Source organism: Anas platyrhynchos, chromosome 1 (assembly GCF_047663525.1).
Source record: "Anas platyrhynchos isolate ZD024472 breed Pekin duck chromosome 1, IASCAAS_PekinDuck_T2T, whole genome shotgun sequence".
Taxonomy (NCBI): Eukaryota; Metazoa; Chordata; class Aves; order Anseriformes; family Anatidae; genus Anas; species Anas platyrhynchos.
Window position 1 is genome coordinate 58,682,316 of NC_092587.1, and position 137,749 is coordinate 58,820,064.

Sequence of the window (137,749 nt, forward strand, 5' to 3'; positions counted from 1 at the left end):
AATGACTAATAGTTCACACAAATCAAAGCCTTAGCGGCCAGCTCTTTTCTCCAATCGTGCATTTCCTCAGATACAGGTAATTTAATTTATAGAACATTTGATTACAGAGTTCTTGCAGATTAACCAGGTTTGGTTATTGGCTTACTGGGGAATTATCTTATTTATCTCCCAAAATTGAAACTGGTTTTGGATCACAGCTAAGGATAAAAACCAATCTACAAATCAATTGCTACTTAGAGGCAAGAGGACTTCCGGAAGCTTAGTAAGAATTAGGACTATCAATAGCAGCAGGACTATCAATAGCAGCTGTTTAAAATGTCATGGAAGAAATTCATATTTTACTAGTATAAAGTCGATATTGTGTATGTAAATTTAAACTGATTTTTTTTTTCCTTGGGAAAGTTTATTCAGCTACTTGAGTTTTTTTCCTTTACTGTCTTAGTGTTGGTTGGTTTAAAATATCTTTATACATAAATTACCTTAATTGTGGCTTAAGAATTTATGTTTTTACTTACTATATCTCTGTTAAATATCTAGATTACGTTGATTAGTAATGATTCTAAACCTTTCATCTCAGTGAAAAGTAGCTACCTCTGAGAAGTATGTTTTACCAACTGAGAGGGTGACGAGCTATTAACATTTGTAACAGCTTGCACATGGTGTGCTACATATCAGTGGCACACAGATTTTATGCAGTCTTTCTGAAAAGAAGTCAAATGTCATGTCTATATTTTGACAACCAAAATGTAGAGAAGCAACTGATTAGAACAGGAAGAGAAGCATTAGTCAAACTGAGATAAAACAAAGATGAAAGCAGGATTTCCAGATTACCACAGGCTTAGTTTTGTTTGTTTGGGGAGTGTTTGGTCTTAACCTTTAATACAACAACCATTTCAATTAAATTAAATTTACCATAAATTAAATTAACCATTTCAATTAAAATGTACTGTCTTTGCACCAGCCATCAGGCCCCCCAAGACTCTCCTCAGAACGTACTCTATTCTCTAAGATTTATTCATTCTTTTTGCTTTTGTTTGTATTATTTTTTTCCCTTCTCTTCCATATATCATACATGTATTCCTGCTACATAGTGATCTGCTTCAATAGAAGCAGGAAAAGGCACTGGCACAGGCTGCCCGGGGAAGCTGTGGATGCTCCATCCCTGGAGGTGTTCAAGACCATGATGGAGGAGGCCCTGGGCAACCTAATCTAGTGGGTGGCATCCCTGGTTAAGTCTGCCCAGAGTTGGGCACTATGTCAACTATGTCAAGAAGTGTGTCAAACCCTTCAGGCTGAAAATGAAATCAAATCAGATTTCCCTTCTACACATATTGCACTTATCTTGCAATTTTGGGAAAAAAAAAAAAAAAGTCAGCATTTTTGGGGTTCCTGATACTACACCGTTAAGCATTTCCTGAGCCTCTCAATAAGATCAAGGCTTAAAGACTTAATAAAATCAAGGCTTTTAAGACTTAAAACATTATACAGGGTGGTATCCAGATCCCACTTTGGATTACAGGTGAGGGAAGTACAACACATCACAATACTGCTAATCACTTCCAGGTCTTTTATGTTAAAAGCATATAGAGCAGGGAAATTTATTTTTTCCTCCATTAATAAGCTCAAAGAAAGTTCTTGATTTTTGTACAATTTTGGCCTAGGTGTTGTCAATTCAGATATCTATTTTCTTTAATTCTTTCAAATAGTTTATGTTTCCATCACATCCAAAATTTGTATTCTAGTTCACATTACATTGGTCTGTTACCTATGTTTGCATACTCTTGACTTCAGAATCTTTATTCACACTGTGCTACAGAGATACATTTCTTAATTTCATGTTCTTCTAATCCTTGTTTTTCTGAAAAGACTTTATATTATTTTTGCCTTTCCTGCAGATCTTCATCTGTATATCATTATCATTGCTGGTACTTCCCAGCTTCAAATATTTTTTAGTAGACATAACTCATTCCTGGCTCTTAAAGCCAAATCAGTCAGTAAATTTTTTGGTAATTTAGCATGCTGAACACAGTCCTATACTGGTTTATTAAGCACATCCCATTATTGTTTCAGTAATCAATAAACAAGCAATTGACTTCAGACAAAACACTTGAATTAGCTTTTTCTGCAAATACAACTTACTGTTAAACACATTTCCTGCTGTTCTTTTTCTATCCAAAAAGCATGAATTTTTTATGCAGTTTTTAAACTTAGGTCAAATATAAACTGTTTTTTGATATGCCAGCCAAAACACCAACAGCTTCAGTTAATATTAGAACATCTCCTCCTCCATAAAGTTTCACTTTATGCTCTTTCTATGTCAGTGTCCATGCTGTCTGTAACCACAGATACAAGGTAACTTAATAGCTGAACTTGCAGTGTACTAACCCTATCACTACCCAAGGACTCCAGTGAGACAAGAAATTTGTCATTTAAATCAATGTTTCTCCTTAATAAAACCTATATTATGAAAATGATATTATACCTTCATGAGTCTTTGTCCATGTCATGTATTGTAAGTCTACTCCTATATTTTAGCTATTATAATATAATAGATACCTATAATATAATCTATTATATTATACAGGTATATATTTATTCATTAATGCATGATATGCCTTTAGCTACTTCAACAGAAACCTATGCAATTGTATTTTATTCTTTATGCTTTTGCTCTCTCTTGCTTCTCTTTTTACTTCCTTCACTAAGGTTTTTCAATCATATTTAATAAGAGGCATATTTAAGCCTCATTTTATTTAAGAACTTTAAATTGCTGCATGTCTTTCAAATTAATAACAAAGTATAAACTTCATGCTTCCTATATTTCAAATAACTTTCAATTCTTTGCCATGTCAGGGTGTAAATTCCTTTATTTGATTTTATTTTCCTAGTTATCATTCTTATGTATGCTGCCCTACTTCTTTTCCCTGCTCCTTTACTTCTTCCTTTTTTCTCTTATCTAATGCAAAAAACATCTATTCCATGTATTTCCTCTGTTTTTTGAAAGAGGATTTTTACAGGGAAACGTTTTTGCACTGCCTCCTAAAAACGGACAGACTTAATTTTTTTACACAGCTGGATTTTTTGACAAAGTATGATTTTCAGGTGACTGTCTTAATGAAGCAGCTGCCAATGCCATTTATTAAAGTTAGCCTCCTAGAAGATACCTTATAATCCCATTTAGCTAATACAACATATCTGAGATAAGAATATTCTGTAAGTGTGTAGTTAATGTTTCATCTGAAAGCACTTTTCCAATGTATTGGCAATTTATTACCTCAGAAAATGTAATTTATTATGTATCTTCTTCTAAAACCATCCCTTTGGGCACATCTCAAGCATTCATTGGTACTGTAAGCACCTTATTTCTCTCTTTTTCAGATGTTGATTCATGACTGCGCATGTTTCTTTGTACAAAAAATTGTTAGTGCCAAACATTCTTTCCCCATCCCTTATGCTCTAGTAATTATACATACAGAGAATCTCTCTCGAGAGTATTTTCCATGCTATCTGGCTTCTGCGTGAGACAGTAAGTCTAGGTCATGAGGAAGAAGCTTTGTCCTCCCCTTTGCAGTGCTCACTACTTCTTCAAGCTTCCCAGCAGCAGATAAAAACAATAATTTATTCACTTAAAGCTGAAAATTTCCAAAGAATCCTCAAATGGGGGAAATGAATGGCAATGTTTTAATTCTATTTTGGTTGGACAGAACAACTTCCCCAGTATCATTCAGCCTCCAAGTATCAGATTGACCCTGGTACCCTGATTAGCAAATCAGTGTTTAACCCATGCCACTATGGTGCTTCTCCAGGATCTTTGATTTCTTTCTGATTTGTTATTGTTGTTCCTTAAATTCCCTCAAGCATTTGAAATGGTAACAATCAAGAGCATCTAAGAATTTACTTCGATTTAGATACTCCTAGCATTATCATCACTTAGAACTACTTCCAGCTACCTCTAACTTCAACTTCCCTGCTGGCAAAGGAAAATTACCAGAGCAAGAAGGCGCAATGTTTTCCTTCCATCCTCTACACAAATATATTCTCCACTTTTTCTTAACTACCTGCATAGTACAAGTGGTCCACAGGTCTTACTACATTCAATTGCACAGGATTTTTCCCATTCTCTCTACAGTGTGTGGCAAAAGCAAGCACACATACCTTTTCTTTGAAGGCAATCAGCTAATAAGATCTGGAACAGTATTCCTGAAAATTGCTGGAGTTTTGGGATATGAACACTTCATTAAGTTATAAAGGGTTCTGCTCTTTTTCCACCACAAATTTCTCATTACTTCAGGCAAGCTCACAAAGTTCTCGTACCCAAGAGTATCTAGTTAACAAATTGAATGTGACAATATTTTTGTATTATGAAAACATTTCAAACTTTCATGGACCATGACTGTAAAGAGCTAAGGCCTGGCAATAAAAGCAATGAGAAGAAAATAGCCAGTGCTGTGTTCCTTCTATTTTAAAAGGACATTACATGAAAACATAATCCCATTAACCTGATCCTGTTTTCTTACTGATTAACAGATTCTGAATTTTGGGGAGATTAACTCAAGCAACTGTAAAATTTATCAGTTTTTTAGAATTACATGGACTTACATAAGCACAAGCTTATGTAGGTGAGGAATACTGCACTGCACAAAAAGCTGGTAAAAATGTAATGTAAGATAAAACTTTGAAAGGTTCATAAATCTATCAGGTCAACAATGCAACAAATCAAATGTAACTTGCATTTGGAATGTCTGTCCCACTCTAAAATATTCTGTTCAAAATTTGGATAAAAACATTCTTCAAGAATTTCTAATAATAGGGAAGATTCTTTCCTATCCAGCTTGCCCCCTAACACAGGAACAGCTATTACTTGTCCAGTTTAAGTGTACACATTTCAAACTTTCATGGACCATGACTGTAAAGAGCTAAGGCCTGGCAATAAAAGCAATGAGAAGAAAATAGCCAGTGCTGTATCCCTTCTATTTTAAAAGGACATTACTTGAAAACATAATCTCTAATGTAGTTACATAATCTAGTTACATATAACTAGAGATAATACATGGGAAGAGAAAAGAGGAAAAAAAAAAAAAGAAAGAAAGAAAAACGTTAACCTCAAAAGTTTCAGGAAACTGAAAGACCACGTGCAAAATTGTAAAAGCTGAAACATAACAGTAATTACATAATATCCTACGATGAAAGCCCCTCTAAAACTCTCAGTTTAGAAATGTGTCATGTGGTGCCTCAGATTACTGAAGACTGAACTTATTATCAAGGTGCTATGCCATATAATTTGAACATAACATAAAAAAAAATGACAGCAACTAGTACAGATAATTACGTTATGAGATCATGAATGAATAATTCTTTCTACTTAAGGAACATCTCAGATTGTTTTTCAGAAGAAAATGAAGCAGAATTATCTTCATTTTGCATCAGAGGAAAGTGAAGGACAAAATTCTAGTTAATTTGTTCAAAAATATAACAGAACCAAGTGCAGCATTTGAGAATTCCAAGTCTGTTAAAAACAAGTATCTTGTTACAGGTATTCCATTATTCTAGACTTGGGAAATAAAGCCTCATATGTAAGATAGCTCTGATGATAAACTTACTAAAATCAATAGGAAGTAATATCAAGGCCTTTGAAATGTTTATGACATCCTTTTCTAGTTACATACAGATTATCTATTATATATTATGGGACAATGTTACTTCATACACATAAATTTGCTACCTTCTTCTTTAATATTATATTGTGTTTCAGTAGCTTGAAGCCGCTGATTCAACTTTGTCAATAAAGAGTTTAACCTGTGTACTAAAATACTTAGATAAATTAACCCATACTTTTCAAAGTAACTTCAAAGAAAAATTAAGCCATTACATTCATTTGAACATAGTGTTATGTAAGCACATCACGTCTATATATATATGGAATATATTTATGCAACTTTCAGCATACCAATTTTAAAGTTAGGCCTGGAAGTCTCCAATTGGTGGAGGCTCCAAAACTAGTGTTCTGACATTATTGTGGAAGCCATATTGAAAGCACTACATAGTGTTAATCTTAATTTATCACAGACTTCTTAAAAAGTCCTCCAAACAAAAAGAGTCATTGTTCTTTTTTGAACACTGTAAACTCTTCTATGCAGCTCTTTGGACTGAAATCTAGGTTATGTAGATATTCGTGAGCAGGTTAACTTTTATTACTCTTCTGCAAAAACATAGCCTCATTGGTCTCCTGGTAAAACATTCAGCTACCACAAGAGGTGGTAAAGGGGCTTGGTATCTCTCTTTAAGAATCTCTTGAGAAATCAATGGCTAGATAATAAGAATTAAGAATTTACATCATGTAAGCAGACAAGTGACATTGAATTGGGAGGAATCGGCAACTACCCCATATTTCTCAACACTTGTTCTTTCAGTAGGGCTACACTATAGATATTACCATTCAGCTAAAGGATAAAAGCTTTAAAACAGTCAAAACCAGAAAAACAGGCTAATTCAAGAAGATAACAAACAAATACTTTGTGAATCACTGCTGAGACCCCTCTTCTAATCACAACGTGGTTGGTAAGTTTTGCAATGTAATTATGAAGGAGAAAAGAGAAGGTTGCCACAGACAGTCTCTAAAAAGTATGCACTAAATTACTATCTGACTAAAGTTTCCAACTTTAATTGAAAAACGAAATGCTTAAAAAAATCTCAGCGTGAAAACAACTCCTTAAGTCTATGGAGAATAAACCTATATTCATATAAGAGGACTAACAGACAATTTAATAATGTATCAAGATACAAACAGAAATAACAAAAAACTGAATATTCATCCATACTCTTACTGGCATTCACAAAGGTTTTTTATGCTTAATCAAATGAGACTTGGACAGTTTTTGAACAGGAAAAAGATGATACACAAAATTCATGTGTCAATTGTTTATCATGCACTTTCCTCAGAAAAGGAATAAGATTTTGATCATTTTAAAGCCCTGAAAATGACTTGTCTGTTTACATATTGTGTTAGGGAGAAAGCAATGTAAAAACATGTAAGCATCTGATTATTGACTGAAGGAAAACTTTGTCTCACATTAAATTAAAAATCTGAAGAAGATCAGATTCATAAGTAAAAAATTATAGTGCACATTTTCTTACTTAAAATAAATAAATAAATAAATTAAATAAGAATCAGACTACTGCCCCAATCTTACATATGGAAAATATAGTATGGAACATTTCAAGAATTTAATTTGTCATTCAAAAAAACATTTTGACATGAAGTATTATGTGTGTAGTTTATGTATTGACAAATCATCATTTTCAGGTGATAAAAAAGAAGTTTTAAAAATCTCATTTTGATGTTCTAGATCATGCAGAGGAGCTAATTCATAATGTGAACTCAAAGACAAATGCTGCAGATCCAGGGAAATCTCTAAATGCCAAATTAGAGCTCTGGGTTTAAAGTAGTAATTTTGGTCATCCATATTAGAAAATGTACACCTCCAACTCTAGAATTTGAGACACTATAGGAGACTGAAGTAATTTCTGATTTCTATATTAGGATCCATTTCTGCTAACAATAACTTTTAGCTTTATATTAGCATCTACTTGACTCACTAGAGAGAAAATAGAGAGAGGAATTTACAAGAAATTTCCATATCTCTCCTCTGTGAATTCAAACTTATACCTTTCACCTACATGTCAGCATTGATAATTTCACTTTCCAGGCCTTCTCTGTATGCAACAGAAGATGCCTAAAAAGTCTCTGAAAGTATCATCATTTTGTCCTGCTGTACATAGGATGAACTTTCCCACTGAGATTCTTCTTTTTACTGTCAACAGAAGCAGCACGAACATCTAAATGTCTACAATTAAATGAGACAAATCTTTTAAAATCTACAACATATGTATGGAAGATGATTATCATAGTTTTTAAATGTTGATGGTAAATGTTTTCTAATTCCTTTATACATCAAGCCAGCCATAGGCTATATCCTGTTAAAATTCTTACATCCTCTGTGAATCTCACAGGATCATGGCCTGCCATCTGATTAGTTTTTACAGTTGTACTGATTCCAAATTTACAAAAAAGTCACTTGATATGTGAGAATATGTTCTCTGGTACTCTGGAAATGATAAATTACTTTGTAAGTATCTACTCAAAGTTTGAGAAAAACATGACAACTATTTTAAATATTATTGTTTAACCTTCCTCTTAGCACAAAATCTAGGATGGAGAAATCATGACAAGCCTCCTGATATAGCAATTTAGAAAGCCTCATCACTTGTGTAGCATGATGCTTTGGAACCAAAATTATAACTCCGCCACTGAGGAATTTCTCACATACTAATACAAAAAGACCACACTGAAGAAAAAAAGTGTTCTAATACTTTACACATAGATTTAATGATACAATAAAAAAAAAAATCATCTTTAGCAAACAAGATTTATTCAACTACTTATACAGTTTCCTGATGAAGATACGTTATATGCTAATTAAAACAACATACCAGGAACTGTACATTAACTTTCTTCAAATCTTTAAAAAATGTTCCTCTGAACTGTAGTGAAATGTAACATAGTAAGCCTTAATTTATATCTGACAAACAAGGAACAATTTTCTTTGTGCTGAAGCTGTAGCTGAAATTTGAAAGAGGCACAGATTTCAGCTTCATTCAGTATTTTTTCTATGGCAAATATTAATTTGGGTTCAGTCACCAGTGCAAATTCTCAGAAAACACTCAAGTCTACGCTCAGCATGCAAAAAGTTCTGGTCTCTAAAATATTGTTTTTAAGTGCTTGTCGCCTTTCAATAACACAGAAATCAATGCAAGTTCTTCACCTTCATAGCAATGGAAATCCTAAAAGTTTAAACACACTTATCACAGTGCCAGAGTAAATATATTTGCAGCTAGAAGGGTACTTCACTGTTACATTTGTTGTCGATTGGAAAAAAATCATCTTGTTTCTCCCCTTGGAGATCCAATGGATGTGAAGCAGCCAAAAGCTTTTTAATTTTTGCATAATGTAGAATAAAGGAAAAACAGACAGGAAAGGAAAGTGAAATAAACCAGTGGAGTGGGAAACTAAATAATAGAAAATGTCAGGTTGCTGCGAACAAGAAAGAGGTACAGTGATATCAGGGAGAAACTGATGCATGGGGAAAGTATATACCAGAGATGACTGACCAGACTATGTCGAAGGAAGCTTAAGCACTCCACATTTGGTTCCTCTCATTGATTTGAACAAATTTTTCTCTGCTTGCTTGCTTGCTTACAGCTCTACCTTCTTATTTTGGTCCCCTCCACCCTCTACTCCCACTTGCTCTGTAGCTTTACTTCACTTAACTTGTTGCAGCAATTGTAGCCTCAATATATTCAGCTCTGTTAGCTTCAGTGAATTTGGCACTCACCTGAATGTCTAATATGACAGACACAGAACCTCAAGAGAGTTTTGATAGGAGCTGCAGCTCCCTGACTTCAGTATAGCTGAATGTATGACAGCTCAAATGTAATGCAAGTCTGACTAACAGAATAATACCACTTGGATGTGCAATGTACATTAGGTGACAGCAGCTCTGAATATTTCAAATGTACATTTTTTTCTAATAGAAAACTAAAAATAGCCCAGCTATAAGCCTGCATAAGAACCCTATGAAAAATCTAACATGATCAATGGGAACTTTTGATACTAAATGAAAGTAAAGAATGTCCTTTGGTTGACTGCAGTTTGGCTTTGTTAGTTTTACAAAAAAGATATTATTATTCTGCAAAGCAAGCATTTCTACAGTCCACCAACCTTATAACAGGTAAGTATAAACATAACTGTGGATAAAATCCACTGCAGTAATTCTGAATGCATTCATGTCATTCAGTTCAGAGAAAAAAGCAACCATTTCAGTTTTGGGGTATTGTTTTGAGACTGAATAATTGAACAAGTGATTGCTCTGTCTACATTAACAATTAGAGGTTTATATCCTACACATGACAACTGGTCAAGGCACTGTTAAAAGAAAAATCTTGAGTCTGTGCACAAGAATAAACTGGAAATTCATCCTTCCTGACATTATGAAAAACACACTCATGATATGGCACTGAGCTTTGGAGTTTCATTCCAAGGCTCATGCACTCTGCAAAACTCCTGTCAGCCAATTTTACATGCCAGGTGTCTTAGAGGAAAGGGGATCCTGGAAAGGAAAACCAGTAGAAAAGAAAAGAATACTGGGTTTACTTCATGTAAACATGATGAGGTTCTTTAATACAGGAAAAAATACAGGCCAAATGCTTCAGGTCTTAAATTGAGCAAAACTTCTTGTACAGTCAAGAACTTTACTTATTAGAAATCACAGATTTTGGCTTAGCATGATTGATGCAAGACAGATATGGAGAACTGTGTAGCTGACAAAAGAAATTATATGAATAATACTGTCATCACATTCCCCACGTTAGCAAAGCTCATAAACACATAGGCAAAAGAAAAAAGGGGGGAAAAAAAAAAAAAAAAAGGAATTTAACCATTTACTTAAGTGTTTTTTGAAAATAAGGCTATGTTTGTTAAAAAAAGTGTTATTTCAAATTTCATATGAAGAATGTCAAATAGCAGAATCCAATAATTTACGTAAAAACCATCACTATAGCCATACCTAAATTTGCTTAATTAAAACCCGGTAATCTTCTTCATTCTTATAAAACTACTATAAATTAAAAAAAAAATAATAATAACGACAAGAGAGTCCACCAAAGGGTGGAGAGACACTATGGACTTTAAGAGACTTGGCAAAAAAGAGTTGTTCTTGTGTGCTTGAGACATTTACTTCCAACTCTTCAGAAAATAGGAGCAATTGCTGGGAAAAAAAAAAAAAAAAGTAAGAAAGAAGATAAATTCTAATGAACTGGTAAATATTTTACATTTGAATCAAGAATGAGAAGACAAAAAGTTATTTTTACATTATTTTATCCTTTCTGTATCCCATGACAAGGCATGTAATGGATACAGTTAACTGGCCTCATTTCAGTTACTTTTAGAATGCAAGGGAATGTACCAACAACAAAATGAGATAAAATTCACGTATCTGCATTTTCAAATCAACAAGAAAAAAAGTGAGGATGCAGTATCCCTAATTCTGAATACTTAGAAAATCACAACGCCTTGATTTATTTCATAACGTATCTTTTATATATATAGAGATAGATAGATACTGCAATTTGCATAATATAATAAAACTTTTAAGGCATACTCCAAGGAAAAAAAAATATTTTTTCTATCATTTCTTAAGTCCTTTAATTTGTGGGTGTATAAATTTGCAAGAAATAGTCTGAAAACCTATTTTCTTACCTATTTCTGCAGGACGAAATTCTAAGATGCTTGACCAGAATGAGACATCTCCTAAGGAAGCAGCTGAATTAAAGACAGAGTAAAAATCTTAAGATTTAGCACTTGCTACTATATGCAAGCCCCATGTAATGCCTTTTGCCTGGTTCTTTTCACTTGAGGTTATATTTCTTGTCACTCACAGACCTTTATCTGTTGAAAGCGCAGAGAGGATGGCAGTTAAGAATTCAAACTTGCAGCATTTAATATGATAGACAAACGTTTATCCTGAGAAGTTACAAATAGTTCAGGGGCCAACAATTTTGAAGAAGGGAAGCTACTCAGAAATATGATACAGTGTTACTGAAAACCAAAATTAGGGAAAAACATAGATAGCTTCTGTCAGTGGTTTTGCTGGAATTTTAAAACACTTAAATAAAAAAGCATTTTCATATTATATATTAACAAACAGCAACAAATTTAAAGGTCCAAGAACTAGAGATGAAGTCCTCACAAAGTCTTCTAATAAGAAATGGGAGCCCAGTTTCCTGGGGCAATTCTGAATAGCCCCAGCTGTTGACATTTACTGAACACTTTCAGTTCCCTGCATTCACCTGACCTTAAAGCATTTGGCTGTAAAGAGATAAGGCTTCCAATGTGAAAGATTTAATTTTTTTTAATATATATATTTTTATTGTTTTTAAGTAAAGCAGAATTGCTGGAAAAGGTAAAAAGAGGAAATGTTTTTAGGCCATTTTGAGGGAGGGAAGAAAAGATTATCAACCAAGAGGAAATGATTGTGTGAACAGGGTGAGCCACAAACACTAAAGAAGTATTATAAAAGGAAAACCAAACATATCTCATTACCATTAAAAAAAAAAAAAAAGATGGTGGAAGCATATAAAACGCAATGAACAAAACAAGATTTTACTAGTGCTGATTATTTGAAAGGCCACTTTCACCTCCTAGTGGTGAAAAATCAAAAGCAGAGTAGAGTTTTAAAATAAATATCCACAATGTTAGTTCCAACCACTGCATCTTAAATGTAGTACAGCTGCAGGCATTTACTATAATATTTTTTTTCAAACTATAATGAGAAATATTTGATGGGCAGACATTTCCTTTCACTTTAGACATTAAATAGATGTTCAGTGGACAGGACACAGGAGATATTTCAATACCTGGGGATAGTAGAAGAAAGTGAACTTGTTAAGTTCAGCTCTTCCATAAGTATAAAAAAAAAAAAAATAAAAAAAAAATGCAAATACATCAATAAAGCAGTTGGAATAAACTTTAAAACTGTGTTAACAATTATAAAAAATGTTTTCCTTATTTATCAAAAAATATATATATATCAAATTTCTGACATATGAGGAGAGGCTGAGCAAGCTGGGGCTCTTCAGCCTCCAGAAGAAAGGTTCAAGGGGGAATCTTATCTAAGTGTACCAGGCTGCAAAGTAGTAAAGAAGACAGAGACAGTCTCTTTTCAATCATATCTAGTGAAAGACAAATTGGCAATAGGTGTGTGAAACAAAGGAAATTCTGCTCAAATGTAGCAAAAATCATCCTACTATAAGGGTAGCCAAACACTGGAATGAACTGCCTAGAGAGGTAGTGAATATAATCCTTTGAGATAATCAAAATAATTCTTGGACATAATCAATCATCTTTGGAGATAACCAAATCCAGCTGGACATGATCCTGAGCAAAGTGCTATAGCTTACCCTGCTTTGAGCAGGGGTGTTGGTCCCTTCTTACCTCAGTGATTCTATGGTCCTGTAACAACAGAATAAAATAAAATAAGTTCTCTGGGGAAAACTACAGCTGCCAATTAAACTAATTCCTTAAATCTATGTTTATTAGAGGAAGGGCAATGAAATTACAGATATTTTAGCATTATGTTTTTAATTGGAAAAATCTAAACAGAAAACATATGCTATATCACTTTCCAAAATCATCTAAATTCAAAAAACTCATTCAAAAAGAACTTTGAAAGGAAGAATTCACATACATTTCTAGGTGTAACAAACAGCAAACAGGCCATCTTAAAATACTATCAAAGCAATTTATCTGTATACTTCATTTTAGCAGACTGACTGTCATTATTCTTTACATCATCTGCAATGGGATAGTCTAAAATAAATGAAGAATAGGACAAAGCACTCAGATGATCTAACACTGTTATATACCATAGAGCCTGTACCATCACTTCTGACCTATTTGGAAGCATTTCACAGAATCACAGAGTTGTCTAGGTTGGAAGAGACCTCAAGATCATCAAGTCCAACCTCTGACCTAACACTAACAAGTCCTCCACTAAACCATATCGCTAAGTTCAACATCTAAATGTCTTTTAAAGACCTCCAGGGATGGTGACTCCACCACTTCCCTGGGCAGAACATTCCAATGCCTCACAACCCTCTCCGTAAAGAAGTTTCATTTCATTGTTGACCATTTGGGATCTTCTATTCCCCAAAGTTATGTTGAATTGTTACCAAAAAGAAGTTGATGAGCGTCTAAGAGAGCAGCTACCTCTTCATGATATACTGAAATTTATTAATAATTTACTGTAAAAGTGGAATCCCATATACATGTATTGCATAAGAAAAGATAAGCAAAGAACACTCTGGCTGTCAGTTAAGTTCGAGTTGTCCATGCTTAATGTTGCAGAATGATTAGAGACAGCTAGAATGTGACCAGATTTCAGTTTGAAGAGCTATTTGTGTTAAAACTGTGTACATCCCAGGACTTAAGTGTATTAAATGAAGATGTTTTATATAAGACATAAAGATTTAAAGGCACCAATTTTGCTAGGTACCCCTAGCAAAATAAAATGAAATTATAAAGAAAATTAAAATTACCAATATAATGAAGATTCACCAAAATTATAAGAAGAAATTTTAATGACTTCCAAGATATTTCATATTTGATCAACACAAATATTCCAATAGGGGATGAGCCTTCCCCAATATTTTTAATATCTTACTTGACCTACATATTGAAAACAACATTGAAATATTCATATTTCTGTGTTTTGCAAATTAATAAAATTCTCCTGGAAGTTTCTAGTCTAATGTCCTTGAAAGCACTTTGATGATGAAGAAAGCATTAACCAGCTGCTGCTTCACAGATGCTGAAAAAGCATAGAACAAATGATACTGATTGTAATGATATGTTGCAGAAGCGATAGCAGTGGAGCACTTCTGTTGAAGACAGTCTTCCTGTTAAACAGAAGACCAAGCACAGACTCTTCCTCTTGTTCTGTATAATATGACTAGTACAGATTGCAAATCTCTTATAAAGCCTACAGGGTTTCTGACTAATACTGAAAAGAAATTAGAAGAAATCCAGCTAAGGGCCAAACAATATGAACTGAATTTCATGTGTTATTGGAAATTACATAAAGCTTTCAGTTAGCTAAAAGGAAATAAGAATTGCAATCAGAAAACATCCAAGTACATATTTCTTAAATTTAGGTTAATTTACTAAAGTTATTTTATTTCCTCAACTTCAGCTGCTTGAGACAAACTTCCAGTGACAGCTACAGGTCTTACTTTCAATAAAGCTAACTTCCTCACTTCTAACAGAATCATCAGTTTTACTTAGAATGTATATGTGATTGAAAATGGATATTTCCTTCTGCACAGAAAGTATCAACACCAAACAAATACCAATCAATTATTAGTCAAGAATTCACTTTTTCTCTGGAGGAGTGAAAAAAAAAAAAAAAAAAAGCATTCTTACATGAGTGGTTGTTGCTCTTGACTAAGAACTTAATTTGACATGGCACTGAATAAATATTTACTAATCTTGGAGGAAATAGAGAATGTTGACACATCTTAGGAGAAATAAGCCATTTCAGGATTGAATCTCAGAGTCAAATTTAATCTATACAAAAACACTAACACTGATAGTAACACAACTTTTAAGAGGGTGGTAAGTTATACTGAAATAAACTACTTCATGGAGTCTCTCAAAACTCTCCTTTGTACAACGATGATAAGCATGCAGACAGGAATTTATGCAGCTGTTTTATGTGACAATTCTCTGAAGAAATCTAGAACTTATAAATTTGGAATGATGAAACATGTTTCCAAACATAGTTAAAACAAATTAGAATTTTTCATTTCTGAACATATATTTAACATTGTTAATATTACTCAAAACTGGTGGGAATGGCAGCATGACTAAACAATAAAATCAATGGGTATACCTTTTTTTTTTAGCAGAATTGAGCATGTTAAAAGGGAAAAGCAACAATTTTCCAACACTGTCAAAAATAGCAGTTTTGAGATTACTGACATCCTGAAAACAGATAATCTTTAAATTTTATTAAGATCCAAAGTGCAATTCTAATTAATACTTGAGTGCCAAATCAAAAAAAAAAGGAAGGAAGGAAGGAAGGAAGGAAGGAAGGAAGGAAGGAAGGAAGGAAGGAAGGAAGGAAGGAAGGAAGGAAGGAAGGAAGGAAGGAAGGAAGGAAGGAAGGAAGGAAGGAAGGAAGGAAGGAAGGAAGAAAAAGAAAGAAAGAAAGAAAGAAAGAAAGAAAGAAAGAAAGAAAGAAAGAAAGAAAGAAAGAAAGAAAGAAAGAAAGAAAGAAAGAAAGAAAGAAAGAAAGAAAGAAAGAAAGAAAGAAAGAAAGAAAGAAAGAAAGAAAGAAAGAAAGAAAGAAAGAAAGAAAGAAAGAAAAAGAAAGAAAGAAAAGCAAGCTGGGGTGATTTCACTTAACTCTCAATCCACTACATCTGCCACCAGGTAAAGACATCAGTGACCCTTTGGGCTTAAATGCAAGGCAACCACTGGACTATCTAACTATGACAAATATCACTTCTCTGTGCTGCATATGCCATGTTTTGGAAAGGTGATATCACATAAGCTTCCCCAAAATAAGACCAGTTTCGCTGAGTCTGCAGGTATCCATTAATTATCACCAAGGCCAAAGGCACTGCCAGCCATGATACATGTTTTACCAGATTGAGGCAGATTTAAGGTTTTACAACTTCCTTCCACCTCTTAGCTGTAAGGACTGTACTCAGACTTCAGTTTGCACTAGAAAGTCTTTGAAAGCACTCACTTGACTTTAAGGTCCACTTTTCCTGACAACCTTTTTTTTCCATCTGCTGATGGCATAAGAAGTGCAGTAAAACTTTAGTGACCTTAAGTAGTTTTGCTGCACTGAGGAAAACTCTATCTTGGCATCTACACATAACACTAGCTGAAGGATTTCAAAGCATGAAATCCATCTTGCTGGCTGCCCTCTGCCCAGGAAGTGGACTACTTCCTAAAGTCTAAAAGTAAAATAGCTGGTTAAAAGGTGAACCCAGATTTTTAAACCATTTACCTGCTTTCTTTTATTTAATTAGCTTTTTTCATGTGATTCTTTCTCAAATGTACTATGAGTGAAGAGCCTGCCCTACACTTGTCCCCATGACAGTCGCCATGCCTCCAGCCAGATCATCCAGCAGAAGCTAAGTGACTCTCAGCAGCAAGAAAGAAAAAGAATTATCCAGGATGCTGACAAAGTTCCACACAATAACTCTGGAAGAAAAATCTGTCAAAGGCAGGTTTTCTCTTATGATGCTCTTTTTGAAGATTTTATAAAATACTTCCTTCAACCACAAGCTTTCTACTACATTTTCAACAAATAAATAAATAAATCAACATTTCAATCAAACTATGTTTTCTCTCTATATAAGTCACTCTTACCATGTCTGGAATTGTTTACTCCTATAGCTGATTCTTGCACGTTTATTGATTAGGAAAGGTGCTTAGGAAAGTTTATTGCAGGACAGATTTGGGCCTCTATGGTATGTATTCTTAAACAAAACACATATCAGAATAAAACAGAACAGAATAATCAGAACAGATCAGAATAATGAAATAATGCAAGAAACTAAATTTGGTAGCTTGGTGCATGTTCTAACAACTGTTATTTTGATTGTTTTCTGAAATCCAGAAAATTCCAAGAAAAGAATAAGGTTATTCTACTAACTACAAAATAGCCAGACACAGTTTATGCTTCCAAGTGCTATGAGTTTATTAAAAAAATTCCAAAGACATATTTTTGTACTACAATTACGCACTCACATAGATTTGGAGCCCAATTTAGATCCAGTCTAAATTTATGTTTAAATAGCTCTGGCCTTCCCAATGTACACTGATTGAGGCTAGTTTATTAAGGACTGAATTTTTGAGGCGTTTATGGTTTTGTTTGTTTTTGGTGTTTTACCCAATTAAAAATATTATTAAATGAAACCAGCACACCAAAAGGTTGTACGAGATGCTAGAATAATATAAATTCTTGTAAGTGACTTTGTTGTTGCTGTTGTGTTTGTGTGTTTGTCTTTCAAATTGTTTATGTCAAGGCTGGCTTGACCAGGTGTTGGGACCTCCCAGCAGTATACAAAGCTATCTTCTTGTCTCCTTTTGGCAGCTAGATCAGTTGATCCTATAAGTTCTCATTTCTATACCTGAATGTTAGGTGTTTCTATCTGTCCTCCAGCCATGTGATCTTTCCAGAAATAAAGAAATAAAATAATTAAATAAAGGTATCCGATTGTACATTCTTTCTCCATTAAATGTTTATGAATTTTTTATGGTTATGAAAAATATCACATTAATCAACTATTGGTGTAAAATCTGAAGTAACACAACTATAAGCAGTACCATTGTATAACATGATTATACAATACAAAAGTGTCAACAGATATATGGGCTCTATGATGTTAATGCCACCATATCTATAAAATCCATGCTGGGCTTTAATTTTGTTAGTTTTAGAAGACAAGGTCACCCAGCAGCAGTGATTTATAACAGCCTTTCCTATTATTGGTGTCTGTTCAAGGACAGAGAGGAATCATTTCAAAAGTCTCAGTCAGTACCTTTTTTTACCCACACTAAATTTATATGTTGAAAAACAAAACATAAAAAGTCGATTCAAGTCTAAAGTCAATTCAAGTCTCTGATCATAATATACTAATTCAGATGCAGTAGTCTCAGCAAACTATATTTTTTCCCTCAGGCTGTAACTTGTTATGTCACTAAACTTTTGGTGACTCAGAACATCATATTGTACCAACACTGCTCTCAAAATGCAAATTGCTAATGACTTCTCTTAGACCAATATAAATCTGGAAAATATGTGCAATTCAATGCAGCATTTCCAGGAGTACCATAAACATCCTTCCTCATAAGTCTAAAATAATGGCAATCAAAGTTTTATTTCATTCAGCTATTCAGCTACTGTCATGCTGAATAGGTATGATGTAACATTTGGAAAACATTGTCACTCTTGCATATGGTACACTACTTAACAGAGTTAACATACTTTATTTTTATTTGAACAAGTATCGACAGAACAGCAAAAATCCTGCTCCTCCCCCACCCCCCACCCCTACCCCCCACCACACACACACTTTTTTTTGGACATTTTCTATTATTTTTAGGACTTTGCTGTTTTATAATATACCTAACTGTGAGCAACAGCAAAACACATTTGAATTTTCAGGCTCAAAGTTGTCAATATATTAAACCCATACGTGCTACTAAATAAAAATTACAACATAACAATGAAATATACAAAATGTAAGAATTCTTTAAGTTTATAATGTCGGCATGAATTATGGTGTAAGTTAAGTTTTACTTTGCTTAGAGTAAAGGAGGTTGAATTATTGTTTTGCAGGCAATTATGACAAAATAGTTATGACAATTAACTACGTAATTTATGCAGTAAATTCAATATTTTACATTAGACTGAACTGTAGAAACCCAATCATTTAGTTTGAGAAAGGTTAATAGGTGACATAGTGTCACACAGTGGGCTTGAATAGGAAACCCTAGTTACCCAGGACTGTTGGAACTGATCGTGGATTGGCCAGAAGACAAGGATTTCAGAATGTTGCCAGAGGATGAGGTGATGCATGCTCAAGAGGGCACACTGTATAATAAATTAGCAGAGAATGAGAAGCAATATGCCCTGTTCACTTATGGGTCCTGTCGTATTGTGGGAAAGCATAGGAGGAGGAAGGTAGTAGTGATGGCAGAAGTGAAGGCCATCCAGATGGCTTTAGATACTGCTGAATAAGAAAAGCAGCAAGTGCTACGTCTCTCTATTGACTCATAGGTGGTGGCAAATGCCCTGTGAACAGTGGAGGTAGAGCAACTGGTAATGCAGAGGCATCGAAAACTTAGTTTTGGTGGTAGAGAATCATATAAGAAAATACTTAAACAAACAGGCCATACATAAGTCCATGGACCCTCACAGGCCTCACAGGGCCCACACAGAACCTCACAGGGCCCACACAGTACCCATGTGCTGAGGGAGCTGGATGATGATTTGAGGTCACTCTCATTAATCTGTGAATGGTCATGAAAAATAGGATAGGTGGCTAAGGACTGTAGGAAACCAAAATCACTTATCTTCAAAAAAGGCAGGAAAGAAGATCCTGGAAACTTACCACTTCTGTGCCTGGGAAGGTGGTGGAACAACTAATCATGGAAACAAATTCTGGGCATGTGAACAAAGAGAACGTTATCAGGAGTAGTCAGCATGGTTTCATCAGAAGGAAGTCATGGTTGACAAGCCTGAGGTGAAAAGACTGCATATATGAAGGGACAGTAGTAGATAACAGACTTAGTAAGGATCCCATAAGATCCTCACAGCTGATGTATTGACTGGATGAGCAGACTGTAAAGTTGATTGAAAACTGGGTGAATAGATGGGCCCAGAAAGTGGTGAGCATGGTGAGCAATAGTACAAAGTCCAATTTGAGGCCAGTGCATAGTCTTGTACCCCAGGGATCAATACTGGGTGCAGTTCTCTTCAACATCTTCATTAATGATCTGGATGATGGGGCAGAATGTACCCTCAGCAACTCTGCTCACAACACAAAACTGGAAGGAGCAGGTGATACACCAGAGGACTGTGTGTGGCCATTCAAAGGGAACTTGACAGGCTGGAGAAATGGGCTGACAGGAATCTCACAGAGTTCAACACAAGAGGAACGCAAAACCCTGTACCTGGTGAGGAATGCACTCCATGCTGGGTGTTGACAGCCTGAAAACAGTTTTGCAAATGAGGACCTGTGTCTCCTGGTGGCGAGCAAGTTGAACATGCACCAGCAATGTGGCCTTGCCACAAAGAAAGCTAATGGTCTCCGGGACAGCATTAGGAGGAGTGCTGCCAGCAGGCCAAAGTAATCTTTGCCTCTACTCTGTGCTGGTGAGGATGGATATGGAGTATTGTGTCCAGTTTTGAGCTCCCCAGTACAATGGAGACACAATGGTATACTGGAATGAGTCCAACAAAGGGCCAATAAGATGATTAAGGAATGGGAATATATCTCTTATGTGGAAAAGCTGCGGTAGCTGTGACTGTTTAGCCTAGAGGATGCAGAGAGGAGATTCAAGAAAGTCTACAGGAAAGAAAACATAGGTTTTCCTAGAGACAAACCCATAGGGCAGGGCAGCCCCAAACCTAGTATTCAGTTTCAACCCAAATAAATGGTTTTATGATTATTGGAACTAATGACACTTAGTTTGCTTCAAATTTATGTAATTATTACGAGCTCCAGTGGAATCTTTTCCTGTAGGTGAAACTCTCATTCGCATTCATTCCCTGCAGTCTAAAAAAGTATAAGCTCAGACAGAAACTTGTCCTTCAGTTGGGAAACTTAATGGGTCTCTCTTCGTCTAGCTACTTACTTTAATGAAACGGATAGGAACATCCCTACCTCTCCTCTACTCCCTGAACAAATTTGGTTGAAAGTGTCAGAGAAGCAAAAGCTGACGATTCAGTCCTACAAAATCTACACATCGTGTGGCTGCCTAAATCTTATTTCCATAAGAAGTCAGCTAAAAATACTCAGGTGAATGTCAGAAATTTTAACATTCCATTTTTGTCTGAGAACACAGTGAATTTCTTGTGGAACATCCTTCTTGTGCTCAGTTAACTCAAAGTTTGTTTCATCTCACTATATTATATACAATGATCTTAAGTGGACAATAGGAAAGGATGTTCACAAGAGCCATGATCAGCTGCATTATTTTCACTCAGTGAAAACTGAAAGATATAATGTCAACAAGAAATTGCATACAAATTATCAGACTATTGACCATGGGGTAGAAGAAGACTAGCATCATTATCAGGTCATGAATTTCCTCCCCCATATTTCTAGATCAGATAGGGTTAGGGTAATAAATGCAGCTTCTATTCAGATACAATGTTAGGCCACAAATATATTTCTCAATTAATAATCTACAGGTAGAACAATTACCTAGGTCTAGTGAGGTACATGAAAGATTTCCTGTGCAAATGCTTACTTCCCATCAGTTTCTTGAACTAGCCTGATATACAACTAAGAACTGAGTAGGATGATGCATATCAAATGTTCCCCAGAATGCTTCTAAAGAAACTTTTTGATTGTTTTTGTTTTTAATCAATGTAGGGTTATATTATAGTTGAATTACACTAACATAGTTTTCACAATTGGGGTTAAATTAAATGCCATCTAATACCATAATCTTAGCAAATTTCCCTGATTACACATGAAATCACCAAACTAGAATTGGGAAAGAGCTGTTGTAATGTTACTGGCCATCCTATTACAGTGTACTACCCGTGCCTGTTATGCAACAGCAGTTGATGAGCAGATATTTATTGGCATTAAAACACTGGAGGTGCATTGATGGCAATAGAACAGTGTAATCATAACACAGGGCAGTAACACAGGTCCAGTGCTGCAAAACACATGAGTTGCCTGAGTTAATCATTTCCTATACTGTCAACATGTTTAAACTAGAAACGGGGCTAAGTACTTTGTTGATACCAATCCACTTTTCTTTTTATTCTACAAAAGAGGATGAAGAAAATGTGATTATTTACCAAGTCTCACTTGCAGCAGGGCTTTGTCACATCTTCCATGAATAGCATTCCTGCTACCAGCAGTCTCTCACATTCAGAAGCACTTAGCACAAACATATTTCCACAGAATAAATTCTTAACTAAAAAGTATTTTTATGGCCATATATATATGTGTATTTTACATGACAGGTCACACTTTAACAGCTGCTCTAGTTAAAATGTGGTAATTGTATACCTGTGAAAGCTTCAGACAGGCTTTATTTGAACTCTCTTCTTACGTGCTTGACTAACACATTTCTTTCTCGAAGTGACAAATGAAACCCATGAATAAATTACACTAATAATTATATAATAAAATAATATAAATAATAAAAATATAATAATAACAATAAAGTTTATAATCATTATTTTAATTATAATTATATAATCAAATAGTTATATAATTAAATAATTACACTAATGTTATTTACTTCACCCAGATCCCGAATCACCATTACACATCAGGCAAGCAATGCTTAAAAGGATGAGATTATAGGATATAGCTTTTTTGTCTTAGCTAACTGCAGCTCCAGCTCATCTTTTAAACTTTTCCATTTATAACTTAAACTGCCACAGCTGGATTACTACTCACTGCCTCATGATTTTAGAAGGCCAAATTCTCCACACTGTTGCAAACTCAGAATATTTTCAAGGACTGAAAATAAGTTGAAGGGCAAGCAAATGCATTAACAAAGAATAAAATATGTTCTATAATTTCCTGAAAAGAAATCTAAAATCTAAAAAGAATCTACAATATTTTTAATGATAAATGCAAGCATGTTGTATTGGTGAGAGAACCCTAATTCTGCATATAAAACATACAGAAATGGCAGAATATGTAATACTACTGGAGGAGTGATAATAGGTAGCAAAAAAAGATTAATGTGCAGGACTATTCTGTCCATGCTGGACAAAGGAAAGTTCTCTCTATTTATCAATAGTACCTCTTATCTGCATTTCCTAACATTATTCTTGCAGCTGAGAAGAAGACTGGCTCCTTTTTTCTTCATCTACACAAAACTTATTTATTTGTGACCTTTTCCCGTAAACATAACTTGTTTTTTAAATTGTGTACCTTTCTTAAGGTGCATGGTCAGCCTGGAAATTATAAAACAACCATGTTTATTATCTCCAGTATCAATGGATCTATATCTTGTTTAATCATATTTTGCTTACACAATGTATGAAAGGAATGCTAAGGAATCAACCTTGAGTTGAAATTGGAAGACAACTCTGGAATTTCATGGAAAATGGCTTCGTGCTTCAGGGAATAGATGAGAAATCAGTTCTTTGTTTGGTAGGCAAGTCTCAGTTTAACCACAGGTTCATATAGGCACAGTTAGTAAGTTATAAACGCATTCATGTAAGTGTTCGAATTAGGAACGAGATTCACTATGTAAATAATGAATCAGCCACAATGCCTAAAATAAAATTTAAAGAAAATACATGCAGAAATATTTTTTTCCTCTGCTTTACTATCAAAAGCTTGGGTCAGCATGTTATATATATTTTATAATATGATGTTTTGACAGTTACAAAACTTTAATGAAAGATAATCTTTCAGGAGTCTTTTGTGAACTATACTAGGATCTATATCAAGAGCAAGAAACTGCAACTGTACAGTGGTTTCCTAACAATCAAATTTAAGCAAGACTGACAGTACATATTCAGCATTGAAAAATGTATCTACTAACAAAAGAAATAACTGCATAGGTGATTAAGATCATACTCATATATTTGAGGATGTGATTAGAGCCCAGTATTTGATCTTTGATAGCTAAAAATCTTTGGAGGGGAAGAGGACAAAAGAACTTATATTTTTAAAACATAACAGAAACAGACAGACTTCTATTTTTAATGTTTTTCATCTGCCATATGTCAGTATGCAAAAGGTATTTATTATATTTGATTTTGCATATCTTTCAGGTATATACTTTCAAATATTATGAACTATTCATTAAATAAGTTTTGTGAAGATGAAGAAAAAAGAAGAGTCTTCTTTTCAGCTGCAAGAATCATGTTAGGAAATGCAGCCAAGAGGTACTATTGATAAATAGAGAGAACTTTCCTTTGTCCAGCATGCAGGGGTCATATCAGGAAAGGACTATTAGCCACAAATTAACCTAAAAATTTAGCAATAATGAAAGGAATCACTCTTACTCATACAAATAAAACATAAAAGCACTCTTTTCCAAATGGGATATATCATATGATCAGCTTGAAAGGGAAAAAGCTACATTTATTTCATAACATAACCTTTCCTCATCAGCAAGACCTACAAACATCTCTAAATTGCAAACCAGTCTTACAGTCTATTGACTTGACACTTTCCATCTTTGCCAGCTGGCTGTAGTGATCTTCTAGGCTTTTCCCTTGGAAGCCTCCAAAGACATATGTTCTTTTGCGCAGGGTAGCACACATATCCCTTTGCTCTTTTGCATACCAGAGTGCTCACAGTTAGGATTAATATTTACATACATACCTGGCTGTCTTCCTCATTTTTTATAAAAGTAGGCATTTTTTTCCAAGATCCAATATTACCAGACACTTAAAAGTGATCTCATATAGCAAAATTTATCACTGACCTTTGACTGTATTATCTGCTTTTTGTCACCCTCTTGCCAAGACTAACATGGCTAGGATTTGTGGATTTCAACAAGCTGCCTTTCATTTTTATTGTTATTAGTATTATAAATAACTTGACAAAGAAACATTTACATTTCTCCATGTGAATCCCCATCCCCCCCCCCCCCCCCCCCAAAAAAAAACAAAAACAAATACTCAGACACTGGTCTGAGTTCTATTCAGTCTAATGCCAACAACATCATTTTATTTTTTTTAAGCTTGTGACATTTTAACATGTAAGATCAGATATTCCATTGTCTGGCCAAGCTGGAAATAACAAGCCAATACAAAGATCTCTATGAGACCTATTTCCAAGTCACAGAACACTCCAAGATAGCACACTTTAGAAGAAAACTATGCTTTCATTTAAGTGTACATTTACACACATAGATGTAATGAAAAGCTTTTTCTGATCAGTACCTGAAGTGTTCTGCATTTATATTCACTCTGCTCTACCTATGAGCAATTTTGGAAAAAGAATATCTAAATAGTCTGTTTTTCTGACCAAGGAATGTAGAAAGTTGCATTCAGACTTTTTAATTCTTAAAACACTTGTACTGTAGCGCATGGTATATGCAGAATATATTTATCAACACCACTTACAAATGTGATTGATTTGGCTCCCACACATGAAACTTCTGTGCAACAGAGACCCATTATGTTTTCAATTTACTGTATATCCAGGCACATACACAGACGTAACAAAACATGTCATTTTCATTTGCAAGCTGAGTTCAACATATATAATTCTTTCCAAAATAAATGATGGAATACATCATCAATATAAATGGCTTATTTCTATATTTAAAACTATAATTAACAATTACTTCAGACATAAAAACTGCCCACTGTCGATTTTACTATACTTTCACAATTCTTGTTCATTATCTGATGACCAAATTCTATTGTTTCCTAAAATGAGTATAAATCTGAGACTAATTATAAGTTTTAGTTCAGAGATCTCTTTTGGTTGATAAAATGTTTATGATTTAGCAAGCCCCATCTCTAAATGATTAAAAGAAGTAGCCAGCCAGTGTTAAAAATGATAGGAAATGTTATGTAAGTTTCTCTTGATAATTAAAACCAATTTTTCATTAAGCATAACAGCTCTCACAGAAATATGTAAAGCTAATGACAATACCTAGCAAAATGCAGAGCTTGCCTATTTCTAATTAAAAAATACTTAAAGGACTGCAATCAAGTACGTCATCGGAAGCACGATTTTGCACAATCATCATGTGGCAAATACTGCAGGGACAATCTTGTTCAATATAATCAATGTCATATGTAACTATTTAGCTTTTACACCCATTTTAGTATGCTGATGATAAACAATTTCCTTACCATTCTAGAAATGTTTATGTTGCCTGTTTATGAAAGAAAATTCAACAACAGGAAAAAATCCAGATGATTGCAATTGATACGTTTTTCTAACACCAAAACACTGTTGGGTTTTAAGATTACCTATGACTTCATCTACAAAAATGTTCAAGAGATTATGTAATCAGAAATGATGCTGCAATGAGAGTGACAAATAGGGGCCAGTATGCTAGTGCTGTTAACCACCTAGACTATAGAAAGACTATTAAAATATTGTAATTGTATGAAATATTTTTTCTTTAAACTTATATATTTGAGGAGGCAAACGGACAGCTTGGCATCTACCCCAGACATCTTTGTATCTTACCATATAGTTCTTCACATATTAATCCATGATTTCTCTAACATATATATTCCATTTTCAGCCAATGTTACATATATGCATAAATCAGAAATTAGATCAGATTCAGAAGTCAAGTAGGTCCCATTCTTTGTACCAAATTGCCAAGAACTGTGAAACTATTCCACGTAGGTTGACCTTTCTGTATTTTCTCTGACTTCTGTTTCTCTTACTGCTTAATGACCCTATGGAATGCACTAAATATGCACTTGCTGCACATTCATTAAATATGAACAAAAAAATGGCTCTTCACCATTTCTGGCCAATGAATATTTTGACTCACTATTACACATTTGTAGCTGTGTATGTGGCTCTCCATTACTTGCCACCAATGAACATAAAGTTTCCATGTTTGAAAGTCCAGTAACATATTTTGTGAAATGGTTTATGACTTTATTAAGTATATTAATGTAAAATACATTAATTATATTTTAGAATTAAAAGTCATAAGAACTGTGTATGAAACAGACATCACAAATGCCAGTGTTTAGAAAAGTTATTAATGATTAAAAGTTTTTTGTGCAATAAACAGTGATATTGCATGGCAGATATTTTTGACTTGCAAGACAGAAAGAACAAGTTCATCACTTCAGGTTAAAAATACTTATGCTAAGTGTTAAATTCAGAGATTTCTTCATTACGGAAATTAACAAGAAAAAAAAATCATTAGAAAAGATCAGAAAGAAAACCATCTCTCCTTGTTCACTTACAGGTTATGTTATTAAACTCATTTCCACTCATTTTTACATCCTGGAGAAAGCATTTGTATTGATTATTCCAGATTCTTTGGTAGATGAACTAATAAATCAGAGACAATTCAAGGTAAATATACATCTGCTGGAGTAGGATCTATGAATTAAAAGAAAGTTAAGATAATTTTATACTTAATTAGGAAACATAAGATTCCACTGAGATGTAAAAATGAATTCAGAATTATAAATCATAGAATAGATTAGGTTGGATGGGACCTCAACAGATATTTTAATCCAGTCCCTGCTCTAAGCAGGGTCAACTACAAAATGTTGTACAGGGTCTTGTTCTGTCAGGTTTGAATACCTCCAAGAATGAAGAATCTACAATCTTTTGGGGCATCCAATTCCATTATATAATCACAACCCTTTCAAGATATTTTATTTCTTATGTTTAAGTGCAATTTCTTATGTATCATATTGTGTCCCTTGACTGTTTTCCTTTTGCTGGATACCGCTAAAAAGAGTGTGTGTCTCTGTGTTCATTACTACCTTCTATCTTGTATGTATACACATCAATAAGATCCCTCTTTAACATTCTCTTTACAAGGCTAAACAGCCCAAGCAATCTCAGCTGCTCCCTGTTTGTTAGATGCTCCAATCATTAAGGCATACTTGTGGCCCATTGCTGGACTTGCTCCAGTATGTTCTTGTACTCGGGAGTCTGGAACTTCATACTCTACTCACTACTCTAGATGTAGCCTCATAATGGCTGAGAAGGGAAGGATTGCTTCCTTGACCTGCGGACAATGCTCTACCTAATGTAGCCTGGGATGTTGTTGTTTTTTCTTACAAGGGCATATAGTCATTATTATAGTCAACCCACCAGGGTTGTAGAGGCTTTTCTACAAAGCTGCTAAATAAAAAAATGTTTTTGCTAACGGTCAAGAAGTGAGCCATTTTCTTCTTCTTGGTATGTTTGGAAACAGTTTGGAGAATAAGCTGTCCCATCACCTTACAATTTAGAAAACAAATCTTCTTTTCACACTAAAGATACTTGGTTACATAAAAGATCAAATATGGAGCTCCAGTCACACTCTCATATCTAGGTTCATAGACCTACTCATGTACATAGGCAGTTGTTAACAGGACAAGTTTTTAATGAGTGATTATGTATAACACCCTATAGTATAGTGTACTATAATACTTATGGTACCCAAGGTCTTTTTCCTTCTTCCAAAGTCTTCCTTTTGCTGCTAATAAATTTATAAAACACATCTTTGCCCTTCAGACCCCTCACCAGATTCAGCTCCAGCTGGACTTTGCCTTTTCTAACCCAGCTGTATATGCTCAGACAGTATCTCTATAGTGCTCCCAGATCACCCAGATCTTCCATTCCACTCATGAGTATGTTCGAGTTGTATCAGGAGCTCCTTGTTGATCGATGCAGATCTCCTGCCATATACTGTTGACTTTCTCTGCACGTTCTGATGAACTGCTCTTGAGCTTAGAGGTGGTAGCCCAGCTCTCCTAGACCCCACTTCTCTCCAGGACCTCATTCCATGGGTTTATTCCAAGCAGAACCTTAAATAAGCCAGTCTGCTGTTCTGAAATTAAAAGTTGTGATCCTATTTGCCCTGCTGTCTTCTCTCAGGATCTTGTACTCTACCATTTCATGGTCACTACAGTCAAGGCCACCTAAACCTTCAAATAGAGTTCCACAATATTGGTGTTATGTCCACCACAGTGATACCTTTCATCATTTCTCATTCACCTATGTCAAGAAGTCATCTTAAATGCACTCCAAATGTCTTCTGGACTGCTTCTGCACTGCTGTATTGCCCTTCCAGTTGGCAGAAGTGTACAGAATTGACAGTAGAATCCTATCTTAAAACCTGACTTCTTTGCCAGGAATCACCTATCATGTTTATTTAAAATTAATGTTTGCAATTACAGATGGCATCTTTGAATCAACAGGTAGTGGTAACCAATTCTTGCTCATGACTGTATGCTAGTCATATCTTAGAAACTGCAAATCAGCTTCCAGTTGAACTGAATCCAATCTTAGCAGTTCAGAAAAATATCCAATGGTTAAAATTTCATTAAACGGTAAATTCTAAGCACGAACTTTGTTAAATTATTAGAAGTTCAAGATTGTAACACTTTCCACCAGAACTATTATGTGTATGTAGTATTTCAGAAGCAAAAGTAATTTCCAGTTTATCTACTTTATTATCAAATATATATTGCAGCTTATTCAAAATGGCAAGTGTTCTATTCTGTATAAAATGACATTACTATACTATCTTAAAAAATAATTGAGAAGACTGTCTCCAAATTTATGTCTGGCTCTGTCACATGTAGGTGAACAGAAAAATTTCAAGAAAAATTATTGACGTATGAAAAACTATGTAATAGAATATTACATGTCAAAGAACATAGTCAAGAAAAGAAACACATTCATTTAAAAGCTGCATTTACATGTAAATTTTCAAATGTAATGGATTTCCCTTCTCTTGTAACATTATTAATGTTACAACAGAACTTCTGGTCTAATCCTGCTTGTTTGTCAGGCTGCTGCTGAACTTATTAATGCCATCACTGTTAGCATTCATAGTAATTCTGATAAGGCTAGAGGAATGAGTCTTCCTTTATACATAAAAGGCAGGATGTGGAGAAAACTTTCAATCTCATTCTTTGAAAAGGTCAGAGAAATGTAGACTGAAGAGTTAGTTTCCTGAAGCCTTTCTCAACAGGTCTTGTTCTACTTTGTCTTGCTTTACTTTATACATTTGTGAGACACTGAAGAAGAAACAACCATTTGTTCTAAACTGACTGTCAAAGGTATTTCCTGTAGCTATATTCCATTCTTATGTTCACATTCTCAATAGAAAGTACAGACAGGGAGTAGGATAAGAGAAACTACTGAAGAACAACAGATTCCATGTAAAATTTTAAATGAGAGTAAGCCCCATTTATTAAAATGTACTTCCAACTCTTCTATCACAGAATCACAGAATCACAGAATTTCTAGGTTGGAAGAGACCTCAAGATCATCAAGTCCAACCTCTGACCTAACGCTAACAGTCCCCACTAAACCATTTCCCTAAACTCTACATCTAAATGGCTTTTGAAGACTTCCAGGGATGGTGACTCCACCACCTCCCTGGGCAGCCTGTTCCAATGCCTCACAACCCTTTCAGTAAAGAAGCTCTTCCTAACATCTAACCTAAACCTCCCCTGGCGCAACTTTAGCCCGTTCCCCCTCGTCCTGTCACCAGGCACGTGGGAGAACAGACCAACCCCCACCTCTCTACAGCCTCCTTTAAGGTATCTGTAGAGAGCGATAAGGTCGCCCCTGAGCCTCCTCTTCTCCAGAAGAGACATAGTCAACTAAGCTCTGCTGGAGTCTGATCTGCATAAAAATAAATAACATAGCTAACAGAGAGCTATCTTAGAAGTGGTTGAAATGATGGTAGCATTTCTAATATTCAAATGCCAGTTTCCAAAAATTTGGAATTAGGTTTTTGAGTAAGCAATGGATAAAAGTAATCTCCACCTTGCATTTTGGCCAAAAAAAAACATTTCTCAAAAATCTAGAGGAGATAAGAAAATGGTAAAATTAATCTCTGTATTCCATTTTGATCAAGAAAAAAAAAATCACAAACATCTAGATGAGATTATAAGCTTGTATTATTTCTATTTAATATTAAGGCAGTGCTGAATTCTTAATAATTTAAAATATTATTTTTTGCAATAGGCAGGTTATTTTGAATGACAAGCTGGCTTAAAGTGCAATACAGTAAACAAAGATTCAACAGACTGTGGAACAAAATCTATCATTGAGTTCAGATCTCAAATAGAACAACACTGGCAAATTGCTATACATCCAATGAGAATGTACATTCTGTAGAAAGTATCAGTGAGTCACCCAGCTAAAGCTGTAACCTACATTGGTTCTACTCTTTGTGTATATGTACCACTTCCACTTAAAAATAAATAAATAATAAAAAAAGAAAAAGAAAAAAGAAAAAAGAGAGATCGCTTACCCTGTGTACTCATCTGCCTCATGTACACATGTATAGCAAAAAGGGCAGTGAACTCTTGCTCCTTTCAATGTCACTTACAATTCAATGTCTACATCAGGCAGTGACAGCAAAAAAAACCCAAAAAACAGAGTATGTTATAGGATGTACTCCGATAACATCTCAGAGAATCAGATATACTGTCAGCAGTTAATTATTCTTTGAATATGAGTCAGTGAGGATTCAACTGTGAATGGCAGACTGCATCCCCCCAAATGGTGAGACAGAGTAATATGAGCTGCAAACAGTACTTTTATTCAAAATTTGACATCTAAATAAATGACCAAATTGAAACAATAATGTTTGGCAAAGGTAACTGCAGCAGTACATTTCCCAAAGAAGACAACTGATGATGCTTCCCTTTGGGCAAAATGACCCTTGGTGTTCAAACAAATGCTAAACACAGGGATATACTAGGCTAACCATTTTTATTTCTTGCCAAGAAATGAACCAGACCTTACAAAATGTAACTCTTGCTAAGGCAAATCTTTCACAATTCTTTATTATTGCAAATAATTTTCTGATATTTTTGAGTTCAGAACAAGAATTCTAAGTGCCATAAAAACATCCCTGATTAAAGCAACACTAGTTCAAAACTAGAATAAGACAATTTAAAAATAGATTGGTTTTACTTCTATTTAACTAAAGTTTTGTGTATTTTTTTTGATCTTGTGATATTGATCTTTGTAGACCACAATGCTCACCTGTCCAGTGGACTGCTCCTGCACATAACAATTCCAGCACCAGTATTTACAAACTTGTTCAAAGCTTGCTAAAAACACAGGATAACAATAATCCACCCATCTGGATTGTCAATATTAAGGGTGCAGACATCTGCCAGAGTAATTTGGCTGACTCCACGAGGCCCTCATTTATGGGAATTACAAGGCATGCTGGCATAGAGGTGCATACTATGTCCAGAAACTTATGTGATTTCTCCTGGACAGCTTCCATTGGAATCTCCAGTGTGACTGCCATTCTGTGCAGCAACTCTTGAAAACTTTTTAAGTATCTGGCTGTACTTTTGAATATCAGTGGTAGCACAGTCTCATCTGAAGACAAAGGTAATACAGTGTAGAAACTCTATGATTAACAGCCTGCAACTCCTCTTCCTCAGAGCCTGTGAGCCATGTTTCATCATATACGAAGTTCATATGTTTGGGATGAGAAAGACCTGACTGTAATTGAGATAACAGAAACAGGTACAATTTGGCTAGATTGCTGATATAGATAATATTCAAGAGAAAGTTTTGCAAGGATTCAGTGATTACTAAAACATAATGCCAATCCTAGATCTTGGATAACAATCATAAGCACTGAAATAATGATCTACAGCTGTAATGAAGATATCACAAATATTGTAAGGTTCTGGACACTGTGTGCACATGAATGGCAGGAATAAACAGCAGAATAGTTAGTATGAACAACTGGAATGGGAAACAGCAGAAAAAATACCAGGTAGATTCTGTGTGGGTATTGAACTTCAATTCATAACAACAAAACCAAAAGACCCAGCAGGAGAAATCCAGAACCATGCCTTAAGTATGTGACTCAGCCTAACATATGAAGTTTATAGGAACATTTCTGTGCTCTCTTTAGGCATCACAGCTTCTTGTAAACACCTCTGACCTTTGTGTTCATTTCAGGAATTACTTACAAAATAGCATATCTCAAGAATGTACGTCGCGTCCAAAGCACTATAAAAATACTTTGTGGACACATAATGCAATGTTATTGCTTCACAAGAAACAAGATTCTTAAAACCTGAGGCTTATGCTCTGCCATAATAACAAAATATTAGTAGAAGAAAAAAAAAAAAGGGGGGGGGGGGAAAAAAGGAAAATGAAATTATTTTTAAATGGGAATGAAATATAAAAGAGAACACAAAAGTCAATATTGATAAAAATTTCAGATAAAGAAGATCCGAGTGTTTTGATTATTTTTTTTAACAAAGTGCTGATTTACTATACACCTGGTCTGTGGAAAGCAATTGTGTCAGAGTTGGGTTCATTCATCTTACAGCCCCACGTGAGCAGTATATCATCTCTCTTAATGCAAACAGACTCAGAGGATTCAGCTCACTAAAAGAATTTGTAGTTACGTGCATGGAACATAAATACACCTTCAGTAGAATTTATGGACAAGTAGAAGACCTGTGACAATATTGGTAATAAAATTCTTTTACCTCAACCAAATCTCTTTCATATGAATTTGGAAGAAGAGGAAGTGTTCCTGCTCTCAAATCCAAGCCATGGTCAGTTGTAGGATCATTGTATATCAGCGACAGTACTCACTGCCCTTTACAGGGCTTGATCCAGTAATGGTTCCAGGAGCACTGGTTCAACACTTTCAAAAGGCAAATCTTCTAAAGAAATTCTCCTGTCTCAGTGCTAGTTATCTAAACTGAAGTGACTCATTTCAGCATTGTCAAAACTGTATGAATGTTAATGGTAAAGTGTAGAAATTGCACAAATTCTAGCAGACTTGCACAGGATAGCCAGGCTCATGACTTCCCCCAGACATCATGAAGTCAAAGGCAGTTCAGAATTTCAGTTGCATCTCCTGTTTTGTTTTGTTTTGTTTTTCTGTTTTTATTTAGCTGAAATTTACTCGTCTTCCTGCAAAGAAAAGGGACTGCAGTCTTCCTCAGCCTCTTTTATTATGCTTACAAGGGAGCTCCTCCTGTTAGACAAATTAACTGTCTCATCCACAGTAATTTTGTGCTGTATCACAGAACCACAGAACTGTAGGGGTTGGAAGGGACCTCAAGAGATCATTGGGTCCAACCCCCTGCCAAAGCAGGTTCCCCAGAGCAGGTTGCCTAGGTAGGCATCCAGATGGGCCTATCCAGAAGGATATTGAACAGGTGTGAACAGGTCTGGGTCAGGAAACAGGAATGCACCACTGCTTCTTCTTGTTTTGAGAATCTGAAGCACTATACTTCTGAGTACTATTACCATGCTCAGACATTTCCACCTCTGCTTCTCAGTTATCACGATCACCATATTACGTACATCATTCTTTCTGTCACATGTATACAGGGTGACCCGTACACACCTGAAGGGCTCTTCAGATCAGAGAAGACTTAAAATATTCCTATCTATGATGGACAGACCTCTCAACTAAGATTGCTAGCACTGCTAGGAGTGCACACAAGAAAACTTTCATGCACTAAAGGACTTTAACTGGAGGTAAATTAGCTAAAAGTGCTGTATGGACTTGGGGGGTGATGGAAATTTGGCAAAGGTTAGGACAACACAATTAGGGACCACCCAGGTCCCCTACTCCAAATCTATCTGCCTTGCTTGGATTGAGCTATTAGCTCTTAAAAGAGAAGAATAAAATCAGCTTAAAATTAGGTGATTATTAAAAGCCAATGCCTGTATGGAAGAAGGGACAGATCTTATTGCAAGCTTGGCAGGATACCTCGGAATGAAAGAGAAACCCTTTACTCAATATAAAAAGATGCTACTGAACTCCATGGTGGAGAGTTCATGAACTGCTTGAATTCAAGAAAGGGAATATTTTTAGAGTACCCAGCAGACCTGAATGTCACAGAGAAATTGATAAAGGTAGCAAAGAACAAATTAGGGGCTTTTCTCAAAAATACAGGTTTGTATATCAAAACAGACTAATTCAAACTCTTATTACAGAATAAAAACGTAAGTGCAAAGATGGCTATATAAACTACAGTTTGCTTGATGAGGTACAGTTGACTGAAGAGAACCAAATAGTCTAAAAAGACTTGCAAAACACCAGGCATCCTGGCAGACATAGCAAAGCAATCTCAAGGCAGACTGAGGTTAATAAAACTAAGAAAAGGATGTAAGTATTTCCTTTATACTCTGAAGTCCAAAGTTGCTCCTTGGGTTATGAGACCAAAAAGCTTCTCTGCTTACAGATTTATGTTGAATCTAGTAGCAGGAGGAAAAAAAAAGAAAAAATATGAAAAACAAAACAAAACAAAACAAACAAACAAACAAAAAACTACCTGATTTGAATTTGCTGTAATCAAAAAGCCAATATTTATAATTTTGCCATTCAACATTTGACTAGTGCTGTAGCTTTTAAGCAGCATGCTCACAGTCATGACTCCTTTTTTTTTTTTTTTTTTTTTCCTTAACACTTACACATATTGCCATATAATCAATGGACTGTTTTGCAGAAGGTCTTTCAGAACAAGAAACTTAGCTGGGGGAAGACGAGGAATAGTTTTTGGTTGTCTGTTTGTTTTTAAACAGAGAAAAGAACAGTTCAATTAATGTTAAGCAGCATATGGGCAAATTTTTCCCAACAGACTACTTTGTCAGCCCACCTGTCCAGCCTGCCAAAATCCCTCTGGTTGGCTGAACAACCCCTCTGGTGAGTCTGCCACTCTCTTTCGTGTTAGCTGCAAATTTACTGAGGTGCTGCACTCTACCATTGTTCACATTGTTAACAAAGATGCTAAACAGGACTGGACCCAGTATTGACTCCTGGGGTACTCCAGTTGTTGCTGGCCTCCAACTACACTTTGTACCACTGACAGCTACCCTCTGGGTTCAGCCATTCACTTAGTTTTAGATCCACTTCACTGTCTGCTCATCCAGGCTGTACTTCAACTTCTCTGTGAGGTTCTTAATAAGAACAAGAAGAGATAGTTGTAGTTTAAAGGTGTGCCTGAAACTAAATATGTGAACTGGCACTCAGACATATAAATGGAAGGTTTCATTTTTCATGTTTGTATAAAGACATTACGTATACTTGTTTGCAGCTACCACTGATATGTTGTAGGCTGGTCAGTCTTTCACTCCACATCAGTGGCAGGTACTTCTGATGGAAGACCATTGGAAAACAAGAACAACAACAAAAAAGAGAAGCAGTGTAAGAAATCACTTTTGCTAATAGAACAAAAATATTGCTAATGTATGACAGAGAAAAAGCATGAAAAGCAAAACAGAGATTGAGGGATGAAAACAAGGGGGAAATCGTGCCAATTCTGCTCAGTTTGTTGGTCAGCTTCCTAGTGGTTTGCCTTGAATAGCAGGATGTTTGGTTCTAACCCTGAAGGTTAAAATAAACACAAATTTAAGGGATGAGAACAAACTCAGAGGCACACAGTCAATGAATAGGTGGTTTGAATCATTGACATAAAGAGACTAGCTAAATTTGAGCTGGTCCCATTTGCTTTCCAGATGAAATAAAAAGTGTTATACAGAAAATCCTGCATTTCCTTCTACAGAATAAAAGATACACTTCAATGACTTTTAACTTAAAAATGAAGTTTCTTTCTACTTTTCTATCAGGCATATCTGACTATATTTGTAGGTTTTAAATGTCCATTTTTGGAAAGAAAATGAACACAATTACTCAAGTATTAAAGAAGATTTCTAACATGACCCCTTTGAATAATGAAACATAATGGACAAATTAATGACTTCAGCTCCAACACAGTAGTAGTCCAAGATGTTGTTAAATTTGAAGTTTTCCAGCTCTTTAATAGATCACTATTGATCAAAAAACATGATAAATCACACCTTTACAACAGTCCTGCTTACTTATGTAAATTCTCAAATTGCCTCTTCTCAAATTGCCTTAAATGGATGCCAAGCTTTATAAACACTACAAATGGACATCCATGTTTTCTGTGAACTTTGCTACCCTGATCCTTCTAAGGAGCTAATCTATGCTATTCTAAAAACATACAATGAAACAAATTACCCATACTAAAGAAAAGTTTAAGTAGTTCTAAACAATAGATGGGATTAGAAGGATTATACAAAAGGTTACTCCTTAATATGACTCATTTAAAAGAACTCATCAGCAATTGAAGTAGTTTCTATTCACTCTGTAACATATATAAAGTGGGCACAGATGGAGAACATGTTAATTTACAGCTGAAAAGCTTTCTTAGAACTTGAAAACTGCTTAACTTCTATGCAAGCATTAAGTAACTAAGAATGTATATCTCATCGTATATGTTAATACTCTCTCTCTCTCTCTTTTCTCAAGGATTTCTACTCTCAGTTTCAAAATCTCTGCAAAAGGTTGAAGATGAAGATATGTTGCTAACCACATTCAATCTAGGAAAAACTCTTCAAAATGGAAATAGAGCTGGAAAGAGAGGAGCCATACCCTTGCTGAAGCATTATAAGGCTGAAGAAAGCTTTTTGGATGAAGAGGATGACAGAAACACGAAGTTTTTTGTGAGTTTTCAGTTTTACATTTTTTTATTAAGTGTAAAACAGAAATTCTCTTATAGCCCTTTATAAGACAAATACAATAATTTAAAGCAATAACCTGGTGAATATAGGAAAAAAACAACAGCTAGGCATAATACATTCAAGAAGCTGCAAGTAATTAATTCCAACTTTTTAAATGCATAACCTGGGCAGTTGAATTAAAAAAATAAATAATATCAGATTTTAACAGATAAATACGCAGTCAAAAGTAATGGGTGAAAAGCATATGTTTCAGTATGTCATTATATAAAGTAACAGGTTTCCAACTTCACCAAATATGACAGACATTATTTTAAAGTATATTTTTCCATAAAACTGTTTCAGCCAAAGATGTAATGCCGGTCATTACTTGCTTTTAGATATATTGAATGATAAAATACTTGTATTGACAATTTAAAAAGTCAACACAACTGATTATATCTTTTTCAAGACAAACTGTTACTCTCATTTTCTCTTAAAACAGGGCACAGGCTCCAGAGATGATTTCTTAAGTCATACTATGCCAATCAACATGGGCAGAAAGCAACTACCTTATCTTGCACTGAAAGGAGCCATGGCTTTTCCAGCTGACAGTGAAATTCAGAATATTGAATCAATACAGGAAAGAGAGACTGCAGATGAAGAAAATTCAGCTAAATTCCCCATAGGAAGGAGAGATTTTGACAGTAAGTTTATTTTCATTTTTTAACACACATTATTTTTCTAGTAAAGTATAGTGCAATGTCTCTGACACCATTTTTTAACAACTCATTTAGAAAATCCATGGGATATTTGGGATTTGTTAGTGCTGATTAAATCCCACATTTCCAATTTACTTCTGTTGTATTTGGTTGGGTGTATGAAAGGCATTTGTTAAATTAACAATATTTCCAGAGGCCATAAAGACTCTTAGTTCTCTGCTGTTTTAAACTTTCACATTTTTCCTGTAGTGCTCAGGTGTATGCTGGGAAGAGTCTATCGACCTTGTTGGCAAGTCTGAAAATGACTGACCTACAACACCTTCTTTGAGAAAGATTAAACATTTTATTATGAATTTAACATGATTAAAAGTTATTGTGCTTTAGTGTCGCTATACATATGCATCTAAAATACTTTTACATCACAATGTAGAGGAAAACGTAATTCATTACCAAAAAGAGAACATAGTTGTAACTACTGTTGTACTGTAATAATAAAATGAAATAAAAGACTTCTGCATAATCCAGACTTGTAAATATTTGTCTAATATTACACACAAGCTATTTTCACTTATTTGAGTATAAAGGGAAGCAATTAATGATTTTCACCCTTTACTTGCAAAACTTTACAACTTCTGAAAGAGTCAACAGACCATGTATGTCAAAATAAAAAGTTACAGTCGAAAAAATTGAGTTAATTTTGCCTGACCAGCAATCAATTTATTCTTGCTTGCAGTTTTGTTGTTCTTTCCTTTTCCATCAAATTTGCTGTCCAATTTCTTCTGAGGGTGGTTTGAAGTCTTACGTTTCTTAGCATTTCTTGGCAAAGATAGTTCGTTTTCCTCATCACAGATAACTTTGTCATTATTCAAATCCATCTGTTCATTCCTGGAGTTCTTGTTTCTTGGCCGACAACTCAATTTTCCCATTTCTGTATAATTTCTATTCTGATGAACATTTTCAGAAATAGTTCCAAGCACTGGTGTGTCAAGATATGAATTCATACCTTCTGTCATATAAGAGTATCAAAAACATATGTGAAAAATTAAAAATATTACCTGGAATTATTCATCTGCTTTCTATTAGAGTACTGTCAAGTGATTTTTAATCAAAATGATTGCTTTATAAAGCAAATAAAAACTATTCTGGTCATTGTAGTTACATTTGCTATGTGTTAAGTACAGTGCCTTTTTAAAACGATATTGCTAAAAATATGTTATGGCACCTGAATTAGGGAAGTGTATTTAAAGTTTTAAGATATTGGAAAAGATACTTAAAGAGCCTAGAAATTACATATATGATATTGCTTCTACTTGAGTAACCCAAATGTGGCTTTTCTTAATTGCAAAAATATAAATTTCAGGTAGTTTGTTTACGTAATACAAGAAGAAAGTGTATATTTTACACTATATTGTGTAAAATAAATCTTTTTTTTTTCTTTAAGATAACATTAATTCTAATACACATGCTTCAAAGATATATAAATTTTTAAAACATTAGCATTCCAATTTTAATGTAAAGGCGTTTGCATCACACAATTTACAAAATAATGAGAGGTCAATTTTTTATTGAAAACATATTTCTACTTGAGTTTTACTAAAGCCTTCTCTGATAACGCTTGAAATATTAGCTATCACATTCACTTATTCAATTGTACTACAGCTTAACTGTGAAATATTTACCTTGTAAATGTTGCTTTGGTGCAGGATGTTCACAGGTTGACATTCGGCTACTGCTGAAGAAACTATGACCCTTTTTCTCACTCGATTCATTTTTATATGTACATGCAAACTGAGATTTGATCGAGGATTGCTTCATCTGTAAATAGTAATTGATATTATCTTTATTATAGAAGTAAAAGGCATCACTTGCAAGACTAATAAAATACCAAGTTTCCATTCTCCTGTCTTGAAAGTTTTAGATCAAATACTAGAAAAATGAGTATACTCACATCAAAAATGTTCATATGAAGTACTCATTTACAAAGTATATAGCCTTTCAAGAATACTTACAACAGTAACACTGAAAAAAGAATGACAGCTAATATAAATTAAGCTTCAATATACTTGTATCTAAAACTTCAGTATAAAGTATTATTTCACATCTCTCTTTAGTAAATTTCAGATTTTCCATTTAATCACAGAATAAAGGCATTTCCATATTGAATGCCTATGCCCAAATCCATATTTGCAAAACATACCCACACACCCTAAATTGACAGAAATCTACAATATTGAAGAACGCTACTGTATCTGGTTCTGCATGTCCATGTCTTCCTTCTAGTCCTGGAAGCAGGTAACCTAGCCCTATAGCACAAACAAATCAAAATATATGGTTTATCAACAAAAAATTGTACAGAAATTTTAATAGAGTCAATATATCTATATTTACTGGAAGCAGTGGTTCCCAGTCAACCTTCCTCAGTTTATGGTTAGCCTACAGTTTTTCTATCATTTAGAATTTCAGGGTCAAGCTTTGTACTTTCTGGTCAATTTATCACAAATGCTACATACTCTGCAAGACAAATTGTGTCCTTACTACCATTTGAAGTACTACTGAAATATATTGAAAGGTACGGCATGGATTAGGAGTTTTAGCTAATAATTATATTACAATGGCACAGGTAAATTCAAATAAATGTGAACTGAATAAGTGATGCTATAGAAATATCAGCAAAAAAAAGAAAATGCAAGAAATGTCACAAAAGGAATACTAATTTTTTTGGACTGGATTTGGTGAATAGGAAGTTTACAGCCACTTTTCAGGTTCAAAAGTTTGCATTACACAACTCCATTTTTCTTCTTCGAGTTCAAGTTTCAGCCCTACAGACATTTTAGTTCACACTCAAAATTTCCAATTCAGACAGAACAGAAAAGAATACATTGCCAGAAACCTCCTTTCACAGGGGCCTTCATCCACAAAATTCAGTCAGTTTATGCCAGTCTGGTCAGATACTGCTTTTATCCACATAAACCAACAGACTCCAGCTTTTTACCACTGAGATGCAGCCTAAGTATCCACGATAGTGCAGGTTTTTGTTGTTGCCATTGTTGTTGTTTTTTAAGAAACATTTTTTCCAGATTTAATATGCCCATACCCATGCAGTCTTACTTAAAGTTTTGCTATGGTCTTTCCCATGGGCTGTAGGGGAATCTTTACTCTGGCACCTTAAGCATCTTCTCCTCCTTCTTTACTGATGTTGGTGTCTGCAGAGCTGTTTCTCTCATTTTTCTCACTCCTTTCTTACTGCTACCATTCAGTGTGTTTTTTTTTTTCTTCTTTGTTTTGTTTAGTTTAGTTTTGTTTGTTTGTTTGTTTTGTTTTTACCCTTTCTTAAATATGTTACCACAGAGGTGCCACTGATGGGCTCAGTTTTGGCCAGTGGAGGGTCCCTTTTGGAGCCAGCTGGAACTGGCTATAACCAACATAGGGGTAGCTCTTGATCTCTTCTCATAGTAGCCACAACCGTAGGCCTTCTACCTTACCACATAAACTCAGTACGGAAGAATAAAGCAACTATACCCAAATAATCAGAAAGATAATTTGAAATAATTAAAAAAACAACTCTAATCTTGTTTGATTAAATTTAACATCCTAATTTATATAATTATTTTAATCAGAATATAAGGGGCTTAAATTTTATTTAGTTTAAGAATTAATATTAATACAAATATTAAAACATAATTTTAAGTTTCCTGGGCTTGCTATTTTTCTTCAAAACTTCATCATAATCCTTCTAAATCCACTCAGTCCTCAATTATTGTTCAGTAAATGACACAAATCAAAATTTATGCAACAATATCTTGCACAGAACTCTATCACATATCCTTATTGCAGAAGGCAAATAAGCTACAATTTATTCTGAGCTGATGAAGATATAATATATGCAGCACAAAAAAAAAAACAAAGAAAGCTCGATAGTTACTGTTCTATAAACAACAAATTCAGTTGTTTTGCAGGATATCAGGGTTTCTTTTTACCACTCTCACCTGACACTTTACTAATTTAGTTTGCAGGGACTGGAATATGTGGCTTTAAAGGACTGAAGTAAAGATCAAATACTGAAAAATTTCACAAACTCATCTGTCTTCATTTCAACTGCACTGAAGCTTGAAATATGATTCAAAACTTCATTCTGTATCATATTGCATGCCATTTAGTCATTTACAAACATTATACAAAGCTCAAATATAACTGTTTCAGTTGATGCTACTACTAACCTAGAGGCTTTATATGAATTAGGAGTGCAAAACCAGACTTGTTGAAACAGTCAAACTTTCCTTCTGGTCTAGGAATGTATATTTGCCAACTGCATTACATTGAGTTAGCAGCAAGCAAATTTTAATAGCTTGAAGGCAGAACAAAAGAGCACTAGTGTAGCATTGAAATAAAATGTAAAGCTTTTCTGGAAAGTTTTTAAAGAAAAAAGAACAACTTACAATTTGATTGAGAAACACAAAATGAAGCCTTTCAATAACCTGAAATAGCCCTAAAAATGAGAAGTTTTGCACATTAAATTCTCTGAACTCCACTCACGTCACCATCCCAGTAACCCACAGCTCTGGGAGAGTGAAAGGATGCTGAGAGCTCAACTTGCTAATCAAGTAGTTGTGCATAAGTTGTGTGTAATTAACTCATACTTAGTGTCCCTGTTCCTTTTCACAAGCAAGAAGGATGTTATTGTTGTACTTATATGGATAAAGAAATTCTGTTGCATTTCATATAATGGGGTTTACTGTTAGTATTGTTCAGCGGGAAGAAAGTAAAACAGAATATAAGACATGCTGTGTTCAGCACATGTAGGTCAGTTAATAGTCCTAATGAACAGAATATGTAACACATTCTCCCACCTTGACTTCTGTACCTAAAGGAACATTTCAATTCCTTGAGATGCCAACATAAAACATTCACTTTTATACAAAATATTAATGGTGCATGCTCTATTTATTTCTAAAAGTTAGTTGATAATCTATTCCAGATCTCCTTCCACCATCTGCATACAGACAGTACTGCCAATAGTTAGTCAGTAAGAATGTTGAGATTTGTTTTTTATACACTGGAATAGCATAATAGAATTTGAAAACCTACATCAGTAACAACAAACACATGTTTTTATTTTCCAGCCAAACAATTAGAGTACTATTTGGAAGAGGAAAAGAGAGATAAAAAGGAAGAGAAAATGTATTCTCTGCACCCTTACCCTTGTTATTTGAGAAAAAGTAGTAAAGGTAAATTGAAAAAAAGAGAGTGCAAAGGGAAGAGAATGAAAAGAATAAATGGTAAATGTCATCACCAAAGCAAAGCATCATGTTATACAAACATGAAAAAGTCTCCTCGTAGCTAATTACCTAATAGCTAGTTTTTATTGCTTATTTAAGCTGCTATTATATTAGAGAAGTTGTGGCAATTCAGCAAAGTTCCTGCTGACTGGAAGAGGGGAAACATAATCCCATTTTTAAAAAGAAAAAAAAGGAAGAAACAGGAAACTACAGACCAATCAGTCTCACCTCCGTGCCTGGCAAGATCATGGAGCAGATCCTCCTGAAAACTACGCTAAGGCACACGGAAAATAAGGAGATGATTGGTGACAGCCGACATGGCTTCACTAAGGACTGATTGTGCCTGACAAATCTGGTGGCCTTCTACAACAGGGTTGCAGCTTTGGTAGATAGAGGAAGAGCAACAGATATCACCTATCTGGACTTGTGCAAAGCATTTCATACTGTTGGTAACATGGACAGTGGGACTGAGGTCACCCTCAACAAGTTTACCAATGACACCAAGCTGTGTGTTGTGGTTGACATGCCACATAGGAAGGGGTGCTATCCAGAGGGACCTTGACAGGCTTGAGAGGTGGGCCTCATGAGGTTCAACAAGGCCAAGTTCAAGGTCCTGCATCTGGGTCAGGGCAATCCCAAACACAAATACAGGCTGGGCAGAGAATGGATTGAGAGAATGGATTGAAAGAAGCTCTGATGAGAAGGACCTGAGGGGTGTTGGTTGACAAGAAGCTTGGCATGAGCCAACAATGCGTGCTTGCAGCCCAGAAAGTCAATTGTATTCTGGACTACAACAAAAGAAGCATGGCCAGCAGGTGGAGGGAGGTGATTCTGTCCCTCTAATCTGCTCTCATCAGACCCCACCTGGAGGGCTGTGTTTGGCTCTAGTGTCCCCTTGTAAGAAAGGCATGGACCTATTACAATGAGTCCAGAGGAGGGCCACAAAGATGATCAAGGGGTTGGAGCGCCTCTCCTATGAAGACTGGCTGAGGGAGTTGGGGTTGTTCAGTCTGGAGAAGAGAAGGCTCTGGGGAGACCTTGCAGGGGCCTACAGGAAAGCTGGGGAGGGACTCTTGTCAGGGAGTACAGTGATAGGACAAGGAGCAATGGCTTAAACTATGATTTTGCTAAATTCATCTTTTTTTTTTTTTTTTTTTTTTTTTTAGTGTGATATACCAGCTTTTTGCTATCCTAAATTAACTCACTACTGATTTGAGAACAGCCACAAATCACATTATCAGGTTTTGAGAGTACTCAAAATTCACAGGCAGGGATCTTTGGAAAGTAGTCTAGGGGTCTTGTAGAAACAAATATGGTATTTTCGACACAAGTAATAAAAACTTTCTTCAGATTTTGTGCGGACATAACCTTTGTCTCCCCTTCCCCTTTCTCCCCCAGGTACTCATCTTTTTGGCAAACTTCATACCCATAGAAACTAATAAGTTTATTGTTCCTAATATTCCAGTCAGAAAATTTCTTGCTACTATAGATGAGAGAACTACCTAAGCAGGATTATTTTCTCTGTTGCTATGAATTTTCTCTTCACAGTTATAGTGGGCATACAGAAAACTCTTGATAACTTCCTGTTGATGGTTTTCCAGGTCACAGTTTATTTTTACTGGAATCACAGATAGGCAAAAACAATTTTCTCAAGTAACAGCATTTAGGGAACTAAGCAATGAAGAATAACAGAAATGGATGAAGCTAGATATTAAGTCATTTTACATAAGCATGAACAAGTCACATGAGAAAGGCAGACTGTAATTTTTTTGCTTTGTGGATCTTTTTCTTTGGAAGGATTTCTATACACAGTAAAATTACAATGAACTTAAAACATGCCAAGATTTGCTAGAGTTCTTTAGCCACAAATTCTTTTAAAACTAAAACTACAGTTGTGTTCCCAATTGGAAGAAAATAGTGCCTCATATAGGAAAAGTTATCTACAGTTACATTAGGAAGAAAAAAAAACATGCCAAACTACTGAAAGCTCTTGCAGCTGTTGTGGAGTAAATGTGTTAACAATGCAGCAAGATTTCTAAAACAATGCACCAAAAGGCCAAAACAATCCTGAGTTAAAAAATAAAATAAAATAAAATAAAATAAAATAAAATAAAATAAAATAAAATAAAATAAAATAAAATAAAGTTACTCTCACATATTATATACTCACAGCCTAATATGTTTTAATTCCTTCCTTCTTAACTGCTAGTGTTCTCAGCTTCACCTAACCTCATTAGCTCTATTATAATACTTTCCCTACAGCTTGAAACTCCAGTTAATCTTTTCAGGTGCAAAAGAAAGACTAAAATCTTTATTATGCAACCTGTTTATTGCCTCAAGTTGATCTTTAACCTAATTAAAGGAGATGATTATGACAGTCATTCCATTCCTCTCACACAACAGTAAGTGCTGCTTGCATAACCCATTGTGTTCAGCAAAATCAATAATCAAATAATGGGGTTTTACATTAATGAAAGTATAACTCCTTCCACAATACACCATTCCCCATTAAGACACTTCCATTTAACAACGGATAGCAACCTTGAAACACAACTGATTTCTTAATTTCATCATCCTATGAGAGGATTGAGTTTCTTATTATTTCTCTTTCTTACTTCTGCTGGAGGGAATGAAAAGGTACAACACACTAATTCCCCAAATTTCTCCTTCTTCAAAGGACAAAGTGGTGGCATACAAATGCCCATATAGTTAGGTAAGCTTTTTGCATCTGTTCCAGTATTTAATGATTCCAAGATGAAATATTTCCTTGTTTCTTTCATTGTTGCCAGGAATTGGTTTTGGTACAATGGAAAAAATCATAGGTTTATCTTATTTTTAAATACAAATTCCAATTCATAGCTACCTGTTTATTTTTCCACTCTCCACATTTTTAGATACTAAAAATATGTTCATGATATTATGCCATAGGTTTAAATAGTATCGATCTGCAGTTCTCCACGTAATTCTGCAGATGTGAGAAATCACTTCCTCTTATAGAAGGACAGGGTATAATTTTTATTTTTTATATATATTTTTTTTTAATTTAGTGAAGTGTCCCTTTCTTCCTTCATTTACTAGTTTTTCCTAAACTTCTTTATTCAACACATGCTTCTTGATGGGACTCAGCACAGAACCAAGCTACTGTGTTTTTCTACCATTCTGGGTACTCACTACTGCATTTTTCTTCCTCTCTCATATATCACGGAAAAAGAGATTTCTATGGGACAAATCCTACAGTTAGTAGACTAGCAATTTAATCACATGCCAGAGGCAGTCTGGAAAAAGGGTCCTTAGGACAATTTTATGGAACAAACACTACCATCACATACACTCAATAAGAAATTTCTCGAAAGAATCACTAACAACTAGAAGAAACATCATGTTTCTACTTTCCTTATTCAGAATACATGTACTGCATCTCTTCTGAGTCAATTGTTAAAATTAGTGCACCATACATAATAAAATTTGGAAGTGTGAATTTTACAAGCAACGTGCATTCTCAGACAGTTGTATGAAATAATTATGAAAACTGACTTTCAGCATAAAAAGGTGATAAATACTACGACAACACTTGAAATCTGTGGTTATGGACAAGGAACGTATTGTGTTATGTGCTGCACAGTAAAGACAGAACAAAAATTATTTCTACCAAGAGACATTACAATCTAAGACAAGAAATATATGGATTCATAAGGAAAGGAACCCAAATTAGTCACTGTAATAGGCATCCATCTCAATACATAAAACTGCTAAGTATTGAGGAGAGGCTGATTTAAAGGTACTAAAAAAACTTTAAATGAGGATAATGAGTTTTGCAGATATCCACAGGAAATCTCTTCAGCCATAAGAAAAAATATAAAACAAGACAGCTGGAAGAGCTAGTCTCAAAATTAACAAACCAACAGTGAAAACTAGTATTGTAGGCTGAATGTAAGTAAGAACAGATATCTCGGGGCAGCAAATCAGAAATAATCAATGTGGCTGGGATGGGTTAAAACAAGTAGCTTGTATCTACTACAACTTAAAGAAATAGACTGATACACAAACAGAAGAATGGCATTTAGCATCTAGCCACTTTGTTCATTTGTCAATCTCAGTGAAGACAAGCCAAAGCTGCATCTATCAATTCCAAGAAAAATATACCACCGTGGTCAAAAAGCAAGATGAATTTTTAATATATTATAGCTGACTGGACGTATGGATAGAGCTTATGAATGAATACATTCCAGAGCTGTTAGGGCACAAAAAAAGTAATAGAAAGGATACTGTCCCCAATGTTAAATATATGAAGACAAACAGACATACCACTTCAACATCAACAGGTGTTGATTCACAGGACGCTATAGAAAAAGTTACAAAATCTTTAGTTTTGACAAAAGATATACTTAGATTAAGTGTAGATTTATGAACAGGATGATACTTGAACTTCTGTTTGTAGATACATTATTCCACAAAGAAGGTACAGAAAGAGAAAAGGGAAAGACAGGATCCTGTAAGTCTTCACAATAAAAGGAAGAAAAGAAAGGAGAAAAAACATGCAGAAGAAACCCTGTAAAAATGTTAGAATGGTAAAAAGACAAGCAGGAAAAGACAAAATAAAAGATGAATAAAGTTTCAAGAAGGAAAGCAGGATTTTCTGTGAGAGGATGGGGATCAATGACAAAGGGCAGTGAACTATCTCTGAGTTTCAGTTAGAAAAGTCAGTAGATGTTTTGGCAACAGTAATTTCAGTTGACTGCAAGAAGTAAGCCTGAAGTGAGCATAAGAATAGCAGGAGAATAACTGTAGACTTCGCAAGCATACAATGTAGTTTGGATGGCAATGTTTGGCTGATACACAGAAAAGGGAATTGCAAACAATGTGAAACATTCAGGTATCACAAATAGAGTAAGAATTTGAGTCTACACTCATACATATTTACAGACTATTTACATTTTGAACTGTATGATTTTTATTTTCACTTTTTTAATATGGAAAAACATTGTGAGATATTTGGCCTCAGTTCCAAGCTGTACATTTTCTTTTTCATACAATAGTGATACATTAGAAGAAAGCCATGAAAAATGCTTATAATTACTAGAGTCAGTTTAGCAGCCCCAATGTTGCTCTGAAACACTTTAGTTTTGTAGATCCAAGTGGCCATTTATGTTAACAATAGTAACACACACCTTATCATCCACATTGCTAAAGTATGTAAAGAGTGTCAACCATCACATATTTAATCTACAAAAGGTAACACTATAAGCAAACTTTACAGTCCAAGACACCAAAGAAAGTCTAGAAGGGCAAACCATAGACTTTAGACCCGTCGCTTGTTCCCTCTTAATTTTGCTTTTCTTAAGATAACAGATCTTATAAGATAAAGGTTTATATTTCAATATAGTCTTCCCCATTTATAATAGGCACCTTATGAGTGTCAAAATTGGATTTAGAAGTGGATTGAAAGACCTCAAAAATTATCGGCTAAAAACACTAGATGCTTAATTCTATTGCTACAGGCATATTCAGTGTCATGGTGAAATCAAGGCTAAGACAAAAGTCCTAGAGAAAAATAGACTCTTGTACTACGTTAACAAGGGGCATAGGAGTCACAGCAAACTTGTTAGGATCAGGCATTGCAAAAGCAGCACAAGAGATTGTCATATCAGAGACTTTTGATGAGAACAATTATTTGCACAGCAATTCTCCATGGTAGCTAATCTCATGTTTTTGATTAGCAAAAACATATTTTTCAAAAAAGTAAAAATGATTTCATAATATGAATCAATCTCAAGTCTCATTATTTTTGACAATTTGTATAAAAAACTTTGTATGTTTCCAGTAAATCGTGATAAATTAATTGTAGATATTTTGGATGTTGAATAGAGCTGTTCATGAATCGAATTACAACACCTCTGTTTAGATGAGAAAATTATTTCAATGCGTTATGCAAACAGAGTATCACATTTTTTTGCTATTTGATGAATAAAGCTGCAATTTAAATATGCTATTTATAGCAAAATTATCATGAAGATTTTTTTTTATCAGCTCCAGTCTTTTCAAATGTTATCCTACTAGTTTTAAGCTAAATTTCACCTTAATTAGTGCATGTACCCAAACCACCCGTCCTCCTATTTACCCCTCTAAAAAAAACACAGTCTGTATGGAATTGGAGTATGCTTAAAACACATGCTGGAAATATTGACAGTACTTTTCATTTTAATTCTTTTTAATGACTTTCTATTTCTGATACATGTAATACATTAAAATTCCCTTCATCTTCAGTGGCAGAGATGTATGTTTCATTATGCTGTTCCAAAACTAATTCTGATGGCCTATAAAACCTCTTTTGCCTTCCTACATACTAATTATATTTGTGCTTTCATCTGTTGTCAGAATAAAGTTTGTAAAGAATACTAAGTCACCACTTTCACATTTAGCGCTCTGTTGAAATTCTGTGGAAGATACAAGCTCTCTTTCCAAAGTCCTAACATTAACATTTGACAATTTTGAGAAAAAGAGACTATGTAAAATGCAATTTTAGAAAGCCTGCAATATTCAGAAACACTGAAGTTGGTCTTTTCATTACAAACACTCACAATATCAACATATTGTTGTAATGCTCAATTTCATCTACAAAATAGCATGGATTGTTTTTTTTAACATGTTCTGAAAAAAATACAATAAAAAGTAATTATTGTTTCAAAACCGAAATCAGGTCCTTATGTTCAATATTATTTTTGCTTTCACATAACCTGTTTTAATTCCATAGTCCTGACATATGTATGTGGTTAAATAAAGAAATATAGACTAACTCAGCGAATTGCCATTAAGATATCTTCTTCATGAGGAAGTATTTTTAAGTTTAAAGCCTCTATCTTCCAGAGTGTTAGATGTTTTCATTTCACTTTAATATTGCAGTACTGTTTGAGTTAGGCCACTAACTATTAGGTAATCACTTCTTTAGCTATGGACTACCTTTCAGACAAGTGTTTGAGATTTTTAACACTATTCTTTTCATGTTAGCATTATTATTTGAGTGTATCCATCTGTGCATAATGATTCTTATGAAGTACCTTAATTATTTTTTCATCCATAGATTTCTGAATACGCTGTCTAAGAGGTTTTGGGGAAGATCCATCAGACTGTGCTGGAGATCTATATTAAAAAGAGATAGCAAGTATTCAGAACATATGCATGCAATTAGTTAAGAAAAATAATTACCATAGCAAGCTCCTCAGAAGCAGAACACCATCCCGAGTAACCACATGTACCATGACAACTAAAGACTGCATAATGAAATCAAACCTACGGTTGCAATTTCCGGTATCCTTTTGCAGTAAATTTACAATAGCTCTGCAAGAACAGTGTTATTGGTAACGTTGCTGATGGGTTACCAACCTAGCATTCTACTTCCATGTCTTTGAGCAGCATATTGCTGACATCCAGAATAACTTACCTCCTTTTTACATGCTTTTCACCATACACCTCTGTGTATGAAGTACTCTTAAGTATATTCACTTCTTGTTAAGTACTAGTATGTATATGTATAGTTACATAAGTTAATGAAAAAAATTGAGGTATAAAATGCAAAAAGATGATGCATATAAGAGGGACTTTTGTTTGCTCTTGGAAAAAAAAAAGGAATCTGTACATATGTAAATAATTCTCGGTTTAAGCTCATGGAAGGCCTGTGCATATGAAGACAGTTGTTTAGTTTCAGAAGAAGTCAGTATTTAATTTATTTACCTCATCCTATTCAATTATTCTATTAATTATTCCATAAATAAAATTTAGTGTTTAGTTCACTTTCTTTTATTTCCATTTTTCTGTGGTGCAAAATTTCTGGATGCCCTTACAATATATTTGCCATTTAAATTGCCAAAATATGTAGCTTTGGCAAGCTCCCATCTACTCTGTTTTTACTGCTCATGAGCCCTCCTTGTAACCCATAGCGACAAAATCCTCAGTGTCCCACTTTTCCAACACCTGATGCTTCCTCAGGATAAGTGGTTGGTTAAATTATCACTGCTTCTCCACTGCATGGATATGTGAGCTTCCTTTTCAGAACCTACAAAATCACTTTCCAAGAGATCTGTTGCTTTGTGAACCAGGTCAACATGTTAACTTTCCTTCTCTATATAGAAGGAAATAAAAAAGCAAGAAAAAAAATGAGCAAGTAATAATGACTGGCTTTAGTCACACTTGCCTTGCATGCAGCCTTGAAATAAAATAAAAACTAAAAACATCAAAAAAGAAGAGAATTTTATTTGCACTTCTATAATGCATACCTAAAAGGAATATTTTCAAGAAGATTGAAATGTGGTCCTTATGAAGGGAAAATATTTGAGATGTACACTGAAAGATCCATTAAGTAAGAAAAACTTCAGCTTGGTTTGGATGTTCCAAAATATCAAGGATGTATCATCATTGCTTACATTTCCACTTCTGAAATAATCATGTATTCCACAAAATCACAAAAATATATTTTACAGTTAAATAAAACCAACAAAGCAGTTAAACAACACACAATATCTGCTTTTCAGCAATAGTGTTTTTTATCAGGATTTCAAAACAGACACATAAATCTACCCATTTAATTTAATCTCACAGTTTATTAAAAAACTTAATTTTAAAACTAAATTAAAAAGTCAAAGAAAGTAAAAATCCTGAAATGTTCAAGTTTTAAAAATGAGATGCTCTCATTCAATTTCAGCCTTCATCTGAAAGCAGTGGTGTTTTCTTAAAATGACCTACACAAAACTGCCCACTGGAAAATAAAATCTAAAGCAAACTGGCCACTAGAGAATATTAAGGAAAACACAATAATTTTGTGTAGGTCACAATATAAATTTCCAGATAGCAGCACCTCCTTACACCAATAAGGAGAAGATTTCAAATCAAATAAATGCCTTAAACTTTTGGAGAAAAAATCAAGAAAGGCAATTTAGCTGAAAAATCAAATGTGGTAAGTGAAACCAAAGTACTCAGTAGGCACTCTTATTCAGATATAGGTGGTTTTAATTTCATTTTAAATTAAAAAGAGTTGTTTAAGAAAACAAATCAAGACCTAGCTTTGAATAATAGCAACATTAATTTGGAAGAAGAATTCAGTCGGGCCTTGAGCATTATTCTAAAATCAGATTAAGCTCTTTTTATTTTGATAAAAATACATCCCAGTTAGGGTTTATCAATTTAATGAAACAACTTTAAATGTTAAAATGTGGATCAATTTTCCTGAATCAGAAATAATGGAAAAATAAGAGACTTAAATATTGGTTATTTTAAACATGTTCCTTAATGCAATAGTAATGTACACAGCTCTAGGTATTTGAGCAGTGAAAAATATGTAAATATGTTGTTCCAGTCTGCCTTCTATATTAAAAAAAAATATTACAGGGTTAATCAGACTTTTTATTAATGAAACTATTTTTTTCTAAATTTTATTAGACTGTGCTTGTTTGGTTGGTTTCGTGAAGGAGGTGGAACTATAAATCTAATGGAACCCTTAAATTGTCCTAAATTTAGGATCATCCATCATCCAATTTAGGACTAACAGAAAAAGGTGATACAGTTCTTATATAAAACATACAAACAAAAACATCAGTAACCTAGAGTTGCACAGTGTCTTAGACCTTTGCCTTCTGTATTGCTAAAGGCCTTATATCTGGAAGTCTAATGCTTGCTTTCCACTCACAACTCTGCATCTTTTCACCCAGGCTGCTAGGGCAGAGTTTTCTCTGTAGCATTATTTGTTATTCTTGTTATTCTCTTCCTTTCTAATTACTTGTTATTCTCTTCCTTTCCTGTTTTCCTCATGACCTTGCAACTGCACACTCTGATAGTGTTGCTATAGGGGGTTCTCATGGAACGTAATTACCACCAGCATAAGAAACACTCCTAGTTCCCCACTTTTCATACTCTTTCATTGTTGCCTTTTTTTTTCTTTTTTTTTTTTTAATGCTAAGGGACCGAAAAATGTGTAAGCACAGAGCTTAACAGCTGTGTAGCCCCAGCCCTGATGAGTAGATGCTCCAGTCACTGCTAGTATCATCAAAAAGCAGGTACAATAAGCAGTGGGGTTTAGGAGGTCCTTATGAAAACAATATAGTTATCATGGGAAAAGTATTACTGGGGAACCAGCTGCTGTATGGTAGGGGATGCTTGTATGGGAACCCTGGCTGGTAACTGAGGAGAGTTTTCTTTATTCTTCTCTCACTCTCAGTTTTATTCTTCCGTCAAAATAAATTTCACCATTAGAGTACCATATTCCATCAGCTACAGCCCCTACCAATAAATCTTCATGCATGTGAATTTGTTTCAACATGCTTTGTGTGAAACTATCGTGACTGGTGGGTCATGATATGAAAATCTATTTAACTATTTTAAAATTTTCACTGCAAAATAATGACTGTGTAGGAAGAAAACAGGATATCATTCAAAAATCTTTTGTACCATACCTAGACAAAGGAGGAATCTTCAAACTGAATATAAATGCAATCAGCTACCAAACACACATTATTTGAACTTAAGAATATAGATGAATATTTGGAAGACTTGTTGCAAAGGATACTCTTCATGGGTTTTGTGCAGCCCAGAGAAGTAAAAGCCCAGAAAGTCCATTATTACAAAACCACGCTGAAAATAACAAGGAGGTAGAATACTTCCAAGAACTGGACACTGTTCTAAGAATGCTTACCTTTCACACCTACCCTCACAAGAGACTGCAATTTGGTCACTAGCTTAGTGTAAGTAATGTCAGTTTTTTATTAGGTCACTCATTGTAAGATCTTTTCTTCCAACAAACAAACAAAAACCTTGTAGTACTCACCTGAAGAGTGTCAAAACAGAGATGATTCCAAACATATTTAAGTTTTCATCATCACATAATAATAATTCTTTGTTCTCGGTAGGAGCACTGACTGCTTCTTCATCCAGAAGAACTAGTAAGACCTTTACAGTATCTCTGCCACAATACACAGTGCCATGGTTTATGGAATGCAGCTTTGGCTGAAAGTAAATGAAATTAAAGAAATCATACTATTGAAAAGAAAAAAAAAGAATAAAAAAGAAAGAAAAGAAAAAAAAACACAGATAGTATATCAGCCCCAAAAGTAACCTGTATCAGCAGAACACGGGAGAATCTTTCAGCTCTGGTGAGGCCGCACCTCAAGTACTGTGTTCAGTTTTGGGCCCCACACTACAAGAAGGACATGGAGGTGCTCGAGAGAGTCCAGAGAAGGGCAATGAAGCTGGTGAGGGGTCTGGAGAACAAGTCTTACGAGGAACGGCTGAGGGAGCTGGGATTGTTCAGCCTGGAGAAGAGGAGGCTCAGGGGTGACCTTATTGCTCTCTACAGGTACATTAAAGGATGCTGGAGCGAGGCGGGTGTTCGTCTATTCTCCCACGTGCCTGGCGACAGGACGAGGGGGAATGGGCTAAAGCTGCTCCAGGGGAGGTTTAGGTTGGATATTAGGAAGAACTTCTTTACTGAAAGGGTTGTTAGGCATTGGAACAGGCTGCCCAGGGAAGTGGTGGAGTCACCATGCCTGGAGGTCTTTAAAAGACGTTTAGATGTAGAGCTTAGTGACCTGTTTTAGTGGAGGTCTGGTTAGTGTTAGGTCAGAGGTTGGACTAGGTGATCTTGGAGGTCTCTTCCAACCTAGACGATTCTGTGATTCTGTGATCTCCTTCTCCCCTTTCCCAGGAAGCATTTATGGAGTAACCTGACTACAGGGAAGATTCTCCTTCATCCCAAGCAACTATTAGAGTTTAGGTCATTTCCAGCTGGAGGCATACACTGAAGAGCATGTCACACAAATTTTCAAATCTGTGACGAAACCATACAGCAGAAATTAATGTATTATTTCCTCACAACCAATTTGAGTGCTGTGGGGCACACAAACTTACTAGAGAAGTCCAGCTCCTGTAACTGAATCTGCAAAAGTAGTTGGTTAAAAGTGAGATTTCCACCAAGATTTGACAAGAGGCACAATCCCCTATTGTTTGGAACAGAATGAATTCCTCAGTTTTCCACAAGAATCAAGAAATCCTTAAAGAAAATAATAATCCACATCTGGAAATGTTCAACACTACAGCCAGTAGATATAGAACTTCATAGCCACAATGGGACTGCAAGAATTGCAAGTTTGCAGCATTTCTCTTTAAAATTTCTAGGAGTTCTGTAAGGAAATTTAGTGCTAAATACACAGTAGTAGGTTTTAAAAACTACTGGCTTTCTTATTTACCAATACACAGAAATATATAGTAGCCTGACTTTGTTCAGGACAGGACAGGCAACAAACTGCATTTATCTAATCAGTTAACTGCTTTTAAACACAGTCTTGGAAAGATCAAATTCTATTTCTCTGCCTATTTGATTACATCAATTATGTATGTAGCTTTCAAGAAACCATAGCAACACATGTCAGTCAGTTACTATAAGTTATAATCAATAGCTAGAAATAGCAATTACAGAAATGGTTGTTATACTTGGTTTTTCAAATTTGGCTTATTTCAGTAACATTTAATTGCCTCAAAATTTATTCTGAACTTCTTCATTACATCACCACATCACAGATTTTTATAAAATGTCATGAGTGTCATGGTAAATTTGTCTTAATAAAAAAGTATGAGTTTGGAATCAGCTTGACTGATTATACACAAAGAAAATATAATAATAATCTTGAGAGTATAGCATAACCTCCTAACTGCCAAATGATGACCTTCAAAAATCTCACGTTGTACTACAACAATAGCTTGGTATACTTACCATGGACTAAAATTCAATTGTCCAAATACAATAGAACTTTAGGCAAAACAACATCCTCTGCCACAAAAATCTTGTTTGTTATTAAAAATCATGGTTCAAAATATTTTTCAATAAAATTATTATTCATCTTTCAAGGGTAGTAACAGTTATCTACTTCAGACTATTCTGTCTAGTTCCAGAAATGCCAACTGGATTCCATTTGCAGCAGTGAGTTTTTCAGGAAGAAATTAATCACAATTCCTATTAGTCACTTGTGAAGGCTTCAACACAAAGTTGTGCTTCGTTCTGCATGAAATACTGACTTTTTCTATAGCTCTGCGTTCTTATAAAACAGATATATGCAGGAAAACTGAGCACTGATGTAATTTGTTCTCAAAGTAGTAAGTCAACCTCTGATATACAAAAAAATACCCAGTCAAAAAAAGAACTTATTCTGAATACAGAATGAGTTTTGTGAAAATTGTAACATTCTTGTTAAACAAAACAAAACGGTATATACAAAGCTCAGCACAGAGTATTAATCTTTGCTGTCCTGAGATCTTAATGAAACAATACAGATATTCCAGTTTTCCTATATGGCTCAAATTCATTTGGAAAACTTACGGAAATTTTTCATTTTCAAAATCAACAATGGCAATCTACACTAGTACAATGTCCATCTAGAGAAAGCTCCAATAAAGTCTGCAATTTGATATCATAGCTTAACTTTTGTCTATGCTTCGAGAGAATACTAGATTTCTCAAGCCAACCAGCACACCAGTCATATCCAGACCACAGTCATCTCTGACAGCTCTCAGTTATACTATGTTGCATACAGATATATTGTAATGAGTATGGTGAAAAAGATTAGCTTAAAGCCCATCATCCTCTGTTATATACTCAAGTTTCTTCACAAAGAGCTATAGCAGACTCTTCCCATTCACAAGCAGATAGATTGTTCCAACAATTGGGAAAAATTTCAACATTAAAACCACGGACTCACATTAACATAAAGTTTATAAGCTGCCCGCAGTTGCCTGTTTTGGGAAAATGTTAGCTTCATTCTGTTCTTAATGGAATTAAGTATTTCCATGTTTCCTGGTATCTGATACAATCGTCTATCTTCTGCCCCTACAGGGATACCGGTAAACATTTCTACACACTTATTAGACTACAAACTTGACCTATGCAGAACAATAAGAAACATGAACCACTTTTGGTATTGTTGGTAAATCTTTCTGAAGAAATGAAGTCTTATCAGAACAGCCATGCAACATAAATCTTTTTCAGAAAAATTTATCAAGCACCCAGGTAGTCAGGTGAAGACAAAGAAAAATGATATGGCAGTCAATTTTTCAGATGACACAGACAGAGAAAAACACAAAGACACCAAAGGGAAAATGGGAAATGACAGATTCAGGAAACACAGAAAAATGAGGATGCTGTTCAGTGGAAATACATATTTAAACCAATATAACTACTCACTAGTCTCTGGCTATTTTATTTCTTACTAAGAAGCAAAAGCATATTGGGGAGTCTGATAAAAATCTGTTAGAAATCCTGTTACTGTGAGGTAATTCCAGTGATTTGACAATACAAAGCATACTAAGAATATACACACAATCAAAAAGTCCAGAAGTTCTAAAAAGTTTCCTAGACAAAAATACATGATGTTAAACAACATTTTGAGTAACCATTATATAAAACACAGGTAGTTGACATCTTCATTAAAAAAATATTCTAATATAAACCTGAGTTGATTCAAAGTACAGAAAATAAGGTATTTAACCTTATTTTAAGTTTCTTACCGTTAATAATACTTGACTCTGAGCTAATTAAAATCTGTGTATTTTAATCAAAATTATTGACATGTTCTCAAATCTTAATTACACTTTCATTAGCACTGTTTTTGCCTGGAAACGTAATAGCTCTACTGCCTTTAAATTTCAGTGAAATTTATTAGTTAGAAGTATTTACATTCAGAACTGCTGCAAGAACAAATTAAATTTTGAAGAGTACTTGATTTATAATTTTGATGTAGGAAGTTTAAATAAAACATCTTTTTGAAATCCACACTGTAATCCTTAAGTATAAGTCTTTCAGGAATTTAAAAACCACAGCACAGAAGAAATGACCAGGAAAAGATAATGTTCTATATAAAAGTCTTTTAAAAATAAAAAGAAACAAAACAGGAGAAGGACATTTGCTTTCTTGTGAAGTTAAATAGTAAGAAGAACAAAAGAAGTCCCATTACCCGTGTTGGACTAACTCCAGTGGTGCTGGCAGTCAAGACTTCATGTTGTGAATCGATAATATTTTTAATCTTCAAATCCAAATCTTGTACAACTTCCTCTACTGCCTGACAGAAAGGATCCCCATTGCTTCGGCCTTTTATCAAATGCATCTTCACTGTTGACAGAATTCGCCCCCCTGCGATTCTGAAAATAGGCACGAGGTCATCTCCACATTAATCTTGGCAGCACTTTAGTATACCTATTAGTGTTGAACATAGCCAGTCTTCACAGTTAATCAAAACTCTTCAGAGAAGAGCTTTGATCTTTTAAATCAAACAGCAGTGTAGTAGTATTGTCCAACACATAATAGCTTGCTTAAGAAAAATAGAGATTATAAGAAAAGGTAATGTATTCAGCATTTGTAATACTCTGAGCTGCAATACAAAACTAACTTTTCCATGAAGTTCAAAGAAAAGTACTTTCTTTAAACCTACAATTTCTGTTTTGCTCATAAACTGTTAAGTGTGAACAAAATGATTCGCTGGAACATGGATTCCAATTTAACATCATATTATGTTTTTGAGAGTTTTGTGCTTCATGGAAGTGCTCTAAAACATCAACATGCTTTCAATTACATTTAAGTAGATAGTAATTAGACTAGATGAACATTATTTTTTGCCATAATGCACACAATATTAATCCTCTTTTTCATCAAGAGAAAAAACACCTACAGAAAAGAATGTGCTATTTTAATTATGCAATATCCAAAAATGTCCATGATATTTGATATCAAAAATACAAATAATTTAATATGATGGATATAGGAGCTGTATTTCAGCAATTCTTTTGGAAAACACCTTCTCATCTTATGAGTACACCTATACTATAGGTTGAGACTGTTCCTTCATTGTTATTTCATTGTCCTGTAGCTTGAATCATCCACACTGCATGCATAGACTACTTTGGGGATTGCTTTTGGATTAGAACTACCAGGTCTCTCCATCAAAACTCTTGAGCTATTAACAGAGGATGATCCATTAGGCAGTATAGAGAGAACTTTACCATGTTTCAGTCTTCAGACTTGCAAGACATATAACAATGTCTATAACAATGGAAATATAGCAGGCTCCCAGGTAAAGGATCACAGAATCACAGAATTTCTAGGTTGGAAGAGACCTCAAGATCATCGAGTCCAACCTCTAACCTAACACTAACAGTCCCCACTAAACCATATCCCTAAGCTCTACATCTAAACGTCTTTTGAAGACTTCCAGGGATGGTGACTCTACCACCTCCCTGGGCAGCCTGTTCCAGTGCCTAACAACCCTTTCAGTAAAGAAGTTCTTAAGTTCGTGTATTATCCTGAGTATACAAAAACCAAACAACAACAACAACAACAAAAAACAGTTCTGGAATAATCACAAGTATACCCAAAGATCTTGGAGTCTACAGAATGGCTACGGGATCCAAGGCTCTTGTAAGAGTGTGCCTTGAATTATCTCTGACTTGGCGAATGAGGAAAAGCAGTTATAATTCCAAGAACTTCACTGGCCATTTATAAGCACATCTTTTCTCTCAGGTATTGGAAGTGCTGCCCTGAACAATACTGCTCAAACTTAATAAAACAATTTAACGAGAATGAGTATAGTCAGTCACATCACAAGAATGGAAAATCTAAGTGTTAGGAGTCATGAATTGTTCGGTGTAAAGTGTAGTGAATAGGTGCAAAAGCCATATAGAGATATGAAATAGGATTCCACTACCACGAATGATGCCTACGAAGCAGGCTAAGCAAATGAGTTGGGGATGACAGATCCTGTCTCAGAGATCACAAACAATATAAAGACACCAAATTTGTCTTGATTACTTTAATTAGATAATAAGGAAGTGAAAGACAGATTAAATCTCTCGAGCTTAAAGCTTAATTTTTTCCAGTAATTACACTAATGATTACTTTATATTTTAATCATTGATTACAACAAAACTCAAACATTAATGTTTCAAAAAAATCTAAAAAGATCTCCAGAGGTGTAAAACATTCAAATTAAGTGAGAGACTATGTTTTTACCATTGCTTGAGTTTGGGCAAATAAAAAGCAATGCAAGAATCATCAGCTCACCTACACCCTAATGCATCTCTTTCCCAAAGCTCTTTGAAGTTGCTTGCTGTTTTGAAACTTTATCATCAATTCTACAGTCTACTCAAAACAGGAACACATCATCCGGTCTGACAAAGTTGATTATAATAAAGATTCCCCTCAACCCACTAAGCAATCATTTATCTTCTGTTTAATATCCTCTATATCTAAGGATTTCATTATTTTCCCATGATACTTGGTTTTTGATTTCATTCCCTTTCTGTTTGTTTTCTCAACCTCTTCAGTATCTGGTACTCTGTACTTTATTTTATCTCTAATTTATGTGTTCATTGATTCCCTGCCCTTTTACTTTTTCATTTACAGAGTTACTTTCACCCTTGAGCACCAGCTGATACACATGCAATAAAAAGAAAGAAATAACATCATAACAAGAGGCCCAAAGGATTCATTCTTTAAAAATCTCATTCCCAGAAAAAAACAGGCAGAAGACTGTGTTCAGAAGATACCTGAACTAAAATTAGAGATGGAGACAGCACTCAGGAAAAGAGTCATATACATGTGCTTTGTCCTTTCAGGGCATTTAATTTATTATCGTTGTTGGAAACAAGACCCTGTGCTTGTGTATCCTTCTTTTGAAGAAGTATATTCAAATTTTATATCCTTAAAAACATGCAAATTCTCTTCAGTGACAGCAGTGACTCTCAAAAAATGTAATGAAAACAAGCAAAAAAAAAAAACAGCATTCCAGTCACATTTGTGACAAAAATTTTCCAATGAAGTTAGAGATGTTTGTGATGCTAAGTTCAGTTATGAGACTGATTTCCTGTCAGAAGGTTTTTGTGTGTGTGTTGTGTTGTGTTTTTTTAAACCAGTTTTGTAAAACCGAAGTATGTCAGGCACCAAAAGCAATTCTGTTCATTCTGAACTCTGCTCTATGATTTTTTCCTCTACAGTCTCTCTATTTCAAGATCTATTGCAGTAATCCATCTTCCTTTTCCAAATAACCTACAGTTTCTTTTTTTGGAATTAAAGAAACATTAGCTACTTTACATCTAATAATTGTATACTATGGCCAAACCTAATGAAAAATATAGGCCATTAAATCTTGCCTTCAACAAAAGACTTACTAAAGTTTTAGTTTTATTTATTTATTTTTAAGAGTTAGGTTTACAATCCAAATCAAAGTAGAAATGCACCATATTAAGTGTAGCCTAACATTATCTAGGTCAGACAGTTTTGGTTTTACTATACCATGGGCTGTACAAAATGACTCCATATTTATTCATACATCCTGAAGTCTGAACTACTATTGGCACCTGTGGTAGAAATTGTAGATACATCTATGATGCTGCAAACCACACCTCTGCCAAAAACCACAAAGCAATGCCAACACCTTTGATACTCTGCATGCCCTTGCCAAGAGTGAGGTGATGGATAACTTTTCAACTTCCTCCACGCTTATTAGCTCCTGCTTAAAAGGATACCTTGCAAATTCAAAGACAACTATGTTTTCTACGCATTAAATTCTTAAGTGGAATTCTAGAATTCCTCTCCGTGCTGGGAGCACCTCCATCAAATGAAATTCTGCCTGTCTAGATTCATGATCCAAAATATAAAATAAGTGGGTTGGGCTTGAGAAGAACAAGGAATAAACCAGAGGAAAACCAGTTTGTTTATATTGATTTCTGTTAAAATATATGGAGGGAATGGTGCCAGAGACCTTGCTGTTTTGGATTATTCTGGCTTAACAAGACTCCTGGTAAATAACTTGGAAGCTCTGAAGTTAATGTGAAACATTTTTGGCTTTTCTCCAGGTCAGAAACAGATATTTCTACACAATTTTCAGCTTGAACTTTTACAGATTAAAGATTATTCAGTTCACATTAGATTTGCAGGCTTGGTTAAACAGATAAACTTTTGCTTTCCAGAAGTTCAAGCACAACGTATGCACTTAGCCAGAGGAAAGTCACCATGTGAAGTCTCTCTGCACACGGGTCAAGAACCATCCAGATCTTAAAAAGGATAGTTTAAAAAAATAAAAGAGAGAGAGAAAAGGAAAAAAGATGGTGGTGTACCTCTGCTCCAAAAAACACAGTTCAGTCTAACCACAAGAGAATGAAAAGTTCAAGAGGAAAAAAAAAATCATTCAGTGCAAGTTGTCAAGAGGTAAGAAGAGAGCATTGCTGAAGAAAGTTCTGCCTCAGAGATGCATACAAGAACTCTAGCCAAGTCTCCCGATGCTTCTTGCCAAACTGTTTTATTTCCCTCAGCACTAAACTGACACTTTCCAAAATAATACCCTCAAATGAAAAAAGCATTGTACTAATTGAGTAGCATCTGTTCCATAAATACTGCATGGAGCCTAAAACTTTAGGACAAACGAGCAGGTGAAGTGATTGACCAAAGCTGTCTTTGAAAGCCAGGTTCAGACCTTTCTGCCTATAGAATTCTTGAGGATACCCGTATCAGTTCCACAAATTTTGCATGTGTGCTTGTGTGTGTGTATATGTAATATATACGTTATGGGTGTGCATATATATATATACATGTATATAGATGCTGGAAGAAAAAGAAAAATATATTATTCTATATATAACATTGGACTACTTAAGATAATCATTTCCTTAATTTTAATGCTATGTGTGATATGTAACTCTTGATTACCTTGCATTTTTTCCTCTAAGGAAAAAAAATTGTGATAAAAACATCTTCTATGTTTATTTTTTTGCTTCTACTGCCCAATGCCAACTAAGGATATTTGCTATTAGAAGTAAAGTTCATTTAATCTCTTTTTCTCCCCATATTCCTTCTTCTTTTCCAGGAAAGAGTTCCAGTTCCCCATCTGATATACACAGAACTAACTGGAGCAAAGAAGAGGAAAAGTTTATTCATACTTCAATTAGAATTTATATAAATAGGCCAAGACATAAAATGCTGATCTAATGTGTGTGGATTAGTTACTGAAACACTGTGCCATAGCTTACACCATTTTACATCAGGATATGATATAGCAAAAAACATTATGGTGTGAGTTTCTTCTTGTTAAAATCTTGAATGTATTTATAAAATGTTGAATCTACTTTTTTGGTGCTATTTCATAAATATCTTACAGCGTACTACAGAAAGCCCTAACTGACCAAGTCTTATAGCTTCAAAATGTACAGTCAGGCCAGTCTAAGCAGGAGAGGCAGGAGAGGCATTCTTCTGAAAGTTATATATGCCATCTACAGTACAGACTGAGATGGTTAGGGCACTGTCCAATAGAATCTGTTCAGTGGTAGAAGAATATCATCTGTCTACCAGAAACAACAATTAATTGTATCAAAAAACATTTCAAGAAACAATCATATTGAAGGTGAATTTATAAATTAAACAATAAATGTAACAGTTCTATTTCCAGTGATAAAATAAGTGACCTGAGCAACTCCAGATCCACTAGTAAGACTTCATTGTTACTAACATTAATAGAAAGTTTACCTAAAAAATGAGGTTGAAAGGAAAATGTGGTAAAAACAGATTTTTATTTATTTATTTATTTATTTATTTATCTATTTATTTATTTATTTTTTGGGGGGAGGAGGAGGGAGAAGTGTGGGTGGGGAGACCCACTCTTCTATAGGTTTTTATTTCCTGAAATACTTGATGAACTTAAATACAGTGTAGAATATCTGGTGTAGCACTAGATAGTAAATGTTTACATGAACTAAATAGGACAGAAAACTGTTAGCTATCTTGCAATTCCTAACAGCTAAAAGGGCAGCAAAGGCTTGTTTTGAATATGAAATTACATGGACCAAGTTATCTGAATTCAGGTAATTTTTGCATCAGCATAAGGTAAGACTTAATTCTTCTTAATTCTGAAACAGGAACACAAAACCTTGAATTCAAGAATAAACCTGGTACATTAAACCAAGTAATGCCATTCCTCTAGGACAATAGAGACCTGGAGAGACCTTGTCCCCTTCCAGTTAGGATGCCTGCTAACAAGATTCCTCTGATGTTTCATTCAGATCACAGGCTGCTGACATGAAATATTCTAGAACACAGTGCTTCAGTCTCACATCCTTGGTCTTTAAAGTCATATTATAGGAGGGATTTCTATCAAACCCAGTTAGCAGCAGACATCTGTCAGTTAATACTATGACAGATGTTGTAAAATAGCAATTGTTTTAAACCCTAGCAACATAATTTCCTGTTCAGACTCACGAGTAACAATATTTCTTTGTTCAAAAGATATGTACTGAAAGAAATGTCAACTAGAAAACCCAATGCTATCTTTAGCTATAATAAAAATAACCAAAGATAATCCAGAGTAATTATAAACATTAAAACAAAACAAACTTTTAGAATAAACCACCTTGCACTGACTGGCAGGGAATTTTGAGACACAAAGCCTGAATCCAATGATACAGTGGTGATCTTCCACCGAGTGGACTCAACTGACCATCAGCATGGCTGGTCCAGGACTGCACAGTAAATCCACAGCAGAAAGGAGCTAGACCAAAATATTCCTTCCTTTCTTTGATGGCCTGCATTATTCTAGCTGTTGAAACAAACAAAGAAGGTGTCCAAAAAACACCATTACTTTCTATTACACAGTCCCACTTAATTCTTTTATTTTGTGCCCAAAACAGTTAGGACAGAAGGGTGAGAGGGAGAGGAGAAAGCATGTGATCGCACAATTCAAGACTATGTTAATATATGCATCTCAGGTGACTGAACTAAAGACTTCACAGGAAGCCTCTAAGTGTTTAATTTTAGACTTAACGTTCTGTTAACATTTTTTAAATTAACAAGTTCCCATATATTTTAGATTAGTTGATCTCCTGTGTAGCATGCTCTAGGTGACCCTGCTTGAGCAGGGGGGTTGGACTAGATGATCTCTGGAGGTCTCTTCCAATCTCAACCATTTTGTGATTCTGCGATCACTGTCACCTGTTGGCTAATTTTGACCATTGCTGATCCTTACCATCAAATATTTAACCAGGAAGACTTGTAAAAGTAATCTAAATGATTAATTAGATTCATTCTTATGAACAGCTCCAGATCATAATTTCAGAAATAATAAATTAGCACTTACACTTCTGTAGATTCTGACAGCAGTGAGGAAAGCATACAACAAAAACTTAACATATTTCCTTATTCCCTTAAAAAGTTCCCTCCTGCCTTCCTTCTTCCAGCAATTCTCTACACGCTCTCTCAGCCTGGGAGGCCACCGTCCATTCTCAATTCTCCTGTGACAAGGTGACTGTTTGGAAAGTCTGCTTAGGAACAACTATACAAGAAGTGAACAAGGCTCTCAAATAAGACAATTCTTACTTTCTAAATTCTATCCATTTTTAGTATCCTGCTTCTCAGCAGAATGTAATACAAAATACCTATAATGGTTAAGTTTTAATAAGAATTGACAGAAGGAATGGCTTACTATCATCAACATGAACTAGCACTAAAAGAGGAGCATACAGTTCATGTGGGATTCATCTCACCTGCCCTGAAGACAGAGAAAAACAGATGTCTACATTAAGATAAGGATAAATCACATGCTAGAAATATTTTCTTTGCATCAGTGCTTCTAAAGGGAGGTTTTAAAAATAAAAACTACAATGTAAAATTTGTACAATTGAATAAATCATATCTTCTGTCTCTGGTTGTTTCTATTAAAAATATTTTCAGATCCTGAGCCTGCTTATGCCTTTTTGCTTTACATCATGTGTCCCAGTCCAATCTATTATCTAAATTTCTTTTTTAAAACTCTTTTCTTATGGTGAGGTAGCTAAATTGTATTTAAAAACTAACTGTATGCCTTGTGTATTTTGCTTTTACTGAGATTATCACATAAACAAGCTTCTCTGCCAACCTAGCATCTAAATGACATCAACAGGAACTCTTCTTACAGAACTGGGGCACTAGTGTGCGAAGTTAATATGATGCAGAAGCACTTTCATTTATTTTCTGGAAATACATCTTTTGCAGAAAAAAGACTAAAGTAACATACAAAAAAAAAAAAAAGAGTTGAGGATATGGACAATATTCAAAATCTGATAAAAAGCAGAACAGACTCATGAAGCCTATTCCAAGAACAGGAAAGAATATATCAAAATTCTATTATATTAGGTTCAGCATTTTTACTCTTTCATTTCGACTGCTCTAAGAGGAAAAAATAGATGACAAATGTAGTTATCTAACTTATGTAGTGGGCAAAAGTGTCTTGAAACATTACAAACACCTAGTCATCATGGGGCAGAGGGCAAAATTATAGCCTTTTTGTTTATTATAGATTTAGGAAGGTACTTTAGAATTTAAGAAATGAACAGATATCTAATATTTAAACTGTAAATTAGATGAAGAGAGTAGCAAAATAATTCTATTCTCAAAGAAAAAAAAAAGATTTCAACTGGAGTTTCATCTATCAGGGCAGAACAGCTGTAGAAAATAAATCTAAAAAGCAATACAAAGTATAGATACTCTTAATAGAGTAGTAACTGTGCTTTTAAAGCCAACCCAATATTTTCACTAAGTACGTCATTAAAAAAAAAAGCAGTTCATGTTAGTGTAGATTTCAAATTTTCAACAACAAAGTTTTTATCAGTGAGCTTATCTATATTTAAAAAATAACAGTAAAAGAATGTAAGAAGTATATCAAAATACTCATACTTAAAAAACTTCAGCTCAATGAACATTTATGCCTTAATGCCTAATTTTTTAAACCATACAGAACTACATCAATGGTGAAAATCCTTTGGAGTTTTGCAGGTTATTACATCCACACAAAAAAAAAGCACAGAAAAAAAAAATACTTTTCCTTAGTATTTTTCCATGTTTCTACCATCTCTTTTGCTAGATTGCCAAAAATGTCTGTCTTCAGTATCTTCCACCAAGCTAAAAACAACCCTTCCTCAGGAAGTGTCACCGACTAAAACATTTGGTACCTTCTCAAGAATTTACTGCCAAAAACAGAGTTGGTGTTCTCTCAGTGTCTGCTCTCACCAAGATTAATTTGGGGTATTCTCCATACCAAGCAATGTTCCTCAAGTCCTGTGATGTAGCTACTAAAAGACTAAACAAGTATTCTTCTCAGAATAAGACTATGATGAGCAGCCCTGCATGCTCCATGTTACAGTCCCATTGTTCCACCACAAGATATCCAACTTAACAGTTGTTCCTATATGTAATCAAAGTTTCCTGCAATTTTCTCAAAATTATCAGGATTGGAATTATGGGCAGGAAGCTGCCATATTAGTTCTCAAATCTGGATTAAAAGAAAGCCAGAGAAACAGATGAATAGTTTATTATCTCTATCATGCCATAACAGCAAGTTCCTTCAGCGAAGTCCAGTACTGATACAAGTGCCACAGAACCACAGTCTACATGTCTTCATTTTAATCACGGGAATAAACCTGAACTTCTATATCTAGGACATAATGGTCTGTGTATTCTCCAGCACCAGCATGAATTATGAAGTTAAAGGACAGCAGATTACAGTAATCATGATTTAATTAAATGCCAATAATAGTATTGTACAATTGGAGCACTTAAGATACCACATTTCCACTGTGATGTCATGAGTCAGACTTGCCCTTGAAAGAACGTTTGAACTGATTTGTAAAAATTTTTTTCTGTTTTCTTGAAAAAAAAAATCTAAAACATTCTCAATATTAGGTTGAAATGAATTACAGAAGACAAAATATATCAGTATTTCCATTATGAAGTTAAATACTTGAGTAAAGCAGAATTTGCTTCAAAATTATCTTGAAACGCATTAGACTAAGTGGCAGGAATTTTCAGGGAAAATATTTCAAGAGTCCGATTGAAACCTAAGTTTTGTTCTTATAATTTTTTTTTCTTACATAAGCCTTTCTGATGTTTTACTATTTCTTTACAATGCAATAATATTTTTAATTAAATTACAAGCACAATGTTTATTAACATGGTAGAATGGTGATGTAGTCTAATTTGGGTCATCTGTGATTATATATGTAACTTTCACTGTAAAGATTTATAGACCAAGATATACATTTTCAGTTGTTCTATAAATTAAGACACTAAGAAGGTTAGAGCATCTAAGTTATTAGTCTTTCACTTTGCAAATACTCTATACAGTGTAAAGAGATTTACTCAGTTAAACATTGAATAACAAGAAGAATACAAGCTCCAAATGTGGTTACAGAACTACAACTTCATTGGTGAGACTGACAGCTGGAGTGCTGCAAAAGATGAATACAAGCTCTTCAGAAATACAGGTAGGAAAGACTAGGTCCTTTTTATGCAAGAGCAGCTCAGAAGAATGGAGGACCTCTTCCATGGGACAGACAAGAGACTGGTTGAGAGCTTGTGAATCTAGATCAGAAGAGAGACTAGTAAGTGTGTCAGTGTAATCGTTTTGGTACTGATCAACCAATCAACATTAGAAAATGGGCAAAGTATTATTAAAGCAACTCTCAGAGGACTCTGTGTCACAGACCCTGATTTTTGTGGGGAACTTCAACGCCACCCTGGACATCTGCTCGAAGAACATCACAGTAGGATGCAAGAAGTCGAGATTTCTAGAGGGTTTCTGGGATAACTTCTGGGTGAAGGTACTAACTGGCCAACCCCAGTTACACAGCTGGGTCCACTATTTACTAACAATGAGAAAGTGACCAGGGATGCAAAAAAATCAATGACAGCCTTGGCTGTAGCAATCGTGACATAGCAGAGTTCAAGATGCCGAGGTAATAAGGAAGGCTAGCAGCAGAGTATAGGGTATTGCTTTAGGGGAGCAGACTTCAGCTTACTCAGTGAACTGATATGTGGACTCCCATGTGAGACAGCTGAGATTAAGCTGATATTTCATTAAAGACAGTGTATTACAAGAACAGGAACAGTCCATCACTATACTTAGGAAACTATGCAGAACTATCAGTAGACCAGTGTGGCTAAACAGTGAACCTATGACAGAGCTCCAGTGTAAAAAGGCTTTGCACAGAATGCTGAAATAAGGACAGGTTACAAAGAAAGAATTTAGAAACAGCGCCTGGGTATATAAGGATGGTGTCAGGAAAGCCAAAGCTCAGCTGGAGCTGAGGCTTACAAGCAACATTAAAGGAGCTTCTACTGAAATTTTGCATTAACACACTGAACAAAGAGAATGGAGCATACTGAAAAGCAGATGATTTTACAACAGCAAACAGATCACCAAGGCAATCAGCTCCAGTGAAGGCACATTCCGCAACAGAGCAGGAGATCGCAGTGCACAGGGAGGTTTCCTAAGCTAGGGAAACCCTAGGGGAGCACAGAGGCCCTCCAGGAGCTGGCAGTCCTCATGAGAGGAGCTTATGAGGCATGACGGGGCCAGGAGTAGCAGAGGCCACCCCCACGTGTACAATAGGCAGCCCTAGGGAACGCAGTGACCAGGGCAGGCAGCAGCAGTTTGTGCAGGTGGGTGCTGTCAACTCTGCCACTTCCAGTGGTGGTTGTAACCCACGCACAGGGGACCTCCACTCATGGTATCCACCTGGCAGAAAGCTGTCCCTATGTCCTCTGCATCTCCTGTAGCCTCTCCAGCCACAGGAACCAACACAGCAACCCAAACAGAGCTCCTGAAGGAACACGCAGCCCTCCAGGGCTCAGGCTGCAGGGTGGGCCAGTGTCTGATGGCAGCAGTGAGTACACCTGTGGGAGGTTTGCTCAGGTAGAACTGCTTGGCCTGGTGGCAGAGCTTCAGGAGAAGCAGAATTTTGGGTTTCTTGATCATAGGATGGTGTGTAAATGATGCCAGGCCTGCTGGCACCTGATGGGTTGCACCTTTCTCAGAGGGAGAAAAAAAAAAAGGATTTTTGCCCTGAAGTTAACTGGGATGATTGAGTTTTAAAAGAGGTTTGAAGGGGGAAAGGGATAAAACCCAGTTTGCCAGTGGTAAGCTATGGAATGGCATGCCAAACTCTGAGGGACTACATGCTAGTGAGATCCTTCAGCCTGCTCCATGAGGGTTGGCAACAACAAAGTACATTTGAAGCGTTTCAACAACAACATACACAGCATGATGAACAAGCAAGAGGAGCTAGACATCTTGGCTCAGTCCCAGAGCTACATCATTGGCATATGCAAGAACTGGTGGAAGAGTCCTGTGACTGATGTGTTACAGCGGATGGTTACAGGCTCTTCAGAAAGCATGAACAGAGCAGGCATGGCAGGCGGGTGGCACTGTAATGCAGGGGCTGGACTGTATGGAGCTTGCAGCTCTCATTAACACGGTTGAGAGCCTCAGAGTAAGGATTAAGGAAAAAGCAAAAAAAAGCAGATGTCATTGCGGGAGTCTACCATAGGCCACCCAGCCAGGTTGACAACATCAATAAATTATTTTTTAAAGGAATTAAGAGAGACCTTTTGATCAGAAGCCTTTGTCCTTATGGGTGACATCAAAACTGAGAATACTGCATAGCTGGTACAAAAAGATCCAGGAGATTCCTAAAACACTTTGACTGTAACTTCTTAGTACAGGTACTAAGGAAGTCAACTAGAAAAGGCGCCCTCCTAGATTTGTTTGTAAAGAGGGAGGGTCTCAGGGGTGAAGTGATTGGTGGCTGTCTTGGCCACAGTGACCATGAAGTTGTAGAGCTGAAAATCCTTGGTGATGGGAGGAAAACTGCCACCAAAACTTCAGCCCTGCATATGGGGAGAACAAACTAGGCTGATCAGGGAAATAGTTGGTAAGGTCCCCTGGGAAGCTACTTCTGAAGGACCATCAGTGCTGGTCGCTTTTTAAGTACCACCCTTTAAGAGCACAGGAACAGGCAATCCAAAAATTGCAAAAGTCAAGCAAGCAGGTGGTCAGCTTGGCTGAGCAGGGATCTTCTGGAGCTTATAGGGAAAAAGGAAGTGTCCACTGGAAGCAAGGTCAGGCAACATGGGAGGACTACAGAGGCGCTGTTTGTCAGTATAGGGAGAAAATTTGTGTAACCAAAGCTCAATTAGAATTAAGAGTGGCCAGTACTGTGAGGGGCAGTAAAAAGGGCTTTTTAAAGTATGTTAAAAGCAAAAGGAGGTCCATTAGTTGATGAGGATGGTTACCTCACAAATAGGCAGATAGACAAAGCAAAGACTCTTAATGCTTTTTAAGAGTCTTCAACACCATCTGTCTTCAACATCAGTGATGGGCTCTGAAATCCCTGGGGCCCTGAGATAGAAGACCATGACTGTGCTAATAATAAATTCCCAACCCATCCCAAACTTGCACAATATTTGCTGCTCTACCTGCTGTTTGTAATTTTAAGGGGTCCAATTGGATTCTACTGTTAAAGAGTGTAAAAATGAAGGCTATAAAAATGGTGAAGGGTCTAGAGAACAAGATGCATGAGGAGTGGCTGAAGCCACTTGGTTTGTTCAGCCCAGAGCAGAGGAGGCTGAGGGGAAGCCAGATAGCAGCCTGCAGCTCCCTCACAAGGGGAGTGGAGGGGCAGGTGCTGAGCTCTGCTCTCTAGTGACAGCAACAGGACCCAAGGGAAGAGCATGGAACTGCGACAGGGGAAGGTCAGGCTGAGTGGTAGGAAAAGGTTCTTCTAATAAAAAAAAAAAAAAGTAAGAGCATGGAGCAAGACTTCTTGGAAATAATTTCTGAGTACATGAAGGAAAAGGTGGTGACTGGTAAGTACAGGCATGGATTTTAAATCAGCTTGCTCCCAGTTATAAAATTACTGGTTTTACAAACAAGGTAAATGCCATTCATCCTTCTTCCTTTGCCTAGAGGAAGGCTTTCACTGTCAGACAGTACTGCCATATGCGACTTTGGATATTGCAGACTGAATAGATAGACAAGTTTGGAAGACGTAGTCTGTTCATTCAGACTTTGAGTGAAAAATAGACTGAGAGCAGTAGTTAACACATTCTGTGGAACACCATAGGGGGCTAACCCAGAACCTGCTTTTTTATTTAAAAATATATGTACTTATATTTGTCAGTGGCCTAGAGGTGGTGATAAACTATACGCTCATCAAGTTTGCAGATGACACCAAATTGGGTGGAACAGTCAACATGCTTGAGGGAAGAGCTGCCATGCAGATATACCTAGGTAGACTGGAAGAAAGGGGTGACAGGAACCATACAAAATACAAAACAGGAAATACAAAGTCATATAAAGGGATAAGTCCTTGCAATGATACTGGCTGAGCAGCAGCTCCGTGGAAAAGAAGTTGGGAGTCTTGGTGCATGTTCAGCAAGCTAAACAAGCCAGGAGTGTGCCTTGGCAGCAAAGAAGGCCAACAGTATCCTTGGCTGCATCAACAGTAGCGTAGCCAGTAGTCTGAAGAATGTGATTATCCTTCTCTAATCAGCACTTATTGGACTGAATTTAGAATACTGCATCCAATTTTTGGCCCCCCAGTCCAGGAAAGACATTGATAAACTGGAGTAAATTCAGCAGAGAGCTGCCAAGATGGTCAGGGAGACATGCCCTATGAAGAGAAGCTAAGGGAACAGCTTGTTCAGTCTGGAGAAGAAAATGGCTTCAGGGGAATCTACTAATAGCCTTCTGATACCTACAAGAAAGTAATCAAGAAGATGAAGCCAGGCTCTTCATGTTGGCTGTTAGCAGACAGAAAAGAGAGAACAGGCACAAACTGAAACCAGACAGGTCCCAACTGGTTTCAGGGAAGAAAAAAGTCACCATGAGGACACTCAAGTAGTGGAACAGGTTGCCAAGAAAGATGCTGCTGTGTCTGTCCTTGGACGTTTTCAAAGCCTGACTGGATAACGCCTTGATTATCCTAGGCTGACCTCATAATTGACTCTGCTTTGAGCAGGATGTTGGATCAAAAACTTCCTGATGTTCCTTCCAACCTGAATTATTTTACAATCTTAAGTTTAAAGAGTCTTATAGACACTGCTTTGCACATGCTTACAGTTTTCCAGCAACTTTAGAACACAAAACTCTAGGGCTGTGTGAATACTAACCAATTAATCCAAACATTCAGAACAAGATCAAATCAAGTCTCATATGCTTTCTATCCTAAAATACTACTGTACCTACAGCTACAATCACAGTTTCACAAAAGCAACTTGAGTAATAGCATTTTCCCTACTACCAGACAGCTCAATGCACTAATTCACAAGCATAGTCAAGTCAAATTGTATAACTTCTAAAATCGACTGTAGAAGACTATTTTTGGGCCTGAACCGAAGACCCTCTCCAAAGCATCACGCTCACTCAAAGGTGTTGAAATGGAACACTTAATACAGCTGTTAGGCTTAAACTACTAGTACTGTGAGCTGTGCAATAGTGTCACCTAGTGGCCAGTACTCTTACAACGAAATCAGGGCCCGATTCAAGAAGAAAACTACTGCCTGTCTACCAACTTTACACTAGTTTTGTAGAGTAGCATATATATATATATATATATATATATATATAGACACATGCATACGAAGCAAAAATCACAGCAACAAATAAGACTAAACTGAGTCATGGAAAAGCATAAGTCACACACAGCTTTTATGAACTTAAAACGTCATTCCAGAAATAGAAAAAGTTCTTTCGGGAAGCAAGAAGCATTATTGGTCTAAAAGAAAAGGAATGATGGATGAGTACTGCAGTCTTTTGTTTATACCATCATAAATGAGGCTCAAGATCACCAGGTGTAAAATCATCTACTTCAATTCCAAACACAACATTGATACATTTCTTGTCAAGAGACAAGAACAAGTAAATGGGGATCTTGCATAATATACTTTGTGAGCGTTGCCCAAGTCTATGTACAGCATTTATAAATAGTTTTAGGGTTACAAGTATTAGAGCACCCCCAAACTTGAAGAACTGTTCATGCTACTGATTTTTGAAGTATTTGTAATTTCTTCTGATCTTGCACAACTGGAGAATGAGGAGAGGCAAACTTCAACTATTTCAACATTCCAGAGACTTATAAGAATGCTTGTTCTCTTGTTCTGCTCATTGCACACTCCTCAAAACTACTGAAATTCGTTGAATCTTTGCATTTCTGTGGCTATCAGGTCTGCTTAAACTTTGTGCCACACTTGAATCAAATAAGTTTCATGAGATTTCCACTATCCTACAGCTTTCATCTCATCTACTGTTCACTTTCTTTCTTAGATGAAAGACTTGAGCGTGAGAACATTTGTTATTCTCCATAGATTAGCAGACAATTGGTTGCACCATATCTATTACATTCAAAATATTCTTAAGCACATCCCATCAATGTCCAACACTCTCAACTAAATTTCTAGGTTTTAAAAGAAAGAACATGACTCAAGCAGATGAAGAAAGTCTTTTTGACAGATTGTGTTCCACAATCAACTCAGCATTTATTTGGCTACTCTGTATTTTACAGAAGTTCAAGTTTCATAGGGTTTCCACTTTAACAAGCTCAAACAGTGAAGTAACAGACTTCAAATTATTAAGTAAACAGCCAAAAATACTGCATGTTTCTTGTAGCATAGAAAATACCAAGACCTAATTTTGTAGCTTGGCTAACATTTACAGCAAAGAAATAGCAATGTCACAGACAGATTGCCCAGTTTGCTCTCAAATTTCTGAGCTGGCTTCTAAAGACTAAGCAACTAAAAATTTTGCACTGTTGCTTTTTTCTCTGCTCTTCAGACTGCAGTAGTAACAGAAGTAGAGAAACTTCTTTTGCAGAAGTACTTCTAGAATTCATAACACCTGTAAAAAAAATCACAGACAGGACATGCAGGCTGTCCCCACTCACATGGCTTACTGAAAACTTAAGGAAAATTGAGTGGCTTCTTTTTGTTCACCAACGTTGCAATCCTTACGGTTTTTGAGGACTGCAGCAGACTAATGAAGATTCTTCTGAAGACAGCCAACCAAGTGGTACATTTCTATAACCACTTAGCTACTACATAAATATAGAAACAAATAAACACAATAGTAGTATTTTACATCTTGTGGTTATAAACCCCATAAAGAGTACAAGAACAAAAAATACATAGTACAGCCTGCTTTTATTCTTGGTCAGTGACACAAACAATGACACCTACACATATACATGCAATCTACTGAACATGATAGAATTTTCTATTTACAGAACTTATATCCTAAAGTGAAAGATATTGTCATACCACCTATATGGAATGAAAATAGGAACTAGAATGATGAAGAAAAGGACAGCAGGGACAGCAACAGGGATTAGAAAATAATTACTAAGCTCTAGAGAATTCTTCCAGTTACACTGCAATTTTTCCAGCTACTTTGATTTTTCTTACATGCTTTAAACAGATGGGTAATTAATGCAATGTAGCATTTTATGTTACACCTTGCTGAGTCACACAAACCTGCAAAAGTGGTCTTTCCACCCTAAAAGATAAGTCCGTACATAAATGTTTCTCCTTTTTTCATTTTTATGAATGTATAGTGCCAGACATGATTTAAATGTAGAAAAAAGCATACATTGGAAGTTGACTCGGAAGTTTTCTTTAACAATCACCACAGACAGCATGCCTCAGGCATTCAAGATGTTCAAATGAAAGAAACAAGTAGCAGCATTAAAAATTAAAACAAAAACTGAAAAAAAAAGAAATTACAAAGATACTTCCAACATCAGTGGAATCTGAATGGTAATAATGTCTATGGTTTGCTTACAACATTGTTTTCATGGCTGCATGGATTAGACTCAATTTAACCAAAAAAATTTCCTTAGCACATAAGTATTACAGGTAGTTGGCTAAAATTCTGTTTAGAAAAATTACTGATTATAAATGAAAGAGTTGCTAACTTGTATAATACTTAAACTGTTCTTTTTTTTTTGTTTGTTTTTTGTCCTAAAGCCAGCACTTACCAATTCAAATTACGTCATACTACCACCTACCACTTGTATGTCATTAATCTCACATTTATAATCCTGCCCAAGAAGACTAGCATCAGGTCTTCAGAAACATGCAAAACCAGTAACTTTACAAGCCTCCCTAAGAAACAGTTCTTACATTTGGCATATGTAGTTAAAAATAAGAGAACAGAACGGCTAAATAACCAATATTATTTATCGGTTCTTATTACCAAAGAAAGGAGTAGCAATGAAGAATCCTTTATACGAGAATAAATACAGTGAGTTAAAATTGAAGTAATAAGTGAGCAAGAAAAAGCAAAACAGTATGTATTCATCAGACCCACAAGACTTAATTTTTCTAATTCAATTATGATTAGGGAACTATTCAAATACATATATGTGAAGGTAAAAATTTAATACAAGGAACACCCTCAAAATCTAAAACCTTCCCCACTTGCTTTTCAAAATTAAACTTTCTTTTTAGAAAAACTTTTAAAGTTTAGACACTTACTCTGAAATAAGTAAATGATTAGATCTTTCAATCTCCCCCCCCCCGGCCCAAGACACACACAAGAAAAATAAAAGGTGCTCAACAAGACAAAGACAACAAATTCTATTACCTTGGATCCAAGATTTCACCAAGAATTTCTTCCAGCTTGTCAATAAAGTTAACAAAGTTTGAAAGTCCCTTTACATGGGCTCTTAAGGGATCAAATAATGAAGTTGCACAGCCTTTTCCTCCAAGTTCTACAGTTCGGATAAAAGATGTTGCCATCTATTAGGAGAAACATTTGGGAATACAAAATGTAGGCATATCCAAAAATGCATGTATGTTGAAGTGATCATCTCCTACAGATTTGCAAGCAGTGTATACAGCTGGATAATAGCAGAAATAAACCAAAATCAATAGAATGAATTTTAATAGCAAGCTTTTGACATCTCATTATACATATTTGCAAGATCAACGCTTAAATAGTGCAGCAGTATAAAAATCCACAAGCCAAACAAAAGTGACCCAACTAATTTGATATTTTTTTTTGACAGCTTGGTAAGAGCTTTATTAATAGAGTATATATTTTTTGTCGTTGCTCTCTAAATGCTTGTGCTGACATCAAAAAAATACTCAAACATTCAGAGCCTTGTCTATGGCCTAAAAGCCTATGAACATTTAGATAAGCATGTAAAAATTGATTCCAGTAGCATATATATTTTCAGAGGTACAAATAAAAACTATGAATGCTCAAAGCTGAAAAAATGTGACCATTAAAAGGTCATCAGATACTCAACTCTGAAAGTTTCCATATATCTAGCATACAATAGAGACATTGAAAATAAGAGATGGCCTCAAAGCAGTACACTTTTGATCATGACCCCTCAAATTTTAATGCAATGATCAAAACAAACAGCTTAGCATTTCTCCATTAGATAAGAAACCAATTACAACTGATTGATGACATAATACTGATTCTACATATTAATTTCAGACTATACAGCTAAATCATAAAGCTCTTGGGACTGTAACAAATACAGCTGGAATTATTCTAGCAAAGAAAGTAAACCTGCCACTATTCCTGCTTTTGCACTAAAGACTTCTTGTGGATAAAGTATGGTTCATAGGACCTTGCTTTCCCAATGGAAAATATTCTGGCTTTGCAGGACTTCTACAAGACATAGATGCCAGAAAAGACAACTTCTTTATACAGTAGAGAAGTTTCCCCTCTGGCAAGTATGAGGAAGAGGCAACAAATCCAGTCCAAACAACTTTTTAATATACAATTTTAATGGAGCATTAGGAGCTAAGATAATTAATCCTGGAACTGAGATTTCAGAAGTTTTCCACATTTTTCAACCATAAAATCTGAGACTGCAGCTGCTTCAGTGACTGTTACATACCCATACTGTTTTTCCTCTGTCTACTGTTGTCTGCACTGTGTATGCAAAATTTGATTATTTTAACTAAGAGGTACCACAGTGGTTCTTTGGAGAAAGAATTCTTACTTCTTATTGGAACTATTTTTGAGATGGCTCTATAGTGGCTATAACTATTCTAAGTATAAATTCACCTCACATGCTCTGAGTACTGTGATTGATGCTATAGCTTTTTATGTTCTTATGCAAGGGAGCATACCTCTTTTTCCTCTAGCTCTGTGCCTTTGAGAATAACATAGGCAGGAATATCCCATATCAATCATATCTTGGAGAATATTTCAGGACTGATCAAGCTATAGACAACTGACAAGCATTACCCTCCAAAAATTCTGCCAAAGCTGAAGAAGCTGCAATACAGCTACTCCAAATTTTGGAGTCTGTTCTCATGTACTTGTCAAAGGCAGGATTTTTATCATTAGATTGGTCTACAAAAGGGATTTTGTGCAAAAGAAATACTTTAAAACTTGAGTTAAACTGAATCTAAAAGTGCACAAAAGTGGTTTTTTTTTAAAAAAAAAAAAAAAACATTTAGCCAAAGTACCTTCAACATTTAAAACAAAAAAGGTAAAACGCATTGTAATGCACTGTTAATGGATTCTTTTTGTTAACAGTCCTGATTCCTGTTTTTGAAATGCCACACTTTAGTGCTCTAGAGGTACACATGCACACATTTTTCTGTGTCTTTATATCTCACAATCAAGCGAGCATCCATTTCTTCAGGCTGTATCTGTCACTTTTTTTGTTGTTTGTTTTAAACCTAGAAACTATATTTAGGTGGTATTCAACTTGGCTTGCAAGTGTCAGTCTTGTGTATGAAACTAAAGCAACATTTCATGTTTACAGAACTATTCCATTATCTCTGATCTACAGCAAGTTTCATTGGACACACATACCAGGAAAATGGACATTTTTCTCTCCTGTGAGGCATGTTTTAGTTTAGTAAAGGCTTCTCTACTGAGTCCTCTGTCAGGAACATTTAGAATATGAGCCAATGCCAGATCATCCTTAGAATTCACCAACAGGCTTAAATATGAATAAACACACTTCTTTGCCAAGAACATCACCTGTATAAGAAAGCATCAACATTAACTGGTCATCTTACTGCTAAATTACATGCTATTTTTTAAAATCTAATTACATATGTACTAATAAGACTCTGGAAAAGTAAGAATCTTACCTTACATAATTTCAAAATATTACTTCATGTATGGCAATTATGGAAGCACTGACAAAGGCAAGCATGATTAATATGTTAAAATTAGAATCACAAAATATCTAAAGTTGAAAGGACCCACAAGAATCATTGAGTCCAAATCCTGGCTCCATATAGGACCACCCAAAACTCAGACCCTGTGTCTGAGTGTTGTACAAATGCTTCTTGAATTCCAGCAGGTTCAATGCTGTAACCACTGCCCTGGGGAGCCTGTCCCAGTGCCCGACCACCCTGTGGGTGCAGAACCTTCTCCTAACACCCAGCCTCATCCTCCCCTGTCACAGCTCCCTCAGGTCCTGTCGCTGTCTCCAGAGAGCATAGCTCAGCACCTGCCCCTCCACCCCCCTTGTGAGGGAGCTGCAGGCTGCCATGAGGCAACCCCCAAAGCCTGCTCTGGGCTGAACAAACCAAGGGACCTCAGCCGCTCCTTACCTGTCTTGCCCTCTAGACCTTTCCCCATGTTTGTAGCCTTCCTTTGGAGGCTCTATAGTAGTTTTGTGTGTCTTATACTATGGTGCCCAAAACTGCAAGCAGTACGTGACATACCACTACATATACTGTACTTGAGTATTCACAAAATATTTGAGAACTGTATCTCCAGTTATTAAAGTTGGCTTTCTATTTCTATTTAGCAATCTCTCCACAAACATCCCTTTTACATCCCAAGCCAAACTAGTAACACCATTAAACCACAATGATTTTACATTAACTTCAAATAAGCTAGACTTTCAACACCTCACCAGCTCCAGCTCAGATGCACTAATTTTTCCCTTGGTTAGTTCCCTGGGATTTAAATAACAGATTGAAGTTTTCAAGTTTATATTAAATTACAACCCAGCTCTACCCTTATATCCAAAAATATAACATTATAATTACTTATATTGCAGTTCAGGATCCTATAAGAACAAAATTCTCAGAATTTAAGAATTTATAGTTTTGCCATAAGCAAAGAAAGCAAAGACAAGAAAAGGCCATTAACAGAAAGAAAGATATAAGCCTTTTGTAGCTGTGGAATTTCTTATTCAACAGGAAATAGGATGAATACAAGCAGTCAAAAATAAGGGGCCAAGAATATTTTTTATTATACATGTCACAGCCAGAGCACCAAGCGAGCCTATTTGTAGAAGTGCTATCTAGGGCATAAACTTAGTAACAAAGAGAAAAGCACCTAAGTGCATTTAACTGAAACACTGTTATCCTGATATCAGATTGCTGGGAAGATGCTTGCTCACTTGTTGGGAACTATTTTGAGTTGCACCCAAATATTGTATTGAAATTGACACTTAATGAGGAAAGCAAGCTTGGAAATCACTGAAGCTTCACTATTTCAAACACTTATACTGATATTGTTTAGGTGGTTGAATCCAGTATCCCCACAAAGTTGTCTACTGCAACAGATCAGTATTGTCTGCATTTCTACAGCTACCACTATAGTTGGTGCTCAGATTTCTTCTGAAAGTAAATAAGTATTACTTAAGGTGAAAAGTTAAACCTAAATTTATCTCTTACCATTTCACTTTGCAGCATCAGGCAAATTCTTTAACTCACATCCAAGACAATGTTTGAATGATAATATACTTGCAAAAAATATGTATTCCCTATTGTTTAAAGGCAGATAAGATCTATGTCAAGTGCCCGCCATAAAAGGACTGTCTTCCAGGGAATAAATTTGTGTACTTGCCCCATGCACACACTCATACCAAAGAGATACAGAGCTTGAATATACTTTAAAAAAACACAACAATATCTTAATAGAAATAACTGGAAAAGGAAACTTGTATTCCATCTTCCATTAAATTTTCCTTACCTAAAAAGCACTAAAAAAAAAAGATTTTATAGACACATTTATTTATTTATTACCTTCGCATTGCTCTGGTCCTGTCTGTTGACTGGTGTGGGAGTAGAAGGAACACAGCCACTATTTTCTGGTACATTCATTATGCCAGAAATAAATTCCATCAGTTGAACCTTTAATAAGAATAATTGCATAAATTTAAATACAAAGATGACTGTAACATAAAAGTAGTAATAACACCAAGTAAAACTATGATTTTCTCCAGCTTGCTAATGTTTTGAACACCAAAAGCTACTTTTTGTTTAGTCTTTAGAAATACAACTGTTCTAAGAGAGAAATAACATGTAAGATTCAAATTAACTCAGGAGAACTTTTACAGTTACTGCCCTAAAAGCAGCTATTTAAAAAAAAAAGTTAGCACTATGCCATAATTATAAAGAACTCATTAACCCCCCAAAGTTTTCTACCTTTCCCATGAAAGTAGCAAAAAATAAAAGAAAAGCAATTACAGCTTCCTAAACTTTAGTCCTCCTTTATTTCTTTTGAAGAACTGTTTGAGTGCAGATTCTCTAAACTTAAGTAGGCAAGTTTGTTACAAGCATGCTTGTCATAGACTCATACAACAATTTAGGTTAGAAGTGGTCTTTTGAGATCACCTAGTACAGTTACTTGCTTGAAGCAAGACAAGTTAGACCAGGTTGCTCAGTGATGACTTGACTTTGGAGATATTAAACTTGGCTCGGCAAGATTCCACATCTTCTCCAGGCAACCTGTTCCGGTATTTGACTACTTTTTCATGGACACAGCTTTATCCCCAACTCAGGAGGAAGAGTTATTCCAAGCAATTGAAATATCCTGTCCTTTATTGACTAATTTTTCCTCTAATAATGCCTGTTACCTTCCGGCAAGCAGACAGCTAACTCCTCTCTGTAATTTTTGTTACAAGCTAGAAATAGGTGCAGCTAAATCCAATGTTTATTAATTTTTCATTATAAGTTTCCTTTGTCTTTTAATCTTCCCATGCTCAAGAGAGCACAGAATCAAATAAAATCATGTGGCATGCTTATATTTTAAACTTATTTTAATTGCTACTAACACACAACCATCAGACCCAGCAACATGGGTTCAGGGAAGTCCATCTCACTAATTTGATATCCTTCTATGGTAAGATCACACTCTTAGTGGAGGAAGGGAAGGCAGTGGATGTAGTTTTTCTGGATTTTCACATGGTTTTTGATTTTGTCCCTCATGGTCCTTCTAGACAAATTGCCTAACTGTGAGAAAAACTGACTCACAGTATGACATTTGGACTCAATTTTCGCAGGTCCCTTCCAACTGTATCCATCTTATTCTGATCTTTGTTATCAGATCAAAATATATAACCAAAGTTTCGTTATTTTTATAGTCAGGCTGCAATATGTACTACAACTTCTCTAGCCTGCAGCATGGCCTCATGTGCGGTGTTATAACATCTGAAGCACAATAAACTGCAACAGATGCTTGACTGAGTAGCTGAAGTGGAACCTCTTGCAGTCTCTGGAAAAAATCTAACATGAAGATACATGAAGAATATGGAGTTTTTTTGCCTTTAAGAGCAAGGTATTTTTTAAATGAAAAGCAAAAATATTTGGACTGCCTAGCAACATGTATCATGGAGTTTTGGATATACTAATCACTAAGCTTTGATCCATCTACATCAAATCTCTAAATTCAGTTTTCAGTTCCATTAGTGAGAAAGAACAATATACTCAGTGGAGCTGTGATCAACCCATCCAGCAAAAAAGCAGAAATATGCAATTTTTGAATGGATCTAAGATCTCTTAAAGATTTAATAATTTAAAGTCATCTGTTCCTCCAGAGAAAAGGAAAGTCATTTGTGAATAATCCAAGACTTCCACGTATATTTTAGAAGCGCTGTAAATCCATAACTGGAATCAGAAATATGGTAAAACAGAGATCAAACAAACGAAATACTTACAGGGGCTATGCTTTCCTCTTCAGATACAAGTGCAAGAGCATAGGACTTCTGACATATATCTATGATATCTAACATATTGCTGCTTGCTAAGAAGGCATCATAAGCTTTTTTAATGTCAGCATAATTTTCTGGTTCTTCCATGTTTTCATGTGATAATCCTAGTTTGTCATGTAACAAGTATTTCCAAGTTTCCATCACATCATTAAGTAATACCGTGAAATCTCCATGGTGCTAATAGGACAGAAAAAACAATGTTTTATGTTCAGCATAGCTTTAAAAGTTACTTTAAAACAAGATATATATATGTATCTTAAAGAAAAAAATATAAACTAAATATTTGCATTTGTAACAAAGTATTACTTATAATTGACGTTATTCCAGTGCTTTGGTCTTAGAGCTAACTTTTTGTAATAAAGTCCTTTATCCTGATCTTTAAAATGCCAGGCATGTATTTTGAACTTTACTCATAAGAAAATAAATTGATTTTCACAGGACTACTGCATAAATATAGTTAATTATTTGCAGAAATAGTGTTCATCACAGCAGGCATTTACCTTCCAAAAACAGTAAATAATATTAACATGCTTCAAGTAGTGATCTGGGAAAACATATGCCATCTCCCAACAAAAATGGACGTTTTTCCCCCTCCCATGTTAATAGTTTACTATAATGTTGATAGCATTGCTACACAGATCTAACAAATGCATTAAAGCAACACGCCTAATTATATCCATATATCCCTTACTAGTATCATAAATAACAAACATATAACACTATCTTACACCCAGATTTGGGCCCACACTCCCTTACAGAATGATTAGATTACATTCCCATGCACCCATCTGTCTCCTTCCCTTTAGCCCTTACCGCCCCCCCCAAATGAAAGAGAATTATAACTTGACAAATAGAAGATTTAATAGCAATTAATAGAGTTAAAGTGCAAATAAAGTATGCAAAAAATGACAAAATGTGGGTAGCACAATAACCACCAGCATGTTTTCAGCAACTGAAGAATCTTTCCCTATTCTAGGCAAAAAATAAAATTCATGTGTATCCAAGTAATGTAAGAGGCTGGTTTCACAGCCGCAATCCCTTTCCTACTCTCAAGAGAAGAGCACTCCGTTGACCTTTGATAGACAGAAACAGAAAATACATCAAGAGGAGGGACTAAAATCACATTTTATTTATCTATCAGTTACCCCCCCCAAAGGATTTACATCAGAATAAGGTCATCTGCTATAAATGCATTTATATATAGGGGTGCGTGAAATAATGATCCCTAAGCACTTCTGAGATGTGCAAATGCTGAACTGTAAAGCAATAGCTTGCAGCTTTATTATGCAGAAACCAAAAGGGAAAATATAGAAAATGCTTTTTATTACGTCTTTACATGGAAGAACAGAAGAGACTAAAAATAAAAGACTAAACATAGCATTATGGACTACATACAATCTTATAAGTAAGTGGAAAACTAAAGGACCAAAGCTGTTAGCAAAGGTGCCATCATCGGGGGTTACAAGAACAGCAGGGCACAAGTGAAAAGCAAAAAAGGTAAAAGTCACTGAAGGCAGGAACAAATAGGGATGGAATTCACAGTTTTAAATCAAAAAGAGTAAGTGACACACCCATCTTATTTGAGTAAAACTGAATGATGTTTTAACTGGATTGCAGCCTACAACCTTCATCGTCAGCAAGACGGGGGAGCTTAGGCAAGCTGCACTTGGGTACAGTATGTAACACTACTTAGAAGATCTCTTATTTAAAGGAGATGAGTATTACCAGTGGTTAAAGAGTGCAATAATGAGAAAGCCTTAAAATAAGTTCAATTCCTTTACGCAAAACTACATTCACAAAGAATTACAGTCAGAACCTGACTGTAAGTTAAAATACATAGCAAAGGCTTCTGCTACTCAACTGCGGGCCCCCCATGACAAGAAGGGCATAGACCTATTAGAATGAGTCCAGATTGTCCACAAAGACAATCAAGGGGTTGGAGCACCTCACCTACAAAGACAGGCTGTGGGAGTTGAGACTGTTGAGAAGAGAAGGCTCCAGAGACCTTAAGGGGTCCTACAGCAAAGCTGGGGAGGGACTCTATCAGGGAATGTAGGGATAATACGATAACACAAGGGGGAATAGCTTTACACCAAAAGAGGGTCAATTTAGATTAGACCTTAGGAAGACATTCTTTGCTGTGAGGGTGGTGAGGCACTGGAACAGGCTGTCCAGAGAAGCTGTGGATGCCCCATCCCTGTAAGTGTTCAAGGCTGGGTTGGATGGGGCTTTGGACAACTGGGCTGGTGGGAGACATCTCTGCCTACTGCCAGGGGAAGTTGGAAATAAATGGCCTATAAGGTCCCTTCCAACCTAAACCATTCTATGATATGAACTCTTTCCACTTCAGCCCCTCCAAGAATTAAATATATAATATTATAAACACAACTCAAAGAGATCAGCAGTTGGTCAGAGGAAAAAAAAGTCATTTTAGCTTGGTACTTGTGGAAGAATTTGTTTCAAAACAAAGTAGAACTTCAATATAGTATCTACTAAACCAAAGCTATTCCTTGCAAGACAAAGGACATGCAGAGATTAGCAAAGTTAAATTTCAAATATTTTTGCAGCTCTAATATAAGTAAAATTGCACTCCAGATATTAACTTTCATGAGTTTCAGGTGCTCACTGTGGCAGTGTATTCTATTACTTACACAGTCAATTGTCGCAAGTCTGATGTTAAATGAAAAAATAAGTGCGTGATGGTTTCCAACAAGCATATGCCAACTGACTAATGTCTAAAGGAAGTTCAAAAAGTTCTGGACTTTCATTCCATGATAGACATTGCAAGGATTGTGTTTCATGGGCATAGAAAAAAGATGTTATAAAGCATCTTCACTTCCTTTGCTTCTTGATAATTTAGCACATTAAATCTCCTTGGATTCTCATTTTAGCATGTTTGAAATCCAGTAGCAACATTTCATGCCTAAATACACCTTTTTAGTATTTTCTAGGTATTGCGAACTTTCTAGGGCTAATTACATAGCAAAGCAGTTTCTATTTTGTCATAGAGTTGTTAAGAAAAACACAAACACGATGCATCTTCCAGCAATATTATGGTTTCTACTACCTTCCCTAAATAAATGGCCACTAACCGCTTTTGAAATATGTGCTTTCAAGATTGCTATGTTTAACCACCATCCCAGTGTTGTCTCTAATTCTAGTTTGTCAGGCATACTCCTAGATTGCAGTATTGCTGTCTGGTACTCTTCCTGATTTGTGAGATTCTGCAATCTTGCAGTCTCCAACCCTACACTGAGCTTTTAGTGCTTGCATGTGCTCTCTTCTAAGAGGGAGGCTCCCAAACTGTGGCCTATAAAGCACATTAAGCAATATAAAGCAACACTTTAAATCGGTTTCCTATTCCAGGAAGTGTTGATAGGGCTGCATGCAGATTTAGAAACCCATCCATGTAAGAGCAAATACAGAGACATAAGCATCTGATAGCTGTGACATTGAAGTCTGGCAGAAGCAAAGGCAATGAACTTTCAGGCCAAGATCCCAGACTTAGAAAAGCCCATGTAACTTGCAGAGCTAATCATTTGGAACTGCACAATGTTTTAGAGGGTAGTCCTCAGTACAAGAGGCACACTGACATACTGAAGAGACCCCAGTGAAGAGCCACAAAGATGATCAAGGCACCCCTCCTCTGAAGAGGGGCTGAGAGAGCCAGGGCTGCTCAGCCCTGAGAGAAGGCTCAGCAGGGAATGCATCAATGAGTACAGACAGCTGAGCAGAGGGTGCGAGGACGGGAGCCAGGCTCCTTGCAGTAGTGCCCCACTAACATGAGAAGATATAACAGGCACAAACACAGGAGGGTCCATCTGATCATCAGTAAAGTCTTTACTGTGAGGGTCACCGAGCTCTGGCACAGGTTGCCTATAAAGGCTATGAAATCTCCCTCCTTGAGACTCAAAAGGTGTCTGGACCAGTCCTAGGAAAGTTTCTAGGTGGCCCTGCTTTTATCTAGGGAGGTCTACAGGTACAAACATAACCAACAAGACAATTACTCTCAATTGAACTTCACCTTGAAATTTTACTTCTATTTCAAACCACAGGAAAGGTGGTTCTTTTTGAAAGTTTACCTAAGTTTTTTGTTTGTTTTTTTTTTTTTAAGCATTTACCTAGATTGATTAGTAACTTTCACTACATGCTATATGCCACCAGTGGCTTTATGTCTTATAGCTACAACAGAAGATACATTCAGAGGAACTCTAATAACATATTTTTCCCCTTTCATCACAACTATTCAGTTAACTTCTCATGCTGTTTGCTACCATTATACTTGGTGAAATTTAAGTCTAAAAGTATGAGACTTAAATGTTTCTGGAGTTTTCCAAAGAACTGTAACAAGACACACTGTTCAGCTGGGTAGGGAGCAATCTCTTCTTCATCCCTTGATGTATCTTATACACATGCAAGGAACACTGTACACTTCCTAGAAGTACAGGGTACACACTCACAGCTCAGATGCATAGGACTTCAGCTGAGGAGCCTTAGGAAGAACAGCAGCCAAGAATGCAATGTTGCAAGCAACTTGTGCAGCCTTTACCCAATCCATCTTACACTCATTCTTCTCATGTCATTCCAAAGCATTTCCAGAGCCCTCAGCACAAAGATAAAAGGAGAACCTTGAGCTGAGCAGTGGGCCAAATGAATTGTCTTGATAGGATAAGAACATCCCAAATGCTACAGTTATCTCACTCTGCTCTACAGAGAATGAGATTCCTACACTCAGAAATAAACTGAAGTTACACAACCAAACAAAATACACTAGTATTTAAAGCTGAAGACTCAGATACATACTTAAAACACTTCTACCCTCTCATCTGTCTTGGTGTTCTTTTTCTAAGCCCTAATTTGACAAAGTGCTTAATCATTACTTTTAGAGCATCTCATGGCATCAAACATTCAGATGAAACACTGAATAGACCAAAACAGTTGTTTCAAATAGTTGCCCAAACAAAAAGTCCAGTAAGTGAACCCGGTTTAAGATGCACTAAGTACTGTGAGAAACAAAGTTGTGTTTTTGCAATGAAAGTTGTTTTTGCAGTGGAAAATCCACTAACCTTGAATATTCAAAAGTGATTGTGCAGGCATGACAGCAGCATAGCAGTGGGGAGTATGTTAAGCAGATAAGGGGAAGGTCCCACTGTCCCAAAATAATTAAGATAGCTAAGAAAGCCAGGATGAGCAGTACAAAATCCGTAAAAAGAAAAATCACAGGCCCTCTAGTCACAAGGAAAAAGGAAAAGTAGAAATTAACAGTTGCTCAAATAAAATTGTACATATATGGTGTAGAAAGAAGCGCATCGAATAGTGTGTGAACCTGTAGTACTCAGCCAATGAGGGAACGGGAGAAATCAGGTGTCGAGTAATAGGGAATATAAGGTTATGATGATCTTCTACTGTGAGCTCCTGCTTGAAGGACACTCACCACTGCGACTAAAATAGCTTCACAGAAGACCCTGTCTGAGAAACTTGAGATTTTTCACAAAGTACCAAGAATGTTCTGAAAGAATGCTGACCTGTTTATTGACTTCAGCCATTGACAGTTGTAACGCCGTCAGCATGCAATCTGCTCCACATACAGTAGTTCTTTCTGAGTTTGAAAATAAGTGCCATTGTCTTCTGAAACGTTTGATCAAGTTTAAAATCTTTTGCTGGAAATCAACCATTGTCTAGAGTAGAACACAACATTAAGAGAAATAAATGGGAAAAATAAGTGAGAGGCCCACACACACGTTTTCACCTTCCATTAAGCTACACATCTGCTGTTGTTTATTTTTTCACATCAAATCCAGAGAATAAGTTCTTTCCATTAAACACATAGCGCATTAAGACTCACCTCACTAATGACAGAGCAACAATGAAGAGGCAGGGTAAAAAGTGCTTATGCACGATGTCTTCACAAAGACCCCTTGCTCTCCTTGTATATTTTACTAACTTGAAAGAATGAAAGTTATTACAGAGGACACTCTTGTCTCAGCAAGGACCCAATCTGATACCCTAAAGTGTATCTTCAGTACTACCTGCTTTCACTGCTTGTCCAGTCCATATCTACTAAAAGAGTTTAGAACTGGAAAGTTTTATTCACTATTGTTTCCAATTTATTAATAAAGACATCCAATTTTGTTGTTGTTGTTACCTATGCACAAAGCCTTTTTTCCTTTCCTCCCATAAGTCATCATTCTCCCTATTTCCTTTGGAAATGAGTTTCAACATCAGTTTTGTATTTGACTACTTCGTGCTTTGGTCTTTCACCTTCTTGCATTTACTACGCCAAAAGTACCTGAGACTCAAACAGCCTTCTCTAAACCCACTAATTTCTGAAACACAATTCCCTAACGCTGCATACAGTACACAATGAAGACCCCTGTCTTTTACTTTCAGACCACAAACCCAACTTTTCCCCTTATTTCATTTTGTTAACGCGTAGATCACTGCACTTATTTATTGGTAATTAGTATGATCAGGAACAGGAGAGGGGCAGGGAAAACAAAGCAACATCTTGCAACAAGCAAGACAAAGCAACAACTTATTTACCAAGATGTTTGCAGGGGAAGAGTTAGAATCACAGTATGGTTTGGGTTGGAAGGGACCTTAAAGACCATCAGTTTCCAGCCATGGCAAGCCATGTGCAAGGATGCCTCCCACCATACCAGGTTGCCCAGGGCCCCATCCAGCCCGGCCTTGGGCACCTACAGGGATGGGGCATCCACAGCTTCTCTGGACAACCTGTGCCAGCACTTCACCACTGTCTAAGCAAAGAATTTCTTCCCAATATCTAATGTAAAGCCACAAGTTTTATTTACATTATTAAAATTTTAAGCTATTTAAGTTTTTAATTATTCCTCCTTGTCTTATCATTACACTCCTTGATGAAGAGTCCCTCTTTATCTTTCTTGCAGGCCCCCTCCAAGTATGTTAATTTGCTTTACTTTATCCCATTTACTTTGACATGAACAAAAACCAGGAGTCATAGCAAACAAAACCGTTGGATAGGTACAAATCAGCCCAGGCCAGGCATAACAAACTCTTGATAAGGGGTTTCTGCCCCCTCACCCTCCTCAGTGAGGGAGGCTTCTGAGGAACAATACAAGCCACTGGGAGCCAGCACCCACCCTAACAACCCCAAAATAGCCCGCAGGACAAGCCCTGAACCTTATACCCGGTATTGCCACAACCGCCAGGGACCCACCCCAAACTCCGAGGGTCCCCCGCACTCAGCTCCCCGGGCACAACGCGAGGCCCCAGCGGGCTGAAGCTGCCCCCGCTCACCCACCTCCAGCCCTCAGGGGGCCGGGGCTGCCAGCATAGGCTCCGGTGCGAGGCGGCTGTCGGCCCTTTCCGCCGATTTTAATTTAAATCCTGCGCTGCCGCCCAATTAGCGAGCGCTGCCCCGGAAGCATAGGAGGTGGCCCGGGGCTGGGAGGCGCTGCCGGGAGCCGCGGCCGTGCAGGGCCGGAGAGGTGCGTGGAGAGGGCAGGGGGGAGCCGCAGAGGGCTCGGGGCTTCCCCCCAGACCCGAGCAGGAACGGGGGTTGGGCCCTTGCTGGGGCTGCACGGTGTGGGGTGGGCTCCTTTGGGGCAGCCGCTGGGCCCCCAAGGGGAAGGGAGGGAGCGAGAAGGTGAAGGATGTGAGGAGGGGGCTGAGCCGCACCGCCCGGTTGTCCCCATGGTGCTGCCCCAAGGCATGGGGTCTGCCCTGGTGGGGAGCCTTCGAGGTGGCTAGGAGTTGTGTTTGGCCTTAGGAGCGTGGCGATGCGAGTTATGTGGCTAAGATACTTCTGTCAACGTGGTGGTTTGTTGTGTTGGTTAATAAGTACACGCTACAAACGTGGGGAGCCTCTTTGAGTCCCCGGTGATATCCCCATCAAACTGTGGTGGCTCCCAGGCATGATGTTCAGCCACGGTGCTGAGCCCTTCAGGTCATTAACGCAACAAAATATGATGAGGGTCTGAAGTTTAAAGCTATCTTTCCATGCTGCACGTGCAGAAAATTGTCATTTCTCAAAAGGTGTGCACTGATGTCAAATCTGGGATGATCCCAAAATCAGTTGTGTATCTCAGCCTCCTATGTGCAAGCACAGGAGTCTGATTTTCTTGAAAAGTGCTTGAATAGAGTAAAGCATTAATGTTTAGGTATACTTTTGATCCAGTTGAAAATTAACTTTTTCTGTGCAAGTTCAGAGGCATAGAGGCAGTGTCTGCAGTTGGGTTGGCTTATGGCATGAAACAAGTATTCTGCAGAATTGTGTTTGCATTTAGAGTTTGGTGGGTTTAATTCTGCTTTTAGTTAGATACCTATTGTCCTTTAAAGAGGTACACCAGGGAAGAGAATTTGATGGTAGTAATACATAATTTGTTGTCATTTGGTTGAAATTCTTAAAATTATGTGTGTGACTTTTCTGGTACATAGAGTTACTTAATCCCATGTCTTGATAGGTTGCCATCAGTAGCACAAAATCTGCAGTTGTTACTGATGTTTGTAGCTTAGTTAGTTAATCTCTTGATTGTTGGAATTACATGTTAAATCTGTATATAATGAGCTTAAATTGACCTTTTGTGTCCATAAATATGGTGTTACAAGAAATCTTGATTTGTTGCGCCACAAATACTTTTTTTTCTTTATGCAAATACATAATGCATGCTTTTTAATACTTTCCATATAGGAACATTGACCTTCATCCTGAAGAAGACATCGCTTCCACGATACTTTGACATAGTCCCCTGAAAATGAAGCAAGATTCTACTAGAAATGCTGCTTACACTGTGGACTGTGAAGATTATGTGCATGTGATAAAATTCAATCCATTTGATAGTGGAGATGCATGTTCCCTCATTGCGTATGGTGGCAATAACTATGTAGTTGTAGGGACATGTAGATTTCAGGTTAGTTTGTGTTTATTGCTTTCATTAGTTGCTTCATGAAACTGACAGCATGTCTTCTGACAAAGACTAAAGTCACTTTCCTGCTTCTTTCCTTCCCCATTTTGCCAGAAAGTGTTTTACTCCTTTATTACATTGATGACTTCGGGACATTTGGTCTTAAAGAGAAAAAAGTGTATACATAAATACATATTGGTATTAGCATCCTGCTGGTGTAAAGTTCTGTTTGAGTAGACTGCAATGAAAACAGGAGTGCTCTATTGGAAGAGTAATCCCAGTTCAGTATTTCTTGCAAATGTTTGTGACTACTACCTGGGAACTTAAGCAGGTAGCTTTAGAAATATGTAACTTAACATTTGCTGTATGGTGTTTTATTTTTTTAAGGCTTTCAGGTAGCTATCAAAGCAGCAAAGATTTCAAATACCCGGAATAGAAAGGAATAATTAAAATTTCCAAAGTAAGCTTAGAGACATTTCTTTCAAGGAAGGACAGTGGCAAATAATTACTTAATATACATCTGCTTTCTAGGTGTTTTTTTTTTTTTTTTTACATCTCTCTCACAGACTATTAGAAACAGTAAAATATGGTTTTTTTACCTTGACATTATTTCCAGTCATCATATCATGAAAGTTTTTGAAAAGTAAAATAGCATACTGTATATTTTTATACGTAATACTATTTTTTTTTTAACGAGGCATGTTTTGTTTTTTGTTTTTTGTTTTTTTTTTCCCCTGGATGCTTGAAAATCAATAGTAGAACACTCTTATCTTTGGAATCTATTTTTATTTTTTTTTTCTTGAGCTCACTTCTCTGTTACATGGTACTGTTTTTATACTTTACTATCTAATATAGAAAACAGTATAACTGGTCTTTATTATTCCCCAAAGTCTTACTGTTGGAAATTTTCTGAAAATCACCTAGGGCCTTCCTAGCTTCTACATTATGCAGAGTGTATACAGAGGGATTTTTTTCCTTAAAACAGAATTGTGCAATAGAGAACATTTTGTCAAAATAGCCTTCAGTTATTTTGAGGTACTATGCTGGATCTTTTGAGAACTTTTTGGAGATCAGTCGATAAGTCCACAATCCCAGCAATTGTTTCATCTTTGCCACCATCCAGTTCCCTCACCATTGGGAAGAATAGCCAAGGTAGTAATTTTTGTCATGTTAAATGATGAAGGGTACCTTTCTACCTGCTGCTGTTCTTCCAGAACAACCAGGTTCTAGCATTTTTCCATAAAATAAAAACAACTGGGAGAGAAGATGGCCTACATGGCCTCCTTGCTTTTGTTCCCATTATTTTGCATTTCAGTGTGTGTTTATCATGCTGTTGTCAGTGGTTCTGGTTGTATCTATGCCGTTATTGCTTGTGCAAAGAATGGGCTCAGCAGGTTTGTCTCGCAAGTCTTCTTTTTGTGCAATGTAGTTTTGGTTTTGTGCTATGTTGACTTTGGTTTGAAACTGCAATCATTTAATGGATTTTTAATTACTTACATATTTCAAGTAAATACTTTCTTTATTGCAGCAGATACATCTAACTTTCAACTTCATATTAATCTGACTTGTTAGAAGTCATCAACCTGTTATTCTGAATTAGCTAACTACAGTATTTCTGTAGGAAGAGGATGCAGAAGTGGAAGGCATGCAATATAAGACACTACGAACGTTTCATCATGGAATCAGAGTTGATGCCATAGCATGGAGTCCAGAAACTAGACTTGATGCTTTACCTCCCCAGATAAGGTATTTTGAATAAATTACTATAATGAATCCTTGTCTCATATCTGTTTTCTCTAAGTCCTTAATATTGAACTAACTTTAATGCTTACAGCTGAAATATAACTGTGAAGAAATTGCTGTTGGAAGTCTGTGAACACCATTGGAACAACAGTTTCATTCTTAATCATCCTTATATATTTTTTTTCTGCTTCTTGCTTCTCTTTCCTCCCCACAGTGGATTCACAATAGATACTAGATTTTTTAATTTTAGTCAGCCTGCAATCTTAGTTAGTCTTTTTGTTGTATGTATCTGTATAATGTGTATGTATCATTTTAAGAATGATACTAGTATCATGGCCTGCTTTGTAAAATTACACGTGATGTTCTCCATAGTATGGGCTAGATTAGGAGTAAGTCGGATGCTATTTGTGAGACCTGTCAAGCTGCAAGTCTAGAAAAATGGTCAATTATTAAATATGCACTTAACATGAATTCAGATGTTCTCAATTGCTTGTAAGCCTCTTCAAAACTATACTGTTTGCTTACTGCTACATATTTTTACAGTCTTTTCTTTAAAATAAGTTGGAGACTGGTTAATAAATTAATCCCTAGGTAATTTTAAACACTGATGATGAGGGTTCTGTTTTTTCTATCAGCCACTTCCTCCAAGGTAAATTCTGTGGCAGTTATGAGAGATTTCAGGTAATTCATAGTTGATTCAGATTTAGCTTTATAAAATGTTTTGTATTACTTTCCATTAAAAAGTGTTCTTGGCACTTGATACACCATATTTTAGAGGCAAGCTCCAATTATAGCTCAGAATGCTTGATGCCAAAGCAGAAAAATTAGAATATACGTTTGATTGAAAATCTAAATTTCCTTTTGCATGTCATTTTGCAGGTTTAAAATGGGGTGAAACTCTTGGTTGATCTGGTTTTGTTTGTTGTTTTATTTGTTTATTTAAAAAAAAAAAAAGTCAGCCATTACAGTGCTATCTGACAGAAGGGCTTTTCTTTTTCTGTTGAGTGTAGGTTTTGTACAGCAGCTTCTGATAGGAAGTTAAGGCTATTTACTTCAGACCTGCAGGACAAGAATGAATATAAGGTAAGGGTAACTGAGCTGATTTTGAATATTTCTTTAGTCTCTAGTGGAGTCTAATCTTTCACTGACCTTGTGCCTCACTTTTCTTAATGTACAGTATGATGTAGAACACTAAACTCTGGCAGACCCATCATCTCTAGCAAGGATCAGTGTATTGAATATACCTTTCTATCTTTAAAGTGGGCATAACTAATTATCAGCTATATTATATTTTGATTTAAAAGTATTTATGTAACAGCCAAATTGACAAAAAGTAAGTAGAGGTTTATTTGTGGTCTAAAACATGGTCTAAAAATATTCCACAGGTGAATTTGAAGTACTGTGTTGGAAAAGGTTCCTTTACATAGAGACCTGTAAAATATTATGTGGTATTGTTTATTAGACTTGTCTATATGGAGAGCAAATTTAATTATCTGTCTCTTTCCTTGGGGAACAGGAAAGTTGCAATGAAACCATTTCATACAGTAGAAGATTTAAAGAAAGAATACTGTATTTTTTACGTAACTGCAGACAGTTATATAAAACATGGCCATGGGCCAGCACTTGTTTATGTCTAAAATAAAAAGAAAGGGAATGACTCCTTCAAATACATTTTCACTTCCTGTTCTTTCAGTGTAGTGTTCTTTCACCAGTGATGTAAGAGGTGTCGGGTCTGAGATTTCTTTTGTTTGTAAGGCATTCTTGTTCTTTGTAACTCCTATGTCACTTGGGTATGTACATATTCTTCAAAATTTTGCCTTTGAAACAATACCCCAGTCCAAATATTAATATTAATTAGATGTTAGTTTGAATTTGTTTTGTTGAGGTTTCAGACAAGAACAAACAAAGCTAATCAGTGCTGAAAAATCAGGGGTGAGGGTTCCTTCTTTAGTGCTTTGGAATATGATAATGCCTCTGAGAGTTGTGTATTCAATATGAAGGGGAAAAGAACTGACTTTCCTTTGTGGTTTGGCAGTATGTATTAGTAAGACAATATTTGTCATACAGAAAGTAAATTAATTGCAGATGTCACTCTTGGTCAAATAATAATGTAGTGAAATAAAGCTATATATAAGTAAAAATGGACATTACTAAAAAATAAAAAGTATTTCAGTTTCAGAAAAGATGTTCTATGTTACTTCATGCATGCACCTTCCCATTTTTTCCTTCCTTCGTGCTTGGTCCATCACCTTGTATAGCCTTGTCAGCCAGGAAGTAGGATAACTGACACGGTTGCAAACAGCTTGGCCGGCACTTCTAGCAAAATATTTCTAGAAATTGTTAACGTTTGCTTGTAAGTTTATGTGTGTCACTCCTTACCAAAGTTACCATTTTATATAATATCTGCCAGTTTTGTGATATTGTAGACAAGCAGCTTTGATGGTGTGAGTTAATCTTTCAACTTTTTTAGCAGAATATAAAGTTACTTTACTCATTACGTATGTCTGTTTTAATTTGAGAAATTTATAGAATTGTCTGTAAACACGCGGAAGAAAGAGAATAGGTAGACTCATTAATAACAGTATAGACAATTGAATGGTTAATTAGTGGAAATAATCAAACACATAGAAGAACCTGGTACTAGAGGCTCTAAATTCAGCTGTCTAGTCTCTCTCTCTCTCTTTTTTTTTTTTTTTTTTGGATTAACAATGGGCCTGATGGACTGTCTGCTAAAATCAGTGACAAGTCTCTTAATTTCAGCATGGGTCAAGGCATGAATAAGTATTTTTTTCCTTGTGTAATGAATATGAAATCTTTAATTACTGGGTGTTAACGACCAACAAATTTTTGTGTTTTTGCCAAAAATTGTGAAAAAGTGACAGCTGTGGTAGTTCATAGCCTTCATACCTCTTTTTGTCTCCTGTCTCTTATCATCTGGTCTTTAGCAGAAGGTGTTCTTTTATACATTCCGAAGCAGCCTTCATGTCTATACTAGTTTTCAGACTGTTGCACATTGATTGAGGGCTCCTTCTAGACTAACGCTAGGAATTCTCAATGGGATGTGTTGTTTTCCTCAATAGGAACCCATTGCTTCCAGTTAAATAAATACATATGATAAATATTCAGCCTTACAACTTCACACAAAAGCATTTTTGATAACTTATGAACTTAAACTTTTTTTAAAATAGAAGTTTAAATAAGCAAGTTTATTCTAATGAAGAATTATATTAAGCTGTTTATTGCTGAATTATAATAAGATTACAAAAAAAAACACACTTAAAATAATCATTTTGAATATACCTGATGAGACAGTTATTTTGTAGTTTACTGTCAATGCATGATCAATATTAAAACCAGAGAAGCAAAGGAGGCAATGCAGTAGCACAGTCTGTGCTACTATTCTATTCTATTCTGAAAAGCTGTTTTTTCAAAATAGAATTTCTGTGATGTGTTACTGTTTTTCCCAGGTCTAATAAGATTTTTTTTCTGGTATGTGACCAACACAAATGAAACTTTAAAACATGTATTTCTAATTTAGCAGAATATATTACACAGTAGCTTTGTCTGGGTGCCTACAAATAAATTTAAAATGCCACACTTATATTTCTATTAAGATAGCAATTATTTTTCATACAAAAAGATTCTTTGAGGAACTGATTCTTCTACCCTTAGGACTTCGTTCTAACACAACCTGCGCTGACCTGCAGTTACAAGCTTCTACTGCAAAAGTATGTCAATTACGTAACACATCTGAAAAAAAATTTATGATAAGTCTTGACTGTAATGATCACAGAAGATGTATTAATACAGGAGGTGTTACGACTACGTGGCCAGATGAAGCTACAATAGTTGGTTTATTTTTGATGCAACAGAATACTAAAGACCATTCGGGGCTTATGCTATGCAAATGAGAAGTTTGGGCTTCAGTTTAGCAATGAAGTTATTAGCTCTGTTTTTTGCCAATTTCACCACTTGAACTTAGTCTAAGAACTTCATCAAGGGTATACTGAGACTGAGGAAGAAGTAAAAATTCCTGTTTTTACTGGATCGGGCTTGGTCTAATGCTTAAAATGATCAGAAAACAGCTTAAAATGTGGATTATTTCCTAATAGTGAGAATCTCATTAGTGAAAAGGAATAGTGTGCTTATATTGGGGGATTGGACTAGATGATCTTCCAAGGTCCCTTCCCGTCCCTAACATTATGTGATTCTTTGATTGGTAAAAATGTCTTTAAGAGCACGTTCCAGGCTTTTGTTTGTTTGTTTTGTTTTTGTTTGTTTTTTGCTTTTGTGTGTGTGTTTTTGTTGTTGCTTTGACAAAAATTGGAGAAAATACTTTCTCCAAGTAGTCATCATAATTTCTTATACTTGGATGATCATTGAGCTATATACTTCTTGTGATTGGAAAAAAAATAACACCTAACTCTCATCTAAAGTATTTGGAAATCTCAGAGGTTCACAAATATTCTATGAGCTATGCCGAGTTAATTGTAAACAGTTTGATAGAATGGTTTCTTAGTATTAGTCAATCAAAACCTCAGAAAAACTATTTCATGAACCTAAGGTTGAATACATAATGAACACATGGAAGACTTTGATCCATTGTACAGTGCACACTTTACACATGAGGTTTTCAAGGGAGGTACAAAATGTGCAAAAAAGCTGAGGGAAGTATGTCATTACAGTCAAAATGTAATCTCTGAACATTTTGTCTTTTATATTAAACAATTAGTATGTGTTGCTTCTGGAGGGATAGACAGAGTAATTTTACTCTGATTTCCCAGTGGAAAAACTGTCTTGATGTAATTATCAACAAGGAACTTCAAGTATACTGAGTTTTCCATTACTTTGTCAACACAACTAACCCAAAATTTATGGGCTGGATCAAGCCCAGAACAACAAACAAAAGGTAAAGTACGGTTGATGGATCTTCGTGAAGTCTTTTCTTGTTCTGAGGTTTTCATTTGGAAATGAATTGTGGCTTTCTTCTCCTGCTTCAAATTTTGTTTAATAAAAAGCATATTTCATGAAAACTGTGTATGTAAAATGAGGCAGGATATTTGAATTCTGAATGCTGAAAATTTTCAAAAGACTTGCATTTCTGTCTAAATAGTTTAGCATCATCTTAGGATGTATTAGTTCTAGTAAAATCCACAAGGTTTTATTGAAATTATGGGCTGTTGGGGGGAAAAAAAAATAAGTTGGCTGCTGAAAATGGTTCTGTATTGAACATTCATAACTTTTTAGAGAGGCAGCTTCATTATTGTGTATGGTTTACAGTTTTATTTTTTTCCTTTTTGATCAGTTGCATAGCTCGTTCTGAGGAACAAACACAGAGAACAGTATTTTGTTCTTTCAGAAAGCTGAGAAGTGATTGTTTTCATTCAACCTGGTTTTTCCTTGCCATCTCTTCATGTCATGCCATTATCCAGTGGATATTTTCGTGTCCTTTTTATAATACTTTGGGCAAAACAATAGCAGCTATGCCTAGTGACTTACTCAGTGAGAGTAAAGAGGATGAAACAGTAATAGATCCAACATCTGCATATGGACTTCAAATAATTGACTTCAAATTTTAAGTGATTTAAGTAATTACAATTGATTTTTTTTGGCATAAAAACCATAGTGAGAGAAAACACACATGAATCCTCAGATGGAACAAACTCTGATACTTACTAGCTACAGATTTTCTAATGAGATCAGAGATGATGTACTCATACCTAACAACCATGTGAATGAATTTGAATCATAGCATCATAGAATGGCCTGGATTGAAAAGGACCTTAAAGATCATCTAGTTTCAAACCCCCTGCTCTGGGCAGGGTTGAAAAAGTATTTCAGCAGGGTTGAAAGTACTTCAGACTCAGCCTAAATGAGATGAGTTTTGCCTGCTTGCTTAATGCTGAATCTGTATTTGAACTTTAATTTAGATGTTTGAAGATATTGTAAAGCTTAAAAGATTACTGATATCTGTAGATAAGTACAAAACACTTAACAGATTCGAGAAGAAAATGGTGTTGTGATTTTATGGCTAAGACAGCTGAAAAGCCTTCTGAATATGTAAAAAATATCCTTTTAACTTTTACTAAAAACTGATTCTGCTTCTCATTCAGAGAAGCTATGTTACTAAGTTGGATTTCATTATAGATAAATTATTCTCAGTACTTTGAAATAAAAATGTCATGATTAATAAATTTTAGCTGAGGACAATTACATAGTAATAGTTTCCTTTGAAATGACTTCATGCTTTCTGATACAACTGTGAATGTTTGCTTTTGACTGCTAGTTCATATGTACATTCACACCATGGGTAATTATGTCCTATTATTTGAAAATGGATGATCTATTACTTTCACAGTAACAGTGTGCACTATACCCAATTTTCCTTACTCTTCAGTACGAGAGTATATAAAGCAAAGAGCATAAAGTACTATGTCAGTTTCTCTCAAATGTTTAACAGAAACTGTGATTAATGGCTGTGATATTGTGTGGCCTGCTTGTTTTTCATGTGCTGTTTTTCCTCACTTTCAGTTTTCATGAAGCCTTCAGCATGCATTGTTACTTGTTTCATTGAGACTTTTTTCACTTTTTATTCTAAAGGTAGCCTTTTGGTTCTTTGCCATCTCTGGTGGATATCTGCTCTTAAGGAATTTATATATTGACTGCTTGGGAAAGGGAATATACTGGACAAGTGATTGGCTTATTGCTCCTTCAGGAAAAAAACTCTCTTGCTGCTTGCAGGAATTCCTATTAAAAACTCTTGTTTAGAGATAAGAGTTACTTATGAATAATTGGAGTTCTTTAAAATCTATAAATTATGTGTACATTCACTTCCTGCTGATTTTCCTCTTTCTTTCTGAGATTTATTGTCTTCTACCTCCAAAATTCAGTGGTTGAAAAAGAATAAGAAGTTCTGGTCTGATCCACTTACCAGAGCATCAAGCTGACCTCTGTGGTAACGACAAGGAGCAGTGGGGTTCTGTTCACCTACAGTGTAAATATACACAAGCATTAGAGGTTTTAAATATCTCCAGTTTTACTAATGAATATTTTTCCCTTCGATGTAGAAATGATAACTTTATTTTACACTCAAATCTTTCATTGACTGGATCTGTTGAATATATTGTTGACTAATGGTGGAAAAGTCTGCTCAAAGTTAAAAATATTTCTTTTTTTCTGGTTGACAGATGTTTGATGGCCACTCAGATTACATTAATGATCTGGTGTTTTCTCCCAAAGAAGGTCAAGAAGTTGCAAGTGTAAGTGATGATCACACTTGCAGGTATGCATTTTGCTCAAAATATCATTGAAATAATAGTTTGGCTTTTTCTGTGTGTGTATATGCTTCCTTACTTATTTTTAGTAGGTCTTCATTTTGAAAGGGAAGATCAGTCATGTGAACTGGGTTGTGGGGGGTTGTGTTTTGCTTTTTTTTTTTTGGTGTGTGTTTTTCTTGTTGTTTGTGGGGTTGTTTTTTTTGTTGTTTTGTTTTGTTTTGTTTTTCAAAGATACCTGGTTTTGAACTTCCTAGATGAATGAGAAGAAAAATGTTCTGCCTTGGTATTATGGAGAAGATTATTCTGGGAGTTATTGAAAAACACATGAAAGATGGCGCAGTTATTGGTGATGGCCAGCACAAGTTGATGAGGGAGAATGTTCTGTTCAGCGAACTGAATTTCCTATTGTGACAAGGTCGCTCATCTAGCTGACCAAGGAAAGCCAGTAGATGTGATATTTTCGTATTTGAGCAAAGTTTTCACTAATGTTTCTTCCAGTATCCTTCTGAACAAAATGCCCAGCATACAGCTAGACAAAACCATAATGCAATGGGTGAACAGTTGGCTGAGTGTCCTGCTAAAAGGGTTAAAGTAAATGGGGTTACATCAGGCTGGATGCCAGTCACTAGTGGGGTTCCACAAAGCTTCAGTCAAGGGCCAGTTCTCTTCAATGTTTTTATAAATGATCTGGATGCAAGACTCAAATGCGAACTAAGTTTGTAAGTGATACTAAATAAGGAGAAGCTCTTGACTCTGTCGAGGGTAAAGAGGCCTTGCAAAGAGATCTTGTCAAACTGGAGGTCTGAGCAATCACCAACAATATGAAGTTTACAAGAGCAAGTGCCGGATTCTGCACCTGGGAAGGGACAACCTTGGATGTATGTACAGACTGGGGGATGAAAGGCTGAAGGGCAGCTCTTCAGAAAGGAATTTGGTAAATGGCAGGGAGGGCCAAGCACATCCTGAGGTGCATCAGGCACAGCACTGCTAGCTAGTCAAAGGAAGTGATTGTGCTGCTCTACTCTGTACTGATGCAGCATCATGTTCAGTATACTGTGTGCAATTTTGGACACCATAGTATAAGAGTCATACAACTGTTAGAGAGTATCCAAAGGAAGGCTACAAAGACGGTGAAGGGTCCAGAGGGCAAGACAGGAGGAATGGCTGAGGTCCCTTGATTTGCCCAGCCCAGAGCAGAGCAGGCTGAGGGGAGGCCTCATGGCGGCCTGCAGCTCCCTCATGAGGGGAGCGGAGGGGCAGGCGCTGAGCTCTGCTCTCTGGGGACAGCGACAGGACCTGAGGGAACGGCATGGAGCTGGGACAGGGGAGGGTCAGGCTGGGGGTTAGGGAAAGGTTCTGCATCCAGAGGGTGGTCGGGCACTGGGACAGGCTCCTCGAGGCAGTGGTCATGGCACCAAGCTTGCTGGAGTTCAAGTGTTTGGATAATGCTCTCAGACACATGGTCTGATTTTTACATAGTTCTTTGTGGAGCCAGGAATTAGATTCGATGATCCTTGTGGGTGTCTTCCAACTCAAGATATTCTATGATTATGTACACTGTCAATTTCCCCAGGTGGGATAGAAATAAAAAAAAAAAAATCTCCAAGAATAGGAGACATAAGACATGATGTACAGCTCTGAGCTGTACAGACTCTGTCCATCCATTCTATCTTCAAATGAGTCAAGTTTAAAACCAGTATACTCATGTGAAATTGTTTGCTTACCTGAACTTATTAGCCTTACTGGTAGATGCAATTATATAGACTAAGGACAGTATCATACTGACACAGTGAATTACATATTTGCTCTTTGAAGTTATGACCATATTGATTGCTATATACATGACCATTTAATGTTCAGGGGAAGAAAAAAAGTGCTATAAGAACAAAGGAAAAGATCTTGTGTTTGAAGCAATCTGTTACCTGGTAAGAGAGAAAGAAATAGCTGTTAGGATGATTATTCTGTGTATGAGATTTTGTAAAGGGCAGAACATCAACTGGTGTAAATCAGTCTAGTAGCATTAGTAGAGCTACTCTGTCTTATGTGAATTGAAAATCTAAAAGGCCTGTGATTTTTCAAAACCCCTAGGGAACTCAAAAATAGTACTTTAACCAGCAGGCAGATTTTCCACAGCTGCCCTGTCTCTATTTCCAACAAAATCATTAGGAATGAGTAGTAAAAATGTGTATGACTTATTCCTAGCTTGTTCCAATTTATTCTCTATTCTTGATTTTTTTTATTAGATCTAAACTAATGTTGGGTTTATTCAGCAAAGAGGTATTTGAATATTTGGCATGTTTTGTTTATTTTTTGAAATGCTCAGTGTTTCTGAGATAAGAGGACTGTTTTAAAACCAATAGTCTGATACTAAAGGAGAAGGAAATACAAATGATTTAATTAGTGTATGCTATCAGGAGTTAATAACTGAAGGACAGTTATGCAGTAAACCATAAAATCTATGGTTCAAAGCCACGTGAAGTAAGCAGGATTTTTTTTGGCTACTTGAGTTCTTATTTTTTCCATTTATGCATGTGGAGCATGAAAACTTTTTTTTACTGAACTTAAAGGTTAAACTTTCAAAAGTAATGGAAAATGCATTCCCTCAGACTTACCAAAATCATTCCTTACTTGCTGTGTAATTTGCTTCAGCAGTAATGTAAGAAGAGGAATAATTTTTCTGTCTGTACTCAGTTTCTACTCAGAAATTTTTCTCAGGATACATCATCTGTTAATACCTTTGGAATGAAGTAGTAGAACAATTAGCACAAGAACAAGGAGTTTCAAATGTGTCAGAGTTGTTCTGTTAGAGTTCCACCTCTGTGTCTTGATATAATTAACACTGTGCCTCAGTATGTATATCATACAGAGCGACAAACAAGTTCTTCCCTCCTCTTCACTCAGGGGTAAGTTTAGCAGAGATACATAAGGAACACAAGTTTTCAATTTTCATGCATTAAACAATCTTGCCACAAACTGCTGCAACAGTTACATCTCATGGCTGGCTTTGGTCTTTTGTTGTTGTTGTTGGAAGACAGTGTTAAGTCAGATACCAGTTGAGAAGAGGCTGTGGTGATGCCTTCAGCATTCTTACCTTTAAATAGTTAGTTCAGGAGTTCTTGTTGCTTTTACACGTAGCTTTCTTGGTCTTGTTGGTCTCACAAGACCAGCTGCAAAGTAGAACTGATTATTTAAGACTGTTTAAAAATACTCGAGCATCAAAATAATTGCAGTTGTCTTCTGTGCCATGTAGTCGTAAATTGAAGGGCATTCATTGACAAGAGGTGTTGGTTTATAAATCTGATGTACACTTGAAAATTATCATGATTCTCTGCACTGACAATCTCAAAACTAATATAACCTTAGAAAGTATCTTTTTTTTTTTTTTTAATAATACACCTTTGCAATATTCATAAACCCCACCATGTTACAGTTATTCACAACTGTATATATATACAAGATCAAAATTCCCACAGCTGTAAAAATTACAAAATAAATAAATAAATAAAAGATTAGCTAGTTGCAAAAAAGCTGATTGAAAAATTCAAACCCTGTGTTCTGTGTATTGTGCGTTACCTTCCCAAGGATGGCTAGATTCCAAGATGGATGAAGCAGTTCACAAACCTATGGTTTACTTATGTCTTTGGCAGGCTATTGCAAATTTCAAATTTTGTTTATTCTATATTTTAAAGTATAATATGGAGTAAACTAATGAAGAACTTGCGGGACATTTTCCTGTATTTCACTTTTTTAAGCATTTCATAATTGTTTTACTCTTCCGTTAAGAACAGAAAAAAATATAGTTTTTAAATTTGATAGCAAAATTATAAAGAAAATGGTTAAAAATGCTGGTAGAGGAAATAGCTAAAATAGCTACTGTTAAATTATTAATTGCAGTAAAGAAAAATGTGAATCAGTTTTATCGATGAGTCATATGTGTTAATGTGGAGCACAGTTAAAGTAAAATATAAATAAAGAATCATAGAACAGCTCGGATTGGAAGGGAACACCAGCTAACTCCAACATTTCTTCCATGGGCAAGGAAGCCACCCCACCATATCAGGTTGCCAAGGGCCTCATTCAACCTGGCCATGAACAACTGCAGGGATGGGGCATCCACAGCTTCTCTGGACAGCCTTTTCCAGTGCCTCACCACCCCCTGAGTGAAGAATTGTCTGACTGAGCAAAAAATTGCTCTCCATCTTTTTTATACGCCCCCTTTAAGTATTGAAAAATTGCAGTGAGGTCACCCCCAGAGCTTTTTCAGCCTGTCTTTGTAGGAGAGGCACTCTAGCCCTCTGATCAACTTCATGGCCCTCCTATGGACCTATTCACACAGACCCACACCCTTCTTGTGCTGGGGGCTCCAAACTTGGACACAGTGCTCCAAGTAGCATCTCTCAAGGGCAGAGTAGAGGGGGACAATCACCTCCCTCAGCCTGCTTTGATACAGCCCAGGATACGGTTGGCCTTCTGGGCTGCAAGCACGTGCTGCTGGCTCATGTTGAGCTTTTCATCCACTCCCAGGTCCTTCTCTGCAGGGTTGCTCTCAGTGAGTTCTTCTCCCAGTCTGTACTTATGTCTGGGATTCCCCTGACCCAGGTGCAGCACCTTGCACTTGGACTTAGGTTCACATGGGCCCACTTTGCAAGCTTGTTCAGGTATCCAGGCTTGTCAGTCACTGTCAAGTCCAGTTTTTGTTGCACATACCACAAATATCAGTCCATCAGGAGGTTAGTTTTAGTCTCTATACAGAGATTCCTGGGGAAAGGTTTAATATCACTGGAAAATAAATATAACTAAAGTCACAAAATTTATTATATTGTTTGTAGTTTAGTTGTTTAGTTTTGTTTCATTTTTCTACCTATAGCGTGTTTGTTTACATGGTACTCTTATGTCTTAGTTATTTTGCATAGGTATTTCACTAGACAGTAGACAAGAAAAGTCAGTGATAAATTATTTATTTTTTGTTGGTTTTATTGGTTGATTGGTGTTTTTTCTTTATTTTTTTTTTTAATGTTTTCAGTGCTTGTTGCATTTGTGTCTTACTTTGTTAGACCAATTCAGTCTCTGGCCATATTGTAAAGTTGCCTTTCTCACTTATTCCTGCCTTAAATTTATATTTCATTTGTGTCTTCCCATTTTGTGCTGTCAACCATAGATTTTTTTAATAAAGTATTTTATTCCATGTTCTATGTTCATCAGTTTGTTGTGATAGAATTCCACAGTATTTCTTCATACAAGAAATATGATAGCAAAATAGTTATCCTTTTTGAGCTATGCTGATAGTGTTTATCAAACTAGCTGTGCATTATAATTGATGAAAATAATTGGGAGTCTTGAATTATTTTTAGGAGTCTAGCTTGTGGCTTTGCATGTTTTTTGTATGCATCCCTGTGTGTCCCCCCAAAGTCTTACATGATACTTCTTATACCTCGCAGTCAAAACCAAAATATTAACCATCAATTTTGGTTATACTTTTGGTTATACAATTGCAATGCAAGTATGTCTGCTGGAGATACAAAGAAACTTTAAGGATATTTAAGTCAAATTTTTAAAAGAAAAGGAAAGAAACAAACAAACAAAAAAAAAAAAAACTTGTTGGTCATTTATAAGAGTAGGTCAGACAGTTCAAGGATAGCCAATCCTGCTTTGTGGTGAGGTATTAGATGGTATTAGATGTCACAGAAAGATACTAGATGTTCTGTGCCCCAAGCCCACTCACAAAGACTGCTGGAAACCTTATGTTAAAATAATTTATTTTTTTTTTACTTCCATTGTCTGAAGATTTTAGAAATGCCTTAAAGTTACAATATGGTTTTGTTCTTATACTATTCTTTTTGATGACTTTTATTCATTTATAATTTGGTTTTGCTCTCTAGCTAGAATTATTCATTATTCAGAAAGTTAGAATGTACAATAAGGGTAATCTCTATTGCCACAAAACAGGTTTTCAGATGTTCCAATGAATACTTTGGCAATTTTAATAAAAGTCCATTTTGTAAAATTGCTGCACATACGCCGCATGTCATCATCCACATTCATGTATACTACATAAAATATAGTTGTTCCAACATAGTTTGAATAGCTCCATGCTTTGAGATAACTGCAGTTGTCATTTGTTCATTTAATCACAGCATGTGAGTGATAAGAGGAATATACTAATATTTCAAGAGTTCTCTTGAATGACATTTGTAGCTATCTCTAACTTTGTATTAGCTTAAATAGTGTGATCATTGCAGTATATGATTCTCAATTCTTAGTTATGTAAAAATAAATTAATTTACTGAGCAGATTATATGTAATTTTGAGGCTTTCCATTATTCCAACTTTGGCCTTCATTTCAACTGGGGTTATTCAAACTTATATCCTTTAAATTTATTTCGGAATCTTTTTATAACTGTTGGAAAAAAATAATAATAATACCATAAGCTCAGTAAGTCTGTTCAACAATAGTTGATGGAGGGAGGAGGGTTGATAGAGGGTGATGCAATGCAGAGTTACAAAAAAATAAGAATGTTTGGATAAAAGTAGACACTAGTTTGAGTATAAAAACATGGTAATATTAGTGAAGTTTCATGGGGTTTGAATGGGAACCAAGATGCTAGGTCTTTATAGATTGATTTATGTGATAGGAATGTGGAGAGAACAGGAGGCTTTTTTAGCATCTGTAGCTGATTTGGTTATGATTACTGAGTAACTGAAACTCAGTTTGGCTAAAACTTGTGTCTGCACATTTGTAACTTGTGCTAGTCAAAAAGAAATATTACAAAGAGTTAATTTCCATAATCACAAATACATTTCCATAACAACATGTTCTTGATGCATTCAGTCAAGGATCTATTTTGATATGTATTGTCAGTTTCTTTCCAAAACTAAATGATAACCATGTTTGTTATCAATAGAGAAAGAAGGAAATATATGAGGGGCATTTATCCTTTTTTTTTTTTTTTTTTTTTTTAATTTCTTTCTTTCTATAGTGTTTGTTACTAGCGATCCCAACATCCTGACAATATAAGAGATACTAGTTTGGCATTTTATAAATAACATAGTTAGGGAAGTACAAAGCATAAATTTCTGTCTCAACACCTAATAATCTCACTCAGTTCAGGGAAGGAAACATGATGGCATGCTTCTTTGGCCAAAATGATTCACCGTCTTCTGTTATATCATAATTTTCTCCCTGCACAGTAAATACAAATGGAAAGTGTTGATTTGACTTGGACAAATCTACAAGGCAAAATTTCTGGCAATAGAAGAAAGTATTGTATGTTTCTAAATTACCTAATCAAGTAGATATTTCATTTTTTAAACAGTTGTCAGGTTTTTGTTTTGACTTTATTTTAATAAGGACGCTGATCCTTCAAGATTGGAGACTGTGTTTTCTGCAGGGAAAACAAATATTTGATCTGTTGTGGTTTGGCATAAGAAAATAACATTGTTCATTAAATATATTTACTTTGTTCCCATATATTTTGTCTAGACTTATGATGTATTATTTAAGAATTTTTTGAAATCTTTTAAATATAAAGCTCTCAGCACCCTGGTGAGATATAAACTAAAAAAGTCTGGAGGAAGTCAGCAAAAATCCCCTAGAAAAAAAAAAAACAATAATAGTTATATAGCCACTCATCTAAAGACTGAGCAGAACACTACACTTGAAAATTTGGCTGATTCTAAGGTTTTGTATGTCAGTAAGGAAGGATGTATGTATATATATTTGTGTATTAAAATGCATATAAATAGCACTCTAACTTGTGGTTAAAATTTATGTTCACAACTGTGATGTCCTTGTCCTACAACTGAGCTCTTGATTTTGTAGGAAATGAGGCAACTGAGCAGTGGCTATGAGGTAAAATAGTATCTGTATTGTTTTTGCTGCATTTTATAAGCTGGGTAGCTTCATGGCTCAGTAATGCTCACATGGAGTGCATCCAGAGAAAACTCACTCATCATATAACCTAGTTTTGGTGTTTCAGCATACACTTCCCTGTCAATCTATGTTGACCCAATACTGCAGTGTTGACTTATGAAAAAAGAGAGAAGGTATCATCTAGATTTCACATCTAGACAACTAAGCTTGTCAAATTGTTTGGATGTTGCCCTTTCAAATCAAGGGTGTACCTAGTTCATTTTTTAATTACTCTCTTCAGAACTGGCTTGCTTTTACTGACTTCCATGCACAAGTATTAAGCATCTGCAAATTTAATTCTAGGTGTTCCATTAGTCTGTTTTCTTCTTGAAGTGATAAAGCATGAACAGTGTTTCATTTGATCACTTCCTTTGTTGGATGTATTGAGGCACCAAATCTTAACTTATTTCAGTCAAATGGCAATACACAGCTAATTACTTGACCTTTTTTTCTTTTGTTTTCTTTTTCCTCTTCTAGAGTCTGGGATTTGGAAGGAAATGAGAAAGCCCATTTTGTTTTACGTTCTCCTGGAATGAGTGTGTGCTGGCATCCTGATGAGGCTTTTAAGGTTGTGCTTTACAGCTCTTCATCACTACCACCCTTAAAATAACAGGAGGATGTACTTCTCTAACTATGAATCTTTGATGCTATAGTAAGATTTAAGTTTGGAGAGCCTGTGGATATTGAAACTAGATATTGGAAAGATCTGCTAATGTGAAATCACTGTAAATAAATTCTCAATCAGATTCTTCTCTTTTTACTGTCAATCCCTTGCTCTTCCCATGAGAAATACTCCTTAGTGATTACATACGTCAGTCACTGTTGATTGCGTAATAACTTACAGTTACCAGAGGACAATTTGTATCAGTCATGATAGCAAGATTCACTGATAACACAGACTCCTGTAAAGCAAGCCAAGTATCTGTTTGAAGTTACCAAGAGAAAAATATTCAGCTTCATTAGCTGAATTACTCTAGTCCTTGCAATCTTGTATTTATTATTCCTGTTGTGCGAATCAATAACTGCCTTAAGTAGCTGCAAATAGCTGTTCAGGTTACCACAAAAACACACTGAACAACAGAAAAAAAGCAGTCAAATCAGGTATCAAAATATTTATTTAGCTATAGAGAGGAAGGCTTGGTGTTCTTCCTATAGTTTCCACCAGTATCTTAGGCCTTACTAAGAAGATTGTTGACTCCAGTGTCATCAAACTTGAATGTTTGCCACTATATTTGGTACGGGGCAGTTTAGTTCACACAACAAATTTACTAGATCAGCCCTAAGCTAATTAGGGCTCTGATAAGCACTAATTAGCCCTATTTTTCTGTGCAAAGATATTGAAATATTACACCAATCTTATATATTAGCTTGTTTTTAGTCTGACCCTTATCAAAGAGCAGGCAAAGGAGATTTTTTTATTATTATTATTATTTTTAGTAAATAAAATCCCCTTCAAAAAACTAATAAAACCTTACAGGCTGGTGGTTATTGAAAAGTTTATTGAAGTTCAAAATTCTTGGTGCACCATGTCTTCTAGTTTGCAACCGAGTGTGTTTCTGTGACAGCCATGTTTTCCCAAGCAGCTTTGGATGTTGGGGGACGGGAGTAGGTGGGGATGGGAGAGGAGGGGACAGAGTATTTTTAATGCTGCTTTGCCTTCCTTAACTGTTGTTCATGACTGTCTGAAAGGCATCCTCCTCATTCAGAATGCATTTTTTAATCATTTAATAAGGAAGCTCTTTTACGTTGCTTAACAAAAAACAAATATATTCTATTTTAACAGCAAAAGCTTAGATAAAATCTGATTCATTACAGGCTAAGTTCTATTAATTTCTCTTACAGCTGATGGTAGCGGAGAAAAATGGGACAATACGATTCTATGATCTAATTACACAGCAGGCCATCCTCTCCCTAGAATGTGAACAAACGCCACTGATGTCAGCAGACTGGTGTTTAAAGAATACTCTTAAAATTGGAGCAGTTGCGGGAAATGATTGGCTCATATGGGATATCACTTGCTCCAGGTATTTTTATGTACAGGACATGTATTTCTTCAGAATCTCCTTAAGCAGGCCACGAAGTAATGGGGCTACTTTGGTAAAATACCAGTTAAATGCTCAGTGTATTACACCTCCTTTTCAGTAAATAAATGAACATTCTTCAGCAGCTATGGAATCAGTACAGATCATTCTTTTTCATGCTTATTTCTATCAGTATTTATCTGTGAAAAATACTATGCTGTTTCTTTTGGTCCACTTCAGACAGCATCTCTACTGTTTACCTCTCATTGTAAGGTTTATGCATTTATTACAATCATAAATACCTCAGTAGAGTCACTACCTATTTCAGTTTTCTTCTTCCAAATTGAAATGTAAGCTGCAGGAAAGCTGTTTTTCCCTCAGCTTTTTCACAAACAGTAGACAATGTTTCCCCTTCATTGCTTAAAAGTATGGTTTGGATACTTAATGCATAGTTGTTTGCAGAACAGTTTTTTACATGGAATGTCTGTTTTAGTTATCCGCAGGATAAGAGACCTGTCCATGTTGATCGAGCCAGATTATTCAGGTATAAGTGCTATCTATATTTTGTTATCTCAGTTTTGTTTTTGATACAGTCTGTGTATATGCAAGCACTTACTTGGGAGTTTAGGGACAACTGTGTCTCTTCACTCACTTTTAGTGGGACCTGCTCCATAATCTTAGTGAAATTTATGAATGACCATTAAGTTTTTCTGTAACACAACATGCATACAGGGCTGTGGGCGGTGTATTTATTTCTTTGGTATCAGTGGACTATCTGATGGCTTCACACAGTTACTCACAAGGGAAAGAACTCCAGCGTGTGTGCACTTTTGTTAGGAATATTGTAAAGGTATGTTCCTTTAATTCATAGGTGGTCCCGTGTGAATGAAAACCTGTTTGCAACCACTGGATATCCAGGAAAGACAACTACTCAACTGCTTGTTCATCATTTAGGACATCCCCAGGTAAATTTTGAATTCAGCTTTCAGATGGAATTGCATCTGTCCTTTTCAAATCAAACTCATAAATAGTTAAAAGCTGTAGCTAAAAAGTAGCCCAAACCATCCAGTAATGCTGCTTTGTCATTTTTTTAATTATTTTTTTGTCTCATCCATTCTAAAAAAAATCCATTCTAAAAAAAACTCCCATACACTATTCAACCTGTTATTTAAAATGCAGTTTGATCTGTATGTTTTATTTTACTTTGTCTCATTCATACAAAGAGAAAAAAAAATTAGCTATTTATTTAATAAATTCTTTTTTATTTGTAATTCTAAGGATGCAAAAATCATCTGGTTGTGTATTTTTGAGGTTTGAATTAGTAATGATCATATGTTCAGAGACAGTGCAAGTAAAGCACAGGAAGTATTTTGGTTTTGCTGATGTTAGTGTACATTTGCAAAGTTTACAATAAAAATATTATTTGCAAACATAGTAGTTGTGAGTACACATAATGACAGGAAGTCATTACAACAATTTCTAGGTTTGAAAGCATGCATTAAAAATAATAATGTTAATAAAAATAATGAAAATAGGTAAATAGTTTGTTATCATGGAAGTTTTTGTTTCATCTTCCTTAAGTGTAGTAAGTAGCTACTGGAACTGGGTAGCAGATAATCAGATTTTTCAGTGTGATTTCTGTTGTATTTTCACTGTGTTTATTAAGGAGTATTAGATATGTGGGGATTTGCTCGTGTAACTTGGTCTATGTGGTATAATAATCACTCATGGTAAGTTGTATTGATATCAGTCTTGTTCTTTTTTTAAGCCCATTCTTACTGGTACTGCAGCTGTAGGATCTGGACTGACCTGGCACAGAACTCTTCCCTTATGCGCAGTTGGAGGAGACCATAAAATTTTCTTTTGGGTAACTGAAATGTAAAATAAGTATTTGCTTCCAATATTTGTACATTTGACACTTTGTTACTTACCTTAAAACATACACTTTTTAAATGTTGTATTTGGTGTGAATTTATTTTTTAAAAGTTTTTTAAAGAGATTTTGTATCTGACAGTCTCAGTTGTTTTCAGAGAGTACCTACAGCAAGAACAGCTGTCTTTGCCTTAACTTTCTGTACCATCACTGTTCTATAAGAAAGAGATACAATATGTAATATCTTAAAATGTTGTCTGTGCATGTGTTTGTTGAATAAAGTATTTCCACAAACTGGGAAGAAGCTAATGGTGTAATCATAATAACTTTAAGCAGTATTATTTCTATTAAGATAACATACGGTTTCAGTCCCAGTATACCAAACAGCTTGTGTGGTGTTATTTTTGTTTGTTTGTTTATTTGTTTTGTTCTTGTTGTTGTTTACAACCTTTTACAGGAAAATCTGAGTTTTAAAGTTCTGGTTATTTATTTTTTCCAAAAAGATATTCTACTGCTGCTCACGTTAAAATATAAAACGTATAAAGCTGTTCTGTAATATTTCTTCTCCTGGAAGTCACACTCCATTTTTCTGCATGTTCCTATACACATTTAAAATATGTTCCTACTTTGTAATGAGTTATCTCTTAAGGTTTTTAAGTCACCTTGGACTGTGGACTAATTAAAAAAAAATATTATTTTAACACAAAGTTTTTGAATATCAACAGACAAAAAAAATCAGGCTTAACTGTTGTTTATTTGTAGTTTTATTTGTTGTATTTGTAGTTTTTATTTGTTGTTTATTTGTTGTTTATCTGAGCTACCAGCAAACTAAAAGACATATTCCAATCTGTTATCATTATTGATTTATATTTATCAATGTAAATATTTTTTAGAAAAACTATTTAGTAATTGAATTGGTACAGTTAAAACCTGTAAGGTCTTTTTAACTTCAGGGTTGTCCTATGTAGTCTAAATTGAGTTACCCTCCTCTAAACAGGAGAGATTTGCTGTATGCTACCACCATTTGCTTCTGTGTGAACTTTCTTAATATTCAGTAAAGACTTGCCACAATACGAACAAAAAGCAGTAATTAGCCTAGACTGGGAACTTCCATTTGTTTAGATGGTAATGCCCCATCTCAATAAATCATGATATAATCAGGCAAATGCAACAATCTGAAAGACCTTGTTTCACTTTCTGCAGGGGGGTTCCCATCTCCTACAGCTTCATCTTCAGTTATCCTTACTAAGGAAACAAAACCTGCAATTCTCACTGAATTTACTTCTCCTAGTTTTGGAGGAAAGTAACTCCAAATCCCAAATATAAACAATTTCTATAGCTGGAAATGTGAGGAGTCTCTGGAGTTAATCTGATTGAACAATAAAAATTTTGCCATTCCACTTCTCTTTTCTGTATAATTCTTAAATGGGGAAATCTCAGATTGAATTTGTATTTTCATTAAGCTATGAAAAGAGACATGTTGAGCCTTTACTCTTCTAAGAATATTATAATGGATACAAATTGGAGAAGTATTTTAAATTGTAAAACCCCTTTCCTTTAACATGCCAAATACCATTGCTTTGGATCTTCTGCTGTGAGACTTGGGGAAAATCAGGTAAAGAGCGGTGCGGGTTTCAGCCAGGATAGGGTTCTTTTTCTTCACAGGGGCTGGTATGCGCATTTTGGAGGAAAGTAACTCCAAATCCCAAATATAAACAAATTCTAGAGATAAAAATGTGAGGAGTCCAAAGTCGTGAAATCTGAAAGACAGCTTACTTTGCTAGGCTTTCTATGAAAGAGGTCATTCTTAATGCAATATTAGAGATCCTTCGATGGAAAGCAAGAACGTTATTTAATCCAAAAGCCGGGTGCCACAAAGAGTAAAGAGATTTGGTGTAAGGGTATCTAACAGATTGAAATGTGGGTAAATATTTTGGTACCACCATAACATCCAGTCATAATGAGTTGCATGCAACTTTTTGACCTCCTTTTTTGTTTTCTTTTTTTTTTTTTTTTCCCCAGTCATTTACCCACCCACATACAATGCAACGAAAACAGATTTAGTAATAAAAGTAAGTATTCAGATAATCTTATAAAAACGTTTTGGTTATCCCAGCTTGTTATAGAAAAGCACCAAAAGTTCAAAACATGCAAAATAGCACAGAGAAGTTGTGCAAATAAGTCTCAAAAGTGCATGACTGCTTCGCATGCAACCAAGAATCGTACAGCAGTGTTCTAGGTGTCTTTGCTGAAGTGCATTGTGTTTCATCACACACGATCAGGCTGCTGGAGGCTTTGCCTTTGGTTATTCCATTTCACCAAGCATCTCATCACTTGTCTTAATGTTGGCGTTGTCCAGAGCCTGTTGGCTTTCGATTGTGAAAGGGCATGGAAGACAAGCTGTGCTAATGCAGAAATGAATGAGTTCCTCTTGATGTAGCACATTCCTAGGTGTTATTTCACAAAATAAATAAAATAAATAAAATAAAATAAAACAAAACAAAACAAAACTTGATTATTTAAATTCTAAAGGAGGATAATGTTCTAATGTGTAAGATAAACAAAAACACTATCGAAACAGTATTTCTGTGCAAAGTGACAGTTCCCTAATGGATATTTCTTTTCCCCTTTAGCAATGAACAAAACGGCTACAATCATCTGGCCAAGCTTTTTGTTCGAAATGATGCTGCTACTATCTTGAGAGAGCTGGAAGCGAGTTTTCCTAGAATAAGATAGTTCAGTTGGAAGGGACCTTCAAAGATCGAGTCCAACTGTCTGAGCTCTTCAAGGAGAATCAAAAGCTAGAGCCCATTCTTGAGGGCATTGCCCAAATGCCTCCGGAACACTGGAAGTCCTGGGGTGTCAAGCACCTCTCAAGGATGCCTGTTCCAGGGTTTGATCGCCCCACAGTAAAGAATTCTTTCCTAATGTGCAGTCTGAACTTAACCCTTGCAGCTTTTCACCATTTCCGTGCATTCTAGCATTCTTGCTTCAGAAGCCTTCAAGGCTGTAAACTACTGTTTCTCTTAGCATGGGTCCAGACGGTTCTGGATGCTAACTGGAAGTGTGTCACCCTGCCAGAGGACTTGTGTATGCCATTTTGTTACATTCTTCACTGGATTGGAGGAAAGTAAATGAGCTCTACCCAGCATGGCCATCAAGCAGATGCAGAAGACGCTTAGTCATTGGGTACTTTGTTCTCCCAAACCACTGCAGATTTAGAAGAGAGTACGCCTAGACAATGCAGTGTTTGGAAAACTGACTGAAATAGCTGGTGTATTAATCTCCTGATGTTGGTGGTTGCCACGTTTTGTCTGCCTACAATATGGTAATCAGAGAGATGAAGCTGGGGATAGAACAGCATCCTCTTCTGAATAAAGTCAAGTCAACATTGTGGAAAGACTGACTTCTAGCTTCTTTCTCATACTGTGCAAAGTGTGTCTATATTACTATGCAAATAATACTGAGTTCTACACGAGACAGAAGATCTAGACACATTTCTAGACAGAAATTATTTTCTAGGATAATCATCAAGAAAGCTGGCCAGCTGTAGGGCAGCATCTTCAAAGCAGTAGTAATTCCTTACTTAATGTATGCAGTCTAAGTAGGGCTAGTACGGAAGTCTCCATTCTGATTTTAAAAAACAATACAAATCTGAAGACTAGTTGCTTAATCTAATGAAGTCATGCACCTTACTCTCTGGCATAAGGTGACACTTGCTCCAGTTATTTTCAAGAACGTAGTGTTGTTATTACACTTTGGGGAAAAAAATACGTAAACTTGGTGTGAGATGAGTACATTCCCAGGGTAGGTAAAACACTAGAATTAAACTGTAATGTAGAGATCTTGTTCGTAAGACACACATATGTGAATTCAGCTTATAGGTCTAAATTCAGGCTTCTCTCATGTTGCAGAAGCGACAGTGAAACCTCTGCACGCTGTCAAAATAGCACAGAACCAATAACAAGGATGTCCAATGTATGTTGCAGGGGAGACGTTCGGGTCTTTGTGATATTTTTTTCATAGATGTTTGTCGTTGTGGCTTTTAGAGAACTGACCCAGTGATGTTAATCCGCATTGCTTTCTTTTCCTACTTCATGCATTCAGCGTATCTTTAGATATAGCTTGAAATTCGGGAGCTTATACTGGACGCACAGGAAAAACCAGGAGCTGCAGTCCAGGTGAGCTGTTAGTGACCAAGATGTGTGACTGTTTTTCAAGGCCCAGCACCCTACTGCAAAAATGCTTGTGAAGGCTTGCCACATGCAAGAGCAAGAAGTTGGAGATGGAACTAGCTTTGTCCTTGTTCTTGATCAAGTCCTGCAGAAATTAGCCTTCTGAGGCTGGGATTATCAGTCTCAGAGGCAAGCTCTATTGCTCCTGCTGTTCTGGAGATTTAGTTCACACTGCCATTGGTCATAGAACTGTGACTAGTCTGCTTTCTTCCAAATGAATTTTTAGTCAGAGGTGTATGGAGAAGAGCACTGTATGTTTCTGTTGCTTGTGATTGTTTGCTTCCCTTGTAAGCTTTTCCATTTGTTTATGTTGTATGGCCCTTTTCCAAGGAGGTAGAAGCAATACGAATGCACAGCCAGGTGAAATATTTGTTGTCTGCTGCACAGGTGAGTGAAAGATATGAAAACGTTGGCAAGGAAGCCCTAGACATTCTTCCAGACGGGGTGTGCTGTTCGCAATGAACCTTGGAGATTTTGAAGTGGCATCTGTGTTGCGTCTTTCAGTCATACGCAGAAAGGATGGCACTGAAGGCTTCTTTTGTTGAAGCTTATTGCTCAGGCCTGTAGCAAGTGGATAAGAACATACCTGTGCACGCGTCTAAAGACTTCAGTGGCTTGACTAACTTCTTCATAGAAGACAAAAGTTGTGGTTAGTTTATCAGGGTAAACTGATGGAATACAGCAGCCTCTGAAATTAGTATGACATTGAACTCTTTGCTGACACTGTGGCTCAGAAAAGACCTGTACTTTCTACTAAATCTTTACGGAAATAGCTTCCTGCTTTTATCTTTCAAGCAGAAAACCCTTTTTCGTAGACTTTGTTGGCATTGCGAGGATACACGAAGAGAATTCTGCAGAAGGGGGGGGTGTGATTTAAAAGGCTAAGAGAACACACTGAGTGTGTTGGCTTGCTTTCTCAACTGCTAACATATCCAATCAAAGCCTAGGAACTGAATCAAGAAAGGAAGGGTTGCACATCTTCCGTTTATGGCATTCTCAAAATGTACGTAGTGTCTTGTTCTAGTTGGACCTACAGAGCAGCCTCTGGCAGACCACTGGCATTGCAGAGCATCACCTTGCTGAAGCAGCGCTATTGAAGTCCCTAAGCATTTGCAAGGAACAGTGACAAACTGGTAAGAGATTGCTGTTTGCTTGTGTTAACCTTGCCTGCCTGGGAGCCTGATTTCCCTCCCCAGCTGGAGAAGCTGGAGGGACATCAAGGAGGCTGGAAGGGGGCTATTCAGGGGACCACACAGGGAAGGGGAAGCAACGGCCAGCTGAGGGCTGATCCCTTTTAAATGGCTTGATTTGCTTCTTGGCTCTTGAGTCAAAACACCCATAGCTACGTTGCAGGACCAGCAATATGCCTGCTCCGGCTGCTCCAGACAGAGCCACACTGTGATGTCACTGTGATGGTGACACTGGGTCGTCACGGTGACGTTTGAGCTTCCCCCACCAGAACCCCCAGACAGTCCGTTGAGCCTCACGGGCTGACTGGCAGCACCAGCAGTAGCCTCTGGCAGAAATGGCTGCAGACGGAAACTCGAGTGACAACGAGATAAATGACATCAAACAGGAGCCACTGCCAGAAGACATGTCGTACGGTTTAGCTCCAGACGAGCTGTTTGAGTCTTCGGACTCCCCTGCTCCTGAGCCTCTGGCACAGGATAAAGGAGCAGCTTGTGATGCTCCTGGAGCATCAACAAGGGGAGAAAAAGATCCCCAAGCTCTCCCTGAGGACCCTGAGACCAAACACCTTCCTCATCATTCTTCTGAGGAGGACGCTGGCCAGGACAACGTCTTCTCATCCCTCGGCTTCCCAAGGAAACTCTGGCAACTGGCTGAAAGTGAGGAATTTAAGGCCATCTGGTGGGGTCACTCTGGAACCTGTATCGTGATCGACAAGGAAATGTTTGAAGCGGAAGTGCTGGGAAGGACAAGCCCTCCGAGAGTTTTTGAGACTGAGAGAATGCAAAGTTTCATCCGTCAGCTTAATCTCTATGGATTCAGAAAACTGCAGCAGGACCTGCAAAGCTCTGCCTCGCTTCCTGATCTTCCTAAAGAAGAGGATGCATTTTCTGCTCCTAGGAAGGTACCTCCATTGCTCCACGCGTGAACCAATTCTCACAGTATTCTGATAACAGCAGATGTTCTGGTCTTACTTGCTTGTTCAGGCTACTTCCAGGTGTTTTAGAGCTAGCATTGCTGAGGGGTAGAAATGCAGATAACGTTCATTTGGGTGGTACCCAATGAGTTTGAACCCATGGAACACAAAGATCAATAAATCAGGCTATGAGGAGTCTCTTTATTTTCAGCCATTTGCAACGCACCAGGACTGTATCATCAGGACTGGATCATTAAGTTGTAGGCTTAAACCGACCAATAGATCTTGCTAAGCCAGGATTGCCTTTACCAATTAAAATCCCCAGTTCTTGTCTCTTGCTGTTTCTCAGTCCCAAACACGGAGCAACTAATTCTTCTCCTTTGCATTTTTTAGCTACTCTACTACTATAACCCCAACTTCAAGAGAGCTGCTCCCCACCTGCTCAAGAACTGCAAGCGACGAGTTGCCCCCAAGAGGAAAGCCCTGCAGGCGGGGCTGGATGAGAGCTGCCCCAGCAGCAGCCTAAATTCCCAGCCTGGCTGCAGAGACCTTGATATGGAGGAGGACGACCCCATGGCAGCAGCTCCAGCAGAAACACAGCCAGCGGCACGCGCAGGGTCCCCAGTCCCCAGGCACTGGGCAAAAGCCACCCCTGAAGCCAGCGGAGCCCCGACAGCCTCGCAGGGAGCTTCTCCCACCCTGCCAGATCCTGCTGCAGCAGCAGGCAGGGCCAAGCAGCAGCGTCTGGACCCCTCCCTGCTGCTAGCAGGCAGCAGCCACACCTCAGCTGCCGCTCCTGCTCCCTCCCCACACCACGTCCTCCCTTCCCACATCCCCCTGTGCCCAAACGCAGGAGCTCCGCAGGCTCCCCCGGCTGCCCTGCCTCCGTGCCGTCAGCTACCCTTTCCACTGGCCTTGCTGGCAGTCGCCTCGGCTGCAGCCCTTTTGCAGCCATACAGCTGGCAGTGCCTGGCAGCCCCACACTGCCCGACCTGCACCTGCGAACAAGACAGGGCAGCTGCCGGAGACACAATGGCACCCAGGCATGGCACCCGCTAGACAGAGCACGGATAGCAGCACCCCCTCACACGTTCATAGTCTCTTAGTTCATAGGTTGATAGTGCTGGAGTTCAACTGTTACAATAAGAAAACGTTCCCAGTTCCACTTGGTTAGGTCATAGATTGATTGCTCTGGACTTAGTCTGTTTGCACAATAAAACTTTTGCCGTTCCAGTTGTCTTTTTTGTATTATTCTTAAAAGGGGAAATCTCCGATTGAATTGGTATTTGGTCTCTCAAAAGGAAGTAGAAGCAACTGTTCTAACATCAATTGGATCGTTTTCCAGAACAGACCAGCTCTCGAGGTTCTTAGCCACAGAGAGTAAAAGACTGGAAAATGTCTGCATGCCACATGCACTGCGGATGCTCTTCCTAACGATGACTTCTAACGGAAAGATAGGAGAGAGGAATTAAATAACAGCATTTGAATTATGGAAGACTCAGAAAGGGAATGTCACAGAATCACAGAATTGTAGGGGTTGGAAGGGACCTCAGGAGATCATCGGGTCCAACCCCCCTCCCAAAGCAGGCTCCTGAGAGCAGGCTGCCCAGGTAGGCATCCAGGCGGGCCTTGAATATCTCCAGAGAAGGAGAGCCCACAGCCTCCCTGGGCAGCCTGTTCCAGTGCTCTGTCACCCTCACTGTGAAGAAGTTCTTTCGCACGCTGCTGCGGAACTTCCTGACATCCATGTTGTGGCCATTGCCCCTTGTCCTGTCCCCACAAACCACCCAAAAGAGGTTGGCCAAATCCCTCTGCCTCCCACGCTTAAGATATGTGTAACATTAATACCATCCCCAATTCACCTTTGGGTGAATGCTTGCAAAGTTCACACTAAATTGGCAGGCAGGAACAACCCTTGATTCAATTTCTGAGCTAACTTTTACGAAGGAGCTGAGAAACCAATGGCTTTGGAGAGTCCAAACCTGAAAAAACAGAGAACAGAGTTTAGAAACTATGAAAAGAGACATGTTGAGCCTTTACTCTTCTAAGAATATTATAATGGATACAAATTGGAGAAGTATTTTAAATTGTAAAACCCCTTTCCTTTAACATGCCAAATACCATTGCTTTGGATCTTCTGCTGTGAGACTTGGGGAAAATCAGGTAAAGAGCGGTGCGGGTTTCAGCCAGGATAGGGTTCTTTTTCTTCACAGGGGCTGGTATGCGCATTTTGGAGGAAAGTAACTCCAAATCCCAAATATAAACAACTTCTAGGGATAGAAATGTGAGGAGTCCAACATCGTGAAATCTGAAAGACAGCTTACTTTGCTAGGCTTTCTATGAAAGAGGTCATTCTTAATGCAATATTAGAGATCCTTCGATGGAAAGCAAGAACATTATTTAATCCAAAAGCCAGGTGCCACAAAGAGTAAAGAGATTTGGTGTAAGGGTATCTAACAGATTGAAATGTGGGTAAATATTTTGGTACCACCATAACATCCAGTCATAATGAGTTGCATGCAACTTTTTGACCTCCTTTTTTGTTTTCTTTTTTTTTCTTTTTTTCCCCCAGTCATTTACCCACCCACATACAATGCAACGAAAACAGATTTAGTAATAAAAGTAAGTATTCAGATAATCTTATAAAAACGCTTTGGTTATTCCAGCTTGTTATAGAAAAGCACCAAAAGTTCAAAACATGCAAAATAGCACAGAGAAGTTGTGCAAATAAGTCTCAAAAGTGCATGACTGCTTCGCATGCAACCAAGAATCGTACAGCAGTGTTCTAGGTGTCTTTGCTGAAGTGCATTGTGTTTCATCACACACGATCAGGCTGCTGGAGGCTTTGCCTTTGGTTATTCCATTTCACCAAGCATCTCATCACTTGTCTTAATGTTGGCGTTGTCCAGAGCCTGTTGGCTTTCGATTGTGAAAGGGCATGGAAGACAAGCTGTGCTAATGCAGAAATGAATGAGTTCCTCTTGATGTAGCACATTCCTAGGTGTTATTTCACAAAATAAATAAATAAAATAAAATAAAATAAATAAAATAAAATAAAATAAAATAAAATAAAATAAAATAAAATAAAATAAAATAAAATAAAATAAAATAAAATAAAATAAAATAAAATAAATAAAATAAAATAAAACTTGATTATTTAAATTCTAAAGGAGGCTAATGTTCTAATGTGTAAGATAAACAAAAACACTATCGCAACAGTATTTCTGTGCAAAGTGACAGTTCCCTAATGGATATTTCTTTTCCCCTTTAGCAATGAACAAAACGGCTACAATCATCTGGCCAAGCTTTTTGTTCGAAATGATGCTGCTACTATCTTGAGAGAGCTGGAAGCGAGTTTTCCTAGAATAAGATAGTTCAGTTGGAAGGGACCTTCAAAGATCGAGTCCAACTGTCTGAGCTCTTCAAGGAGAATCAAAAGCTAGAGCCCATTCTTGAGGGCATTGCCCAAATGCCTCCGGAACACTGGAAGTCCTGGGGTGTCAAGCACCTCTCAAGGATGCCTGTTCCAGGGTTTGATCGCCCCACAGTAAAGAATTCTTTCCTAATGTGCAGTCTGAACTTAACCCTTGCAGCTTTTCACCATTTCCGTGCATTCTAGCATTCTTGCTTCAGAAGCCTTCAAGGCTGTAAACTACTGTTTCTCTTAGCATGGGTCCAGACGGTTCTGGATGCTAACTGGAAGTGTGTCACCCTGCCAGAGGACTTGTGTATGCCATTTTGTTACATTCTTCACTGGATTGGAGGAAAGTAAATGAGCTCTACCCAGCATGGCCATCAAGCAGATGCAGAAGACGCTTAGTCATTGGGTACTTTGTTCTCCCAAACCACTGCAGATTTAGAAGAGAGTACGCCTAGACAATGCAGTGTTTGGAAAACTGACTGAAATAGCTGGTGTATTAATCTCCTGATGTTGGTGGTTGCCACGTTTTGTCTGCCTACAATATGGTGATCAGAGAGATGAAGCTGGGGATAGAACAGCATCCTCTTCTGAATAAAGTCAAGTCAACATTGTGGAAAGACTGACTTCTAGCTTCTTTCTCATACTGTGCAAAGTGTGTCTATATTACTATGCAAATAATACTGAGTTCTACACGAGACAGAAGATCTAGACACATTTCTAGACAGAAATTATTTTCTAGGATAATCATCAAGAAAGCTGGCCAGCTGTAGGGCAGCATCTTCAAAGCAGTAGTAATTCCTTACTTAATGTATGCAGTCTAAGTAGGGCTAGTACGGAAGTCTCCATTCTGATTTTAAAAAACAATACAAATCTGAAGACTAGTTGCTTAATCTAATGAAGTCATGCACCTTACTCTCTGGCATAAGGTGACACTTGCTCCAGTTATTTTCAAGAACGTGGTGTTGTTATTACACTTTGGGGAAAAAAATACGTAAACTTGGTGTGAGATGAGTACATTCCCAGGGTAGGTAAAACACTAGAATTAAACTGTAATGTAGAGATCTTGTTCGTAAGACACACATATGTGAATTCAGCTTATAGGTCTAAATTCAGGCTTCTCTCATGTTGCAGAAGCGACAGTGAAACCTCTGCACGCTGTCAAAATAGCACAGAACCAATAACAAGGATGTCCAATGTATGTTGCAGGGGAGACGTTCGGGTCTTTGTGATTTTTTTTTTCATAGATGTTTGTCGTTGTGGCTTTTAGAGAACTGACCCAGTGATGTTAATCCGCATTGCTTTCTTTTCCTACTTCATGCATTCAGCGTGTCTTTAGATATAGCTTGAAATTCGGGAGCTTATACTGGACGCACAGGAAAAACCAGGAGCTGCAGTCCAGGTGAGCTGTTAGTGACCAAGATGTGTGACTGCTTTTCAAGGCCCAGCACCCTACTGCAAAAATGCTTGTGAAGGCTTGCCACATGCAAGAGCAAGAAGTTGGAGATGGAACTAGCTTTGTCCTTGTTCTTGATCAAGTCCTGCAGAAATTAGCCTTCTGAGGCTGGGATTATCAGTCTCAGAGGCAAGCTCTATTGCTCCTGCCGTTCTGGAGATTTAGTTCACACTGCCATTGGTCATAGAACTGTGACTAGTCTGCTTTCTTCCAAATGAATTTTTAGTCAGAGGTGTATGGAGAAGAGCACTGTATGTTTCTGTTGCTTGTGATTGTTTGCTTCCCTTGTAAGCTTTTCCATTTGTTTATGTTGTATGGCCCTTTTCCAAGGAGGTAGAAGCAATACGAATGCACAGCCAGGTGAAATATTTGTTGTTTGCTGCACAGGTGAGTGAAAGATATGAAAACGTTGGCAAGGAAGCCCTAGACATTCTTCCAGACGGGGTGTGCTGTTCGCAATGAACCTTGGAGAGTTTGAAGTGGCATCTGTGTTGCGTCTTTCAGTCATACGCAGAAAGGATGGCACTGAAGGCTTCTTTTGTTGAAGCTTATTGCTCAGGCCTGTAGCAAGTGGATAAGAACATACCTGTGCACGCGTCTAAAGACTTCAGTGGCTTGACTAACTTCTTCATAGAAGACAAAAGTTGTGGTTAGTTTATCAGGGTAAACTGATGGAATACATCAGCCTCTGAAATTAGTATGACATTGAACTCTTTGCTGACACTGTGGCTCAGAAAAGACCTGTACTTTCTACTAAATCTTTACGGAAATAGCTTCCTGCTTTTATCTTTCAAGCAGAAAACCCTTTTTCGTAGACTTTGTTGGCATTGCGAGGATACACGAAGAGAATTCTGCAGAAGGGGGGGGGTGTGATTTAAAAGGCTAAGAGAACACACTGAGTGTGTTGGCTTGCTTTCTCAACTGCTAACATATCCAATCAAAGCCTAGGAACTGAATCAAGAAAGGAAGGGTTGCACATCTTCCGTTTATGGCATTCTCAAAATGTACGTAGTGTCTTGTTCTAGTTGGACCTACAGAGCAGCCTCTGGCAGACCACTGGCATTGCAGAGCATCACCTTGCTGAAGCAGCGCTATTGAAGTCCCTAAGCATTTGCAAGGAACAGTGACAAACTGGTAAGAGATTGCTGTTTGCTTGTGTTAACCTTGCCTGCCTGGGAGCCTGATTTCCCTCCCCAGCTGGAGAAGCCGGAGGGACATCAAGGAGGCTGGAAGGGGGCTATTCAGGGGACCACACAGGGAAGGGGAAGCAACGGCCAGCTGAGGGCTGATCCCTTTTAAATGGCTTGATTTGCTTCTTGGCTCTTGAGTCAAAACACCCATAGCTACGTTGCAGGACCAGCAATATGCCTGCTCCGGCTGCTCCAGACAGAGCCACACTGTGATGTCACTGTGATGGTGACACTGGGTCGTCACGGTGACGTTTGAGCTTCCCCCACCAGAACCCCCAGACAGTCCGTTGAGCCTCACTGGCTGACTGGCAGCACCAGCAGTAGCCTCTGGCAGAAATGGCTGCAGACGGAAACTCGAGTGACAACGAGATAAATGACATCAAACAGGAGCCACTGCCAGAAGACATGTCGTACGGTTTTGCTCCAGACGAGCTGTTTGAGTCTTCGGACTCCCCTGCTCCTGAGCCTCTGGCACAGGATAAAGGAGCAGCTTGTGATGCTCCTGGAGCATCAACAAGGGGAGAAAAAGATCCCCAAGCTCTCCCTGAGGACCCTGAGACCAAACACCTTCCTCATCATTCTTCTGAGGAGGACGCTGGCCAGGACAACGTCTTCTCATCCCTCGGCTTCCCAAGGAAACTCTGGCAACTGGCTGAAAGTGAGGAATTTAAGGCCATCTGGTGGGGTCACTCTGGAACCTGTATCGTGATCGACAAGGAAATGTTTGAAGCGGAAGTGCTGGGAAGGACAAGCCCTCCGAGAGTTTTTGAGACTGAGAGAATGCAAAGTTTCATCCGTCAGCTTAATCTCTATGGATTCAGAAAACTGCAGCAGGACCTGCAAAGCTCTGCCTCGCTTCCTGATCTTCCTAAAGAAGAGGATGCATTTTCTGCTCCTAGGAAGGTACCTCCATTGCTCCACGCGTGAACCAATTCTCACAGTATTCTGATAACAGCAGATGTTCTGGTCTTACTTGCTTGTTCAGGCTACTTCCAGGTGTTTTAGAGCTAGCATTGCTGAGGGGTAGAAATGCAGATAACGTTCATTTGGGTGGTACCCAATGAGTTTGAACCCATGGAACACAAAGATCAATAAATCAGGCTATGAGGAGTCTCTTTATTTTCAGCCATTTGCAACGCACCAGGACTGTATCATCAGGACTGGATCATTAAGTTGTAGGCTTAAACCGACCAATAGATCTTGCTAAGCCAGGATTGCCTTTACCAATTAAAATCCCCAGTTCTTGTCTCTTGCTGTTTCTCAGTCCCAAACACGGAGCAACTAATTCTTCTCCTTTGCATTTTTTAGCTACTCTACTACTATAACCCCAACTTCAAGAGAGCTGCTCCCCACCTGCTCAAGAACTGCAAGCGACGAGTTGCCCCCAAGAGGAAAGCCCTGCAGGCGGGGCTGGATGAGAGCTGCCCCAGCAGCAGCCTAAATTCCCAGCCTGGCTGCAGAGACCTTGATATGGAGGAGGACGACCCCATGGCAGCAGCTCCAGCAGAAACACAGCCAGCGGCACGCGCAGGGTCCCCAGTCCCCAGGCACCGGGCAAAAGCCACCCCTGAAGCCAGCGGAGCCCCGACAGCCTCGCAGGGAGCTTCTCCCACCCTGCCAGATCCTGCTGCAGCAGCAGGCAGGGCCAAGCAGCAGCGTCTGGACCCCTCCCTGCTGCTAGCAGGCAGCAGCCACACCTCAGCTGCCGCTCCTGCTCCCTCCCCACACCACGTCCTCCCTTCCCACATCCCCCTGTGCCCAAACGCAGGAGCTCCGCAGGCTCCCCCGGCTGCCCTGCCTCCGTGCCGTCAGCTACCCTTTCCACTGGCCTTGCTGGCAGTCGCCTCGGCTGCAGCCCTTTTGCAGCCATACAGCTGGCAGTGCCTGGCAGCCCCACACTGCCCGACCTGCACCTGCGAACAAGACAGGGCAGCTGCCGGAGACACAATGGCACCCAGGCATGGCACCCGCTAGACAGAGCACGGATAGCAGCACCCCCTCACACGTTCATAGTCTCTTAGTTCATAGGTTGATAGTGCTGGAGTTCAACTGTTACAATAAGAAAACGTTCCCAGTTCCACTTGGTTAGGTCATAGATTGATTGCTCTGGACTTAGTCTGTTTGCACAATAAAACTTTTGCCGTTCCAGTTGTCTTTTTTGTATTATTCTTAAAAGGGGAAATCTCCGATTGAATTGGTATTTGGTCTCTCAAAAGGAAGTAGAAGCAACTGTTCTAACATCAATTGGATCGTTTTCCAGAACAGACCAGCTCTCGAGGTTCTTAGCCACAGAGAGTAAAAGACTGGAAAATGTCTGCATGCCACATGCACTGCGGATGCTCTTCCTAACGATGACTTCTAACGGAAAGATAGGAGAGAGGAATTAAATAACAGCATTTGAATTATGGAAGACTCAGAAAGGGAATGTCACAGAATCACAGAATTGTAGGGGTTGGAAGGGACCTCAGGAGATCATCGGGTCCAACCCCCCTCCCAAAGCAGGCTCCTGAGAGCAGGCTGCCCAGGTAGGCATCCAGGCGGGCCTTGAATATCTCCAGAGAAGGAGAGCCCACAGCCTCCCTGGGCAGCCTGTTCCAGTGCTCTGTCACCCTCACTGTGAAGAAGTTCTTTCGCACGCTGCTGCGGAACTTCCTGACATCCATGTTGTGGCCATTGCCCCTTGTCCTGTCCCCACAAACCACCCAAAAGAGGTTGGCCAAATCCCTCTGCCTCCCACGCTTAAGATATGTGTAACATTAATACCATCCCCAATTCACCTTTGGGTGAATGCTTGCAAAGTTCACACTAAATTGGCAGGCAGGAACAACCCTTGATTCAATTTCTGAGCTAACTTTTACGAAGGAGCTGAGAAACCAATGGCTTTGGAGAGTCCAAACCTGAAAAAACAGAGAACAGAGTTCACAAGCTATGAAAAGAGACATGTTGAGCCTTTACTCTTCTAAGAGCATTATAATGGATACAAATTGGAGAAGAATTTTAAATTGTAAAACCCCATTCTGTTAACATGCCAAATACCATTGCTTTGGATCTTCTGCTGTGAGACTTGGGGAAAATCAGGTAAAGAGCGGTGCGGGTTTCAGCCAGGATAGGGTTCTTTTTCTTCACAGGGGCTGGTATGCGCATTTTGGAGGAAAGTAACTCCAAATCCCAAATATAAACAACTTCTAGGGATAGAAATGTGAGGAGTCCAACATCGTGAAATCTGAAAGACAGCTTACTTTGCTAGGCTTTCTATGAAAGAGGTCATTCTTAATGCAATATTAGAGATCCTTCGATGGAAAGCAAGAACATTATTTAATCCAAAAGCCAGGTGCCACAAAGAGTAAAGAGATTTGGTGTAAGGGTATCTAACAGATTGAAATGTGGGTAAATATTTTGGTACTACCATAACATCCAGTCATAATGAGTTGCATGCAACTTTTTGACCTCCTTTTTTGTTTTCTTTTTTTTTCTTTTTTTCCCCCAGTCATTTACCCACCCACATACAATGCAACGAAAACAGATTTAGTAATAAAAGTAAGTATTCAGATAATCTTATAAAAACGTTTTGGTTATTCCAGCTTGTTATAGAAAAGCACCAAAAGTTCAAAACATGCAAAATAGCACAGAGAAGTTGTGCAAATAAGTCTCAAAAGTGCATGACTGCTTCGCATGCAACCAAGAATCGTACAGCAGTGTTCTAGGTGTCTTTGCTGAAGTGCATTGTGTTTCATCACACACGATCAGGCTGCTGGAGGCTTTGCCTTTGGTTATTCCATTTCACCAAGCATCTCATCACTTGTCTTAATGTTGGCGTTGTCCAGAGCCTGTTGGCTTTCGATTGTGAAAGGGCATGGAAGACAAGCTGTGCTAATGCAGAAATGAATGAGTTCCTCTTGATGTAGCACATTCCTAGGTGTTATTTCACAAAATAAATAAAATAAAATAAAATAAAATAAAATAAAATAAAATAAAATAAAATAAAATAAAATAAAATAAAATAAAATAAAATAGAATAAAATAAAATAAAATAAAATAAATAAAATAAAATAAAACTTGATTATTTAAATTCTAAAGGAGGCTAATGTTCTAATGTGTAAGATAAACAAAAACACTATCGAAACAGTATTTCTGTGCAAAGTGACAGTTCCCTAATGGATATTTCTTTTCCCCTTTAGCAATGAACAAAACGGCTACAATCATCTGGCCAAGCTTTTTGTTTGAAATGATGCTGCTACTATCTTGAGAGAGCTGGAAGCGAGTTTTCCTAGAATAAGATAGTTCAGTTGGAAGGGACCTTCAAAGATCGAGCCCAACTGTCTGAGCTCTTCAAGGAGAATCAAAAGCTAGAGCCCATTCTTGAGGGCATTGCCCAAATGCCTCCGGAACACTGGAAGTCCTGGGGTGTCAAGCACCTCTCAAGGATGCCTGTTCCAGGGTTTGATCGCCCCACAGTAAAGAATTCTTTCCTAATGTGCAGTCTGAACTTAACCCTTGCAGCTTTTCACCATTTCCGTGCATTCTAGCATTCTTGCTTCAGAAGCCTTCAAGGCTGTAAACTACTGTTTCTCTTAGCATGGGTCCAGACGGTTCTGGATGCTAACTGGAAGTGTGTCACCCTGCCAGAGGACTTGTGTATGCCATTTTGTTACATTCTTCACTGGATTGGAGGAAAGTAAATGAGCTCTACCCAGCATGGCCATCAAGCAGATGCAGAAGACGCTTAGTCATTGGGTACTTTGTTCTCCCAAACCACTGCAGATTTAGAAGAGAGTACGCCTAGACAATGCAGTGTTTGGAAAACTGACTGAAATAGCTGGTGTATTAATCTCCTGATGTTGGTGGTTGCCACGTTTTGTCTGCCTACAATATGGTAATCAGAGAGATGAAGCTGGGGATAGAACAGCATCCTCTTCTGAATAAAGTCAAGTCAACATTGTGGAAAGACTGACTTCTAGCTTCTTTCTCATACTGTGCAAAGTGTGTCTATATTACTATGCAAATAATACTGAGTTCTACACGAGACAGAAGATCTAGACACATTTCTAGACAGAAATTATTTTCTAGGATAATCATCAAGAAAGCTGGCCAGCTATAGGGCAGCATCTTCAAAGCAGTAGTAATTCCTTACTTAATGTATGCAGTCTAAGTAGGGCTAGTACGGAAGTCTTCATTCTGATTTTAAAAAACAATACAAATCTGAAGACTAGTTGCTTAATCTAATGAAGTCATGCACCTTACTCTCTGGCATAAGGTGACACTTGCTCCAGTTATTTTCAAGAACGTAGTGTTGTTATTACACTTTGGGGAAAAAAATACGTAAACTTGGTGTGAGATGAGTACATTCCCAGGGTAGGTAAAACACTAGAATTAAACTGTAATGTAGAGATCTTGTTCGTAAGACACACATATGTGAATTCAGCTTATAGGTCTAAATTCAGGCTTCTCTCATGTTGCAGAAGCGACAGTGAAACCTCTGCACGCTGTCAAAATAGCACAGAACCAATAACAAGGATGTCCAATGTATGTTGCAGGGGAGACGTTCGGGTCTTTGTGATTTTTTTTTTCATAGATGTTTGTCGTTGTGGCTTTTAGAGAACTGACCCAGTGATGTTAATCCGCATTGCTTTCTTTTCCTACTTCATGCATTCAGCGTATCTTTAGATATAGCTTGAAATTCGGGAGCTTATACTGGACGCACAGGAAAAACCAGGAGCTGCAGTCCAGGTGAGCTGTTAGTGACCAAGATGTGTGACTGCTTTTCAAGGCCCAGCACCCTACTGCAAAAATGCTTGTGAAGGCTTGCCACATGCAAGAGCAAGAAGTTGGAGATGGAACTAGCTTTGTCCTTGTTCTTGATCAAGTCCTGCAGAAATTAGCCTTCTGAGGCTGGGATTATCAGTCTCAGAGGCAAGCTCTATTGCTCCTGCCGTTCTGGAGATTTAGTTCACACTGCCATTGGTCATAGAACTGTGACTAGTCTGCTTTCTTCCAAATGAATTTTTAGTCAGAGGTGTATGGAGAAGAGCACTGTATGTTTCTGTTGCTTGTGATTGTTTGCTTCCCTTGTAAGCTTTTCCATTTGTTTATGTTGTATGGCCCTTTTCCAAGGAGGTAGAAGCAATACGAATGCACAGCCAGGTGAAATATTTGTTGTTTGCTGCACAGGTGAGTGAAAGATATGAAAACGTTGGCAAGGAAGCCCTAGACATTCTTCCAGACGGGGTGTGCTGTTCGCAATGAACCTTGGAGATTTTGAAGTGGCATCTGTGTTGCGTCTTTCAGTCATACGCAGAAAGGATGGCACTGAAGGCTTCTTTTGTTGAAGCTTATTGCTCAGGCCTGTAGCAAGTGGATAAGAACATACCTGTGCACGCGTCTAAAGACTTCAGTGGCTTGACTAACTTCTTCATAGAAGACAAAAGTTGTGGTTAGTTTATCAGGGTAAACTGATGGAATACATCAGCCTCTGAAATTAGTATGACATTGAACTCTTTGCTGACACTGTGGCTCAGAAAAGACCTGTACTTTCTACTAAATCTTGACGGAAATAGCTTCCTGCTTTTATCTTTCAAGCAGAAAACCCTTTTTCGTAGACTTTGTTGGCATTGCGAGGATACACGAAGAGAATTCTGCAGAAGGGGGGGGTGTGATTTAAAAGGCTAAGAGAACACACTGAGTGTGTTGGCTTGCTTTCTCAACTGCTAACATATCCAATCAAAGCCTAGGAACTGAATCAAGAAAGGAAGGGTTGCACATCTTCCGTTTATGGCATTCTCAAAATGTACGTAGTGTCTTGTTCTAGTTGGACCTACAGAGCAGCCTCTGGCAGACCACTGGCATTGCAGAGCATCACCTTGCTGAAGCAGCGCTATTGAAGTCCCTAAGCATTTGCAAGGAACAGTGACAAACTGGTAAGAGATTGCTGTTTGCTTGTGTTAACCTTGCCTGCCTGGGAGCCTGATTTCCCTCCCCAGCTGGAGAAGCCGGAGGGACATCAAGGAGGCTGGAAGGGGGCTATTCAGGGGACCACACAGGGAAGGGGAAGCAACGGCCAGCTGAGGGCTGATCCCTTTTAAATGGCTTGATTTGCTTCTTGGCTCTTGAGTCAAAACACCCATAGCTACGTTGCAGGACCAGCAATATGCCTGCTCCGGCTGCTCCAGACAGAGCCACACTGTGATGTCACTGTGATGGTGACACTGGGTCGTCACGGTGACGTTTGAGCTTCCCCCACCAGAACCCCCAGACAGTCCGTTGAGCCTCACTGGCTGACTGGCAGCACCAGCAGTAGCCTCTGGCAGAAATGGCTGCAGACGGAAACTCGAGTGACAACGAGATAAATGACATCAAACAGGAGCCACTGCCAGAAGACATGTCGTACGGTTTTGCTCCAGACGAGCTGTTTGAGTCTTCGGACTCCCCTGCTCCTGAGCCTCTGGCACAGGATAAAGGAGCAGCTTGTGATGCTCCTGGAGCATCAACAAGGGGAGAAAAAGATCCCCAAGCTCTCCCTGAGGACCCTGAGACCAAACACCTTCCTCATCATTCTTCTGAGGAGGACGCTGGCCAGGACAACGTCTTCTCATCCCTCGGCTTCCCAAGGAAACTCTGGCAACTGGCTGAAAGTGAGGAATTTAAGGCCATCTGGTGGGGTCACTCTGGAACCTGTATCGTGATCGACAAGGAAATGTTTGAAGCGGAAGTGCTGGGAAGGACAAGCCCTCCGAGAGTTTTTGAGACTGAGAGAATGCAAAGTTTCATCCGTCAGCTTAATCTCTATGGATTCAGAAAACTGCAGCAGGACCTGCAAAGCTCTGCCTCGCTTCCTGATCTTCCTAAAGAAGAGGATGCATTTTCTGCTCCTAGGAAGGTACCTCCATTGCTCCACGCGTGAACCAATTCTCACAGTATTCTGATAACAGCAGATGTTCTGGTCTTACTTGCTTGTTCAGGCTACTTCCAGGTGTTTTAGAGCTAGCATTGCTGAGGGGTAGAAATGCAGATAACGTTCATTTGGGTGGTACCCAATGAGTTTGAACCCATGGAACACAAAGATCAATAAATCAGGCTATGAGGAGTCTCTTTATTTTCAGCCATTTGCAACGCACCAGGACTGTATCAGCAGGACTGGATCATTAAGTTGTAGGCTTAAACCGACCAATAGATCTTGCTAAGCCAGGATTGCCTTTACCAATTAAAATCCCCAGTTCTTGTCTCTTGCTGTTTCTCAGTCCCAAACACGGAGCAACTAATTCTTCTCCTTTGCATTTTTTAGCTACTCTACTACTATAACCCCAACTTCAAGAGAGCTGCTCCCCACCTGCTCAAGAACTGCAAGCGACAGAGTTGCCCCCAAGAGGAAGGCCCTGCAGGCGGGGCTGGATGAGAGCTGCCCCAGCAGCAGCCTAAATTCCCAGCCTGGCTGCAGAGACCTTGATATGGAGGAGGACGACCCCATGGCAGCAGCTCCAGCAGAAACACAGCCAGCGGCACGCGCAGGGTCCCCAGTCCCCAGGCACTGGGCAAAAGCCACCCCTGAAGCCAGCGGAGCCCCGACAGCCTCGCAGGGAGCTTCTCCCACCCTGCCAGATCCTGCTGCAGCAGCAGGCAGGGCCAAGCAGCAGCGTCTGGACCCCTCCCTGCTGCTAGCAGGCAGCAGCCACACCTCAGCTGCCGCTCCTGCTCCCTCCCCACACCACGTCCTCCCTTCCCACATCCCCCTGTGCCCAAACGCAGGAGCTCCGCAGGCTCCCCCGGCTGCCCTGCCTCCGTGCCGTCAGCTACCCTTTCCACTGGCCTTGCTGGCAGTCGCCTCGGCTGCAGCCCTTTTGCAGCCATACAGCTGGCAGTGCCTGGCAGCCCCACACTGCCCGACCTGCACCTGCGAACAAGACAGGGCAGCTGCCGGAGACAAAATGGCACCCAGGCATGGCACCCGCTAGACAGAGCACGGATAGCAGCACCCCCTCGCACGTTCATAGTCTCTTAGTTCATAGGTTGATAGTGCTGGAGTTCAACTGTTACAATAAGAAAACTTTCCCAGTTCCACTTGGTTAGGTCATAGATTGATTGCTCTGGACTTAGTCTGTTTGCACAATAAAACTTTTGCCGTTCCAGTTGTCTTTTTTGTATTATTCTTAAAAGGGGAAATCTCCGATTGAATTGGTATTTGGTCTCTCAAAAGGAAGTAGAAGCAACTGTTCTAACATCAATTGGATCGTTTTCCAGAACAGACCAGCTCTCGAGGTTCTTAGCCACAGAGAGTAAAAGACTGGAAAATGTCTGCATGCCACATGCACTGCGGATGCTCTTCCTAACGATGACTTCTAACGGAAAGATAGGAGAGAGGAATTAAATAACAGCATTTGAATTATGGAAGACTCAGAAAGGGAATGTCACAGAATCACAGAATTGTAGGGGTTGGAAGGGACCTCAGGAGATCATCGGGTCCAACCCCCCTCCCAAAGCAGGCTCCTGAGAGCAGGTTGCCCAGGTAGGCATCCAGGCGGGCCTTGAATATCTCCAGAGAAGGAGAGCCCACAACCTCCCTGGGCAGCCTGTTCCAGTGCTCTGTCACCCTCACTGTGAAGAAGTTCTTTCGCACGCTGCTGCGGAACTTCCTGTCATCCATGTTGTGGCCATTGCCCCTTGTCCTGTCCCCACAAACCACCCAAAAGAGGTTGGCCAAATCCCTCTGCCTCCCACGCTTGAGATATATGTAATATTAATACCATCCCTAATTCACCTTTGGGTGAATGCTTGCAAAGTTCACACTAAATTGGCAGGCAGGAACAACCCTTGATTCAATTTCTGAGCTAACTTTTACGAAGGAGCTGAGAAACCAATGGCTTTGGAGAGTCCAAACCTGAAAAAACAGAGAACAGAGTTCACAAGCTATGAAAAGAGACATGTTGAGCCTTTACTCTTCTAAGAGCATTATAATGGATACAAATTGGAGAAGAATTTTAAATTGTAAAACCCCTTTCCTTTAACATGCCAAATACCATTGCTTTGGATCTTCTGCTGTGAGACTTGGGGAAAATCAGGTAAAGAGCGGTGCGGGTTTCAGCCAGGATAGGGTTCTTTTTCTTCACAGGGGCTGGTATGCGCATGTTTTCGATTTAGAAGAAAAAGAATGCTGATAACACATGGACATTTCACTTGTTGCAGAGCAGTGGTTACACAGAGCCAAGGACTTGTCAGCTTCTCATTCTGTTCTGCGTGCAAGGAGGCTGAGGGTGCACCAGGAGATCGGAGTTGACAGAATCTGGACAAGTGACCCAGACTGGCCCAAGGGATGTCCCACAGCATGTGTGTGGTGTCATGCTGAGCAATAGAGCTCCGGCGGGGCTGGGTGGTCATTGCTCAGGGTGGTGGCTGAGCATCAGTCAGCAAGTGGTGAGCAACTGCATTATGCACCACTTGCTTTGTACATTCTCTTATCATTTGTATTATTTCCCTTCCTTTTCTGTCTTGTTAAACTACTTAAACTACTTCTGTCTTATTAAACTTATTAAACTCTACCCGTGAGTTTTTACTTTAAAAAGAAAGAAAGAAAGAAAGAAAGAAAGAAAGAAAGAAAGAAAGAAAGAAAGAAAGAAAGAAAGAAAGAAAGAAAGAAAGAAAGAAAGAAAGAAAGAAAGAAAGAAAGAAAGAAAGAAAGAAAGAAAGAAAGAAAGAAAGAAAGAAAGAAAGAAAGAAAGAAAGAAAGAAAGAAAGAAAAAAGCAGCTGCCTGCTGGGTTAAACCACCACAAAGCTGTGTATGAATACTTATAAAAAAATATTGTTTTGTTTACTGTTTTTTCTCAGAAGTTTCTCATCACTTTGTTGGACACGATGTGTATCCTGATGCAAAGATTACATCCAAAAACCATCTCAAAATATTTAGTTTTAAAGTGGAAGCAGTAATAATCCCATTTCAATATTTTTAACTTACTTTAAGATAGGTCATGGCCTGATATCTGCTGAAAATTTCAGCCTGGCAAAAACAGCTTCTTCCTGTGATGCTGCTGGAATTTCCATTATATTCAGCCTTCAGTTACCAGCTATGAATTAACCAGCTCCAGCCTTCCTGTAGGTGCCGTGCAGTAGCTTGTTGGACAGAAGACTCCTTTTATAGGAAACCTCCAGCTGCTCATTACTGCTTGAATATAGCCTAAGTTCTGTGGAAATCTATATACTAATTGCAGGTGAATGCATTAAATATGTTTTTTTGTTTGTTTGTTTCTCGATTAAATGTATTATTTGTGCTTTAAATTATTTCCTTCCAGAAATGGGAAGCAGAACCTACTTAAACGATGTGCCAGAATACAGATGATTTTTTCAAAGTGCAGATAAGCAGCCAAGCTGTAAGGACCTTCACCATTCTCCTTTGTAATGTAGCAAGTGGACTTACTGCATCTAATATGCTTCCTGCAGTGAGCAGCAGTCTGACTCATCTCCTCCCTGTCACCATCCAGAGGATCCAGTGGACCTGTTCCAGGTGTTGCCATAGGACTCAAGTCCCTCAAGTCCATATAATGAAGGACTCTTTTGTGTTCTGCTTGCCAGAGACACACTAATTGATTTCCATTTGGACTCAGCTGCCTAAAAGCCATAAAAATAAATAAATAAGTTTTCCCTTTTTTGTCTTGGGCTGTAGAGAGTTAAAAGCAACTGGCTGAGCATATATAACCAAAAGGAAATCCCTGTGTGTAGGAAACCAGAAAATGCTGAGCTAGAACTTACACAATGTGTTAATATTAAGATAGCTTTGGAAGACTGTCCAGTCTTGACTGGTGTGCACTTAACCTGCAAGATGAGTGGGGATGTTTCAAGATATAACACTTCATTCACTTCTTATCCACGGATTTTGACCAGGGAATAATAGGTTTAACAGGAGATATAACTGGCTCACAAACACAGCTGAAAATCTTTGTGGGTCTGAAAGAAAGCATTGGACTGGGGCACTGCTATACTCCTGCATATGTACTATGGTGAAACTGAAACAGCTTTTCTTCTGCCCTTCAGTGCAAAACCACTTTGGTATGCCAAATATCATACAATATACTCAGTACACATTGACAAAGGCAATTTGCACTAGGCATGTGCATGTACACTTTGACTGATATTCTGTATTTTTTTATTATTATTCTGTATTTGGAGCTGCTCAAACTGCAGGGGGGCAACAGGCAGAAATACTTTTGTTGTGTACATAACTCAGAAAGCAAGATGCTTGGTTTTTAAGTCTGTTTTTAAGGACTACATAAAACAATTTACCAAGAACTGGGATGATGTTGCCAAGTTCAAGGCTTTTCCTATCAATTATTTCATGTGTAAAATGGGTATTTAAAAATAAAAATAAAA

At 37.2% G+C, this 137,749-nt stretch overlaps 6 protein-coding genes and 1 long non-coding RNA gene across 10 annotated transcripts; 5 read left to right on the forward strand and 2 right to left on the reverse strand.

The window, feature by feature from the left end:
* Positions 1–10,205: 10,205 nt before the first annotated feature.
* On the reverse strand, positions 10,206–11,768 carry LOC106018036 (uncharacterized). The gene is made up of 3 exons (XR_001191879.5): positions 11,498–11,768; positions 11,315–11,377; positions 10,206–10,823 (listed from the first exon to the last, which is right to left on the reverse strand). It is a non-coding gene; the product is annotated as an uncharacterized lncRNA (long non-coding RNA).
* A 25,403-nt stretch (positions 11,769–37,171) lies between these two features.
* Positions 37,172–38,732, forward strand: PMCH (pro-melanin concentrating hormone). Its single transcript, XM_021274469.4, has 3 exons — positions 37,172–37,494; positions 37,994–38,195; positions 38,460–38,732. Exons 1-3 carry the CDS (start codon positions 37,249–37,251, stop codon positions 38,507–38,509), a joined length of 498 nt encoding a protein of 165 aa, XP_021130144.2. The 5' UTR covers positions 37,172–37,248; the 3' UTR covers positions 38,510–38,732.
* PARPBP (PARP1 binding protein) lies at positions 37,994–90,713 on the reverse strand. Of its 4 annotated transcripts, none has more exons than XM_072038560.1 (11): positions 90,573–90,713; positions 88,816–88,968; positions 83,237–83,467; positions 81,324–81,431; positions 79,144–79,314; positions 76,942–77,096; positions 58,471–58,654; positions 54,297–54,475; positions 50,542–50,623; positions 39,890–40,025; positions 37,994–39,213 (listed from the first exon to the last, which is right to left on the reverse strand). In XM_072038560.1, the coding sequence occupies exons 2-11, from the start codon at positions 88,963–88,965 to the stop codon at positions 38,882–38,884; spliced, it is 1,728 nt and encodes a 575-aa protein (XP_071894661.1). In that variant the 5' UTR covers positions 88,966–88,968; positions 90,573–90,713; the 3' UTR covers positions 37,994–38,881. The 4 variants fall into 4 exon arrangements, with proteins under 4 accessions (XP_071894661.1, XP_071894653.1, XP_071894657.1 ...); XM_072038552.1 differs by having other exon boundaries at positions 37,994–39,216; XM_072038556.1 differs by having other exon boundaries at positions 37,994–39,216; positions 90,489–90,634.
* Positions 90,619–114,397, forward strand: NUP37 (nucleoporin 37). Its single transcript, XM_027449369.3, has 10 exons — positions 90,619–90,759; positions 91,962–92,181; positions 93,797–93,921; positions 94,929–95,001; positions 101,106–101,200; positions 109,582–109,672; positions 110,947–111,128; positions 111,619–111,669; positions 111,997–112,090; positions 112,894–114,397. Exons 2-10 carry the CDS (start codon positions 92,026–92,028, stop codon positions 113,005–113,007), a joined length of 981 nt encoding a protein of 326 aa, XP_027305170.1. The 5' UTR covers positions 90,619–90,759; positions 91,962–92,025; the 3' UTR covers positions 113,008–114,397.
* Positions 114,398–118,449: 4,052 nt separating this feature from the next.
* On the forward strand, positions 118,450–121,238 carry LOC113843321 (uncharacterized). Its single transcript, XM_027455214.3, has 2 exons — positions 118,450–119,324; positions 119,730–121,238. Exons 1-2 carry the CDS (start codon positions 118,758–118,760, stop codon positions 120,393–120,395), a joined length of 1,233 nt encoding a protein of 410 aa, XP_027311015.2. The 5' UTR covers positions 118,450–118,757; the 3' UTR covers positions 120,396–121,238.
* Positions 121,239–125,274: 4,036 nt separating this feature from the next.
* On the forward strand, positions 125,275–127,665 carry LOC113842363 (uncharacterized). The gene is made up of 2 exons (XM_027449356.3): positions 125,275–126,303; positions 126,709–127,665. Exons 1-2 carry the CDS (start codon positions 125,737–125,739, stop codon positions 127,372–127,374), a joined length of 1,233 nt encoding a protein of 410 aa, XP_027305157.2. The 5' UTR covers positions 125,275–125,736; the 3' UTR covers positions 127,375–127,665.
* Positions 127,666–132,244: 4,579 nt separating this feature from the next.
* On the forward strand, positions 132,245–135,857 carry LOC119715537 (heat shock transcription factor, Y-linked-like). Its single transcript, XM_072038581.1, has 2 exons — positions 132,245–133,273; positions 133,679–135,857. Exons 1-2 carry the CDS (start codon positions 132,707–132,709, stop codon positions 133,787–133,789), a joined length of 678 nt encoding a protein of 225 aa, XP_071894682.1. The 5' UTR covers positions 132,245–132,706; the 3' UTR covers positions 133,790–135,857.
* Positions 135,858–137,749: the final 1,892 nt, after the last annotated feature.

Coding starts and splice junctions, on each gene's coding strand:
- LOC113843321 (XM_027455214.3), top strand. CDS start 118,758: ATGGCTGCAGACGGAAACTCGAGTGACAACGAGATAAATGACATCAAA. Junction 119,325..119,729: donor CATTTTCTGCTCCTAGGAAG/GTACCTCCATTG, acceptor TGCATTTTTTAG/CTACTCTACTACTATAACCC.
- PARPBP (XM_072038552.1), bottom strand. CDS start 88,965: ATGGTTGATTTCCAGCAAAAGATTTTAAACTTGATCAAACGTTTCAGA. Junction 81,432..83,236: donor AAGAGGAAAGCATAGCCCCT/GTAAGTATTTCG, acceptor TTCTTATTAAAG/GTTCAACTGATGGAATTTAT. Junction 77,097..79,143: donor GAAAAATGTCCATTTTCCTG/GTATGTGTGTCC, acceptor TTCTCCTAATAG/ATGGCAACATCTTTTATCCG.
- LOC113842363 (XM_027449356.3), top strand. CDS start 125,737: ATGGCTGCAGACGGAAACTCGAGTGACAACGAGATAAATGACATCAAA. Junction 126,304..126,708: donor CATTTTCTGCTCCTAGGAAG/GTACCTCCATTG, acceptor TGCATTTTTTAG/CTACTCTACTACTATAACCC.
- NUP37 (XM_027449369.3), top strand. CDS start 92,026: ATGAAGCAAGATTCTACTAGAAATGCTGCTTACACTGTGGACTGTGAA. Junction 92,182..93,796: donor TAGGGACATGTAGATTTCAG/GTTAGTTTGTGT, acceptor GTATTTCTGTAG/GAAGAGGATGCAGAAGTGGA. Junction 101,201..109,581: donor AGTGATGATCACACTTGCAG/GTATGCATTTTG, acceptor TTCCTCTTCTAG/AGTCTGGGATTTGGAAGGAA.
- LOC119715537 (XM_072038581.1), top strand. CDS start 132,707: ATGGCTGCAGACGGAAACTCGAGTGACAACGAGATAAATGACATCAAA. Junction 133,274..133,678: donor CATTTTCTGCTCCTAGGAAG/GTACCTCCATTG, acceptor TGCATTTTTTAG/CTACTCTACTACTATAACCC.
- PMCH (XM_021274469.4), top strand. CDS start 37,249: ATGTATATCTCATCGTATATGTTAATACTCTCTCTCTCTCTCTTTTCT. Junction 37,495..37,993: donor ACAGAAACACGAAGTTTTTT/GTGAGTTTTCAG, acceptor CTCTTAAAACAG/GGCACAGGCTCCAGAGATGA. Junction 38,196..38,459: donor AGGAAGGAGAGATTTTGACA/GTAAGTTTATTT, acceptor TTTTTCCTGTAG/TGCTCAGGTGTATGCTGGGA.